The sequence below is a fragment of the Nylanderia fulva genome, unplaced genomic scaffold, assembly GCF_048542155.1.
Source record: "Nylanderia fulva isolate GAGA-0341 unplaced genomic scaffold, ASM4854215v1 Scaffold66, whole genome shotgun sequence".
NCBI classification, from domain to species: domain Eukaryota; kingdom Metazoa; phylum Arthropoda; class Insecta; order Hymenoptera; family Formicidae; genus Nylanderia; species Nylanderia fulva.
The window spans coordinates 70,835-184,251 of record NW_028190764.1 but is presented as its reverse complement, the minus strand read 5'-3'; the positions used below and the strand labels follow the sequence as shown (position 1 = coordinate 184,251).

General features: G+C 34.5%; 1 protein-coding gene and 2 long non-coding RNA genes across 3 annotated transcripts; 1 reads left to right on the top strand and 2 right to left on the bottom strand.

The window, feature by feature from the left end:
- Positions 1 to 16,018: 16,018 nt before the first annotated feature.
- On the bottom strand, positions 16,019 to 19,022 carry LOC114933936 (uncharacterized). Its single transcript, XR_003820171.2, has 2 exons — positions 18,538 to 19,022; positions 16,019 to 17,045 (listed from the first exon to the last, which is right to left on the bottom strand). It is a non-coding gene; the product is annotated as an uncharacterized LOC114933936 (long non-coding RNA).
- Positions 19,023 to 34,804: 15,782 nt separating this feature from the next.
- LOC114933938 (lachesin) lies at positions 34,805 to 103,229 on the bottom strand. Its single transcript, XM_029306527.2, has 10 exons — positions 103,081 to 103,229; positions 75,988 to 76,079; positions 65,375 to 65,481; positions 62,889 to 63,074; positions 53,614 to 53,697; positions 49,769 to 49,892; positions 47,108 to 47,245; positions 46,868 to 46,990; positions 44,503 to 44,673; positions 34,805 to 41,932 (listed from the first exon to the last, which is right to left on the bottom strand). The coding sequence occupies exons 2-10, from the start codon at positions 76,055 to 76,057 to the stop codon at positions 41,622 to 41,624; spliced, it is 1,314 nt and encodes a 437-aa protein (XP_029162360.1). The 5' UTR covers positions 76,058 to 76,079; positions 103,081 to 103,229; the 3' UTR covers positions 34,805 to 41,621.
- LOC146720589 (uncharacterized) lies at positions 75,328 to 75,893 on the top strand. Its single transcript, XR_014926009.1, has 2 exons — positions 75,328 to 75,489; positions 75,568 to 75,893. It is a non-coding gene; the product is annotated as an uncharacterized LOC146720589 (long non-coding RNA).
- Positions 103,230 to 113,417: the final 10,188 nt, after the last annotated feature.

The window sequence follows — 113,417 nt, the reverse complement described above, 5'->3', positions numbered from 1 at the left end:
AGCGATCAGTGTTTCGTACGATTAATTAATTTCACAATTAAATTAAAGAGTTGTAAGCATATCAAAGCGGCAAAATATTTGTTTACCGAAATAAATATTTTGCGCGATTTATTTGTTCAAAGTAGTAAGGAATATCAATTTTCATTTAATTACAACATATTTACAAACGATAATTATTTCTATTAACTTTATAATGTATGTATGCGTATGTATAATAAAAAACCTTAAAGAAAAGACAGAAAATTTATATAAATTTATACAAAATTTATATAATTTGTGTCTAAAATTTCTTTTTAAAAAGATATAATTTTTTAAAACAAAATTATTTCGTATCAATATTTTTTATTATTCATATGGAATATAAAATTCCACGCATATAATAATATTTTTTTAAATTAATTATTTAATTATTTTGATGTTAAAATTTGTATTTGTTACAGATTAAAATATAACTTCAGTGTAGTTAACTCCGCATCGATCGGTGAGTGATAAAGTTTTATTTTATGATAAGAAACGTCAAGTACATATAAGTACGTCTAAAGTTTTTATTGTTTAAAACTTCCGTTTGTTACATACAAAAATTTGAATACTTTTTTACATTTTTGGCGTTTTTTCAGCTCCTTTTTTAAAAAGGTTCTTTTATTTATTTATTTAATGAAAGAAGATAATAATGTTGTGCGTGATTGTTGAGATAAGCTTGCGTTCTTCTTCATTTTGCATATTTTTTCCTCTTTTTTTTCTCTTTTTATCTTCTTTCATATTTTCACAGCTTTCGACAAAGCTGACTTTGACGTCGAAATATATCGCATCCCGTTTGACCATGACGGCATTCACGTAACACTCGCCAACGTCCAAGCGAACAAAATTCCGAAAAAAATCAGAATATCTTTCAAAGTCTCTTACTAACCGAATCTCGCGCTAACATTCTGTTCTGATAAAGTCTTTTTAATTCATATTACCAAAAATTTGCTTTTTTACTTGCTCTATTGGAAATAAAAGAAGCAAGGGTTTATCGAGTGAAGCAAATAAATCGAATAACTCGAATCACTAAATGACAATTTTTTTCTTTATCAAAAATTTTTCTGACCGGCATTTTTCTCTTATTAGTGCCGTTATTAATTTATTAATATTTATTTTTTAAATATCTCGCATATAATATGCGTACGAAGCTAATTAAATTATATGAAGGAACGATTTTGGCTGGCGGGAGATGGAGAAGGGGAAGAAGCGTGTAGTCGACAGCGATTGTTGCATTATTAACTTTACGCGCGGCTGTTTCTTCGCTGAGCCTTCTCGTGGCTACGTAGCTTCTACTAGAGTTTCGCGAGCGCGTCTTTCTGCTTGCGTTTAATGCGAATATAAAGCTCAAGTCCTGCGTATGATCGTTATGAAAATACACAGCTGCAGAGTCCCCCGTAATTCAATGCAAAAGCAAGTCGTTGACAAGACACGCCTCGCGTGTTTTAATTTTATACCCTCAAAAACCATTAACATCGAATTTTTTAAGGGAGTAATATTATTTTTATGTATACAGTCGCTGGTGTTCCTGCGATTTTTATCTACGCTTTTTTCCTACTGATTTTGATAGTATTTGCAGGAAATTTCACTTATAGGTAAGTGATACGCTTCTTTATTCATTAAAAACTGTCAAGAGATAATAACGCTTTACGTTCTCTCGTAAATAGATATGATGATTTAAATGTAAAATTTCGAAATATATATCTTCGCGTGCCTCATCGTTTCACAATCGGACCGTATTTATTTTAGTTCATCTTTCGAAATTTGCTGACGCTTTGAAAATCTCGACGCTGAGCGTAATAAAGGAAGATCTTCGTACGAAACATTATTATTTGGGGGCTACTGGCTTGCGCAGAGGCTAACGACTACATTAAGTTACCATGTTACGTCTCGTGACAGCCGCTTTTCATATCTCTGCCGTCAGAAACGCGCCCCCACGTCTCATAATAGATATAATTCACTGAATAAGTATATGTAAATTATATAATCGAATACGCGATGTCGTGTCTCTTTCATATGGAAGACATATCAAACATATTTCAATTCTACGCTTCGCTTAACATTGTTATAATAAAAATCATAATGCGAATATTTAATTGCGTTACATGTTACATAATATATTTATTCTTCTATAATAATAGGTATGATAAAATTCCACATATATAGAGAGATATTTCAAATTTTGATACATATTATCCATTTTTAAAATAGAATAGATATATTTCTCTTTTTCTCATACAATATAAATAAAAAACATTTAATTTATATATGTACATTCTATTTAAACATTGTTTTTTTTTTTATTTGACCTCTTTTATTCTTAAAATTCGTCAGACCATTTTTTGCTCACTTAAATAAACTTTTACGTGGGATAATACATTCATTCGACGAATAATACATTCCCCAAGTGGTCATGTTTCAGTCTTGATCGAGAAGAGCGTTGTTCCAAAAATAGGTAGACAAAGGATTATAAATAAAAATTCTATAGAAAATACTCGCCGCGTTGGATTATTATAAGGGAATTTCTCGATAGATTAGTTTCATCGTTCGCGCACGTTATGGAACGTTACGTCGATCCTTTACATGCCGTCCCATAAGCGTAACCGGACGGAAGCAACGGAGGAGCTCGTTTAATAAATAATTCTCGGCATCTGTGTGTTCGCTTTGGTCAGTCCATTCATTCTTAGAGCAGTGCTTCCCAGTATCGATTTCCTGGGACTGTAAGAAAAATAGACCGCGTTATGATAAATTTTTAATTTACACCGTCCGTCGATGTCTAAATAAAGAAACTTTCTCCCCCTTTATGCAAAACTTGAAGAAAGTTTTCGGATCTAAAGAAGTGTACAAGACGGTGGGCCAGGTGGTGAAGGATATGCTCGCTCAATATATATGCGTCGAAAGTTGCTTGCTGCCTCGTACTTTTCTTTTACAATAGTGTCCCATTGAACTTGTTGCTGAACTTTGACCGGTCGCAGATTATATAGCGAACATTTCGACATTTGAGCGATCGAAAGCAAAAGTATAAGTCGCAAATGGATATATACGAGATATATATGATACACACGAATGAAAAAGAAACTATTGAGATTGATATGCAAAATCATGAAATCTTCAACGATTAAGATCGTGCACTGTAGCGTGATTGTATCGGACAACGTGTCAGTATTTAGTAGATCCGAGAGAAGATCCGTACAAGACGGTAGATTACATCTCTCTCGCGCGCGCGGACGTCGAAAGTCACCCGGGGATTAAACTCTCGATAATTCAGAGAGCGCAGCTCTTGATGTGGCACTCGTCTGGAGAAATCGCGTTACACTTACACGCCTGGATTCGTGTAGTCGGTCGCTGACACCGACAATCAACAATATCAAGCACTTACGGTTATAGAGTTAGCCTGAGTCGGCTGAGCGCATAATTAACAACCGGAGCGGAGAATCTCGCGTAATTTTCGAGCGGTGAAAATTTCATGGCGAATACGTATATACGTGCATACTCTCGCAAGGCGTCCGGGCAAGGCGTTTTAACGAAGCGCGCGAGCTATCGTCGTACCTCACGAGAGTCCCGTGAATTTTCAGCGCACGACGATCCGCGGCGCAGCGCCTTCGTTCGTTCCGTCGAACTTGGCTTCGCTGCGAGCGAGAAGAGAAACGCGAAGGTGGTCGATGTACATGTACCGGATAGGAGTGTTCATCTCGCGAACGATGCCGGGGCGAGTGATGCGCCAGTCTGAGCGGCAGACAGCAAAATCATTTGCCAACGTCTGGTTTGTAAATTATTACAGCTACCCGGGAGAGACTAAATCGCCCATTATTCTGTTAAACGCTTCGAAGAACGAGATTTATTTCCCAGTCGAAGGGACCTATGTAAAAATGCGTTGCCTTAGCCAAAGCATCGAGTTTTTCGACGTTTTTTTTTTCTACGTTAATCGTTACTGGAAAATGCAAATTAGATAGTACAAATTGAAATTGATTAATGAAGTGCAAGAATGTATCTATTTTTTATTTATTTAATGGAATCTAGTCAATCATTTTACTTCGCAGATATTTCTGAAAAATATATATCATTTTTTTGGGTCAGAATAATTTATCGATTAATAATTATGCGGATTGCAAATGAATTTTAATCAGTACTTTGCTACGAAAACAAATTAAAATAAAACCAATTAAAAAATAGTAAATGACACGCGTGAAATTGTTACATACATTAGACAAATACACTATTCATGATATATTACTTTTATGCGTAATGCTGTTAATTACATGACCGCTTTGTGAGGCAGAATTCTTTATTACCTCGCACCGAATTATTTATGTGCATAATCGTGCGTGCGGTTGTTTCATCGTATTGCCACGAATAAATATCCACGTATGCATGTGAAAATACCCGATATATTGAGCGAGAATTCTGGCAATTTTCCCAACATTTAAATAGCACTCGACCTCGGACAGATAATAAGCAAAATTTGGTTTACACCAGATTAATTAACTTTTTTTACATTTATTTATCCTATTTTCTAGTTAAAATATATGTTGCGAATATAGTTACAAGTATACGTCAATGTGAAAATGATTAAAGTAGATTGTTTCTGGTTCATTTCTTTAAATAAGATAACTTTCGTGGCTGATGCTTTAAATAAAGGGACACATGTAGTTATTAATTATTTATTATTAAAACTTTTTTCTATCAAAGTTACTCTGCATTTCGCCTCGTGAAAAGTTAAAAGCCGATAAATTATTCTTTTGCTCGATCACGGTGCCATGATCCGCACGGTATTTTCTATTCGACGAACAATTTTTTGGCAAGGTACAAGGAGTCTTCTCTTTGGCGTAGAACGTGCTGGGAGTTCCTGCGATTTCTTTGTTCGATTGATGTTCAATGCGAGAAATGTGACGGCCGATACTTCAACCTGGCTGCGATATTCCCAGGATAAATGTCGACGAAGATCGCGGACGAGTATTTGGGAGACAGATAGTCGGGTGATGCTCGTATTCTCGGTGGATTGTGAATTCCATAAAATTTTGCGGCCATTCCTCGTGGTTATCTCTTTAATCAATTTGCACGGTGTTTTGGTTAACGTCACATTTTTCACATATTTTCGTTCTTGTATATCGTTATTTTTTTCTCATATATATTTGCGCGAATTCTTTTCACGCGCGTAAATGACAAATTGTCCCTGATAATGCGTTGCTGTAATTCGTCAAATTAAAAAATCGTGCTTCGAAGCATCCCGATGTATAATTATCTCTATCGCATTTGAGATTTGAATTTAATAACTCCTTACTTCGCCGATCTTGAGAGTGAAAAAGGAGGACTCGGTTATCCAGAGCGACATTGCATGGCGCGGTGCGTCGAAAGGTTCTCTCGTTGGTTGGTTGGTTAGGGAAACTTTGCCGAGAGAGTCCCGCGGCGAACTTTTAACGTTATACCGTATACGCAACCCTGGAAAAGTTTCAACACGCCTACTTGCCATTCGTTCGCAGGACGGACTTTTCCCTGCTGCCGAATCCCTTTTTACGCGGGAGTCTTCTACCTGAGAAGTCGTTATAAACAAGGATTAAGGCTTTTCTCTCTCTTTCTCGTTCCTTCTTTCTCCTTTTCTCTCTAGACGCGTCATATTTTTCTGCACGTTCTTCGCAAAATATATTTTTCGCATTCTCGCTGGGCGGCGCGATATGACAAATATTCACGCTTTTCGAAAGTCGAAAAGGGGCGCGCGCGTAAAAATGACAAAAGTGAAAGGAAGACATGCTGTATTTTTTATTAATAATGTCTTTCTCATATTTTCTATATTATTCTCATGTTATTTAATTTTAATATATTACTAAATTTAAGCGGATTAAATTGTTATCAATTATTTCTGCTTGTTAATGAGAAACTTCCTATTTTATATATAATACATATATATTTGTCTAACTATAAGTTTAATCAAATTGATAAATTCCGTACATATCCGTTTACATTGTGCAAATATTTTAGAATTATTCAATGGCTACATTAATTGTCTACATGAACTTTGGCATTCTAATTCATTAAAATGATTTTATTGGTTAGAGGGTATATATTTTTGTCATTTTACTATAATTTGATAAAAGTAATTATGTTTAAATTTTTTATTGAAATATGCGATTACAAATATCTAGAAAATAAGTTAAAATCGCGCTTGATTATAATGTGTGAAATATTAAATTTCATTTGATAAAACGTACGCTTGTAGTTTACAATTACAACGGAGTAATTAAATGAGCGTGCATTACGCGTAACATAGTAACAAAGATGCACTTAAATGCTTCCTTAAACCTCTAATTTTACACGTGAGATAAACGTCTATTCGCACTAGTTTAGGGAACCCAGTGAACATTAAACTTGCTTCGCACATTTCTTCAATTTGATTTTGCGTGACTGCGTCGTAATTACCTCCGAATAAGACCGAGATAGAATCATATATATATATATATATATATATATATATATATATATATATATATATCTAGAGAGAGAGAAACATTAAGATAGAAACTTTTAATATGTTTCGGAAAACCTTTAAATTGAATACAGTGACATATATGACATAGCTTGAAAGTAATAATTAATGAAATTCATGGTGTTCAAAGAAAGAGTTAAAAACCATAATACAATTTGATTTGTTCAAACTATATATCGTTTATCTAAATTTTCTCGATTACAAATACAATATTGTAATATTATATATATTTTATTAAAAAAATGACAATATTTTATATACTTGAAATATGTAATTCATTGATGACACCCTTATGATAATTATTTCATTATATTTTTTGAAATTTTCAAAAAAATGAGTAACTGTTTCTTTACATTTTTATTAATAATTAATTTGTATACAAATATTGAATAATATAAAAATTTTTTTCATAATGGATATCCATTTTGATATTGTTTATTTAAATATTTTATAGTTAATATGATCAAATTTGAATCAGCTGATCAAATGACGTATGACGTGTCACTTCGAGAGCATATACCCCAGAATTCAATAAAAAATAATTAAATCAACCAGAAATAGACAGCTATAGGTAAAAAAGAGAACGACAGAGATGTATTGTAGAGAATCGCGATTGCGCATAATTACACGCAGCCTTTAATGATTAGCGCCATTACGAGGAAGAATTAGGCGCGCGCTTCTGCAGGACGAGCCTACGTATATATGCGGCGCGTTCTAATAGGGAGTCCCGCACATATAAACGGCGGAACGGCGGATAATAAGTCACTTACACGGATCCTGGACCAGGGGATTGGCCGCACGCCAGTTCTATTCGCGCTTCGGTTGTTCCGATCTATTCTATACCGTGCACGTCACACGCATGACGCTCTTAACTAAATTATGGACAAAGTAGTACGATTTCCCGGCTTAAGGGTGCATTCACAAAGTTTTGCTGCAGCCCCACGAATTTTGCGTGCCCTATACCCTGTGCCCTGTCGCGGAAATAACCCGATGGTGCCTGTGGAATTTACAAAAAATACGACATATATTACTTGGGTATATCTTACGGTGCTGTTGAGAAAGTGAGAGATGTATAAAATATTAAAACAAATTTATATATTGGAACAGTAATCTGAAGCTGCGTAATATGACATAATTATTTATTAAGTAAACAGAAAAAAATATAAATTTGGGATTATTCTAATATAAAAATTATGTCTTTCTGTAATTATTAATTCTAAAAAATCGATAAAGTTATTGAATTCCAAAATTATATAGCGATTGCAAAATGTATACTATTTTTATATTGCTTTTAAATTTGATGAAAGCAATCGTTATATGTATATACATATGTGTATATGTATATAAAATAAGTTCTCTCTCTCTTTCTCCATTTTGATAAAATACGGCTTTCTTGATCTGCAACGAAGAATTATTTCACTGGTTCTATGCGGTTAGACACGATGGCAGTAAAGTGAATCGTGCAAAACATCCTTCGCCACGTATCGTATCCCATGTCAGCAACGAGTGACGGACGTTACACGCCGTGTTGTAAATTGCGAACGTCCCCCACGGTGCAGTTAGCATGGTACACAACCCTCGATATGAAACTGCGAAGTTACGTTTGGCATTAGTCAACCATTTTCATTGACCCGCTGCTTCAATTTATTGTTTATTACATCTAGATAGGAAAGCATATATTCGTACAATTTGAAATTATTTTATAGCCTACTACATATAATAAACGCGTTAATTAATTTAGCCAAAACAGTTATATATGTAATCTTGTTTACATAAAATAAAGATCGATCATGAGCAATTTAGAGAAGTTTAAAATATAATTTTATTGTTGATTAGAGTAAGCGAATTATTATAACTATAGTTCAATATATATTTACGTGTTTACCACAAGCCGTATAAATTATCATAGAATGACTATTAGTATAATGATTATGTGCATTTTTTCTAATTATTTCAGAAAACAATCTATTTTTGAATACTTTAAAACCTATCTAGCACGTGTCTATATTTATTAAAATGTGGCCCATATATCAGTGATCTTTATTGACAGAATCTCGATACTGATTAATAAATGAGGTATTCAGAACAAATGTAGGGCACGATTTTTAATTTATAAGATTCCCTTTAGATATAGTTTAAGTATTTAATACAATCATAAAATTACATAATTTATACAAAATATAGATTTAGTTTATTTTTACTTTTAAATTTTTCAACAAAATTTAATCTTATTAGATTTTATCAATTAGTCGCATATTCTGTCAATCACATTTGTGGGGATAAAGCTATTTGCGGGTACGTTAAATCGAATTTAGGCAACGATTGGACGTCACATTCGGAAGTATCAGGGCGAATTAAATGTTAAATCGTTGCACAAAGGATAGCCAAAAGGACGATGTGCACGTTTTTGCCCTTTTGGCCGGAAAGTTTTTTTCCGCGTTTTGTCGGGCGGCGCATTTGAATTTTTATAGCGCCGCTGATAGATTGACAGACGAATTAACTGACAGTGTCGACGTCGACACTGTTTCGAAAGAGAATCGTGCACATGCAAATGGTAAAAGATGAAAAACTCATAGGTTTTGTTTTAAACCTGTTATCATAATTATTGAGAATGCAATGAGATGCATTTATGTGAACATATAATAATGTTTCCAAATGTCGAAAATAAAAAAAAATGTTTTTTTGTACACGATTACAGCGCAGATTAATTTATAAATTATAATTATTTGCATATCTCTGTACATAAATTTATTATATTCCTATTGGAAAAATTGTTGTAAAGAATTCATTAACATTTTATATTTTTTATTTTCACCTGAAACTAAACATAATTTAATTAACAGTGAAAACAATTTAATGATTTAATTTGGATCAGCAAGAAAAAAATTAGAAATCTAAAGATAGAGAGATCATATAGCTATCTTTGATTTAATTTTGACATTTCTTTTTTTCCGGCAAAGAGGAAAAAAAACACTAACCGGTCGAATCTTCTCAATGTTACTCGCATATTGGTTAGTGAGATAGATTCGAACAGTGCACTGTTATAGCGGATGAAAATTCGGAAATGTAGCCGGGTAATTGAGACAGACACGAGGAGGACGCGCTGACATAATTACCGTCAGTGCCCGATTTGTCGGGATAATTTCGTGATACGTGTCCCGACAGAGGTAATTCCATAATACTCGGTTCTCTCTCTCACTCACTCACTCGCTCACTCGCTCACTTTCCGGACACCGTAAATCTGGAAAAATTCGCGTTACCAGCCGGTGATTAAAGAACGAGGCGATAATGGAAGGCAACGTGGAAATTTTCGTGCGTTGGACGTGCATCGCGGCCCAATTATTTTACAAATATGTCACCGCTTGACTTTCAGTCACATCGTTGCCTAAGCCGTGATGTTGCATTTTTCTTCACGTGTCGCGTCAACACATACTCTTTAATTAGCAAAAGCGTAGAAATTATGTACTCGAAAACTATGTACAAAAGCTACGAGTGTCTTTGGGAAGTCAAATTTTGCGTGATAATAAATTGAATATACTTTGCGCAATATTAATTTTTTTTATTTCTGTTTTTTTTTCTTTACATATTTTTTACCGGGATTTATGCAATAAGCCTGCAAATTACGAAAAATATAGTCATAATTTGGATTTTTAGATTTACATATTGCGAGCTTTTTGTAAAAAAAGTTGAATGTACAAATAGTCAGCAACAACTGTATAATAAGCAGATTAGAGAGTGGAAATTTTATTCCAAGTACTGCTTATCGCATTTTTATGTTCAAAAAGAATTTCGAAAATCACCTTGCGCAACGTTTTCAAGTAACATCGGAGGGAATTTTTCAATCTCCTCAATCCGGATATGTAATACACTTTTCCATCACCCAGAATGTCGACCGGCCGCGCCACAGAACTCGATGCAATATAAGAATCTCCAGAATTTGTACAATTTTTTAATGCCCATACCGCGCGGAGCAGGTTTTCTCCTGCGATGAAATTTGAATGGCATGACTCCACACGTATATATAGGTATAGGCAAGACACGCTACTTTTTAAAGGATATTAAATGTCTCCTTTTTTCTTTTTGAAAAGAAACATTTTTATTTTAAATCGCTCGCGCGTTTATTTTGCATCACTATTATCTGATATTAAATAATATAGATTATTTAAGAGAGAAATCTTGAATTTTTATTTAAATTAGCCGCATCGCACAGTGCTGTCTGCGTGAAAATTGTTTCTGATAATCATTGTGTATTTCTCGATAGTGTATTTCGCGATACAATTGCTTAAATTGAAAACTGGCAATTATCTTTCGCTTTCTGTCACATTACCAATGCAAATTCCGACCGTCAATATAGTACGAGGACGCGCAGATTTTTCGCGAGAGCGTATTAACTATTTTTGCACTCCATGGACATATAACGGTTAAATCTGGGTTATTATTTCGACGTCAAAAAGGGTCATTTAGCCGTAAAATTCGATTTACTATGGCGCACAAATTTGATAGAAAATGGACGCTGAAAGATTATTATTCTATATCGCATCAAATTCCTTTCTTCGATACTTTCAGTTGCAAAACAATTTAATGGCTCGTAGAGAGTGGTAGAGACAAATCAGATATGCGATAAAAAAACGAAAATATTCACGTTACAAAACTTATATACTGATTCTAATATAATTTTATTTTTAACTTCCGTCAAATTATATCTTTGTCTTTTTAAGAACGTATTTAAAAAGGACAAAGATATATGCCATATATTTAAATTGACGTTGATAAAATTGGTCCTTAGACATGCATAAAAATTTTTATTATTCCAGATGATTAATTATTGTTGTCTAACATTGTGTGAAATGGCTTTTATTTGATAATGATTATCATATGACAAGTTGAAGAATATTTAAAAAATTTTTATTATACTTGATATCGATGGAAAGTACGAAGGTATGTGAGATTAAATTGTTATATTATTCGAGAGAAAAACAGCGAAATCGCCTCTTTCGTTTATCGTCCTTTTGCCCATGACAAAATGATGTTGCGGTTAGCTAGGAAGCAAGAGAATTTTGTGGTCGTTCGCTATGCGAAATATGAGTAGATACCAAAGTATCTTATTTTTTTAATTTTAACCTTTATAATGGAAACAAATGGTATACAGCTATATATATATACATGTATTCTGCAATAATCCATATTTGACTGTCATACGATTTTATGATTGTGATTTTTATTACATTTCATCCTTTATATAGATTGAAAATGTTCAACATAACGAAATTTACGACGCCCATATTTTAACAGATTTTACATATATATTTTCATTAAACAAATCAAATATTTTTTCAATAAATAAATTAAAAATAAAATGAGATATATCGAATGACATTAAAATATTATCGCGTATATCCTATATACATATCTTTTATATACCTACATATACCTTTATAAAAGACGTCGTGATGGGAATATCGTATACCTTCGGCGCATAAAATTCATAATTTTCGGAATCGATTATACTCTCGATTATTACTCTCTAAAATTACCGATAACAATTTTCTCGAACGATTACAACGTTCCAAGTTATATGCGTATCGCGGCCGTTTAGCCGCAAAATTCGATCTAGCGAAAAAGAGAGCGAGAGCGAAGAAGAGAGAGAGAAAGAGAGGATCGTTTTCCGGGCAGAAAACGAACACCTCGACCAACTATAGCGCCGGTGTCCAGTATCCTTGTTCCTTCAGTACAGCGCCGGAGGATGCTGCTGCGGCTCGCCGCGAGAGACGACGGCATTTCGCGGCGGTCACACTGAGGTGTGTGAGGGTGGAACGAGGTTGCCACACGCTCTCTCTCTCTCAGTCAGCTCTGTCCGCGCGCTCACCCTCTGTAATTATCCACTGCCCCGTAATTTTCTTTAATCACAGGAGCCCGCGGCGCTTCGCGCGCTCTCACTTTGACAGAACGCGTGTCGAAAGGATTCGGCTAAACACATTGCGATATATCCGCTGCTCTTGGGGTGTACTCGGTTGGACAAAGGTGGAAGGTGGTTGCGAATAGGATGGACGACATGGGATGAAAACGGATGGACGGCGATTCGTAGAAAGTTAAAGGAAGCGTACAGAATGGACGTACGAACTGCGGGACAAAACAGCGAAAGGATGAAAAGGGAGTGGAAGGACCAAGGATACGGACGGGATCGAGTTTTCGCGCGCGCGCGCGCGCTCGTATTCTATACCCGGTAGCAAGAAAATGAGGACACGTACCGTTCATGCCATTGGCTGTGAAATACGCTCTCCGCAGATATTCATAGGAGTCTCCATTGTAAATACAATTGTTCATAAATAATGGACGATTGTATAATGTGTGGCGGGACGGGCTAACAATTTTTCGCATTTATTTGTGAATGAGAAATTTTTCGCCAGCGCTAATCGTCTTCCGCGGATGTTTAATGAGTTAGGTACCGATTTAAATAGACGGCGAGTCGCAGCGACTTGGAAATAATAGGATTTGACTTTGGGGAATGTATTTTGATAAGTAATACTTTGTTGTGCGAAAAGCACGAGAAGGAAGGGCAGAAAGGGAAAACGGATTGAGAAAGGTGTCTGAGGATTAAAGCAAGGATGAAATGTTCTGAGAAGGGAAATAAAAAAGGAAAAAAAAGAAGAACGCGGTTTATAGACAAAACTTTTGGAAGGTATTTGAGGGATATAGGTTTATATATATTCGCGAAGCTGGAGAAATTGTTCAATTTTCATTTGCAGTGAATCGTCGCCTTGATAATGTTTTCTCATTTGCTCTAAATCTCCGTCGAGCTTCAGAAGTCTCGGCACTTCGCGAGAATCCGTCAGTGGAAATTCGAAAAATCTGCTTTTCGCGATACGCGTTAAACCGGATTTACGCGACATTGTTCCTCGGTTAATCGATTGCTATCGGCTGTGCTATAATTATGTTTCTTCAACATGCGAATACGAGAGATAAGAAAGAATTGCGCTGCAATTGCGTCGATTTGGTGAAATTATACAGATATATTGCGCTTCTGATTCTTTGATTGCTTTAGTTTATTTATTGTTTCGTACTTGTAGTTAAGATAACATAATATTCGCGAATGTAAATTTGAAATTCTAATTTTGATTATTTCACTTAAAAATGATAATTGAATCTCTACGTATTTTTCAAACCGGATACATACATTTACATTTATATCACATGAAATAAATCTATGATAATTTTTTTCATCGCATAGGAATATTAAACAATTTTTGTTTACAAGCGAGATTTTCCAGGAAAAATTCTTCCTAATTACGTGATACGAGATTTCAGATGCAAAGGAATTTTCGATCGGGGTGTAAGAATAGTTCCTTATTTTCAAGATGTAATAATAATCGGCAAATACAAGTAGTAATATCGGATGCAGACGTTGTTGCGACGTTAATCCCATTTGCTCGAAACACGAAGTGCATCGATGACATCTGCGTGCTACTGTTACGGCCGGGTTGCTGCAGCAGCAACAGTTTCTGCAGCCGGAACAGCACGATTATCCGGGACACCTAACGTCAACCGCTTTCTCAGCCGCAGTTCCTGCAATAGAATGACGCATGCACGGAGCTTTCCGCATTCAGATCCTTGTGATATCGAACCGTCGCTGCGAGCGACGTCTGCGAACAAAAAAGGAGGGGGTTCCTCGTGTAAACGCATTTCGAGATGCATACGGTTAAGATCTTTCTCGTGGCGTCGCGTTTCAATGCATCGGTAGAAATATTTGCAAGGAGTCGCCGTTTATTGTCACAGCGTTTCTCGCAGTTTCTCGTATTAATAAATGTTCACCAAATTTTACGTTTTTATTTTCCATCGTTTCTGTGTATTATTTATTTTTTTTTACTTTATAAGAATACCTTTTTTTTCAATCTTGATGCTATTTCAACGTCAATGGACGTTGATTAAATTTTTCGAATTTTTATCTTTTATTGCTTTAATGTGTAAGTTACTATATTTATTTCTTTTTTAAAATTATATAAAAATGTCTCGACTTTCTATGCTATTTTCTCGTTTTTTAATTCGTGCTTTCAAGTATTATTTTGAGTAGTCTCTGAGAATGTACCATTAACTTTGTAAGAATACTTTTTTTGTACATCTTCATTAATTTTTTTGTTTTTCCTTGTATCCTTTATTAATTGTTTTAATTCGTAGGTTACTATTTATATATTTTTTAAAACTATATAAAAATGTTTCTCGAATTTTGATGCTACTTTCTCGTTTTTTCAAGTATTATTCGGAGTAGTCTGAGAATGTTACCGTGAGAAATAATTGAAAAAAATCTACAAATAAATATTTATACGCTATAAAATACCGCACGATAAGATCCGTGTGTCGTCGATTTGTGCAAAACAAGTTGCGCGGAACAGCAGTGTCCGAGGAATATCGCTTTGATCGTAACTCGGCGAACATTAGAGGACGGGACGGGTCGTGTACGCAAACACGCATCGTTATTTTCGTCGGTTCCGATAACCGCGCGCGATGAATACCGTAAAGTTTCGTAAAGACCGCAAACATAAAAGCCGCGATAAACGTAGAATTGTTGAGGGGTTTATTGTGAACCGCTGCAAGTTTCGTTGTCTCGCTTTGCCACCGCGACGATGGCATCGTGCAACTCTCTTTCGTTTCTCGTTGCTCGTAATTTTCAACAGGCAGAGGCTATGGTATAACAGCAGGCTCCGTGTTTTCGCGTCCGGCCAATTCTAGAAGAGCGTATGGCAATTCGGTCGCCGATTTCGGTCTCTCCTGCGGTGAAATGATGATGGAATTGCGCGAATTCTCGGTAAAAATAACGATACTTCCGCAATGCGCGAACCAACAAACTAATGTCTCTTTCTCTCTTTCTCTCTTTGCTCCTTCTTTTGCCTTTTTGCCGGACGCACGTGGTTTCTCGCAAATTTTGTGACATACTAGGTCGTCTTCTCTGGCGAAACTAATTAGCATCACTCCGGGTTCTCAGCGGCGACCGCACACAAGGCTTAATCAGACCTCAAAGTATTACACGTGCCGACTTTGCGCAAAGTTTCCGCGTAACGGCATTCCTGTTGCCGGAAGCGTCCCACCGGTAGTGTTGCAGTTAAAGAAGGCAACCAGAGAGAAGGTTGTATAAGAATGGAGATTGCGCGAGGAGAGAGAAAGAGAGAGAGAGAGATCCGAAGTTGCGCTTGGACTTTGACGTGAGACCAGCTTTTGGGAAGGGTAATATTGCTTCTATCTCGGTTGAAAATCGGGTACTGAAAATTACCAGAAAGGAACCTGATGATGTGCTCGTCGATGTTTAATCTACAGTAATATTATTTCTCACGCAATAAAATATATATAATAAATTTTATTTCTCGAAGAGACCCGAAGTTGCGCTTGGACTTTGACGTGAGACCAGCTTTTGGGAAGGGTAATATTGCTTCTATTTCGATTGAAAATCGGGTACTGAAAATTACCAGAAAGGAACCTGATGATGTGCTCGTCGATGTTAAATCTACAGTAATATTATTTCTCACGCAATAAAATATATATAATAAATTTTATTTCTCGAAGAGACCCGAAGTTGCGCTTGGACTTTGACGCGAGACCAGTTTTTGGGAAGCGTAATATTGCTTCTATCTCGGTTAAAAATCGGGTACTGAAAATTACCAGAAAGGAACCTGATGATGTGCTCGTCGATGTTTAATCTACAGTAATATTATTTCTCACGCAATAAAATATATATAATAAATTTTATTTCTCGAAGAGGCTCGAAGTTGCGCTTGGACTTTGACGCGAGACCAGTTTTTGGGAAGCGTAATATTGCTTCTATCTCGGTTGAAAATCGGGTACTGAAAATTACCAGAAAGGAACCTGATGATGTGCTCGTCGATGTTAAATCTACAGTAATATTATTTCTCACGCAATAAAATATATATAATAAATTTTATTTCTCGAAGAGAAATAAATGAAATGTACGGGAAATATACAAGAAGGAAATGGGAGGATGTCGGACGCGATTCAGCCAGCGAAGAACGCGGTTCGCGAGACTCCGGAAGACGACGCCGTCGATACCAATCCCGAGTTCTCCGATTTCGGTCTCGTAACACAGCTGCGGTCTATAATGCACACACACACACATATATATATATATATATACAAACACGCGCGCTCTTATATATATCTACGCAAACTCGTGTAAACATCCGCGTATACGCGGGAGAACCGACCGATGCGTGATATTCTCCAGTCTCAATCTCTCGCGAAAGAAGCCCGCGTTAATTAACAGTCGCGGCCGATCGCGATACCGCCCTCGAACTATAAAGATAACGGCGCGCGTCGGATGTTCCCCGGTAAATGGCTGCCGGGTGGGCGCCACAACCCCTTTCCCTCGATGTCATCATCGTCGTCGTCGTTGTCGTGGAGCGAGTGTCGCGGAGCCGTATCCGACAAAGTCCCGCGACACAGACTTGACTGTCGGGGATGTCGGTCGTTGTTGTTGTTGTTGTTATCTCGAGCTGTTTCCTGGTAATTGTCTTCTAGGCGGCCCAGGACGAGCTCTCGTTATCTGGTGAATAATTCAATAAACTGTTTGGGAGTTTGTAAAGCGAAAATTTCACGGGTTTAGGGGCAAAAAGCGACGCGAGAGAGAGAGAGAGAGAGAGAGAGAGAGAGAGAGAGAGAGAGAGAGAGAGAGAAAGATGTTCCGTTTGATGCGTTCTTCGCGACTTCCGGCATCATTCCCGATCCCTGATCTCGCGCGACCGTCAACGATTGAGAGAACTCATGTGGAAATTGTGTTAAGGCTTTGATAAGGCCCCTGTTAATTTTTCCCAACTTTGTTAGGGTCCTAATATTGAAGCTTAATAAGAACCGTTTAAGGTCGGTTATGATTTTCCATTAAGGGCCCTTAAAAGTTAAGTAATCAGGGCCTTGATAGTTGCCTTATGAGATCCTTTATATTACCTTAAGATGGTCCTATAATTTCTAGGAATGTATCCGCTTTTTTGGGATGTTTGTGTGTGAAATTAATACAAAAATAAATGCAACTTAATTTATTTCTTAATCTATATTATATAAATATATATAATATATGACGATAAAATTATAAACTTATTATTGCCTACATATTTTGCCGTTTATTTTAGTAATGATTCACGCATTTTGCGTCCTCCATCCCATATTCTTTTGCATTGTTTAAACACCATTGCGAGATTATGATAATATATCTTTTCAATTACAATTTTCTGGACTGAATGAATCTTTTTGAAGATATATCTACAAAAATATATATCTATCTGATACATATATATCATCAAATATATATTAGATAAATATATATGTCTTTATGCTATTAAAGATTTTCACATTATTGCCAGATTAGGTCCCAGTAGGGCGATATAAATTTTGAGTAGCTAATTTAATGTATTGTCTAATCAAAGAAACCAATAAGAGCACTGATAGGGCCTGATCAAGATAATGGTTATCAATATATATATATATATATATTATGATATTTATTTTAAAACAGTCGAGTTTTGATAAATAATAAGTTAAAAATGTTATAATTTATTTTAATAACTGTCTACCTTCATCAAGCCCTATCAGGATCCTTATTTGTTTCCTTATTCAGGCCATACATTAAATTAGCTACTCAAAACTGATATTACCTTACTAGGACCTAATCTGGTAGTAATGTGCAAATCCCTAATAGGAACCCCATGTTTAAGCCCTTTAAGGCCCAGACATTTTTTAAGGTTGCCCAAACATATATTCTTCTATATACATATATTAGCACGATTCTTCTCTAGACAATAAATTAATCGTCGATTCATTTATTTCGGGAAAAGTCTCATTTTTAATTCCATTCACACGGCTTTAGTTCGCGATTGACTCACCGACGAATTGTACGAAACTGAAACTAATTTCAAGCTCGATATTAAATAGCTTCGTAACGTTCTGCCAGTAGACAATGTCATTAAATACACACAATGTCGTTGTGCGTTGAAGCAAACGTGTGTTTTATATATGTGATATACAAAACCGAAACTATTACATACAATATGTAGAACATTTTGGACGTCCGATACGGTTCAGTAGGACAGCATGCATGCATCGCTCTTCATGTATTCGAAAAGCAGATGCTTCTCAACGAGCAGATGTTTGAAAATATAATATATTCGATAAGTGACGCCGATCACTCGACAAAAATACAATTTGCGCTCACGTTGATTTTCGATTTTCGAAGCATGTCGCACGTGACTAAATCACGCATTTATCCAATATAATTACACTTGCCATATATGCACATACATATACGCAACAAGCGTATATGGATTCTATAGATATTTTCCGGCCAATATTTCCCGATAAATATTTCGCGGCCGTCGCGACGCGCAATCGCGCGGGAGAGAATTGCGTCGGCGACAAATATTATTTATTTTCCCCATACAAACGGAAAATACATATTTCGAGTGGTGGCCGGAGCGTGTTCACGCGGACGCGAGCGATCGGCACACGGTCGGTGTAACCACTGAATAACGGATCTGTTTCTGGCAACTGTTGAATATTCAATGAAATAATTTGTTTTGTTCTATCGCCATTCTTTTTTTCCCTACCTCGCGGTGCGCCGCGAAACCAATCATAAATTGTAGAGCGGCTGTTAGCGGGACGAGCCGACTACGTCGACGACCAGTCAAGACACTTGGGGATTGCGGTCGCGAAATAATTACAACGCTATGAATAAAGTCGTTGTCTCGCGGTCTCCGAGATAGTAAATTAATAATTTTTTTTATACATAAGTTTTATTTGTATAAATTTTTCAATCAATATGGAATTGATTTTCTCTTAGCAGAAATACTCGATATGACAGCAGGTTTCAAATTGTGCAAAAATTAAGTATAAGTTTTTTTTGTGTGGTCCTTACCAAAGACGGGAATATGAATCAAGACCTATGAATTTTTTGTTAATCTACCTACTAAAGATAGAATCCAAAGAAAGGATCGATATGTTATTTCCCACCTGAATTTATACTGACACATCAGAGTCTTTTCGTTTTTTATCATATTTTAAAGAAGGACAAAAAAACTTATACTTAATTTAATATATATATATATATATATATATATATATATATATACACAAAAAGGTGATGTTAGACCAAACAAAATCGAACCGGTAAAATGAAATAAAGATTTTAAACAAATTGGCTGCATTTAATCTTCACGCTTAGCTCTCATTAATCTATTTTCTCTTCTAAAATTTAACTATATAATAGAACATTAATATTTTCTATATTATTAAAGTTTATATGTAAATTTCTTCTTAGAAGTTTAAAAAAAATTATAATTAATACGCAACCATTTTGATTTTGCAACATCGAGATCAAGCTCAAGAATAAAAAAATTTATATATATATATATGTATATATTAAAATGATTTATTTATACGTGTATTTACATGTGCGGAAAATCATCGATGATTTTTGCGAGTGTACTTGTATCTTGTCAATTTTATTTGCAAGCCCTTGGGCATGCATTTAATTGCATCGGGACCAGCATTAGTTAGATCCACGTAATGAATATTTTATCGTATATTTCGGATCAATGGAAAATTCTGTTTTTTTCGTAGAAAAACTCATGCAATCAAATTGAGTGAAAAAAATGCATTGTTTTCATGATATTACGGAGTTTGGACGCGATTTCATATCTGATAGGATATCTTTATTTAATCGAATTTATCAGTAAAAATAGTAAATCTGTACTGTAACAATTTAACTAATATGTGTTTTTTTATTTTTATTGTTTTTGATTCATAATCAGTTTGAATATAAAACAATGTCGGAGTATTTTTTAAAGCGCGAACGCTAAACACATTTTAGATCTTGTATATTATATATTATGACATAGTATATTTAATTTTGAGATATTTGCGTATTTTTGCAACTTGATGCGAAATATATATCGAATAAAATCCAAGTTGTGAAATTTGATTTTAACTGCCTTTAAAGCAATTCAGATCGTGTGCATTAACAACGATGTTTACTTACTGCATACTCGACTGAAAAATATATAATGTACAATTGTCGTATCTTTTGTCGACGCGATGCATCGTGTTTCAAAATATCACGTGCCGTTTTATAAATGTAACAAGATGTAAGCGACACTTTTGTTAACGGACGGTGCAAAGGAGAAAACTTTAAAGGAGAGGATTCTCGGCGTTCTTAAATGTTAAAGCAGTCTTTAATGATGCTCGCTGCGTTGCGTAAAGTGTTTCTTATACACTTCTTCCTCGGGGAGAGGAGTATGATATATTTCTTCTTTTTTTTCCAACAACAATTGTGTGTGTGTGTGTGTGTGTGTGTGTGTGTGTGTGTGTGTGTGTGTGTGCGCGGAGCATGCTTACCATTCCAATGCGATTAATTTGGATATAGTTTAGTAAAACTTACAACTTGCATACATTATTTAAGTAACAAGCAAACAAAAGAACGAAAAAAAAAACGAAACTGTTTTACTTGTATATAAAAGAGGTCAAATTTATAAAAGAAATGCACTACTTTTTTCTCTCGACTTTTTTTATATAATTAGGTACTTTTAGTTTTATAAAATTTTTTAATTTCTAATTATTTTTTACGTAGTTTTTTGTTAAGTTATATTTTGATGGAAAAAAATTATGTGAACCATTATAAAATAAAAATTTGAAATACCTATGTATGTATAGAAATGTCAGAATTATTATTTTCTTATTTAATTTGGGTTTAATTGTTATTCTTTGATTTAGTTTGAATTTTAAATCTATTTTGATCAATATCTTGAAAAATCATAATTACTGCTGACTATGGCACAATTTTTTGCCGCTTAAAGAATATTTCGTGGAAAATGTCATTCTTTGAAAAAGCTACATGTGCAAGCTGAAATATATATTTGGTCGGATGTACAATCGAAGAAGAAGATGTCAAACTATACATTTATCAAAATTCGTATACGGGAAGATCCGGACGTCTCCGAGATCCGACAGAAATGCAAGTTGCGTTTAGGAAATCTCGCGGCCCGGGGATTAGGACGCAAAACGATTTATTATAACGAGTATTGCTTGTCGCGGCTGGAGTCACGGATCCTACGTAATACTTTGCGAAGTAAGGAGACGCAGATTGGAGATTAGCGCGACAAAATTAATAGGCCGCGGCCTGACAGGAGAATACTGCAATCCACCTGGGACCGCGTCCGGACAAGTCTCTCTCTCCGAAGCGTGTACACGAGTTAAATAAGAGCGCGACGCGCGAGCGAGTGAAGAGGTGATTTTTAAATAATTTCACGCGCCGCCCTTATTCGTTCGCGAAACGAGCGAGCGAACAGTGAATCATTACTATAAGCCCGACATCGACGTCGCGAAACTATCGACCTACCGTATTCTCGCGCCGCCGCCGATGTAAATAAACTATATCGCGATATAATTAATGATATAACTTGGAAAATTTCCTAGGCTCGAGACAAAAGTAGGCAAGCCCGCGGCAAGGCTTCTTTTTTATTCTTCTCGCGAAATCATCAATCTTTTTCCGTTTCCTTCCTCCGCTGCCTCGCGATTCTGTGTCGATCAATTTTGAAATGCGTTTATGTTCCGGTAATGTTCGCATCGATCCTGTATCTCGAAAAATCCATGTAAGCATATACGTATAAAAGTGCAGAGTTGGAATATTGATCGTAATACGGTATAACTAGTTGCAAGAATTTGTACGCGAATAAAAAAATTGCAACAAATGGTATAGGTATAGTTTTATATACACACATGTGTTGTAAATTAAATTTTCCATGTAAAGAATTTCTCTCAGAATTTTTTTGTTAAAGAAAAATATTAATCTTTTATTATAAAGTTTCAACTTTAGAAAAAAATATTTGACGTCAATCTTAGAAATCACTGCGAAATTACTTTGACGTATCAATTAATGTTACTTTGTACTTTTATTACGTGTCATTATGACAACTATTGGACATGTTAATAGGCGATACATAAGAGATTTGCAGTATTCTCTTTCTTCCCTCTTTAGAAAATCGGTACGCGATGCTGATTAACGAGGCTCATCGAAGAAGTGAACTCCGTCCATTGTGCAGCGGCATCAATGAGCTCTCCTCGATCATTTTCTTTCAGTCTTCGAGCGAGTCCTCTTCTTTGGGTTTGCGCTTGCCGTTCTCACTTTGCTCACAGGACTCTCAATTCCAACTGTGCATTCGTCTCCCGGATATTCCGATTCCGTCGCGTCAATCGATAACTTCCGATTATTCCTCAATCTAGAAAAAGAGAAGAAAGCGTATTTTCCGCTGTTACTTGGACATTTATTTGCAAATCTGATTCAATTAAAAACAGGAAGTAGATTCTTTTTAGTTTATTCAAATATTTAAATTAAACATTGAATAATTAAAACATTGAAATATATTATTTAAAAAGGAAAACAGCTGTATCGAGATTTATTGATAGGACGAACAATAATTTTTGAGATACTATGACAGTTTAATACGAGCACCTAATTGCTAATATAGTTGTATGTATATTATTGATATAAACAATATTGCATATGGTGTAAACATCTCTTTTGTAACTAAGATACATGCAATAGTTTATATGTATGCATTATATATATATAACTTATATATGCAATTTGAAACCTTTAAATTATATATTTCTGAAATGTTGAATTATTATTTTTAAATATATAACTGAAATAACACGTGCGCTCGTCGTTGAGCATTATTGACAATAATTCGAATGTACATCAGCTAAAATTTAACAAGCTCGTCAGTATTACGTCGATAATCTTCAGCGTAATGAAAGAACGCGACACATGGAAATTGCTGAGCACGAAGTGACTCTTGTCGTGAATTTAATAATTGTTCGTTCTGTCCGCATGATTGCTATGAAATAAAAGGATGGTGCTAGACGATGGATGCATCACATGATAACGAGTAGACAAGAAAAATAAAATCGTCTGTACATGCTTCACCTGTTGTCGTGAAAAGAAAAATTCGCAAGCAAAATATCCATTAAAAAAAATGATGAAATAAAAATGAAGCAATTTTTCTTAACAATAGCGTGCAGATTGACGTAAAAATAAAATTTTAATTAATTTATTGTATATTTTTAATACATTTTTGCGCTTTTAATTTTTATTTGGTCAAGAAAGAAATTACATTGCCTTTACGACATATAAAACTCGACTTTTGCTATATTTATATGTCTGTTGCAATTTTTTTTATTGAAAAGACTGACTCACAAAATATGCACACATGAAATATGAAACATTATTGACTTGTCCCTAGTATAGTCAAAAATATTCATAGTCATAAAAATATATGAATCTCACGTATAAGGACAAGCTAGTCATTTATTTAAAATAGTTATTATTAAAAGCAATTGTGTAAAGATATTTCTATTACATTAACGAATACTCTCTTATTTTTCGTTTTAAAGAAATATGTATGTGTGCTGTGTATGTATAAATAAACAAGTACGTATTATATAAGGGAATACGTCAGTTTGCACCGCACAAATATATAGTTTTGTTCGCAGTCAAGCATTGCATATATTGACAGACTAATTTATTTTTTATTCACTTGTAATCTCATCTCTGAGATTTCTATTATTGTACATCAATATTATTCCGACTAAATTTTTTATGGAAAGTGTGAGGATGTCTCGTGTCTGGCGCGATGAATTAAATCGCGTCTTTTTTTCTCGATCGAAAATCAAACTTCTTCTTCGCGAGTCGCGCAGTTTTATATTATAATAAAAATGTCATGCAAATATATAGGATGATATTAAAATTGGTGAGATTTTCTGACGGGGAGCACCGTCGTCTTTGCCGTCGATGCAATTCTGAGCCGGCACGTCGACGAAAAGTCTAAACAAATATTTGCCACGTACTGGCCAACCTGCTTTATTTGCATGTGCGGATGGGAGGTAGAAGGGATGCGCACAAGCTAGGATATATTGGTTTACCTACTCAAATATTCGGCTGTCTGTCAGGCAATGTAAATCTCATTTATAATAATGACGATGTTGCGTATCTTCTTCTTTCTTCTTTTTTATTTTCTCCCTTTACGCCGATTCTCCATCTTGGTTGTCACAGTCGATGATTCGGCGCAGTCGCCAGGGATCTGATTTATTTCTTTGCTTTTAGCGCGTTCTTTTACGAGTGGCACGATATCGTGAATGTGGACGACTATAACTTTAAAAACAGCTGTTATAGTTTATAGCACTTTGCGCGCGTTTTGACAAACAATAAAATAGTTTCTTCTAAAAATTTTTCTTTTTCACAAAATCTTAAAATGCTAATGCATGAATTTCTTTTTTCTAGTACATTTTTTATTTGTTCATTCTTGCTATTAGAAGCTGTACATAGATATAGGGTAATATAGTCTGATGAGTTTATTTTTATCGGAGAAATTAAGAAATGAATCATTGATTCTAATAAGACAAATTCAGCATCCACAGTTTCTAATTGCCTCGTTTAAAAGATATATGTTCTTCTCTCCCTAAAATTCGCATATATATAATAGTTAGATTTAGATGGTAGGCATTCTTGGCATCGCGGCCGCAAACTTAAGTCGCGAGAATTGCTCTCGACGGATTGTAAAGCTGCCTGGGAAAGAATTTCTGAATAGCTTAACCGTTACGCAGCAGGTGGAAATCTGAATTGTTTTAATGCAATCGAGACCCTTTGCAGTGAAATAAATTTTCTGAAGTTTTTATAAATTTAACAGACCGGACTTAGGAGGTAGTGGAAGTATCACGTAATAGAAATTAATGAACGAACAAAAAATTGTGAGTTTAAAAGAAACTTTTAGGTATATTTTATAAAATTGTGTTATATTAAATAAATATTTTAATTAATTAATTGACAGTTACAAATCTTAATTTATAGTTTTGACACTTTTAACACATTTATTATATGTTTACTTTCATCAAAAACTAATATTCTCCCATATTAAAAAGAGTACAGTTTTATTCATCGGTTATATAAAGTGCTTGCCATAGTCGGCGTGTCATTTTTCACTGACCGTATCGAAATGGGTCATCCTCAAGAAGTATTTCGAGGATGGCGAGGTATCGCATAACTCAGGATTATTTTCCTTCGCGCACAAACGAAATCGTCTTATCACCAGGCGCTGGTTCACTTTTACTAGCAAGAAAGACGTTGAATTTGTACACATACGTGGTTGAATTTACGTCACTTTGTCGGTTAGAAACGGAATCTTAAAGTAATACTAAATATTTATAGCTACAATATTCCAAAGATAATTTTGCCAGGTATTGTTGAATGTGTTCGTATTATTTGTGCAATTTTCTTTTCTTTCCTTGGATTCTACTTTTTCCAGTAAATTTTCAGTAATGCTATATGTCCTTCGATATTGACAGCTGCATTATTCGTTACGATCGATTTTATTAATTAAAATGCTATGTCCAGATACCAAAAGTCATATCCGCTCAAGAAGTGGACATATCACAAGCGGTCAGCATACCAATGGGAAAGAAAAGAAGGTCGAGATGCAATTTATCGTGTCAATCGTGGCATCCAATCGATAATCAATTATTAGCGCGTTAATGCACAGAAATGGATCATATATTCGTTGCGGTGTTCTTACTATAATTCTTAGACCTAAAATTATACATTTCTGCAGCTATAAAAAAATCATACGTATGTGTGTGTACGTATTTTGAATCTTGTACCAATTAACTATTTTTTAAATGAAAAAGAATTGCGTATTATATAAATGTATACTAAAATTGATTGTGTTTAAATAGTTGCGTGTTTAAATTTAATTTAAAAAAATACATTTTTATTATAAAATTTTGCAAGACTTAACAGTCTTTTAGACTCAACAGTCTATTTGTCAAAATCAGTTGTACTATATCTCTAACAAAAGTAGTTTTGTGCTTTATTTTTAACTAATTTTCTTGTTTATAACAAATTGTATAATCATAAAGAATTATAAAAATTTAAAAAAACTTATCGTTTTATTAAAAGGGAATGCGAGGAAGGGATCTATAAAATAAGACCAAAATTAGATATCAATATTGTTTCATTTTAAACATTTTTTTAAAATTTACTTTATTTTTATATAATTTTTTTACATTACGATAAACATATCACAAACTTGTCGATTTTTCTGATCGCAGTTTTATATATTTATAAAAACTATATTAATATAAATATCATTAAGATATGCAAAATATAGGTACATATATGTATATGTAAGTAATATTAAATATTATATATAACTGTTAATCTAACAAATTTTTGCGTAGAATTTATAATAAGCTTGATACATAAATAGATTGGAAAATTAATTTTAATCGACCGACAGCAACAAAATATTTCTCCTTTAAATATTAAATTTAAAAAAGAAATTTGTCGATAGATGAGATATTTTTCGGGTAATAATAAGCCACTAGAATTAATCTTTAGGAAATAAAAATATGAAAATTTGTTATTGCGGATTATTATGTGCGTCACATACAGTTCGGTGTTGAACGACGTGGCGGAATAATTATATTGGTGATTTCTATAGGGTTTTAATGATTTATTAGTGGTTTTATTCCAAATACCGTTGTTAAAAATCGATCGATAATGAAAAATTAGTACGAAACTGGTCATTGTGTGAGACTAAAGAGAGACTAAAGAGATGCCCGGATTTAAAAGGTCAAATATTTTATTTAAATGTTTTTTTGCAAAAACACCAACCCTCCTTCTAAAATTACTTCTTTAAAATGCGAAGACAAATGGAGTCACAAGTGTCATGCTTATTTATACATAGGATAAAAAACAACTCGTTTTTTTAATTTCAGAAACTAGTTTTGTGCATATAGCTTTTCAAGAAAAAAGAAAAAATAAATTATATTAATTATTCAATTTTTTAATTTTGATATGAAATATCTTGGTAAGAGTGCTTTGAATTAAAATTCCAATAAGCTAGAGCTCCTTCGAATTAAACAGAAAATAAAATTTTATTATTTACGCGCGCGTATTTCGCATCAGAATGAGAGCAAACTGAGAAGCAACATTGACCCGAGTCGAGAGATATTTCCGGTAATTACCAACCAGGTCAAATTGTGCTCTTGGCGCATTTCAGATGAGCAAAACAATATCGAGAGCAGAAGAAAAGATTTGCTGTATGCGATAATAAAGAAGCGATATATAAAGCAGGTTGAAAGAGAGAACGAAAAACTAGATTTAAAGGTTGGAATTTTGCTTTTTCAAAAACGCGACAATCTGTTTAATTTCATCTAATAAGGCAAAAGGGGATAATTCTTAATTATTTTTTAGTTGAATCTTAATAATTATCTTACCGTCTTTTTGTGTTCCTTTTTCTATCGAAGAAATGAAACTAGAATAGAAACAAAATCATTGATAAACTTTAAATTTATATATACTAAATAATAAAGATTTTAAATATTTTATTCATAGTGATAATTAAATTCAATTTTATATATTTTTCTTTTTTTTTTAGTTAATTTTATGAGATTATAATTTTTGAAGACAAAATAATATGTATATACAATATTTCTCTTTTTACTGATCAAATTTTTCAATATATAAAAATATATAATTACACTTTGTTAGTTTATTTTTATTATTTCTGGAATTTTTTACATACAAGATAAATTAAAAATTAAATAAATAGAAAAAAAAGTTTAACGTGATATTCTATAATAATTGATCAGGCACCGAAAAGAATGATTTAATTTATAAAAATAAATTTAATATTATATATATATATATATAGCACTCTAACAATTGTTATTCTTTATTATTTTTGCAAATTAACCAATTTGGCGTAATGAGACGAGAATTCGCGCTCGAGGGGGTCGTCGAACCCATCGCATGCGTAATACCGAAGGAAGGGAAAGGATCTGGATGCAATTTGCTTCCGTCGACTGTGACGACCGTGCCAAACGACGCTAGTCGGACGCGGGAGCGGAGTGTTCTATCACATAAAGGGGAACATATAAATAAAAAAAAAAAAAAAAAAAAGAGGAAGAAAGGAAAATGTCGTCCAAGGAAAGAGGGTTGATCGGACTCGGAATGGGAAAAAAAAAGATAGATAGATAGCTAAATAAAGAGAGGGAGAGAAAGAGTGAGGAATGAAAAGCAGAGAGAGGCTAGAGACACGAAACGGCTTACGTGCACTTTTACGGAGAAAGGACCTAAACAAAGTCCGGCGCGCATTACTTTACGAGCGTGGAGGGACGTGATCCATCTCGTCGTTAATGCAATGCGAAGCAGCCCCATAAAAGGCTCGTGATCTCTCCTTTCGCCACCTGAGCAGAGTGTCTAGCTAATCCTACGTAGAGGTAAGAGGTTCGACGACGACATCGCAAAGCCGCGATGTCACGGATAAATGCTGCGCGAATTTCCCAATCGAATTACCTGCCTTGTCTACGTGTTACGATCTACTGACAATTCCCCTGTTAGGAAGTGTTGAGTGATCATTTTCACAATGATATATGGGCAGAAGAAAGTCATTCTTTATTTTTTTTTATACATTTTTTATTTTTGTGATAGCTATAGATTATTTATATAAATCAAAATTTTTGCTTATTTTTATGTATAATATATAATGTATAAAATACATATAAAATTAACAAGAATTTTATGACTTGTATATATATACATATATATAAAATAAGAAATCAAAGTTGAATATAATACGTATATCTTTTTTTTTCTATTTCTCTATTAACAAGACTAATTTGATTTTATGATGCAAGATACAAATTTTGAGAGAGATATTACATTTTTTTCTAATATAAATTTAATAACATATAAATTATATATATGTATATTTGTATATACATATAATATCACTCTTTATTCGCAAATCTTAATTAAACATTCCGGGTATCAGTCAGAGGACTTGCTCGAGATTATTAGTTCTCGTTGTTGCTAGCACGCCAATTGTTAGCATTTCCGGTCGATGCCTCGAAGGGAAATTCCATGGAGTGTACGATATAAGGGAAACTATGTGCGTAGAATTTCACCAATTTCCAGGTCTACAGGATAATCATCTTATGAGTTGCCTTGAAGAATCGATACACGCGAAACAATATTATTATTCGATATTCCGTACTTATTAACTGCAAGTTTTCGAAATTTCTCTTCACGCAATCATGCGCGCACGTTTATATATCTTGTGAGGAGATTTTCTTTATGAAAATTCATAATACATAAGATTATATTAAGAATTAAGACCGGACATATCAAAGCTTAAAAATAAGGATTATATATCAAACATATTCATCACTATCAAGCTTATTTACGGAAGACAAACGATTAAAGTCCGTATTAATAGAATTAATAATGCAAGGTGAGTCTCACGCTGCAATGGTTGCGTAATCGAAATCCAGTAAGGAAACTGGATCCCGTTTCCTAGTTGATGTTGTAATGCAAGCGCGGTGAAATTTACATGATTTGCTCTCAGAACTGCATTAGAGCCTGCGTGTCTTACAATTGCGTATCTTGTTTCAAATGTTTATTGAATGCAGTAAGAAATTGAAATCATTGCAATAAACATTATTAAATGAAGATTGATACGATATAATGATATAATGAATATTGTTCCGTAGCAAAGACAGGAAGAAATTCAGTTTTAAAATAAAAGTTGCAGTCGAAACAGTATTGAGCTTGTTTTTGCAACATTCTCTAACACTTTAAAAAAGTCTCTCTCTCTCTCTTTTTATATATATATATGTACATATTTAAATAAATAAAAATCTTTATTATTAATCAATTAACAAATCGATTTAATTTTTATTTTTCACATATATCTTTCGTGCAGTTTCGACATTTTCCACAATTCTTTTTTTAATTATTTATCTGTACAAGCTTCTGTGAAAGTATCTTTATGATATAAATTTTAGTGGTCAATTGAGCACACACTCGATAAATTCGCGTCCAAATATATCCTCAAATATATCCAATTGCGTTCATTTTAACACTATTGGGAGATTGATCGACGCCATCTCGCGCGAACGATAATTGTAACGTAAGCATGGCGAGAGGTGCGTCAAATGGCGCTGGCAAAGCGGCATATCTTATTAGAAACAAATATTCATGTCACATACCAGGCGCCGGCTGGTGCCAAGTGTTTGACTGTTACCCTACGCCGCACGTGCGTGAGAGACCGGGCGAGTCTGGCACATCTACCCTGTGTTTCAAAGAAGTTTGAAATAATATCGAGCGAATTTTTCCATTCGACCCACAACCTCTTGCCAACCCTCCTACTGTAATCCTCCGTGGAAATCCATATAACTAACCACAGTGCATGTGTGTACCTCGGCTTCGCGTCCACTCGCTATTTTTGAAGTATATATTCCAGAGAGAAGACTCTCGTATATTTGATGCGCGAATATTCCAAAAGTAACATCCTTCTCTTTTTAAAGTTTTATTTTCTTTTTTAGAGCTGAAATATAAATCGTCCTTTGACGTGAGTTTGACATATATTATTGGTGATCATAAAATTGCTAGTAATATTTTTTTCTAATTTACATTAGAATTTAAATACTGTTCAATTTGTGATATTTTTGCTTTATATAACTTTATGTGCAGAATGTTTGAAAATCATTAGCTAAAGGTTTATTCTTTTAGTATAGATTTTGGAATTCTATTTTTTCTTGACGCGAAAATATCGTGGCCACTTCACTCAATACTTAATGATTTCAAATATTTATATCCAATTTAAAGATAATTTGCACTCAGATAGAATGTACTAAATGTGTCTATCATATAAACTACCAAATATCATGTGGAATATATTAATTTTCCATGAAATGTCTGATATTTCGATCTATTGAGATATTTATATCAAAATATGCTTTATGTCGAAAATATTATTACCGTTTTATCAATTACATTATTTTCCGAAGTAATAAATATCATAATTGACGTCAATGGATAATCTATATAATGAGCATTATTCTCTTATAATATAAGATGAGTAATATTATTAATATTATTTGAACTAATATATATATGCAATTTATACTAAAATGCAAATTTTAGTATGTTAAAATGGTACATGAATGATGCGTAAATAGACATAAAAGCAATTTGTTTGAAAAACGCATTTTTTTCGCTCATATATTTATTACATTTTATATACTTAAAAGTCAATATTCAATATTTAATTTGAACCAATGCCAAAATAATTATTATGTAATATGTTAATAGATATGACTAAAAATATATTTTAAAAATCATAATATTCGCGAAATGCTCTTCTTTTATTATATAATAAATTACTAGAAAAGCAGAATATTCAATATCATATTTAAAAACGTAACTACGTAAAATTAATTTTATGGTTTTAATTTAAAAACGATCTAATTACATAATTTTTATTGAATTTTATTTTTTAAGTAAAAAATATTGATACACACATTAACCGTTAGCTGATCTCGTAAGAATTCCATATTATCTCTAGAAAAGTAATTGAATAAAATTTCTAAATATATTGTTTATAAGGAAAAAAAATTCTCTTGGATTAACGAAAAAAGGTTCAAGTTTTTCTCAGCTTTTGCGATTTGAAAGTTCGTATCCAGAGCTTTGTCGATTTGAAAAATTCCGGAGTTCTTCTTCCGCTTGAATTTACAAGTTCGTATATCCAATATTAAATTCCAGAATATTGCATTATTAACACACGTGAATTTGAGACAGTGCAATGCAGCATTTAAATATTTTATAAACTCTCTCTCTCTCTCTCTCTCTCACACATTAATAATGAAAACAAAATCAGTTTTAATTATTGTATTTGCTGTTATACTGTTAAAAATATTTTATATGTTGATTTTCCTCACATAAAATTTTCAAACTGATTTAAAGTACTGACAGAATTTTGACAGTAGGATATCAAAATTCCGGCATATCTTATATTAAACATTTTATGCAAAACTTACCTTCATGATTGAATTTTCTCCGATGTGCAAGACGCACGAAAGAGCTAAAATAGGTAGGTATCTAAAAATAGAAATATGAAAGAGCGATTAATGTTAAATGTGTGATAATGCTAAATAATATGTAAGATTATTTTTTCACTATTATGAGAAAACACAATTATGAGAAAACACAGGTTTATATAACATAAGAGATTAACTTCGAGAGAGAACGTAACAAAATATTAAAACACACAAATGGGTTTTCACGCAATAATACGCAAGCTAAGATTTTCTTCGCAGCTTCATATGCGACACGAAGCTTCCTCTTTATTCCGTCATGGTACTTGGTTACAGTATGTTCACAATTATTTACAGAATTTTACTTTTCGCTACCTTCTTACACGACTACATTTATACAATCCGCGTCACTCGTCTTTAATTAATCTCTCTCGTCTTCAATTAATCTCTGAGATGTTCGATTACGCGTATATACGTATAGTTTATACAAAATTACTAGCGAGCACTACATCGCGCATCTTCGGAGAAAGAAAGATATACCGAGAAATCATATCGAACGCCGCTACAACTTCGCAATTACCATTTATACAGAGGAAGATAGCTTTTACATTTGATAGATATGTATACGTAGATAGATATACACATTGTGTCAATGGTCGAATGTTCGCTCATACGAACAAGTATCCCCATGCTCGAGACGGTAATCGCACAGTCCCGTCTGGTTTTGCGAAACGATTGTCCCATTTAACAACGCAAGGATGCAACTTCTCTTCTTAATATACAAGTCGAATCGATTACGCTCGTGGAAACGAAAATAACGCGATTCGTTTAGCTAGTTTCTTGAACACTCATCGAGAAGCGCGTAAGCATATATTTTCTGCCTCGAAGGGTTCTTAAAGCACATTTCCCGTCTCGCGAGGTATCCGCGAGTTTTTCTGCCTCCGTCAGGACTGACATATGATCCTGGAGACATCTCGAATTTACATAAACTAAATCGAAGGAAGCCTTCCATCTGCCGGCCGTTTAACTTTTACATTGTCTTACCAAAAGTGTACAATATATCATCGATTGAAACACAAATAGAAAACTTACTTTATGTTTTAACATCAAAAGAGCTGATACAATTATACATATATAGCCGGTTTTAAAAAGTCAAACACTGAATAGAATTAAATAGGAATTTTTTTTCTTGAATAAAGAAGTAAGAGAGAAATATTATGTAAATCTTTTAAGCTGACAAATTTAAGAATTTATAGATAAACAAAGTATTAATAATTTTTGCAGTATATACATATGGTTGCTAAAAGCTTACGATTATAATGTTTTTGATAATCATTTTTAATGCTTGTATTGTACTTTTTTTTTTTTTTTTTTAAAGAAACGCAATACTCGAAGGAACTTAATTTATCTGCTTAACGAGAGAAACGGATTTTATTATTGGGCTCTTGTGACGTTAATAAAGCGCGAACTTACGATACCGGTTTTAAAGCTCAGTGACGCTAGAAAAAAGGAAAGTGGAAGAAGAGGCGGATTAGAGGAGGATACTCCTTATTAAAGGAGCGAGAAGTCATTCTTCGTGTCATGCACACCGCTAACAGATTTATTCGAAGTTCCGTTCTCTTGTATTGTCTGATATTGCAGTCTAGAGGAATATCTGGAAGCGCGAAAGGAGGAATGAGCCTGTTCGTAGGACTCGCCGAATGGTAGCGACGTACAAGATAACCGTCAGTGATAACTTCCACGGTGGGCGCGATTTTAGGGATTTCGAGGGAGCGACTCGCGCGGCCATATTCCCTTACGTGTAGAAAATTCATCGGCGTACAGCTCTCGCGCAGGGATGTTTTTCTTGGGCTACATCCATAATACATTTTACTTTCCGAGAATCTCCGATACTGCCCGTCACCGAACTCAAAAATAAAAGTCGGGAGAATAAGCGCGAGGAATCCGATTATCCGCGCGACACCGAGGACGGAAAAGAGCGGATATCCAAATCCTAATGTACTTACTTGCGACTGCGAACAATATGGTCAACTACAAAAAGATTTAGAGCGATTGTTCTTACTTCTTTTGCGTTTCGGATACTTAAGTGACTGATATTCTTTAATTTATGTATGATAAAATTTTACGTTCTTCTAAAAATAAAATTACAAATAATTATTAAATCGTAGTTAGTCAAGGCTCTTATTAAATTCTAATAAATTTGATAAAAGGCTGTTAAGAGCAGTAAATATAAAAATTCAAATTATGTTAGAAAGTAAGTCATATATAATAATAATATTCTTTAATATAATGTCTACTAATAAATTAGGTAATTTATTAGTAGACATTATATTAAAGAATATTATTATTATATATGACTTACTTTCTAACATAATTTGAATTTTTATATTTGCTGCTCTTAACAACCTTTTATCAAATTTATTACAAATAATGACTTTTGTCGCTTTTTTTTTTTTAGATATTATTATCACGTTAGAGTAAGACAAATTAAAAGTATTTTAAGCCTGATCAGTCTTCGTAAAAATTCAATTCAATACATTTTCAATACAACCAAGAGCTTATAGATTGTAAACATTCGGTCGAAGAAGAACGGAAAATTCTGAAATGGGTATTTGGATTTTTAGATTTGTTTTGTAACCGTGTTTTCGCGTTCGATAACGAAGATATCATGTTATTTACGACTCAATAAGCGTAAAGGAACTAACGGCTGCAACAAGCCACGTTGCGAAACCAAAGTAAATAAAAGAAGACCAATGAAAAAGATTAGCGCGGATACAATAAAACGGAAAAAAATAAAGATAGTTCAGAAATCGTACAGTATATCGATTCAGATGTGAAAAAATATTTATAGAGACAGCATCGCGTACGATGTATATAAAATAAAAGCAAATAAAATTTGTATCACGCGAGGTACAATGTGGAATATCGCAAAAATATCGCAAATTAAGGAAAAAAAGGGATTTCGCAATGTAAGCGCTAATCGGCGATCCAAAGAAGTGATAATTCACGTAGATAAAAGGAAGTTGGCTAATACTCCTTCTTTCTGAGACTTAAAACTTTACACCAGGTTCAATCGATCCACTTAAATCTCATAAAACAAACTTTTCGAAGCTGTTCGATCGTGTCGTAGAAAAATCCGAAAATCGCTTGGCAGTTTAAGAACGCCAAAATATATCAACGTTAAAGTATCAAATTGAAAAACTATTAAAAAAATACTTTCATTACAAGAAATCAACGTTAAGTAGAAAAAAAAAACATAGACGTTTTAACGCATATTGATTCACCTAATAAATTGTTAATTAAATTCATTACAAACACACACACACACAAATAATAAATTTTATAACAACAAAAAAATTCTTGCGGTCTTATATGTAAGATAAGACGATTATTGATTCTTGATTTCTTCAATAAAGAACAAACGAAGAAAAATTCACACGCATGTATATGACATTCGCGGCGAATTGATAGCTGTCACGATGCATCGCAGCGTGCACTTTTGAAACTGCAGCCCTTCGACACCGGGACGTCGAAGCGAGCCGACTGCTAGACCGCGCGATAAATCGACCGTCGTGTAACCAGAGCGTTTACCTAACTATCCGCGTCCCTTGTATATATATATCGCCTCGACGGGCTAACACGTCGTACCTCTCGGGACTTTAATAAGCGTAACCGTTGGGGATTAAGCAAGCGGGTGCGGAGCGGCCAGGATTGTAGGGAAGGAGAGAAGCCAGAATCTACGAGGGGTCATACAGACGAGAGACGGCCTGAGAGAGAGAGAAAACTGACGCCGAGAGGAGAGCCGGTGCAGCTGCAGCTGCAACGGTAACTTTGCAGAAACGACTTCGCGCCGTAGCTCAAACGAAACGGATAAAGCCCGTTTGGAAGTCGTACGAAGGAGTCGTCGGGCATTTTGCGACAATGATGAAAGCGTAAGAAGGCGAGGACACTGACAAAAATCCATGTACTTTTACATGGAAATTATTAGGTCAGAACAGGAAAAGTTATTACTTGCTCTTATCACTGTAATTTTTTTTCCATTTGTTTTAAAGTGAAAATACATGTAAAATTATTATTTTTATGCAAAAATCATATGTAATTTTAAATTTACTATTTTTTACTTTATTAGAATTTTATTTTATAAGCATTTATACCTAACATTTCCTATGTGTAATTACATGTTCAGCGAAATATTTTTAATCTTGAAAATATTTAAGAATATATTTCGTACGAAATTACATATATAATCTGTAATCTTCCATGTAAGTATCAATATTGCACGATTATGCTCGGTCGGAAAAAACCTAGCTTAATTATGTAAATATTTTTTTCAGTGGATAATGGGGAGATTACAATGGGCAAGAAGCAAGGCCAGGATCTCTGGCCGGCGAACCGTAAAATCCTCTTCTTTGATTCTCTCTCTTTCTCGACGTCAGTTTTCGATGCATCCTCGCGCGGCCGACTCGCGGCGGATAATAATACCGCGAAATTACGCCGCGGATGCCCGAGAGAGTTCGCAAAAGAAGGGAAATAAAATCAGCATAAAACGAGAGAGAGAGCCGCCAAATGGCGCGACCTCGGCACGCCGGGGCCTTCTAATGAAAGCGTCGAGGAGTAGAAGAGACGGCGGTGGTGGCCCTTAAATTAATTCACGATGAATTACGTCCGCGCCAGCTGCGAGGGCAGTTGTGTTTATTTATGGAGGAACTAAGATCTTCTTCTCTCCCAGTCCTTAAACGCGGGATTCCGCCCTTATAATTTCTCACGATGACCGAGGAAGGCGGGCTCCGACTCTCCGTCATTCGAGACTCGTCGAGAGAGAAGGAGAGAGGCGATAATCGTTCCGGAAACGACGATTTTCTCCGACGAAATAAGAGCGGACACGCTCGTCTACAGTCTGGCATGCCACGGCGGCGTGTCGCAAACGAGCACGATTTGGGACTCCGGGGGAAAAAGCGTCATGATTTTTTTTTCTCCCTCGGGCTTTTTTTTTTTGCCCCAGTCACACCGGAGAGAGCGACCATTCATTGGCTCTCGCGAGGACGCTTGAGGACGCACTGGATTTTTTTTTTTTTTTCGTCTATTTCGACGTAGGTTGCAGTGTGACGAATGTGGCACGTCGCGAATTATATCGAACGCAATGGACCATCGGTTAATTGAAGGGCTCCCCAGGAAAAAAAAGGTTCGCCAGACGCAATATTTTAGATTTTAGAGCGAAGTAAATATTCGATGATGAAAAAAAAGAATTAATGAGTGGTTCTCGTCAAATATCATGTGGCTTATCCATTGGATATTTTAGAACCGTTTCAGCCCGACATATTTTTAACATCATCATTAGTTTGAAACCATGAACGTGTTTTAGAGTAGAGAAACTTTGTGTAACGGTTTGTATTTTGAAACTCGATAGGATAGCGAAAGGATTAACTTTCTCCTCGTGGTTTCTCTTCGCGTGAAAAAAAAAAGTTTACTCGGCTTGTTTAAGAGTAATTAGGCGATGTGATCGGAGCAATTATGGTTGGACAAATCGATTGAGAAACACGGGAACGAAAATTTATTTTGAAAGGGATTTAAACGTGTCCCTGCGAGAGAGCTGTCAGCGAGTACCGAAAACGAGTGAACCGCGACGCGTAACGAGATGCAATTTCGATTGTCATAAAACTCGAAAATCGTGCGCTCACGGGAATGCTCGATTTATTTAGCAAGTGAACACACAACACTAAACGTAGCGCGAGCGATTTTATTATTTTTCCGCGGTCGTTCTGGATTCTGAAAACAGCATCAAGATTCGAGAGAAGATGGCATTAGAATGGCTTATTTTAACTATTCGCTCTTACGACGTTTCTCATTGCTGTAACATTAAATATAATTAGAGAAATTACGCAAAAGCGAATGCACCGATAGCAATTGAAATATAAAAACTCTCTTACAATAATTGAAAAAATCTGTCGATACGGAACATAAGAGCATGCTCTCTCTCTATATGCTAGAAATATAAAAATATAATTATCTCTTTTTCTCTCTCCCTTTTCACTCTCTACTTCTCTCTCTAGTATTCTTTCTCTAGCACTCGTTCGAAGCAACCTCAGATCAGAAGGAGACCTATCGAACATTTATATTGATTATTTTGTTCACACGGCAATTAGATATCTGTGCTTGATTGTGATCGATAAAGTTTTTTATTCGTTATTTTATTTATCATGTTTTTTTTTTGATTGATTTGCTCATAATAATTTACTCATTTATAATTTGTTATGTGATATATAAACTTTTGGACGATTTGGTGTACGTCGCTTATTTTTATTAATTTTATTTTATTTTAGCATCACACATGTTTATAAAAGAAAATTAATTCATCGACATATTCTTAAAAATTGTATACTCATGAACAGTGTTGGCGCAAATTATTAAAACTTCCAAGTGTTTATAGTGTTATAAATATAGATTAGTTTGATATGCAAAAATAAATTTATTGTCTTATCATTGAGTCGATCATCAGAAAAAAATTATATTTCCCTAGTTTAATTTTGTTTCCTTAGTATTAAAAAATTATTTTAAAACTGTCACTCGCCAAAATTGCCGATCTTTATTAAAAATATGAAGATTTTTATTATTTTTTTCATTTTACGAATTTAAAAAATATAATTCTTACAACAGAGTCTTAATGTATCTTTCAAGTCTAGTTTAAATTGAGAGCTTTATGACCGACAGTTGCTATTAAAGTTCTCAAGTGTAAATACCTCTTGAAATTTATTTTAAACTGAAAGAAAGTTCTAATATCAAAAGCCCGTTCTCGAAAGCAAAACTCTCGAAACAGTCATTGAAAAGTCTTCATTCCGTTGCTAGCATTTTGATATTGAGAATCACATTCAGAAAAGTAGAGCTCTCTTGGAATAAACATTTCTCGAAAGTCATACTTGATTCCATGCTGATTTGGAGAGAGAAGAAAGAGTTTTATTATCGAAAATTCTATTATATTTAGAGCACCATAAAAATTATTCACATAAGAGGAATAATATTATAAAGAGAAAGAGAAAGAGAAAGAAAAAGACAAAAAACTTTGCAGAAGAGCATATATAGGTACCGATCGCGATCGAAGACGTGCGGCGAACATTTTCCGGTCGCAATCGATCGATCCGAAATCGAGAGCATCCGGCAAGATTGGAGACGACATCCGGCGCCTTATTCAAGTAAAACTCGTTTAACGCTCTCGATACTCGTTTGAATCGCGATACGTATCTCATCTATCACACTAGAGATCGTTAAAAGACTATTTACGGAAGGCTCATACGCGATTAAAGAAAGTGATATAGTAATTAAAGGGGGTGGGGGAGGGAGGGGGAGAGAAAAGATGGCACGAACGTGTTAGTTACCCTGACGTGTCAGTATGCACACATATACACATGCGAGCGTGTTCGTATATGATATACACGTACATATATATACACATATCACGCAGCTTATTGCCAACGAAGCTGAAGTAGTTACGCATCTTCGATTCGCGTGAATATTATCTTCACTTCGAAATATATCTCCTTGTCGCTCTCGTAGTCTATCTACTTTTTTGGCCTCTACCATCGCTTATTTCTCTTTCCTGTTTCTTGCACATTTCTTTTATAATATCATAACCCATCGCGCAATCATCTAGACGTTGTCTATATTCGCAAAATGAAATGTCTTTAATCCGATCATTCATGATTCGATTATTTCGCTATTTCATTCTTCATATTCTTCTACGTAACAAAAATAGAAGACTCAATTTTATGTAAAATATGGAATATAATTCGATAATTATTAATCTAATTAATCTCAGTTTATTAATACTAATCCGATGGTATCAAATAAAACGAGAGGTTCTAGTAGGTATTCTTGCACAAGATTTACGCTGCTTAATATTGATGCATACACAGTAGAAAAATTTGTGTTTTCTTGTTAAAAACAGTCCCCGTTAAAAATTTTGTTTTAAATATTTAACACATTCATGTGTTAATTTAACATATTACTGTTCTGTTAATGGAACTTAAATGTTAAATTATTAAAATAACTGGAAAAATATTATAAAAATAACACAATGTGGATCTATTTTTAATTTTACACAATATATTCTGCTTTATTCTGCTTTATAAGTGATAAGATTTATTTGTTAAAATTTTCAGGAAAAAATGTTAATTTTCTATTTTATAATATAAGTAGGGATTTATCGTTTATTTTTACATTAAAAGTATGTTAATTTTACACAAAATTTATTTGAAGTTTTGCATTTATTTTTTGTTAAAATATTAACACACTACTTGTGTCTCCATTTAACATATTATGTTAAATTAACACCAACATTTCTGTGGATTGTTTGGGACATGTGAAATCTGTTGAATTTAACAGAAATTTTTCAACTGTGTAGGAATAAAAATAATCTAGGACATTATTTCGATAAAAGTTCAATAATAGTATCGAAAATAGAACTGACCTTAAGTATACCGAATTTGACCCCTGAATTTAATTAATTTAGCACTCACCGATCGGTTCTTCGATCCAAGTATATCACCAAGTACAACGATCAAGATACACAAGATCCCGCGATGTAAATTCCTGTCTTCGGACCCACGTGGTTCATCCCTTCCGCGAGCTTCCGATCCATTGATATTAAGTCTATGAATTACGAATAAGCCACTCAGGGAAGACGATACATCGTCGGCGGCGGCAGCGGCGATTTAAGCCCATTCGAAGTTGCTTTTGCTGCGAGCTGCTTGAACACCCAATGTAGATTGAAGCTTTCGTTTCGCGAAGCCGACTACCGGGCATAAAGTTCGCAACGTAACGTATGATTCACTTTATCACGCGACTTTATCTTACTGATCAGATAGGATCAAACCAATTTGCTTTGAAAATGGCATCGGATCTCTCTCTCTTGAAAATCCGAGTGCTCAGCCGATGATAAAGGGCGTTGGACAAACATATTTCTCTTCCACGCGAAACTCGCTGCAGCATTGCAGTGACCTGCAATATAGAAACAACTTCGGATTTCGAGCGGGCGTTTTCCCATCCCTGAACGTTGATCGCAGAACCTTCGTCCTCGAAAGTGAGGATTACGCTCGAAAAATCGCGCCACCACAAAAAGACCGACGTGCGATCGCGAGCACCAACTTGGCGCGTGCCTGGTCCTTTGAAAATTCCCCGACTCTCTCCTCCGTTTTTCTCATCACCATCATCACCACCACCACCACCACCATCCGCGACAAACGATCATCAGCGGGACCAGCGGTGACAGGACGATGGACAGCCCACGTCGATGGGAATCGGCGGCCGAATTGACGTTAATGGCCGGTCGTTTTTTGCCGACGCGGACCGTCGACGACGGCGTGACGGGCGACGGATAACCCACGTGACCGTGAACCGTGTTGTCCACCGCCAGCGGCTTGTTCTCCGTCTTGTCCACCTCCGCCGAGCCGTAAACCACTTCGTCCTCCTCGTCGTAGAACGGCGGCCACGCAGTTTGCGTCTTCGTCGGGCCAGAGATTTCTGAACAAAGACAACTTGATGCTTAAGATATGCAGAATCATATATGATTAGGAAAATTAATAATTCATAATAATTAGTAATTTATATTAATTTCCTCGATTATAGAGATTACCGATAGAAATAATTAAGGAATTATTGAATAGTCGACCAAACTAGCAAAAATTAAATTAAACTTTACAACGTTTCGACCATGTGGTTGTGGTCCTTAACAAGTGGAAACAAAATAAATTCAGGTACAATAAAATATCATTATGACAAAAATTAACCCTTTACAAAATGTAGATCACATAAGTCAAAAAATTTTTTAAATTTTAAAAAGCGAGAGACAGCAATTAACATATTGATCGTTACAATATACTGTGACGATCCTCGTTTGGGATATTTTAATTGCTGTCTCTCGCTTTTTAAAATTAATAATTTTTGTCATAATGATATTTTATTGTAACTAAATTTATCTTGTTTCCACTTGATAAGAACAACCACAGGGTCGAAATGTCGTGAAGTTTAATAAACTTATATTTTGCTAATTTGGTCGACTATTCAATAATTCCTATTTTACTGATTAGCGAATCCAAATAATTATTAAGACTTGAGAAATAATTACTTAATATGACAATCGAAAATGTATCTATAATTTATGGGATCAACGTTCATAATATTTTGACATCTTCAACTAAAGAAAAGAATAAGGGCATTGTACTGTTAAAAAAAGTAACAAGATCGCGAATTTATTGGCGCTTATCTGGGAATTCTGATTATGTTACAAACTTTCTCGAGAATCTCTTGAATAAAGGATAGAAGTTGAAGCCACGGGGCATTTGAAGATAAGATAACTCGACGTATGCGTTTTTATGAAAAAGAATTTAATACAGAATGGAAGTGGACACGTGCGTACACTCGTGTATACAATATGTTTTCTAAAGTTTTTCTCGAAGCTTGAGAAAAAGTATCTTCCGGTGAGCGACTTTGAGAATATTGTTCTTCGATAAAGATTGATCGCATTTTTTTTTACCAATAAAAAACGAATTAAAAATTTTCAAATATTATATAAAAATTCTAACATATAGAAAACATAAATATATGTATATAATATGCGCTATTTCTTGTATACCATCACTCTTAAATTCACATAGGCAAATATGTCGTCCGCCGCATCCTTCGAAATCGATGGATCGATAACACGCGACGATTTGCGAAACGCGAAGAGCAACACTGCATTCGCCAAATCTTATCTCTCGGGGGAGGCTGCTAGCCGAGAAATTCGCGCGACCGAAAGATGTCCGATATAGAAGCAGATCCTCGGGAAGGTTTCCGTCCGCAAAGTGACAATGCTTGTAAACGCGAGGCGTGTGTTTGTCGTAGAGGAAGAAGAGAGGAAAGGAAGAAGAAACCCTCTTATTCCTATATCATCTCGCAATCAGTCGGGAGATGTCAAGGCACGAAAGGATTTATCGTCGGCTCGACGACTGAAACCCGAGCAACGATTTTCACGTCAAGCTATGTGTTGGCACTGTGAGAGGACTCGTTAACCTTCTCGCGACCCGCCGCATTAATGTAGGAATAACAGGTCGTACGCGAGAGAGAGAGCAAATTCCCAACCTTCTCTTTCCACCCTTGCGAGATGCTGTTCGGTGTAACCGAGCTGCAACGCGCGGCAAAAAGTCGTTTCCGCGCCATAATTTTGTTTGCTGCGAATAGTCGAGAGCCTTGTTATCCGGACGTATTTAAGATCGCTTCGTTCGCAGCCACGCAGCGACGTGCGGAATGTTTTGCAAGGTGCGGTAACGTAATTCGGAAACGTACTTCTGTAAGGAAATCCCGGTGTCTCGTGCTCTTCTTTAACGAAACTGAAATCCGGTCATAATTGGCAAAAGCTACTTAAATATCGGGAATCGAAAAAAGTTGGCAAATCAAACTTGTGACAAATTTATACATCCGAACTACATTTTTTAACTTAATGCTATAAATAAATTTCACTTATCTCTATGCGATTTTATAGCTGTCAAGAGAATTTGAAATTTTGATGAAAATTGTGTTTATGTATATTTGTTGCGAATAGCTGCATGTAAATCTGATTGTCAAATTCGCGTAGCGGGTAGCTCCCGCGGAGCAATGCTATTCCAAAGAAACTCAGTTGTTATCAGCTGTAACGTGCAGAAAATTAATCCCGGCGGGCTACTTATAAGTACAATAATTCATTCACAGTTTACAGAGCAAACCTCTCACCGTCGACCTCTCTCGTGCAATTATCTACGGATCTATTTGCAGGTTTTATTTCACGGTACGAATCTTAATCCTAGCGTTACGACTATCTGAAGGAACAAAAAGAAGGAAAGAGAAAGAGAGAGAGAGAGAGAAGATAAAAAAAACATATAGTAGGAAAAGAAGTGGGATTATTCGCGAATGTACACGTGTACATATCTACATCAGTGAAATGCGGCGCGGATAAAACGCTATTCTCCCCCGCGTTTTAGACTTGCGTTTCGTCGAATAATCGAATTAGGTATTCTTTATGGGGTTCTCCCGGAAAACTTCGTTTGATAACGGTCGAAAACGCGCTGTGTACTCACCGTATAATCGAATACTGCTCTCGACCTCGCCGAGGGAATTTTTGGCCGCGCACCGGTACGTTCCCACGTCCTGTTTCTGCAGGTTCCGGATGGTGAGGATCATCCGGACCTCGAACGGTGACTTCGGGACCGTTTGCACGTCGTGTCTGACGCTGGTTATTATCATCGCACCTTGGGAACAAAAGCAAAGAGCATACTTAATTATTCCATCGTGATCCGATGGTTAGGAAATTGCGCGTTATTTCTCTTCGAGAATGCTGCTTGCGAGCACCCGGCATTTTTTCTCGATTAATTTTATGCGACACAAAAAATCTTCATTATGAATTTTGCTGAAAAATGCGGAGTGTTTTATTCCAACGCAGGAAAAGGGAGACCGAAACTGGAAATAGATATACAAACTCCTCTCGTATAAATATTCGCGTAAAATACACAAATTATAAAATTATAATCTCTCTCTCTCTCTCTATATATATATATATATATATATTTTTCCGATGCAATCGTGTCACACATTTTTTAATTTGACGGATCTCGCAAATCTCGTTCCGGGGTTCGAATATAATTATTCCATTCACTTGTTTCAATAAAAATTGTTTCAACAATTTATATAATATATATCAATTATTATATACACATTTGTTGAATTATTTCAATTAAATTCTGAAATATTTTCACGCTATGCATAGTAAGCAGTTGAAGGTAAGAGGTTACGTCTCTTGCCATAAATAAGACATCTCGCCCGTTTCCTGCTATGCTTTCTTATTACATGTTGAAACAGTTGCATATAATGGGAAACAAGTGAAAGGTATCTTCCACGCGAGACGAAATTGCATACGAATGCATTGGAGCGAGGAACCCCCGGATAGCTGAGCGTGTGTTAAACTGGGAGGACGTCTGGCTCTTGCGAGGCGAAATCCACTGCGAGGATATTTCCGCGAGTCTGGAGAGAGATAAGTAGTATTCTCTCTCTTATGTCTATCTAAAGTTTTCTTGACGAATTCTGAATCAAGGTGTATTATTATACGCCGTCGCGATATATATATATATATATATATATATATATATATATATGTAATTGTGCTTTTCGTTGACATATTATGCGTGATTTATACGGCACAGAAATAGTTGGCATTTTATCAATATATAGCTGGAAAAAAATGAGAACAAGTTGATTGCTCTTATGTTGAGTGAGAGAATTTTTAGATTTTATACAAAAAAAAGAAAGAAGGAATAATTAAATTATCATCTTTTTCATTCATACGAATTTAGAACATGTTTCCAATTACACAAATATTTCTGGAAGCTGATAATACTCCAATGCATCGTCTAATATCGGAATCACCTAAACTAAAATACGGTCTATAATCGGATTTGTCATGCGAGAGTAATTAACGTTGGAGCATTTCTCCGTTAGTTATAGTCGGTAATTAGTTAACAAGCCAATCGCTGTAACGGACTGTACTACTTGTGGTAACAATGTGCTAGCCAAACGCAGATATATATATATATATATATAGATTACATTCGCATATATACGTACGAGTTGAAAGATATTCCATAAATTATACTTATTGCATTTCAACGATAATTTTGTTTTGCGTGAAAGTGAAAATTGTAACGTAAATTAATTATTATTACAATTAATTAATATATTTTGTGAATGAAAAAAAGAAAAGAGAACTGAGTTATTAATGTAATTTGAAATATATATTAGAATATTTAATTGATAAATAATAGTATTATATGTACATATGGATCGAGATTAAAAATTAAAAAGTACGGAGGATTTATAAGCTTTAAAGTTACGTTTATTTTTATTAGATTGTCATAATTATTCACATAAATTGATTTATTTTAAATTGTATTTTGATTTCCTTCAATATCTTAGTAATTGCATTTTATTTCGTATAATTCAGGAAATATAATCAAAGAAATCAAATTATCGGTATTATATTGTGAATAATCAAATATTTATATCTCGTACAATAATATATTTATTTTCTTTCTCTTTTATTTCTTTAAATAAGCTTTCTTGTATAAATTTTTTCCTATCCATTAAGTGTCCTTAATGGATATACTTAAAACTACTGAGATATTGATAGCAATCGGATTGCAATTTATATACAATTTTAGAACCAATCTATACGGAATAATTACGGTCTGATAAACATATAATAAATTGATAAAATATTTCCAATATAAGCAATAATAAAGAATGTGCCCATACGGACAATATATTTTAAATTATAAAATTGATAAACATTGATGAAATTTTTCAAATACGATGATTACGTAATATATTGCGTTAAAACATCATTCGCGGAACAATAGTGCGTGTTTTTTTTTTAAGCGAATATTATCTCACCCTTCGGGTCCTTGACCCAGTAATTAATCGACATTGGGGACGCCTCAACGAAACATTCTAGGACCACGTCGGTCGCCAAAGGCGCGCCGACCAGCTGATTGGGCACGTGAATCACCGGCGGAACTGTAAATCGAAATTGGAAGATATGCGTTGCATTTGTTGGAGTTTCTTGGCATAAGAGGAATCGAGATACACGCGATACCCGGTCCAACGATTTGGACGGCAAACACTATTACTCACAATGTACGTTGATATAAATACGTTTGCTGACCGCGGGCGGAATCCCGTTGCTGGCGATGCACAGATAAACCCCCATCTCGTTTCTCGAGATCTTCGTCAGCTTCAGCTCCTCGCCCAAAAACTCGGACATCGGAGACACTGGGAACAGTGTACGTTTGAACCGAGTATATTCGATATATAGATCGTGCGCGCGCAGTACTCTCGACCGTACTTGAAATTATAAGATTTCTTTACTTAATACAACAAAGTAAGAGTTCTATTTTGAAATTCAATCGACTTAATTTATTGATTCATGTGCGCGATTTATTTTTGTATTTTTAAATAGCGTAAATAATTTAATAAAAAAAATCTCTGTTCTCCATAGTTATTTTCTGCAAATCGGGCTATAAATTATTATTTATATACATTAAAATTACTTAATATTACTTTATTTTCTTCAAAATGTAATTATACGAGCAAAGTTTTATTAGATATGATAAAGTGAAAAAATTATTTAGTGATTAATGAAGATGTGATTATTTTGTCGAGAAAGCTAATGATTGGATAGAATAAAGTTGAATACTTGAAAAGTTAATAAACTTGAAAGAGGGAGAACGCACTTTCTGGCTTTATCAAAGTTAATTTTTTTCCTAACAATTGCATAATAATTATACTAACTCGATCGTTTATTTTTTATGACAGAAACATTAACTGACAAGTTATTGTTTTTGTAATTCAATGGAGGGCAACCATTAAATATAGAAGAATGAAAAAAGAATGTAGAGCGAACAAGCTATTATAAAAACAGACGATGATCAATAAAATAACAAACGCGCTTAATGATATTATATTCGCGCATTTAATTACCAATATTTTGTTGTAAAATATATAATATACGTAACATTTCGCATGCTACACTTTTAATACGAATTCGTATTTACGATTTATAAAGTTATTTATATCTTGAAAAAAAGAATTAAAAAATGGTATGTATACTTTTTGCATGAAATTTGAGGCGCATATTCGTAATGGCTTGGTATAAATTAATGAAAACAAGCAATTTGACTAAGTGACTCGGTATATTATATACTGACGAGTGTTTTCAAATGCAAACAACACGAAGCGGAGCACGCGAATAAGACGTGCGCAATTTATTGCACCTGCAACTATTCCCTGCCGCGAAATATCGTAAACAAACGCACGAACTCTCTTCTCACCTGCGACCTCGTTACATTACGTTGCAATTTAACTCGTAAACTTTCTCAAAGATTCTCCGTCTACCGTGTATATTTTTTTTACCCGGCCCTATTAATTACGCGAAACCAATACGAGTGTTCTACGTTCTGTTCGCGTCCTACGCTGCGCTGTGAACTTACTCGAAGTATCGTAAAGTATCAAGGAACGAAACGACTTATTATTCCTTAAGTAATATTTTATTCTTTGTTCATACTTGGAAATTACTTTTCCGAAAATAATATTTTGGGGCAAAGAAGAAATTGAACGATGGGAGATCGATTAAACGCAGATGAAATAAAGCAGCTATACTTTTAGAAAACGCGTTACATTTGATAGATATTATCCGAAATAATTCCAAAAAAAATGTATAATGATGATGAGTTTTAAATAACGAATTCGAAAAATAATAGAATTTATAGGACGAGCAAATTACACAATTCTTAGCGTTGTTACCGCTTTCGTTCCTTTATTTTTTTTTCGCATTTTAATACGAAATGTCCGCGTCATTAGACGGTGGTCGCGAAACCGGTAGACTCTTCCGGCATGACTTTGATAATCACTGCGATTGTAATGCCGACAATAAGCCGTAGAGTCGGGTCGCCCGGAGATGCAAGATCGCGCCCGGTATATATGCTGCATCCATCGGTTGCAACGGCATGCATCCTTGCTTTAGACCGCGTCGACAGTGCGGCGAAATTTGCCTGCTATTAGTAACACCATACGCTGAAGTGAATACTAAATATATCGTTTAACTGGGACTGGCAAGACGGCTGAGAGAGCAAAGCGGGATGGTTCGCGAGTCCGGATCAACACGTCTGACTATTTTACATTCGAACTACTTGAAGGGATCCGCAGTGACTTTGTTCCACCGGACGAAATTTTCACGCAAATGTATATAATTCAATTTGTTATATTTGTTTGATATAAAGAACTAAGTTTTCCAATTGGTTGAAAGTTAAAGAATTGATATCATCAAACAAATTTTAATGAATAGAAATAGAAAACTTGTTAATTAAACCAGTCGAAAAAATACAAATTCTCGATAAATTGCGAAACGTTCATTCCAACGCTAATTATTACGAAGAAAAAAGAAACACGGAAGATAGACGGCGCGTGTTCCACATAATTGGGCCAATATTAAATTCGACATTACGACTTAACGATCCGTGGAATGTCGACGGCGCGGCCGGCCATTCAGCAGAAGTCGCACCAGCGAGGGCTGCATCATCTCAAGGAGCATCAGCGGAATCGGTTTCCGGGGCGAAATTCGTCTTAAAGTACGGAAACGGCGGTTCTTAATGAGGGAATTTGAATACTAACGGGATCCCCGCGGGAGCAGCGCGGTATGCGCGCGCGCTTAAGGAAAACATAATTGTATATTCCGCGTTTCTATATCGGCGAAACGGTGCGGTACGGCGAGGGCGTGCCATCTATATTAAATCTTACCTTGAGACTTCTGGTTCGGGGCGCTTCCTGCAAATGGCTCCCGAATTATAATGTTCCTGCCGTCTTCTCGGCGCCAGGATACGCGCGGCTCGGGTACGCCTCTCGCCCGGCACGTTAACTTCACCTGTACGTGTTATGAAACCGGAATTATAAAGAGAAGCGAGTTCGTTATTGCACTCCACTCTAATGCCATGCTTCACCAAAATATATATTTGGAAATATAAACGAGGGAGAGAGAGAGAGAGATGCGCGCAATCTCCGTCTCTCTATGTAAAACACGTACGCGCTAGGGACGTTTGTCCGAAACAATGGCGGCTCGCGCGGATATTCGAGCGGAAAACGAATCTATGGTCGCGAGGGGCATGAAATATCCGGCATTGGGATTTTTTTTTTTTTTTTTTTTTTTTTTTTTTTTTAGACGGTTATTAGCTCCGCCGCGTGCGCTCGCAACACGGCCAATTTTATCGAAACCTTCTCGAATTCTCGTTAACGGATGTTCAGTTTAACCATATTTTTGCTTCTGGGCGGCCTAAATAATCGAACGAATATCGAGCTATTTTGGGATGAATGACGTCAGATACTATATGAAATCGGCTTGATTTTACAGAATTTGTCGTCGCGGCGTGTTTCTATAGATTCGCGAGATCGATTATGAATATATATCGGCTCGATTCTCATCAGTTACCGAGTTATGGATGTTCGAAATGAACGCAAAGGGATGGGTGGAGTTGCGAGTTGCGAAACACGTACGCGGGAATGAATATCTGTGTGTTCTACAATGGAAAATATAAACGGCGTGTTGACAATTAACGACACGACACGTGTCGCAGCATACTGCACTGTTTGTTGGCCTGCATTCTACTGACACGTTGCCTGTTGGTTTGCAATATCTGTGACGTTTTTAGATGAATATCGTGTTAGCACGATTTCGAGGTGTAATGCAAGTTATTGCATACATATCGTATAGTTTGCATAGCTTCAAAAAAACAGAAAGTAACTTTTGCTTACTTGATTCCTTTTAAAAAACTTTTAAAGCGGCGTATAAATTTATAGAAATGCATATAAAATTAATTAAACATACCTATTGTGATACTTGACTCTAAAATTCTGGTTATGTCATAACAATCTAATTTATTGAAAATACTCTTTAAAGATTTAAACAATATCAGACGGATAATATAAACACATAGATTACATTAATATTTTATTAACATTTTTATTATTTATGTCACATTATTTTGTTATTAATATTATATCTGAGATAAGATTGGAAATATTTATTTTATTGAGATGTAAGTACAAAATTGATACAGCATATCAATATTTCATGTAAGATTTTTTTAAGTTAAATTTATATTTAATTTTTGAAATAAATAAAAGCATTATATATATTTCGAAAAAAACATATAAAAGAAAATAAAACATTTATTGAAAAAGTATTTTCTGTTTTAAAGTTTGAAGAAACTTTTACAACATTTTGCCAGAAATAAATTTTGAAATAAGAAAGATAAAGTTTGAAAATGTTGTAATCTCATGTAATCAAAATTTATTAGGATATGGCATGAAAACATGTTTGCACGATGAAAAAATACGTCATGAAAAATTTTCTAGTGTGGATTTGCTTAGATTTTTTCATGAGAGTCTGGTAAATATAGAAGAGAAAAAGAGAGAAGAAAGAGAAGTAATAAACAGTTATAGGTCACCAAAATTATTTATTTATCTCAGTGAACACAGATTGTACCACCAGGAAACAAATTCACAACCTCATATCTCGATTAAAATTTCAATTTTTTATGAACTTTATCTAGTGTGCCGGATCAACAGAAATTCTAACTTTTTTTGAATGTTATCGCGACAATTGGCAACCACTATTGAATTTATTGCTGTTGAATATTGTATCTATTAAGGATATCAAATTGGGAATGGATGCGCATAGTTTGTAAAGCAAAAATTATTTAACAGATACATAAAACAATATACGCTGAAAAAAAGTTGTTAACTAGACTAAACCGTTCAACTAAATAACTATTTTGTTAATTGAACATATATTAGTATTTCAGTCAAATATGTTATATTTAATTTAAATATTTTTTACTTTTTTACACGTTCAAGCATTAGAAAATACAAATTAACTGTGAAGCTACTACAGCTTATGTAGACAAAAAAATTTGTTTAAAAACGCGAGAATAATTTTATTTTATCGCATAAGGAAAAAATCAAAATTCACAATGTAATTCTACCATTTTTCGAGTAAATAAATTTTATGTTTCAGGCAGACTATAGACTATATATAACGTTCTGCCGTAACAAAAGGAGTACGATACGATATTTAGACGCATGTCCCGACAATCTCGTCAAAAGAGGTAGAAAGTAACTTATACAAACTGACAGTAGTACAATTTTCTGTATATAACCCAACTGCGGAAGCTTATTATAATAGAAGTACTCGCTATATGCGCGTCAGTATAATTTCAAAGTTTAAAATGGTCCACGATGTAGTGGGGCGGCGCCGTATAGTTGCTGTCGCGTCTTCGTAAAAGCGTCCTGTCAGACATTCTGAGAGAAGCGCGCAATATTCTTTACCCGGGCGACACCGTCGGCCATGCGCGCGGAAAAACGCGAGGATGAGATGAGGTATTCGCTAAAATTGCACGGCTGCCATGGAATATGAATTGTGAGCAACAGGTATATTTATAAGCTTATTTCCACTGATGGCTTACTTACATCCGCGCGAAACATCAAGATTGGCTGTAACACGTGTACAACGTCGCGTCCTCGGAATTAATGCGCGAAGAAAATTAGCGGAACGAATAAATTATTGCACTTATAAGAGTCGCGAAAACATGTCCATATCTTTTTCTTCCGCAAGAACAAGAGAGCTAATCATCGAAATATTACACATTTTTTCGTTCTGAACAAACGCTTGAAATAAAATTATACTATTAATAAATAAAAAGACATTTAATAAATAATAATTACAAGTTATACTGTATAATAATGTTAAAATAGCACTTGCAACAGGTGTACAAAATTACTAACTATGAATTATATCGTAAAGTATATACACCAACACACTATATTCGTTTTTATGCTTAAATTGCTGTTGACGTCTTTCTAAATATGACAATTAGTTTGTAGATTTAATAGTAACGCGTCAGCGTACGACAAGTACATTCACAAGTTAATATTTTTAAGTCGGTATCATTATAGACTTTCTGACGATTTAAGCATCTTAGCAGTAACACCAATCTCGTGTTCAAGACGTTAATGACGACGAATAGCGGAAGTTGCAAGTTATTTGTAGACTCACAGCCGCGAGCCGTTGCACACTCGTGGCGCGTATTGCCCTTCTCCGATATAGATTTCTCCGACATGAATCAAGCGGAATAACGTTGCCCTGATAATTTACTACAGACGTAAATCAGCCCCACATTTGTAAGTAATAAACCATCGTTTATTCATGACGGCTTCTGCACGGGGTAAATTATTTAACGACCTCCGGCCTAGCATCGCGCCATAGCGCATCTTTCTTCCTGGCATATTTATCCGCAAATTTATTCCCGCATGCTGATGAATACTTTGAAATTGAGTCGAAAGTTAATTGTTGACCTAAAGCAACATTCGTTTGATATTGACGGTGTATTTTTAACGGAACGGTATAATAGAAAAATATTATTTGTCGTGAACAAAACTCTTAATCACTAGTGATCAAAGATCTTTCTGAATTCAATATAATTGATATAAAAAAATGAGTAATTTACAAAAACATATATATATATATATATATATAATAACGTAATAATTATAAGTAACAGATAATAAAAAATTTAAAAAAAAATACTTACCTGGCCACCCTCGCCTACCATCATGTCACTCGATGTAGCTTCAGGATCGAAATCGGGTGGCACGACAATCGACAGCATACCTGTCTGAAAAAAAAAACAGATGATTTGTAATTAGTATTAATATAAACGAGAACGGTTAGTGAGACGGAAAGTTTACTTAATTATTGAAGCTATTTTATTTTAATTATATAATATAATAAGTAAAATAACTATAACTTTATATTCCTCCTTTTTTCTCTGTTATTTTATTTTACTGTTGTTACAGATTCGAACTTAAATTATTGACTATAAATATATAATAATTTTTTATCACAAATATTTTATAATATCGTATATTACAATGAAACTATTCAAATGTGAGAACATTACGTCGCGCGATCTATTTACATTTTTTACGATTGGTGAATTTTAATTAACGCATACATATAAATTTTCACAGTGATAACTTGAGAGAGAGAGAGAGATTTTACAAAGCGCATAGAGCTATAATTATATCTAACTTTAATCATATTCTACAAAAACTTAGTACGCGGTTGAAAGAGAGAGAGAGAAATTTTTTTTTCATTAATATAATATGGTATTGCGTGCAAATGTGACTCATCCTATGTTCCGCGTTGATAACAACAAGCGAATCAGAAGTGATGACATATAGCTCACTTTATTTCCCTCGTCGCGGTATATATGACGCTGTCATGGAAATAGTGTTTAAAACAACCGGATTCTCTCGCGCTGGAAGAGTTGAGAGAGACATAAATAAAAATGCGAAATTAATGGAAAACACGTATTTTTTATTCTTCGCAGAGTGCACTTAATTTTTTAAGACTAATTAAATAACTGCACTTGGCAAAAGTCAAGGTAATATTATCGACTCATATGAGATACTGAAATTTTATTTCTGAACATAATATAAGAATGCGCGAAATTATTTTTTTTTTTATTCATTCTACGTCAGTTTTTTTCCCCATTTTTCGTTACATTAGTAGATTACGAAGTACGGATGTAAGGCAGTTGGATAACGCGAGCGTCTCTAAATCTCGAGTGTCTTGCTCCCGATATACTTCAGCCCGACGTTGGGGTAACGTATTATGGTCGTGCAACCTGCTGACGTTGCTGGTGCGGATGTCGGTGTGTATCGCGGGTTATTCGTTAATTAACGGCGCGTGGTAGCGTCAAAACATCATAATCACTAATCGGCATCATCATTCTTGCACGTCCCGACGTTCAATAATCACGCGCGTGAGTTATACGCAAAAATCGTGACTTTTAGCCATAACCCATCCGTTCTATTAGTAGTATTTACTTTTTATTTACTTTCTACTACGAAATACACGATTATTTCCTAATGATTGTAATATTTTTATTTATTTTTAATACACGTATCAAAGTATTATCTGACGAATTACAGCAGAAATTATCGATGAAGTTAAGGGGATGTAAGGATAGATTCAGCTATAAATCTATTTATTGGCTATACGGATTGTTTTTTACCAGAAATTAGAATTATTCGCCCTTTGTTAATATTAATACTTTAATTTGTACAGGAAAAAGACTTATCAATCTGTATATAGTCTTATATATTTTGGCTATAGAATTATGAATTCTAAGATTTCTATAATTAAGATATATGAGACTATACAGATTGATAAGTCTTTCCTGTACAAAATAAAGTATTAATATTAATAAAGGGCGAAGCGTTCTAATTTCGGGTAAAAAAACAATCCGTATTATAGCCAGTAAATAAATTTAGTAAATAATTTAGTAAATAAATTTCAAGGATGTTCAGCATCACCTTAACAGCGAATCTTGATTTTAAGATGTAGTGGAATTTAAATCACGTTATATATATATATATATATATATATATATATATATGTTACGAGAGTTTTACGGCTCCATTGTTCGGAGAGAACACTAAACTAATGCTTGACGCAATAGAAATGCCGGATGTACATCACATTTTCTCGCAAAGTGTAAAATAATCCTTCAGGACAAAGGCGCTACCTTACGCATTCGACTCTTATCAGAGCACGCGCGCTTACGGAGGCGTTATCACGTTATAATTTCCGAGCGAGGTGACAGCAGTAGGAAGCGCGATAGAGAGTCGCGGAGCAGAAGGAGGATCAACCTCGCACATCTCTGTGTTCGGGAGACTTTTGTCGGTCGTATGTCAACCCACGAGGCGTCAGGACGAGTGCAAGGCCTCTCTCTCTCTCTCTCTCTCTCTTTCGCCTCCTGCTGTTCTCCGTCACTTCTCTATATCTTTCCCGCCGTGTTCACTTCTCCTCCTCGATTCTCCTCGTTTCACCTGCGATTTAAAGGAAACTCCACACACGTCGCTCTCTCTCTCTCTCTTGTCTTCGCAAGACGCGGAGGCACGAAGTGTACGCGCAATTACGAGGATGTAATCCACGCCACGACGAAACTTCAATCGTTATAACCGAGTTGTCTGGCAAGCCGCCGCTGTAGAAACAGCCCTCTCGACGAATGCAAACTGCGTACCTACCTACCCTATCACAGCAATGGCAATGACGAGACACGTGCTCGAGCGCGTAAACTCATACGTGTTGCCGTTGAATTGTGCGAAATTACTTTATTCTTTCGCACTCGCGCGAATTGTAAATTAATTATTACGCCTGGGGATCAATGTATTAGCAATCGTGACTGAGTCTGATCGAATATCTGTTTTTAGAGTCAGTAATAATTAATTAATTAAATTTGAGTTGTTTACATTTCTCTTTTAATATTATAAATAATAACCCAATTTTTTGAAGCTAGTTTGTTTTTAATCTACATCAATAAATAAGCAAAATAAGTCTTTATGGCACTTCTCATTAAGAAAATATAGGAGCGTCATAAAAATATACAAAGACAAATATAAGGGGAGTTTAGTAAATCAATATTGTAAATGGGATATCAATTATGGTTAATGTGGAAGATCATTTTGTCTTACAAAGTGTATCAGAGGGTAAACACTTTCGCGCAAACAACACGCCCGTTGAGACCCATTATCGCTTGTTAGCCAGATTCGCATTATAGGATTAATTTGTAAGTATGCGCGCAATTTCTCTCAGCGTAATCGCGAACATACGTATATAACTATGAGAACATTATTTCCTAATAACTAATTGTATCGTTGAACGAAACCAAAATAATTCTGCTCTCTTGTATTTGTAAAATATTCTGCATACTGAAGTATTATAAAAAAAAAGAGTTATAGATATCGTGTTTGCTTCAAATTGTATTAATTGATTGAAATATTAAATTCGTATCTCTGTTGTCCCTGTCATAATCTATCAAGATAGATGATTCATTATGGGTAAAATAAAAATTGACAATGAATGAAGAGATTATATGTACAATCATAGTTAAACAATTGTCACATAATAATTAATCAGAAAATGTTATCATAATTGTGATGGAGAACGAAATTATTTTAGTTAATCGTAATAATTCTTAATTAATAAATAAAATTTTCAAGTGGTACGGACAAGATTTACGACTCACGTTGACATTATTACAAAAACTGTAGAAGACCTTTACAAGGGATATATGGTAGTTTCGCGAGATTCGATTTAATTATTCGATTAAATCAGTGCGTTTCGCGTCGCGTCAGAATTATGCAGATAACCCCGAAGAAGTGACGCGAAATTTCAAGAAAGACGACGCACAAGTCGACGCGCAAGCCGACGTCTCTACGTACGTACACGTAAATTTTATCAGACACGCAGTCGGAATTATAAGCGACGCGCGAAGGGCGATGCCATATATTCGGCAACGAGCGAGGAAACATAGTTACGAGAGGCGAGACTCTGCATCCTTCGTGGAGTACGAGACTCTATCGTGTTTTAACTGTTGCTATACATATATATACATACATGCGCGAATGAGGCAGAAAAGAGAAAGGAACGAGGATCTGATAGTGGGAAAGTCAAATTTACGGAGGAAAAATTTATTCGTGCAGAAGACAATTCATTATTTCGACGGACGGCTGATTTTTAACGATTTAATAAGCGTGCACGGGAAAAGCTTCATGTTATAAATTTTCGAGAATTTTTTAAAATTATATTAGAAAATGTGCGATAATAGTAAAATATGTGACATGTATATTTTTTTACTTATATATCTATCTTCGCACGTTGTTTTTGTGATTTTACATACGTCATTTTTTTTTTAAATTATCTTTTGATTTGTTTTCAATCGAATTGCAGATTTGTTCTGACAAATCACTGGTCTGACTACTTGCGGTAAAACTTGTTTAATTTAGAAGATAAAGATGCAAAAAAGGCACCTATACATGGAAGAAAGAATATATGACGCGATGTAAATAAGAACCAGTATATTATAAAATAATAATTATAGAGAGTTCAGTCAAAAGATTTCACATTTGTTCACAGAACCTCTATATCTTGAAAAAAGATGTTATTTATATTATATTTTGTTCCCCTTGCGCAACCCTTATTTTCATGCTATATTTACTTTTTTCATAAATTCTTCCGATCGATTTGCCACGACACTATCAATCTTGTTCAGCAAAGTGCTCATTATTTAGCTTGGTATTTCGTAAAACAAAAGCGACAAGGGAGCGACTGACGAGCAGGACACCTTGCCCGCAACCGTGTCGCGTGTTACGTTCCGTGCACTATTTAAGATTACGGCTTTCTTCCTTCGCGAAAAGAGGGAAACTGCGACTAGCGAGGGAAGAGCTCGCGCGAATTCAATCCGAAATGTCGGAAAATTAGATCTCGGCTCGACTTCCAGCGGTGTCTCGCGCCGTATCACTTTGCCGGCAAGAGCCAAGTGTTACTTTAAGGCAACCAGACAACCACCGCGGCGGTCTCGACTCCGATCTCAGAAGAGAGACAAGGCAAATGTTATCCGAGGGTAGAAAGGACGAACGGAGAACTTACGGGCCGCTTAACTAAATTGGCTCGTTAAGTGTCTCCCTCTCTCTCTCTCTTGTATCGCGAGAAAAATTTCTCACGCTCGTAAAGCGACATTTTCGCGCACGCCTAATTGCTGTCTAAGTTAAATTTAAGCGCCGTGCATTTAAAGGGACGAGCGCACGAATTTTGAGTACTTGTTTACTTGATTGTTCGTAGTTATTCGATTATTCGAACGAATTTGTTGTGTGCGCGAGCGCGGAAAATATACAAACGTGTAGCTTCGTTTAATCCCACAGACTCTCTCCATTGATATTTTTCACCGTTCGAAAGTCGATTTTATGCGCTGTATTTTTTTTATCAGCAATTACTACGCCGGCCGCGTGTAACAATTGTTTCACGCGATTTAATATTCCGATATCCTTTTCTAATAAAATATATACACGCAACCATATACATAAACAGGGTATTTTAAAACCGGCGAAAAAGTTTTTAATGACAGATTCTTGATATCATTTGGAGACGATTTTTTCTTGGTGAAAATATTGAGGAAGGCCATCATTTTTAACATGTTCCTAATTTATGCTATTATGTATCTTGATAATTAAGCCTTATATTAAACTGCTATTAAAGCAAACTCTATACCTAAAATTAATTGAAGAATGTACTTCTGTTAATATTTTATTTCCACAAGGCTTAGATTCCAAAGAAGCCTTTATTTTCAACTGCTCATAATTCAAAATTCATTGGCGTCTCGACATTTTCGCCAGTTGTAAAACACCCTGTATATTATACGAGGGTGTTTTTTTGAAAGACCCTAGTATATTATATTCGGAGGGATGTGCAGGATTTAAGCGATGCTCGCGTTATTCATAAATGGATATTAGTGTTCCCGAACTGGCGAAGACGGCTCGTTAAGTTCCCGGGCTCGTTAAGTATGTCGCGGATCTGCCAGCCACGTGCACGCGAAATGCTTTCGATACTTGTACAGATTGTTATGTCGGCGGCAGAGCTAATACTCTCTCGTGGCAGAGCTCTCGGCGATAATACCGCCGCAGTTTGTGTGCTATCGCGCGTCACCGACGACGATTAGGCGACGGAAAGTATGGGGATGTGTAAACGAGGTTGCAGCGACTGTTGCTGCCTCTAATCGAGAGCGCTTTAGTTTCTCTCTCCAACATATATACGCAATTCTCTCTCTCTCTCTTCTTCCGTTCTTCCCTCTCTCATCATTTACGTCGCCCGAAGGTTTCGCCGGGAATATAATGAATGCGATGATAAATGCGATGTTTATCATAAACATAGAGTAAATCAATAATGTTATTAAACGAAAATTATATTTAATTATCATTAATTATTGTATTACTAATGTCGATGCGGTAGCTTGCATGGTTTGAAATTTTCAGCTTATTGATCATCAAATTCAATATTCTCTGTAAGTTTCATTTCGGATTTCTGAATTTTGAACCTCTTCTTTTATTTTGGTGGGAATATTCTCTCGCTACTTGGAAGTAAAAAATGAGATATTTCATATTGCGGATAAGGACTTAGTAAGGATTTCCGAAGGGTCTTCTAGGTTTCTAATGCGAATGCGATTGCGCACGTATTACAACCCCTGGATTATGTTAATGATAGTTAGCAAACTGAGACCGGGGTGATTAATTGCGTGAACCAAGTGAGACGTGGTCCGATTGTAACTGAGTAACTATCGATTAACTCATGCGCATCTTGGCACTTTGTCGATGTGGGCATTATTGGCACCGAATCGCTCGATTAATTGTTTTGTTGGGCAACTTATCGCAATCGATTTCCGCGATGTTCGCCGCGTTGCAGAAAAGCTCATTTGACGAAATATCTGCTCCTATTTTATTTTACTATCTCTTACTTATTAGCCAGAAACATAAAACTGAGTCTAAAAAAGTTGAGGAAATATTATTTTTGTATTCGAATTTCAGCTAAGTAACTTAATCGATTTAAAATATAAGAAGTATTTATATAAATAGAAATACAGAAAGACTTTTGATATGTATATATATATATATATATATATATATATCTTTAAACAAAATCTTTACATAGATATATAATTTTTATTTGCTGACTTTATGGACAGATCATTTTAATATGACATGCAAATTTACCATTTTTTCTTGGAAGTTATTCTGAAAAATACAGGAAACGTTAAAGATACGAAATACATTCAGTGATTCTTTTATAGAATCTCTATCGAAAAACCATCGTCTTTCGTGAAGTTCAAACTGGAGCGAAAGAAATCGTATTCCTTTTAAAGCCGATTGTCGCGGAATAGCATAGAATATTTACGCACGAGGACATATTATTATCGTTTCTTATGACGTATTTTATTGGTGATGTACGTAGTAATATTACGATAAGTCACTTCGATTTGACTTATTCTATTTTATGACTTCTTTCATGAAATAAAAGTTGATAAATTGGTATCAAATTTTTATCGAATATATGACAAAGTTTTGTCAATTTACACGTGATTGAAATAATATATATTTTTGGTGTATTTAATATTAGAAAATGAACTAGAAACGATATAAATATGCAAAATATTGGAATGTTTTTTATTACATAAAAATTTTGTTATTTGTGTGTTATCGTCAACATTTACTTATTTGGAATGTCCACAGAATGTATTTCATAATTAATGAATATTTTCTTTTACTGAAATAAAGTTAAAAAATTTACTTTATCCAAATTCATTAAACTTAATTTGGATGAAGTAAATGTCTTAACTTTATTTCAGTAAAGAATTATATATGTATATAATGTATTTATTTCGAGAGCTAATAAAAATATTCTTAATATTAATCTAATTTAGTTTGTAATTAATAGAATCACTCTTTTAAGTTTATGTAATTAAACAAATTCAAATTTGCATGAGCAACGTGAAATGTTTATAAGATCTTATATGTTTAATATATACATTTACACATGTATATAGCCATCAAATAAAATGTGTAATAAAATATGTGGCTAAATATAATATGAGAGACAAATGTGTGTGCCACATCGGAATTGTATGACCTTTTGACCATTGACGAATGTGTCCGCATGCTTTATCGACCTAAATACAGTCGTCGATAGGGTCGTTCCAATTAGTTATTTCACCGAGTTTGTTGGTTTGCCACGACTAATTTCAAACAAGAGCTATGCGTTTTCGAGTTTACTATATTGGGACAACATATTGAGATCAATAGTAATAAAATATAGATGTATGTATTAAAAGTATTGGAACTTATTAATTTTACTTATTAATTAAAGAGAAAGGGCGGATTTTATTTTAGATTTTAAATTTAAAAAATATAATATAAAAATATATAATAAATTTATTATAATTTAAATTTTTATATATTTTAAAATAACTATGCGCGAATAAGTGAAAATGGAATCTGTCATTTCTTAAAGACTTTTAAAAACTCGACGGTATCATTCTGGTAAGATAATCATAGGAGAAACGTAATTACCGGAAATGCTCGAAACGACAAATACACTATCGTTTCCGCGCCTAAGTAAATTCCGCGCGTTTCTAAAACTGCGGCAAACTGCTATTAGAAGCTCTCTCTCTCTTTCTCTCTCTCTCTCGGAACTTCCTAACGATACTTCCGTCACCGCAGTGTCGTCACGAAAGATTCTTCGTGAAACTTGCGTCTCGTTAGATTTACCCGCTGGCCAATATTAACGACGACGGAAGTAAAGGCGCGGTATGCCAGAAACGGACATTGCTCCCGAGATTCGAATAAACGGCGCAAACTTTGTAATTGAAGCGGGGAAAAGCTCGTGACGGAACCGGCTGGTTCACGTGATGCATCAGCAGCGCGAATAAATTGGTACAGTATTATTCATCGGTATGAGCATCCGCAAGGGAAAGAGCATTTGCCTCCCTCCCCTTCCTTGGAATTGGTAAAAAAATTGAACATTCGCTCTCCTGAATAAACCCTGGAATTTATTTGTATATTTATAATATAAAAAAATAAAAATAAAATAAGAAAAAAATTAAATGTCAAAAAATTAAGAAAGAAAAATTTTGCTCCCTCTGGAAAAAATCTTTGGAATCAGGAAAAAAATTAAGAATTTGTTCTCCTTTTGAATAAATACCGGAATTGATTTAATATTAAGAAATAAAAATAACAAAATGAGAAAAAAAATTTAATTCAAAAAGTTAAGAAAGGACAAAAAAAATAAGAAAAATAAAAAATTTTAATAATGCACCCCTCCCTGGAAAAAATCCTGCGGACGTCCATGTTCGTCGAATGATTTTAAAATATTAAATGCATTTAATCATGACTGTCATCTGTGCAAAATTAAAATATATAAATAATTTAAAAATCGACTCTGCACTATATATAATCAGAATTTTATACATACCTGACTCTTCATGGGATCCGTATTGATCTGACACATGTAAAGACCGCCGTCCTCTTTCTGAACGCCCTTGATGTGAAGATTCCACATACTGTGGTCGCTATGGGACACGGATATCCTCTGGTTGTGCGTGATCACGTGATCGTGTATCGCCTGAATCGCCTTCGTGTCCGCCTTTACCCAACCGACCTGGAACATCAATCGCCAGAAATCGAGATCTTAATAGGGGTGACGAGAGATAGATTGATAGGTGGAGTGAAATATATAGAGAGAGTCGCGCGCTACCGGAAATCGCGGTGACGGGCGTCACGAATTTCGTCGAAGACGCCGCAATTTCCTCACAGGCATCCGGCTGCGGAATACAAACAGATGTGGGGGAGCCTATCCTGAGGTGTGCAAGCATGCAGACGTATATATACACATACACACACACACACACACACACACACACACAGAGAGACACTCGCGTACGTGGATTGACACGCGCGATTCCCCTTGGCCAAACTTTCAGCGATATTTGCATTTTCCTTAGAATATTCGGAATCCCAAAGCGAGAAGCTGTCGCGATTTCACGCGACCGAGTAAGTGAACGCACGTACGCACATGTACTCACACATAGCACCGTGGTTACACCGACCACCATGGTTACACCACGTATGCGCGTATTCTCGAACTAGTAATAGAAAATCGGAATACCACCATGCAACTTTCTCTCTCTCTCTTTCTCATTATTCTCACGTGTGTATTCTCGCGATAGCGCAAACATTCTATCGACAAGAAGGGTATCGATGATCTTCGTGTCTCTGGAACAGGAGAGATCCAATGATATTCGCGTCTTTGAAATGACAAAAGCGACTTCTTCATAATCTTCTCGGTTTTTGTGTCTATGAAAAAAATGTGCATATCTATGTATTATATATTTTTTCTTTTACGTTAGTATAAAGAAATTGATCTCGATTTCATTTGTATACAAAAGGAATAACAGCAAACTTGACGCTTTCCGCTTTACAGAAGACTCCGCCGACTTTAATCATAACTATCAAAGCGCTTCTTGAATAGATATTGCAATTGTTCAATATAGAATCGTTTAAAAAAAAGCATCAGTAAAATGGTTCGCTTGTGAGTCAGTCATTCTTTCGATTTGACTTTTAAATTCTCTCAGAAAGTGGACTATAAATGGAGAGACCATCTTTTGACTACGTCTGGTAACGACGGATCTCTAGCACATCGCAGTTGTACTTCACATAAATTTAATTATCATGATTCTCCGCTTGGAATTGCTTTAATTTGACCGACACGAGGCGTTGACATTTATTTGCATATAATCGATGCTCTCGTTGTACCGCGCGATTAAATTAACGGTATAATAATAATAATAATAATAACAATCTGTGACGTGCAATAAGGCTGGAAACCGAGAGAGAAAGAGATTTGGTTGAATATTAATTTGAAAATAGAAGTTCGTATATATTATACCCATATTAATATTTCGCTTCTACTTTACTGATTTGCCGATAAAGACTCATCGGTTTGGTGTAAAATGTAATCAAATTTTCTAATCTGTAAGTTTGAGTTTCTATATACAGTTTTCGTCAAACGTTAGATAGAGCGAGTTTTAAATGTCTGACCGACTGCGAGCAAAATTATGGATCGAAGCAATTGATTATACTAATTATGATAGTATTGGTTAATAAATGCGTGAAGAAAAGGCGATAATGCGTGAAAAAGATAATCTCACGATATAAAAAGCTAAAAATATTATTAAATTCCATTGTCGCGTAAAAACGCGAACTTGCTAGTAGTAATGATAAATGGTAAGTCAGACTATTTCGCTATAAAATGCGCGTGCAAGATCGATAGCGCGATATGTATTAGATTAGCTTTATAAAAAGATTTCGTTAATACGTTTTTGGGAAAAAACGTCGTTCGTAGCTTCTTATATATACGCACGTGTATCGATAAAAGTTCTTGGTCTGAAAGTAGAAGTCGGGCAAAGTGAGCAGAGAAATTCTTCTCGAGTTCCTTAAGTGAGAATTTTGTAGATATCAAGATCGACTTATACGGCCATGAAAATTGTACAGATGGGATTATTCAACGCGTTAAATGTATTTTCCATGTACGTGTCCTGTCGAATGTACTTTTTTCATATATAGCTCAGCTTTTTTTTCGCTTAGAAGAAGATAAAAAGACTAATTTTCAGATTTATAAAATTTTACAATTATACAAATAATTGTTTGTGACAAATATTAACGAATAATTAATATGTAATAATCTTTGTCGTCATATTATTTTTTTTTTATTTCGTTTGTACATTTGTCAGATTTTTGTGTTAAGTTATCGGACTATAGCAGTATATATAAGCCGCGAAAGTTTATGGTAGCAGGTATGATTTTTTAAAGGCGCATCCTTTCAAAAGTTAAGCGAAACCCCAAGAAGTTAAGTGAGCGTTACGACATCACAGGCACGCCGTCGCTTTTCATGCAACTTACCCTGTAACCTCCTAGATGTTTCACCAGACACGTGAAAGTGGCGTCTCTCCCCAGTGGCACGGTTAGATTGGTGATAGGACCGGAGAATTCGGGTTGAAAAGCGCCTCCTGAAACGATAAAATATACGTACGACGTTCGTGAAAAATACATACGCCATTTGCATAGCGCATCGCTGGCAATTTTTCGACAGTGACGTCGAATTCGCCGTCGCGTCGCGCAGAATGCACTTTATGAAAAGCGAATAAACGTCACAAGGTGGAACGGTACGCGACTTGGCGAAACGTGGAGATGCGTTTCGCGACTCGCAAATTAAATGCATATAGACGTGTGACGTCGAATTAGCGAGAATCGCTGTCATATAGTTTTAAGCAAACTTCTATATACATACACGTGATTAATATTGACATCTGACAGACATTTTCTTCACATCTTTATTTTTGCTTATATACTTTTGATAACTATATTTACGAAAGATTTAATAATTAATATCTTTGACTTACTTTTCAACAAAACAAATTTTTTTATTAGAAATATAAAAGTATTTAAGTAATTGTTACGAAAAAATTTAATATATGTTTTAATATATAAATCATTAAAATAAAAATGCTTGTTTGCAATTCTATCTTGCTCAAAAGTAATTAAAATTTTATGATTTTTTAAAGCACTGTTGCAAATAAATTAAAACATAATTACAAAAATAATTCCAATAAATATGATTTAATTTGTGAAAGCATAATTTATGTTGTAAAAAACATATTCTTTCTAAAATAAAATAATTTGTGCGGCGCACGTAATGATAAATATTGCATACACGATCACAGCGTTTAATGCATCAAATATATGTATAGTGTATATGTTTCTATTTGCATTTTTATATTTTTTATGTATTATATTTTTATTTTTAAAATAAATGATTTTTATATGTTTTTTTTATAAATTATTTGATAGGTGTATATACTAATATATGGCTATACAACAATGGCAATCGTTCGATATGATGATGGATTGACAGTCGCATACTAATTGTGAGTATGTAACCCTACTCGTATTTTTTGGCACAGAGTCGACCGTAATAAATTGTTAAATGAGTATTTAAGCGTGTATGTGCGCGTATATGTAAATATCTACTTAAGCGGAACTCTTCCGGGCTTTGTTTATTAACAAATAAATTTTTTTCCGCCAGAAATAATCTAACATAAGATAAAATGCGGGAGAAATATGATGCGTAACGTATAAATCGCTTCGATGGCAAAATAGAAATTGAAGATGCTCGGGTCTATCATACCCTCCAGTTTGTCAACTTCCGCATTCCATTTGCTCTCGCGCGGCGCGTTTCTGCCCGGAATAATTTATTGCCGAATATATGTCGCGTCTAAACGCACCGCAAGCGTAACGTCGGATGATTTTTCCTGACTGTCGACAAACTAAATACCGTTCGACGACTCGCGTCGGGCGAATTGAATTAATATTGCGATTGGCGGAGCTTAAATATATCGCGCGCGTCGAGATGATTATCTGGTAGTTTGCAGGATAATGACGTAGACGTTGATTGAATCGATCACTCTGGAGAGAAGCGAGTCGGCGCGGTGAAGAGACATTCTCAAATGCAATTTTCCACTGAAAATAGAGCCCCTCCTTGAACGAAATAAGAATCGACTTTACAAAACTATTGTTTCTATAATACATTTTCTTCGCGATCTTCAAATAACAAGCTGTTTCGGTTTTTGAATTCGCGTGCCTAGAAATATCAATGGAAAATGTGTATCACATTCGATGGTTCTCATCGAATAGTGCGAAATAGATGTGTATGCGGGCGCGATATTTTTCGTATGAATTTTTGCTAAAAATAGCTGGCAGCGCGGCGTACAGCGGATAAACAGGACAATGATACTTTTGCAGAAATTTCTGTCCCAGCTGCTGCATAAGCTACTCGATTTAGAGGTTTTTATATCCTGCAATATGCGAGGTTTGTACCTGCGTAGCTTGATATCATGAAAATGCAACAATATTTACCTGCTAATTGAATAAAAGAAATATTCTGTGCACGCGTTGTATAGCAGGAACTTATTTATTGCGTTCATTTACAAAATTAATGAAATTTTTTAGCGAGTTTACTTAATTAAGTATTTCTATTTTAATGAAAATATATATATATATAAATCTTGGGTTTCCCATTTTTCATTGTCAGGGAATAATTACAATAAATATCGATTGCGACTTTATCGCCGCCAAGGAGAAATGTGGCAATTTATTAATTACTAATCTTGCGTGAAGGAGAAATCTGCGATATTAAATTACGATAATTAACTTATTCATACTTGGTTGTTATAAACAAAGTTTTTCATTTTAAGTGAATGAGATCGTACACAATTGTTCGCTGAATTTAGATAAAAATCATTTTTTAAAGTCAAATTTTTCTAAAATTAAATTCTTTTTCAAATTGTTTTTGAAATTTATTGACACGGGACAGTGAATTATATAAAATTAATTAGAATACAACAAATGTATGAATTGAAACAATTTCGTTCATATATATAATTCGAGTTATTAATTTTCAATTATCTCATTTCTCGTTATACCGTGCGCAACGATATGTTTGAATGAAATTTGTAATTGTGATAAAAGATCTTTAATTCTATTGGATATTTCAAAATCCATTAAAAAATGATGTATCGAAAATGAGTTGGTCAAACTTGCTATGAAATAATTTTGATTGACATTTATCTTGAAGCATTAGTTATGATCTATGAATGTTTTATTAGATTTATTTAGTTAATATTTCTTAGCATAAATTATATATGCTTATCTGAAACCTAGCTTTTATTTTAAATATATCTCTCTATTTCTCTGTCTCATTCTCTTTCGTTTGTTCAATAATTGGTTCTTGTAACAAAAACATTATACACATAATTGGATATATAGGTTAAACAATTTTAATTTCTCTTTTTATAAAGTGATTTTTAAATTTAGAGCAGTTAATTTTTTATCGTTATTTGATATAAATGTATTATTATATTATTTATAATCAGTGCAATTTAAATGATAAACAATTATGAACGAATTATAAAACAGAGTAGTTGTATAACATCATGTAGATAAAAGAAAATTCTCAAGATAGGAAAATTTTGTTAAAAGAATGCGACACGGTACGGAGAAGGAAATATGTAATGGTAAAGGAGTTAGCAATAAATCTAAGAAGAAGAGACAAGCTTGACCTATTTATCTTATAAGAGATAATAGAATCAAAAAGTATTTTAAAAAGAGTGAAAGCGACAATCGTAGTGAATAGCTTAACATTCTACTTTCAGTTGATAGTAGAGATAATAACACTATGTTAACAGTTAAAATATAAGTCTCCGAGATATATATATATGTATATACATAAACCGAGTCCCACTCATTTATTACGTGAAAGTAATGTTCGTAATTAAGGCACCACGTATAGCGTAATGTATACGATTTTAATTATTTTGTGAAAAGAATTTTTTTTCTTGAAAAATTGTTATGCAAAATATTACATTTAGATTTCATTACGAATTTGTATAATTATTAAGTCTATCAGACCCTTCGTATTATAAGAAAATAATCAAAGGCTTAAGAAAATTTTAAAGTTGAAGTACATTTCTACAAACCGATGAACAAAAACTAAAAAAAAAATATATATATTTTTATTTCGCGAATTTTCAATCCTTTAATTAATCGAATGAAAATTATGAAGGTGATTTCAAGATGTCGGCGCGCAAAAATTGACAGTAGCCCATCCGCATTTTATCAATATTAAAAAGTTTCACTGGCATAAATTACTTACGCGCGTCGTACTCGTCAACGTTGCAACAGCAAGTACACGAGAGGTTTTCCATCCGGAAACTTTCTTGAAAATTGGCGAGTGGCTTATTATCGAACTTCCGTCGGGAAAGTAAGTTGTTATGGATATTAAATATCGTAAAATTCTTCGCGGCGCTGTAATGTAATCGAATTAATAGCTTTCGTTGCTCGACATACACAATCCTTTCCTCATAACAGCAGTTTACTCGTAAACTCTTTATTGTTGTTTCGCGATAATTCGAGCAATTTCACGCCGAGTCCTTTCATTATCCGAGGACCGCTTTTTGCCTTAATAGCGACATTATAGCGACAGCTTTCACTTTGGAGAATCTCATACGGAGCTTTTATTCATTTTTCCATTCATATTCCTGTAAATAAATTCTTTATTTTTCGACATTAATAGTGATATTTTATTTCGTTAAAATTCGCGACAGGAAAAAAATAAAATGTGTTTCTTTCACATAGATATGCTAATGTTTTCGTTAAAAAACACTCCGTAGTTAAATAAAATAACAGCAAACCCACGCGTGTGCAATGTTTACTATAAAATGTGTGGGACTAGAGAGACAGAGAGAGAGAAAGAGACACTGGTTGACGAAACATTGGAAAATAAACAATTGACGGCAGATAAAGAAAAATAAACTATCGATTACTAGGGCGATTTGAACAATTTATCTCATAAACGGCATCGCGCTGCGCAATTATTTACTCTTTATTGGTCAAGCGTTATTTGACAATAATTTTGCACATGATTTCGTGCATTTGCACATCGAACAATCCAAAAGCGTATTTGATGAAATTCAAGCAGCACTAATAATTACTTGGAAAAGCATATATTTATTGATTATTAATTATTAGTTAATGCTTTATCAAATGTAATATGACAACGACTTTCAAGTTTTTAAATATATAGCATTTCTCATTATTATTTTTATACTCTTTATTTTATTTTATTAATCATAAAAAAACTATTATTATTTTTTTTTTGTTAAGAACATCGATATTATTTCCCTAACATATCCTTAATGTACAATGTTAATTTTTTTATTAATTATGATACGATGTATAAAATATGAAAAGACTGTTGAGTAAAATATGTAATTAGATTATTAATTTAATCAATAACATTTATAACACACAATTTTTAATTTTATAAGACATTTACGAAACTGATTATTAAGCAAAATTTTCATCTCTCTTTTTCTTAAACTTGTATCACAAATATATAATAAGTATATCCAAGTATGATAAATCTATTTTCCCCGGAATTATCCATGCGCCGGAAATTCATTGCAAATGAACTTCATACGATTTACTCGATCCACGTGTATCGCTGTAATCGAGCATCCGGAGCGTCGACTAAACTATCGCTGCTATGTATCAACTGAGGTAATATTAACTACATGTTTAACTCATCGCGCTAGAATGCACTTTACACACGCTCAGTCAGTATATTAATAATGATAGCCATATTTCACGCACGTCATTTCGATGACAGGCAAAGTCACAATGCTAAAATAATTCGAGCATCTGTCACTTTTTTCTGCCTATTAAAAATGCATGAAAAATTTTATTGTGCGATAAAGTCAAATTGTTTGAAAAAGATACATACATTTATATGAACAATTATATTATAGAGAAACTGAATTAATACAATGGCAATACGAACTTTTAAACACTGGTGCACGTGTTCTAAAGTACTCATAATACACTTTTCGTATAGTTTTCACTCTCTGTAGCGGACCGATTTCCGCATTAGGTACTAGTTTTGACTTTCACTCAGGGACTCTCCAGCCAAAGGCAGACAGCCAACTCGCTTGCCAAGTTGCTTTTGTTGTTTCAATGTCGAAAAACTCGTATTATCATCGTTCCTTGGATTTGTTCCGAGATAATTAATTTCCGAAAATCACTTTCCATGTATTTTTTTATTTTTACCATAAAGGAATAAAATTAATATAATGCAATAAGATTTCTCTAAGAAATTATTCCAACAGATTGAGATATATTTTTATATATCTTACAAATTGAAGAGGATGTAGCTTAATACTTTGCATATAGGGGAAAAGTCATATCCACTCTGGCGCCTGCAAACGCACTTTCCTCCTTCGTCTAGTGGCCAAAGTAAACGGCCAAACAAGCAAACAGATACTCTACAAATCTCGTCACCTAACAGCCACCGTCCGCACGTAACTCTGGCCGGCTAAAGAAATATTCTTAAAGTCGTGACTCTCAACAGAAAGTGTTCCCGAGTTTCAACGTTTCATTTTTCTTGTTTTGTATCCCTTAACTCTTTTTCTCTCTTTCTCTTTTTTTTATTCCGCCTTGTCTTTTTTCTTCTTCTCTGTTCTGTTATTCATGTTACTGCGTGCAATTTAACATGTATCATGTCTTTAATTATTCTCTCTTACTTCGATTTTATTGTATTTTAAAGAGAAGAAAATTGATTTATTCTCCTTTCAAGAAAAATCGAATTATAATAAAAATATAACTAACATCATTTCTTTTTTTCTGTCATGCTCTTTTTCTTTTTATCATTTTTTCTTTTAATTATAGTTTACCTCGCAAAAGTTGCTTATCGTAACGAAACGTTTTGGAGTAAATTTTGTCGCAATTCGACGACGGTGCTGATAATGCAAAACATAAATAGATGAGTTTTATATACCGAAGAGCATGATGTTAAATTCATCGAGTCGCAAAAATGTTCATTGCTTTCGAAAATTTTTGCGATGGGAATCATTTGCCAGTGAATATTGACTTATGAAATATTCCATTAAAATATCGCGAATGTTGCATTTTTAGATTCCATATGAAATTAATAATATCGTTACATCTTTATTTGAAATTAAGATTAAATACATTATTTCTTATTATACGAGTCTTTTTCTCGAGCGAATTTCTATTGCAAAGAAACCGCAGAGAAAAACGACGAAAAATTGATTGGAGACACGCTGCATTTACGATGAAAATAGCATATCTTAGATTAAATGAGACATTTCTAAATAGAACGAAGAATTTGCGTCGCGGTATCGCTTCATCGATGATGTCGTTCGTCTCGAGAAAAGTCGCGTAAAAGAAGGTCTCGTTTAATTTAACTCAATTTATTCTTCCGTTTGCCCGCTTTTGAATGGCCACCCCTTTTCCATTCATCGTTCGTTAAGCGACCGATAAGCGGAAGTCCCCGATTGGCCGAATACTGTCTTTCTATGGTCTGCACGTTCCGCTCCTTATTTATCCCTTTCAGCATTACCGCTCAATATTCAATGCACAATGAAACACCTCGCACTTATTGGGATGGGACGTCCAGTTCGTAATTATTGATTTGCAGTTATCCCTTCGCATATCAATATTTATACACAATTATCGGCAATCTAGAAGCTGTACAGAGCTCTTCAAAATTTATTTTGTATATAAATTAAGATATATTTTGTATCGTTTAATTTTTGTAAAAAATAGAATAAACTTTTAAAACTGCTTTTTTCAAATAATAAACTGTCAGGTTTATTTATGTTTCAAAAATGTTAAGTTTACTGATTTTATTAAATTATTAATTTTTTAAATAAAAATATTAGGATTTGTTTTAACTCGTTTTATTGTATTTTAAAATCTCCACAATTCATTTTTTGCTATCAAAAATACATTGAAAAATAATCTAAACATTATATATTTAACATGTTCAAAATAATATGTATAAGGATTTTCGAAGGTAATTAAAAAATATGAATTTTTAGACGGATGGATCTGAAAAGTAGTATTAAACAGAATCTATTACGGAAGCCTTAATGAGCATTGCAACCTCAATTTGTATTGAGGTTGCAATGCAAATTGAGCAATTTACGCGATAGGAAGAATTTCAGTGTCATTAAGGGAATGTATAGATACAAATGTTTGTTTGTTTGCGAGAAATGAATTCGCAAAAAATAAATATTCAGATGCGCTAGTGTTTTCTGCCAGAAAATCCTATTTATCCGCTGAGAGAATACAAAAAGAGAGAGAGATCGGCTGAAATTGAGTGACGTCAGTAATCAAATGCCATTCATCTGTTATGAAGACGTTTCGCTTGGCTGAAAATTATCATGCGAATGCGCGACTGGAGGAAGCGATAAAACCTTGATAGTTTGCGAAATTTTCTTGTCAAACTATATAACATCTTTCTTCGCAGTCTGCTCATTTTCTTCCTCTCCTCTTTCTGTCGTCGCTTGCCTGTCTTACGCGTGATATCTGTAGTTTTTATTAAAATCGTAATTTTTTTTTCTCACGAACATTCTCTTGTACGACTGAGCATTCCGTTTAGCTCTCTGTATTATACGTTCATCATCATTTGCGTCTTTTTTAGAACAAAAGATAAATTAGGTTTAGTTTTATGCAGCAAAGTTTTATTTTTATTATCTGTGCGGTTTTCATATAATAATTGCGTTAAAATATTTTTCCCTTCGTCAGTTATTTGTAATTCAAAAACTATTAACGCTTGTGTGACATGTGCGCATAAATATGTTTGCGTAATAATTAATTAATACATATAATAATATGAAGGAATTAATAGATGATTAATATGATACCCGAAATAATCCCTCGATATTTACTGGTTTATTAATTAGCTGCTATTATCGATATTCGAACACGTAAAATCCTGCTCTGATGCATTTTCATTTAAAATCATTTAATTTTTGTTCCTGAAATAAATTCCACTCGAAATGAACTGAAAACCTATTTGCATTGTTGGAGTTTAATCCGGGAAACCTTTTAACTTTCAGAATTAAATATTGTCGTAATTAGAGTTCTTTTATAAAATATACGCCAGAGAAGGAAGGGATGATTCAGCCTGCTATTTCATGTCTATTTATTTGGATTATATTATATTACACGATTGGATATATTACATTATACCTATTATATGAATATTTCCACTTTACATTTTATATAAAGACATATATACGCGATTTTTCCCCCATTTTTTTTTACGCGAACAAGTATAATAAAATGTGGAATGAGCAATAATATGCGTGCTTTAACGAAACTCTACGAATTGTTCATTTTATCCGCGGAACACACGCGTTGGTATTCAGAAAAAGTAATATCTCACGGTAGCGGAAGGTCATAAGGCCAATATCGCCGTATGTCGCGTCGTGCAAGTGTGCGTTTCAAAAGCGGATTAGTCCCCGGTATTGTATTTACAGGTGGTCGTGTGCACAGCGAGCGGCTTAGTTGCAAAATTGCCCGTACACATTGCGATATATATATATATATGTGTGTATATATCTCACGGCTCTCTCTCTCTCGTATTTATCGGGATCGGCAGGCCCTCGAAATCTGCGAACGCGTTCGCGTGACGCGATAGGCATCTATATTCTCGTCGAGATTCTAATATCGCGAGATCGTCTGGGGAAAGAGGGAAAGGATGTCATTAGATTAATCTTGTTTTTCCGGAATTGCCTTTTGATCTGTTATAGCAAATTTTAAGGGATCACGTATAATTAATACGAATTGGTCGAAATTGCCTTTTTTTTTCGTCTGCCCTCGTATTCTCTCTCTAGTTCAAGTTCGAAATGAATATAAATAAAGAAACTTATCAAAGATATCGTTCGGACAAATCAAAAGCGCCAGTAATACCATCAGAAGTGTCTTTTTTTCGTTATAGCAAATTTCAGGGGATCGCGTATAATTAATACGAATTGGTCGTAATTTTCTCTTTTTTTTTTTCGTCTGCCCTTGTATTCTCTAGTTCAAGTTCGGAATGAATATAAATAAAGAAAACAAAGTGATAAATATAAGGCCAACTTATCGAGCTGAATATTCGAGATGTTCAGTCAACTACCATTTATTACATGTATAAATTATAAAACTACAGTCATTATATTAAAACTAACGCAAATTACAATCATTCTATAAACGTTTCGACCGCACGCGGTCTTCTTCAGTATAATTATTGAAATATAAATTCTTACAATTCACATAATATCGAAATTTAATTATAGTTATTCAGAATCAAGAGTTTTTGAGCAATTAACGCGTGTTTCAATCCATCCTGTCCAACAATGTTCGCCTCGATATGATCCCTGATTTTGTTCAGATCTCGGATTTTGATATTTTGGATATATTAGCGAACAAGAAATAATAATAGGACAAATAGGACATTAACGAGTAAAACATAGATATTAGATCATATATAAACACGCACGCTCTCCGATCAAGTAGAGTTTAAAATGAGCTGTCTTTCTGTATTGTTGGTTTGTTACGTGTCATCCTTAATAACTGTTAATAAGTAGCAAAATTGTCAAGAAGAACGATGATAGGTAAGCATACTACCAATTGTAGGGGATACATATTATAATTTGGACATACGTTGATCGGTAATTTTTTATTAATCGCAGCGCCTACGGAACGGGTTAATTTCTCGCATATTAACGATGAAACTATCCGAGATCTGAACAAAATCAGGGATCATATCGAGGCGAACATTGTTGGACAGGACGGATTGAAACACGCGTTAATTGCTCAAAAACTCTTGATTCTGAATAACTATAATTAAATTTCGATATTATGTGAATTGTAAGAATTTATATTTCAATAATTATACTGAAGAAGACCGCGTGCGGTCGAAACGTTTATAGAATGATTGTAATTTGCGTTAGTTTTAATATAATGACTGTAGTTTTATAATTTATACATGTAATAAATGGTAGTTGACTGAACATCTCGAATATTCAGCTCGATAAGTTGGCCTTATATTTATCACTTTGTTTTCAATATACGAGCGACAATTGTATTAATTTATAAATAAAGAAACTTACCAAAGATATCGTTCGGATAAATCAGGAGCGCCAGTAATACCATCAGAAGTGCCTTTTGCCGATCCACCATTTTGCCACAATCATGGATCCAGCTGAAAATATAAAATAATTATTGGATTACATATTTCAGAGAGCGACTAATTTTTAATGTACAGGGTTTGTCCGGAAAGTAATGCGTCGCATTTTTTTGTGACGCGACTATACATCGCAGAGCGATGGGACCGGTTGGGGAGGAAGGGGGGTACCCTTAGCTTTCCAACGGTAGGTCGCTCAATTGTTTCCATGCGCTTGGAGGGTTAGGACGGCTTATTCTGTGAACCTCTGCTTAGTGGTCGCGTCGAACTTGTGATGGAGAGAACGATAGAGCAACGCTATGCGATAAAGTTATATTACGGCCTACCTGACCCGGATCGGTGTGGCAACGGTGCCGCAGCCGCCCTACAGTCCCGACTTGGCCCCGGCGGACTTTTTTTTATTTCCTCGGCTGAAAAGGGAGCTCAAAGGACAACAGCTCGAGTCGGTTGACAACGTACAAGCTACTTCGACGGCCTCCCTGAACAGCATCCCAGTCAAGGAGTTCCAGAAATCTTATGACGCATGGAAATCGCGTTGGCAAAAATGTATTGACGCAGAAGGGTCATACTTCGAACAATTTTAAGTTGTTTTACCTATGCGATCAATAAATTATTTTTCAAAAAAATGCGACGCATTACTTTCCGGACAAACCCTGTATACATCTAATTTTTCTCTTTTACACGTAACCATTACAATTGATGTATTTTAACTTGTCGTGTGTATGTGTTATATTTTCTTTTTATATTATGAATTTTTTATACATACATCGAGAATTCAATATGATTATGATTTATAAATTATATATAAATTCAATGATTTTTAATAGGAAAAAAAAAGAGAAAGAGAAATAACATAATTTTTTCATGAGATTGCGCATTATTAATTAATAAAATATTGAATACATAATGCGTAAGCAAAAATGTTATTTAATGAGAATCGCGAGTAATTGAATACGTCATATCAGTTAATTATAGGTATAATTTCTGCATATCCTTTTGATGGTTCATATAAATTATTAATGAATGTGTGTAATTAAACGAATCTATCGTGTCCTCATATAATGCTGAAAATCAAATAAACGCAATTAAAAAGAAAGATCAAAAGTTATTGAATAATGAACAAATGCTTATAATTACATTTTACGAAATAATATGGACTTTTTTCTTTTTCTCTCTAGCATTAATCAATTTAACTTAAATCATATTACGAATATAACTGTTTGATTATCGAGCACAGAACTTTTTGATAATAAATAATTTACGTATACTCTTACGTTGTTAATTCGAACGTTTGCACGGCTATCGAATAAAGATAATAATAAAGATAGATACGAGATGTATATATGTATATATGAGAATATATTATATATATATATATATAGAGAAACATTAAAGTCGTGTCAGCGTCTGTGACGATATTCCACAGGGATATTCCTTATCCTTTCATCTAGACTTTGCAGATCAAAACGTACATTCGTCGCACTTCCGGTTATATATTAAGGTAATGGAGACTTGTTTATTTTCCACAATTTTATATCAAGGAGAAAAAATAAACAAAGAAAAACTAAGATACGCTACAAACATGCGAAGAAAGAAGCGAATTAATTTTTGATAGCGATGTAATCCTATTTTCTTATGGAACAGAATCGTGACATAAATTTAACTATATTTAAAAATGTCAAATGGTCTTCTGATTTATTAAAGCTCTTTACCAGACAAGCGTCCCAAATGCTTTAAGAAGCTTTTATAATATTTATTTGATTGGATGTCAAATAACAATTCCTTAAAATATCTTTAATTCGAGATTGTGCAATGAGACGCGATCTGAATTCAATATTATTGAAGTAAATATTTATAAATATGCGCATAGGAAAATTTAACGCAGCAATAACATAGCTCTCGACGATCAGGCTGACACGTTGCGAGCGTTAAACGCCAATCAGGCAAGTTTCTCTTGTGCAGTGCCACACTGATAACTCCATTACGAAGCCCAACGCAGCTAGCAGACTTGTTAGACACTTCGAATCATAATATTAAATTGATGTGACACTTCTATATCGATCCCCGTGCACTAACATTTACAGTAATGACGATGACGTTTATCCATTTACTTTCATTTTCAAAAGCGAACAAATTATATAAGTGAATTCAGCGTGTTTCAGATTTATTCGCATATCGCGACGCAAATATGCAAAATAATACATATATATGCTGCATATCATTCAAATTATTTTGATATAAGCATTGCACAGTGCGTACATTTATTTTTTAAATAATTATACTCGAAAATAATAGGTGCATTTATTTATATTTTTTTCGTCATTTTAGTAGAGATATGCTCCCCAATTATAAATAATATGTCAAAATGTATAATGTTGAATTTTATTTTTAAAATATCAACACGTAATATGTAAGCTCGATTGGTAGGTCACGGGTAGGAAAGATCCTAACGCAAAATCGAGCATCCACGCTGTTGCGCTCGAAAGCGGGATCGTCGGAGGCGAAAGTTTGGCCGCGACAACTACGACGGAAAACGGCGGAAGTTAGGTACATTTATCGCTCCCCACCGTCTCGCACTCACTCTCTCTCTCTCTCTTACACGCAGCAAAGTGTATCCATCATGTGGGCGCGTGCTCGCGCGACAGGAAGCGGAATCAAGTTCGAGACCAGGGCAAGCTTTTCCGCTTGACTGCAATGAGCAATAGCGGTGCGGCCAACAAGTTTCGAATGTGATGAGCGAAAAGGCGAGGCGATAAAACTTGACACCGACGTGGTACAAAGTTGGCGAAATGTCCAAACTCCCTTACCTCTCGCTTTCTCTCTCTCTCTCTCTCTCGCTCGTTCGCTCGCTCGCTCGCCTCGGAATTTGCAACTCTCACGGGCGTGTTACGAATACACAAGTGCAAGTGTTTCGCACTTCCGGTAGAGCTCAAGCAGTTGCGGTAAAAGAGCGCGGTGCAATAATTCCCCGGTGAATTTCACGAAAAAAGCTTTGGGGAAACGCAGAATTGATAAAATATGCAAGATATGAAGGAGGAAAAATTTCGAAAATCGCGTGACGTATAAGTCCTAAAATAACAGGGACTCGGTCTCTCTCTCTCTCTTTTGCAATATAATAATTTACATTGAAATATTGTTATCGGTGCCGTTCTTACGTTACGGACGATAGAAATAACCGCGGCTTACCCTATTTTATAGCATGCGCAAGCCAACGCTATGCACCATCCTCATATACCACGGGCGACGTGACTTTATTCAAAGCGGATTCCGTCGTTTACTCGATACACAGGACGGAGTAATATTGAGTTTGGATTTCGACTAACAAGAGAGACCGGCAACGAAAAGGCGGCTGGCAAACGACGAGACCCGCGTAAACAATACTAGCGAGTAATTAGACGTATACAAGACGATTCTTCTCCTAGAGAATAGACAGTCGCGCGCGCTCTCTCGAGACGAGACCGTATTGTTTTACATGGGTTTAGGACGACAATTCAAAACCAAGAACGCGAAGACGCGCCCCTTTGTCCCACGTTGCGTCTTTGTGCATTCTGCGCAAATTTTCAGTTGAAACTCTTTCGTCCTCCTTTCGTGTCCCTCGGCTCCACCTTTGTTCAACTCGGGATTGTGACAACAATGCGAAATATTTCTTATTTGCATCGAATTTTGCAAATATGCAAATGTGCTGAATATCAGAGCACGTATTACGATTATCATCGTTACGCCGTGTCATCAATAATATTTTTCATAACTTTGCGACAGTTTGTTACACTCTCTCTCTATAACAGTGGTTCTTAACATTAATGTTCCGCGAACGTGTTACAAGTGTTCCGCGAAATTATGAAAGCACGGTATTGTTACACAGAGAGATTTTTCTCTTAGAATTTATCCTGAAAATTATGGTAATCGTGCAACAATATTCTATTGGAAGAATCTTATAAGAGTTTCTCTAATTAATATTTACTACAATAAAAATATTAATATGTACATAGTAAATTCTTAATAAATTTTATTATGTACATAATAATATTCTTTTTAGAAAATTCTCTCCGTGGACATAGAAAAAACTACTATAATTTTCTTTTTATTTTATGAATGTTATTTTTCAAATTTACATTTAAATTTAAATATTTTACTGTTACATAATTTGTACTGTATAATTTTTAATAAAAAATATGTTTATGTATATTTTTGTTATTGCCTATATAATCTTACCGATTTTAGTGTTCCGCAAATTTTGTTTATAATCAAAAGTGTTTCGTAACTTGAAAAGATTAAGAACCACTGCTCTATAAACAAGGAGAATTTCGTGAGAAACAGCTGATAGTAGCGGATAATGCGAAGGAACGATATGTTCGGCCAATCGCAAATTATTCGGGATCTCTGAAGTATTAGAGTAACCTCGCAGTGGTTACAGTCCGTGATTAGTCAGACGCGCGAAGCTAAGCCGAATCGTGTACACCTGAGTTCGGTAATTTACGACCAAGCTATTGCAACATTTATCGGCCAAGTACGTGACAATTTCGAGCAAATTCTGATTATTATTATTATTGTATTCGTAATCGGGGAAAACGAACGATCCTCTCGTTGCAATTTAAGAAATTGTTTTTATTGCATTATAACATTATATGCATATTGTGCGTAAAATCAATTTAACGCAATGATTTAATACTATGGGACGATCGAAATATTCTTAGAAGGATATATGTTTATTTTGAAACATTTGAAATAGTTATCGTTTGCGATTAAAATTATGTCGGCGAACAAACAGAAGGCGCTGAAGAAAATGGCTTAAGATTATTATACACAATGAATATTTCACGATATATAACAATTTTAAATTTAATCTAAAATTCTCCAGGTCTCTCGCCGAAGTTTCCTTCTAATGAGTTCATTTAAACGCATAAAATTCAGATCTTCCTAATTGCGAAACTTTTAGATGCACATAGCTGGAAATTAAATCATGCCGCAGTCACATGATAAATTTCATCCATAATTCGAAAGCATCTCCGTTGCAATTCGTGGTAAAGAACATCTTGTCGCGATAAATACTCGGCCTCTACCTGATTATCCTTTCATGTAATTATCCATAAGCGTCTGGCGAGAGAAGCAAGAGTTGACGCCCTTACGCAACACCGCAAAATGTCCTTTGCGCGAAAACCTTGTTGCACAGAAATTGAATTATTCCCGATGAGTGCTGCCTGCACATACATCATATATATGTATATATATATATATATATATATATATATATATATATATAATATAAAACTATATTATTTATTTTACAGACGTAGATCGCATTAAGGCAACGCGATACGCGCTAGTAAGTTTTTATATTATTAATATATACGTATATATATATATATATATTATAAAATATATTATTCTATACAGGGTGTCCCAAAATTAATAACAAACCTTTTAATGGCAGATTCCTGGGATAATTTGGAGTCGATTTTTCCTCGACCAAAATGTCGAGACGTCAATAATTTTTGAGTTATAAGTGATTGAAAATAAAAGGTTTTTCACAAACTAAGCCTTGTGGAAATAAAATATTAACAAAATCACATTCATTTATTAATTTCATGTAGAGTTACTTTAATAGAATTTTAATTGAAGGCTTTTCTCGATATTTTCGCTAAGAAAAAATCGTCCCTTCAAATGATCCCAGGAATCTGCCATTAAAAGGTTTGCTATTAATTTTGGAGTACCCTGTATATATATATTTGTTATATAAAAAAATCACTGGCGCGTATCGCGTTGCCTTAATGCGATCTACGTTTGTAAAGTGATGTAGAGCATAACCGTGTACGAGCAAATGGTTTTTACAACGCATGCATTATGGCGATTGTAATTCTTGCCTATATATTGCCGGGGAGTGTACAAGAAACTAATCTGCATTCAAAATTTCATCCTTGTCGAAATGCAAAATGAAATTTCCGGATACGCTAATATTGTCGAGAGCCACGCGTGCTCGATTGAAAAAGTTCGCGAGGTCGGCTCCGCATATTCATCAATGATCGTCCGTATGTTTAGAATTCATTACCGCTTTGTTTGGAATTTCGCGCGAATGTCCATTCACACGCAGCTATTCGTAAACACGATTGACTCTGAAGAACTAGCGATACGAGCTGATCGGGTCCAACGATTCTAGTTTTAAGTGTTATTTTAATGAATACTTTTTTTTGTACGCGAAAAGTAAAAGTGATTTTTTTCTTCTATTTTATTTTCTCAACTCTTTGTGGTTGATGCGGTCGCTGATTGTAACTATCGGAAAATGTCAATACAAGTAAAGTGTTTAGTAGATGTTGTAACCACCGAGTGACCACTGGAATGTATTAAGTTTATATGTGTTAAGACTTTAAACTGTTGCGGTTTTTTAGCGATCCTGGCTCTGCATAATTTAACGTGTATAAAACAAACAAAAAATGAAAAAAATTCAACGTGAGACGTGTCACAACGCGATACTAAAAATAATTTAACAATTTATATTTAAATTGATGAAAAAATTAAAAAAAAAGAAATACAAAATAAAATATTTTTCTTTTTACGCAAATATGTATTTCCGTTTTCGTTTTTATAATATTTATTTAATATGAAACAATTCATTTATCATAATATTATTTCAAATAATAATCACAGAACAGATATAATTACATAAAATCCACAAATATTTGCAAAATCATAGCACCAGAAGATAACAATGTAATAATGAGAAGAGTTAATAAGAAATTTGTAGAATGAGCTAGATTTCGAAGTTTGCGTTGCAATAAAGGATTAATCGAAGCTTACAAAATTCTGACCGCGTTTAACCACGTGACTAACTAAGTAATCCGACTAATTTGATCGCCACCTCATCGCGCTGACGACGGAGCTCTGGTGATCGTAATTTGTCCTTAAGCGCTTCCACTGTCGTAAACGGGAAAGAAATTCTTCCTGTTGTCGTCCGCTCGACGGAAAGTTTTCTTTTTCTAATGAAGAAAAGAATCCGTCGAATGACTGCATTCGTTTTAACGAAGTTTGCCCGAAAAGATCTTTCATTTTCCGCGCGTTTCTATCTCTCTCCCGATTTAATACACAACGCGGAAAATTGCAATGGAGCAAGAATGTTTCTTAATTCAATTCTTTCGCGAGAAAATAGACAGTTATACGAACCTTCCATTTTACTTAACAGGCCGTGAATAAACAGCGATCAAACTCAGCTTCGTCAAAAGTAATTAATTAACTTGTTTGTGCACCAAGAATTAATCTGACAGAATATACTTGTTTATTTGGAATCGCTATTAATTGCCACTCGTGCGATACCCTTTTTATGCAATTAAATATATTTTAAAGTTACTTTCAGAACCAAGATTCTATTCTTCAAAAATACAACTTTCTTTTATAAATACATTTTAATATTATTATTATTTCATAATTCATTTTTCTTTCTCAAAAGAAATATATTTCTTGTTTTTCCTCATATATAATATCTTACATAAATAATTTTATACAAATTCTCAATATACTTTGAAAAAGTTTTATATCAACAAACCATCACATTTTTAATGTTTCTATGCAGTATCCTCTTATCTTTTGGTAGGAAATTAAATGTTATCTTTCTGCCCTTACGTTCGGGACATAAAGTCATCGCCACGCGTCTTGCTCCTAGGAGAGTGATATGCAGGGAAAGATGAATGAAGATTCGGGTAACGAATATGGCGACGGTATAGGAGCCCTCTTCCTTTCGCTCCTATTATCTGCTTTCGAGAAGGGGCGAGCGACTCGTTTCGACCTCCGGCTGCCGTGGCGAGGGGCCATGATAAAAAGAGCAACGACTATCGCCCGCGATATTACAACGAAAGGACTGGTATCATAGCAGTAGACGCTCTTGGCGCTGATAAAGGATGTAATCCCCTCGTGTCTTCAAGTTCGCCAGTCCCGACGATGGGTCGCAGTGTTTTCCGTAACCCTCTCTCTATCTTTCGCTCTTCTGGAAAACAGTGCTGCAATATGCGGAGATTCATCTCGATAATTCTCCTAGGTTTTTTTAATTTTTTTTTCCCGCGTTTTCTGTGACAGCAACGACTGACAGCGGATAATTTTCTTTCGCAACTGCGAAGATTAGCCCTTCGAATCAAGTCCGGATATATAACCGACTGCGTGCTCGTATGCGAGTGAAGCGTTATTCTTGAGTCGCGTTTTTTTATTTTCCATCTTTTTGTAGATTTAAAAATAATTTGATTAATAACTGAGCGTAATTTTTTTAGGAAGGTAGAGTAGTTTTTGCGAGAGAGAATATTTGCTGGAAACGTGGTATCGTGTACTCTCTTTTCGAGTTGAACAAAATATGCAGAGAGATATAAAGGAAAAAAGAGGAATCCGGTTGTCAATAAATATTCTGTTGGCTAACATGAAGCGTTATACGTCTATGCAGCATCAGCTGCATCGCGCTACAATTTTAGCGCGGTCATCTTGCTTAATGGCACCGTCGTCGTCGAGGGTTAGTGCGTCGCGAAAGTGCAAAGAGTCATAAAGCGTCGACGGGGTCGGGCAAAAGAAACGTCAGGGAGATACGACTCGCGAGGGCTTCGTCTAAATCCATATGATATCGCTTATTCTGATATTGGCAATCTTCGATATCTTGATAGTAACAGATATTACTTTGTACGATATCTGTACGTGGCCCTTTATGTTTGCTGGAACTTCCATTCTCGAATTCGCATTTATTGAAACTACGGGATGATATGGAAAATCCTCGTTTAGAGAGAGAGAGAGAGAGAGGCTTGTATTTTACGACGAATTGTGCGTCGGGAATTTATAATTGAGCGATTAAATAATATGCAAAATCACTCCTCCCGATGTAAAACAGTTCGATATTATAGTTTTAAATATGTTTATACACGCAGTTCGCATATGTTTTGCCAGGATTCATCACTTTGCATTTAGATGCCTGAATTACAATGGCGCACTTGCATTCTCTATAAGAAAATGATTTTATCGATTGTTCTATGCAAATGCGAATGTGCTCGACAGCGTCCTGGCCGTAATGTTCCTCTTTCATTAACATGACGGATTCATGTAAGACCCTAAAGGATTCATGACGATTATCTTAACATTTCTAAATCGCCTTTGATGGCAACGGTTCTAAAATTATGACGATTAAAATATTTCTATAATACAGTTTTATTTATATATCAAATCTCCACTTTTAACTATTAATAATTCTATTATCTTTTCAACATTTTAGTTAGGGAAAAATAGATTTTAAATTTTCCCAATTCAAGTAATTATATATTAAAATTAATTCAAGCGTTATGATACGGATTTAAGTGCATTCTATTTAAATACCTCTGTATATATAATAAGCAAATAAATATATAGTATAAGTAAATGGAGATGTATAAATGTATTTAGCGCATCATCAAAAATAAAATTTTTACACCGAATTAATTTTTGGCTACGCCTTTGTAACGTGACGCAGTACGTCCGCTGCCCGAATTTACCATTTAAGAGCGTAAAAACGCGCGCGACTGGAAAATGTGGCTTTAATGTCCGCGGAATAATAACTCCCACCGTTGAAAATAAATCGTACAAAGAGCCGTACCGGGTTCTATCCGTGGAACAGTCGCCTTGTCTTTGACGTTTCTGACTAATGATCCCCGGCCTCCCTTTTCCGCTCTCCATCCTCTCTTCTCGAGGGAGTTTGGAATATTATTATATTCCAAGTATAATGATTGATTGATTAATGCGGTACACACAAAATTACAGAAACCGGTCAGGTTTTCCCGTTTAAACTCGCCGACTCGGGAAAAACTCGTAATGGCTTCTCGTTTTGGCGGCTTAAATAAAAGCCCAATCGCGTACGCGAAAAATGGGATGCTTAAAAAAAAAAAACACCTCGCGATTTCCTGACAAATTTGCAGACGATTTTTTTTCCTCGCTGAAATTTTGGGGTGTCAGAAGTAATGAGAGTGTAGAGAGGAGAACAAAATTCGCGACGGGTATATCGCAAAAACAAACGGGAGGGAGAAGGCTCGTAGTCCCATAATGGAGCAGGGTTTCGCTTCTCGAAGAAGTCGTGTTCGATCTCGGAAAGTTTTCAAGACTTCCCGCCCTCTTCTTTCACACACGTGTCGGCTGTTCGTTGTAGACTCGCCACCTTCTTCACGCTTCCGCTACCGCGTCCTTATAATTCAAGAAATATATCGTCGCCATAGAGGGGTACTTGCATCCTATTGCACCCTCATCTCTTCTTTTCGCTTTTCCTTTTTTGTTCCTTGAACAATGTGCCGAAACTTCCGAGCGATACTGCTTAGATTTAAAAACAAATTGCGAAATATGTATATACTCTAATAAAATGAAGGATGTGAGGACGAAATTTCCATATAAGAAGAAATAATCTTTTTATGAAGAAATAAATATATAGTTTGAAATTATTACGTTTCGAGGAAAATGACTTTAAAATATTTACTATCCTCTCAATAATATATGATTTTTTCAAATGCTATATATTAACGAACTAATTAAATATTGAACTAGGCTGGCGTACAAGTATTGGAAAGAGCATGAAATTAGTAAAAATTCGAGCTCTCTGTTGCCCGGCAAATGTCATTGAAATATTTCACCGGGCAGAAAATTAGCACGAATTAAGCTTCTAGTTTAAAACCGGGCCGTGTTCAACCTCGAGGATCCTCGTTGAACGACAGGAGAGCCGGCTCTCTCGACAAGCCGTAAGTCGTTATGTCGATTGACCGCCTTCAAATTGTCCTATTTCTAAATTTAAGCTCGTATTATATTTCAACGAACGGTTAATCTGTCTTTCACGACTCTTACGTCATGGGGAGAAGCTCGCAAGAAATGAAGATTTTTTTGCAGAGCATGCGGCTGGATCTCGAAGGTGATTTTTTTGTCTTTTAACGTGACAACGGAAACGTCGACGTTGAATCCTATATAATTAAATTTCGATGTTGTTTAACATCGTACAGTTGTACAGCGCGTATTAAAACCCACATGCGGTGGCCGGCAATAAAAAATTCGCTCACTAACTGGACCGCAATTACAGACGGAACAATCACAAGCGAAAGCGTTTTGCTAAAACTTGTGTTATTAAATTTTAACTGTTATAACGTAAGTTTTGTCCCTGCGCAGATTTGCGACTTTTATCACGAACGATCTTTTTTGAGGAATTTAAATGCTTCTTTCCATTGCTGAAAGAAGTATTATACTTTCGAGCAGGAAGCGTTTTGTTAATGGATTAGTTGCATAAAATGAATGGAAAGATTAAAATTATCATGTTATCAATTATTCTTATACAGGATACAATATAAGGAATTTCTTTAAAGGCAAAAGAGAAATTGGTTTTATTCGATATTGAGATAATGTTTTATTTTTTTTATATGTGACTCAATAAGAAAATTAATAATTAAACTGATCACTTGATAAAGATTGCTGAGAATTTTTTTTTAACAACAAATTTTTATTTAAATTACTGTTTTATACTACAATTGTTATCATTTTGCAGACAATTTTTAAATAAGAAAAAATGTGTTATTGAAAATCTTTGCGATATTTATTTTAATATGTTCTCGATTTTCTCACGTAGAAAGAGTGACAAGTGACAATAGGGAGTTATCGATCTTAAATGAAATAAAAGTTCGTGGAAATTCGGAAATAAATGTGATGTTCGTCGCTTTGAAGAAATAATGTTGTAACAGATTCGAATTCTTACACGACGTGGTGGCGAATTTAGAGAAATCTGACAGAAAGAGCTTCTAACGAGAATATTCACTATGCAAGATGCAAATTTCTACATGTGCAGAACATTAAATTGCAGATATTGCACTTTCCCTTTCAAATTTGTGTTTTTTTTTCTGACTTCTGTATAGCATAAAGAACAATCGATGCAAAAGATTAGGTTCTATTTTACTCAATTATTAAGTTTACTAAAGTGCTTTTAATTCGATAACTTTTCCGCTAACTATTGTATTTAAGTTAAAAATAAAGACACACAATTGTATCTCATTAATTTAAACGTTTTATTTAAACTTAACGGTTACAACGTGTAATTCCTTCTATCAACTCTTCCAAAACAAGTTGTTTATATAATTTAATAAATAATAAATGAAGTTTTCTGCATTTAAAGTAAGTAATAATTAATTAAAATGTATTTTATTCTCTTCAGAGAGAAATAAATCTAAACCACTTAATAAATAGCTTAACTTAGAATACATTTATGCTATGTGTTTTTTTGTGCTGTATATCAAATGAATTCATCTGCAAAAGATATTTAGAAAAGATAATGCCTTAAATGGACCGAAGAAGAATAATTTATTAAAAATAAATATAGAAAATTGTTTAATTGAGATCTCTCTGAAATAAAAATATAGATGATGGTCTCTTTATTTTAATAATATATTTTATAAAGTCGAGAGGAATCAAGTGGAGATTGTGGCTTTAAATATTTTATAAACTTTTTAAAATACAATATATATTTTTATACAAAAGATAATTTTAGAAGATAAAATATTAAATGAAGAAACACATAATTGTATTGGCAGTTTTTAATACTATGAAACAAAAATTGTAAGCTTGGGGTTAATTTTATTGAATTTTCTCTTTATGTTCGAATTTAATAAAAGAGACGGCTTTAGATTCCTTTCTGAAACGGGACACATTCATTTGTAGGACGACGATCAATGAAAGAACTGGAGCGAGCAGACGAGTCTGAAGACTCTTAAATTTCCGAAATCCCGTACACGCGGTGTACACACGACACGCGGTACTCTGCTGACTTTTCGAAATTGTAGGCGGGTGCTGCCGCTCTCGCAGGCGTAAAATAAATCAGAGTACAGGGTGAGAGATCTAGCCGACGATATATTCTGGCACGTCGGGTATATTCCCTTCCTTAAGTTCTCGTTGCCCCCGTACCGTCGCCGACGCCGACGCCGATGCGCCTCTATAGATTTGGCTCATGTCGAAGTCAGAGCGCAGAGAGAGAGCGAGAGAGAAGGACGGAGCAGCTCCTCCGTCTCTCTTTCTTTTTCTCTCTCTGTCTCTTTCTCTCCATAAATCTCGAAAGAATTCCTTACCTACGACAACGATACGCACAACTCAACTTCGCTATTTCAGTTGCAAAGTAAACGCGAAAGTTAAGCGTCTTTTAATTATGTCAATATAATTGTGTAATAATTGAGAGGGAATTCTGAAAACAAAATCATTTCAAATTGTGTTTTCGTGAATAGATTTGCTTTTTTAGCAGATAAATTTTATATTTCAATGTGCGCAGATGAAATGTTGCGTAAAAATACTGATATAAGTCATCTTTATTTGACAGTTTAACAATTTCTCATTTTTTTTTAGTGCGAGCCTTTAATCCTATTTTAATCTTAAGCTTATTTTTTATTTAAATTATATCAATTATATAAAGCTGCTTATGCACACGAAAGCTCTTTCAATAGGGTTATATAAATTTGATTATATTATTTTTAATTTTTTATATAAATGAAATGTTTTATTATCTCTTATACATGGTTTATTATTCGTTTTATTATATTCGTTATGTAAATGTTTGAACGTAGAAAATTTTCATTTGACCGTATATTTAAATATGAGCGAACCATTGATAAATTACGTTGAAATTTTTCTGACGTACAATTAAGCTGATTAATTTCACTTATCGTACTTAAACAAGTCGAAAGTGTGCGTTTTCAGAACCTTATAAAAACAAATCTACAACCGTGTGTGAAACTGCTATTCTTGAAAAAAATATATTATCACCATTTCTCACCATAAAATGTGAATTGTGATCCCAACGATCGTTTTGCGTTTACAGAGATTATGCAAATACAGTTCCGCCGACGATAAACTATGGAGAATTTAACAATTTTTCACCATAGGACACTCGATCTTGCCTGCGTTTCTATAGTCGTGTAACAATGACGTAAAAGGCTAACAAGGGTCTTTTTATTCTCCATTATAATAATAAGTATATCGATATTTTTTGAACTTAAATAAGAAAATGTAAATTTTAAAGGGACGAATAATAATATTAGCCATTGCACGATTAATTATTGAAGTTAATAGCTTTCTAATATTATAATTTATAATATAATTCATTACAAATTTATTATTGATTGGTTTTATTATTTACTATTTCTTTCGCATCGAGACTTAAATCTTTAGCGTATTTATTTTTCCGGATAAAGTAAAATTATTTAAAGTAATTTCCTTAATTACTTATTATTAGAGAATATTCTTAATATTTGAGTGCTATACAGAAAAAAGACATTTTGTTGAAAAGATGTAGATCATAAATCTAAATTTTTCATCGAATTGCTATTTCTAAGTAAAACAAGATCCAGTTCTTAAATAAGTTAGTAAATAATAAAACCAATCAATAATAAATTTGTAATGAATTATGTTATAAATTATAATATTAGAAAGCTATTAACTTCAATAATTAATCGTGCCATGGCTAATATTATTACTCGTCTCTTTAAAATTTACATTTTCTTAAGAAATATACGCTACAAAAAATGCCAAGAAAGAAAGTTAAAAATTATTTCTTCTTTTCTAAAAAATATAATTAACTACGATGTTTATATTATTATTCATTATTAATATCGACTTATTTTGTGCGTTGCTAATTTTTTCTTCATTTCTGATATCACTAATTCTTATGTATAGATTATGCGTGCGCGCTTATTATTCCGGTTCACATAAAGTACACGTAAAGTAACATCACGCAGTATTGCAGGTGGTGAAAAATTCTTCAAAGATTTATGGTAAATGCTTTATAAAGGCTGCAAGTTATATTTTACCGACTTCGATACATAAACTGAAAATGCACGCCTTGTGCTACGCGTGGAGATTCTCTGAAATTACTTGCAGAGATAAATAGGGATCGTAACAGCCGGTAATATCTCCTTCCACTACTTTTATATTACTCATCATCGTTCATCATTATGTCACACGTAAGATGAAAATCGAAAGCTCCTCGCAAAATTCGATTATCGATTGTAAATTTTGCGCGTTGTGCTGGGTTTAAGATTTTATATTTCATGAAATGATATTTTAAACATGTTTTAAGAAACAATATTAATGATTTATATTTATTTTAATTTTTATATTTTATATCAATTAAAAGAATCACTTATCAAAAGATCATAACAGGACATTATAATTCGTTTCGTTAGTTACAGTTCTATCTTTATACCATCAGTATAATGGAAAAAATATCCTTCTCAGTACGCAAGATTTCCTTAAGACAGTTACAGCGATCTATTACACACAGGGGTGAAATGATTCCGCTACAGCGTCGCCTTCTCGAGCGAAAGTTTATAACTCGCGATAAAAGCGTGGGGGGAAGCTTAGCAAAAAGCTTGATATTCCTTAGCGCCCGATAAGAGCCTTAAGGTCTCACAACTTTTTCTTGCAAAGTTCACGAACAGTCTAAGCGATGCTGTTTATTATATTTTGTATTTCACTTCGAGTGCTGCCATCATTAAGTAGATAACTAAAGTTTCAGATACACAAAATTTAGAGAAAAATTGTAAAACCATAAAAATCTATGATGACTGTAAAACTGCTTCTATTTCTCTATCATTATGTCATATTTTTAATAAATAGATATATGGACAATTTTTAGTAGAGTTATTTTCGAAGTAGAGGTATTTTCGAAAATGTTTATGAGGTGATAGAGACTTATCCAACTTTATTGCTGGCTAAGAAATATTGTAGCAATGTTAGGTAAAATTGATTTTTATATCCGACTTTTTGAAAATTTTATAATCGCGACCAAAAATGGCAAAAGACCTTTGTATACTTGAGAGATATAACGATACTAATAAAAACATTCGACGGTGCTAAAATATTCGACCGATATTCTTGGTCGAGTGGAATTTCGTGTTTATAGCATCATGGGTTTTCAGCATCCATCCCATCTGTTTGTTTAGTCACAAGAGAGAACTTTCTTTGTTAAAGTAATGCGCGAGAATTAAATGAATAATTTTATCTTATGCAATTCATTACTCATTATATGCGTAATGAATGCGCATATAATTACGATTGAGTAGAATAAAAAAAATAAAAAATGGATAATATCTGTAGATGCAATTAAAAGATACTCTGACATATATCATTAGATTTCTTTCTACTTGATTACAGAATTATCTTGATAGTTAAAGTGAATGCTGAAACGTTGAGACTGTATAAATTATCAAATCCCTTTTACATGCATTTTTGATGATAAATAAAATTGCAAGCATCAATAGCTTCTGTGCTTTTATTTTTCCTTCTTCGCAAGTTATTTTTATTTAGAAGAAGGAAAAATAAAAGCGAAGAAGCTATTGACGCTTGCAATTTTACTTATCATCAAAAATGCATGTAAAAAGGATTTCATAATTTTATTTAAATAATTGATTAAACATAGATCTTATTTTTTATTAAATAAGATAAATATTTCAAATATAGTACTAAATGCGAGAAAACATTAGGGAAAAAGAGAGAGAGAGAGAGAGAGAGAGAGAGAGAGAGAGAGAGAGAGAGAGAGAGATCATACTAACGTAAAAGTTAAAACAAGCATATCTTAGGGAATTAAAGACGGAGCGAGATGGAGAATTGAACATTGAACATTCAATCCGCGAGTCTACAATATTTTATTCCCGTCGTATGTTTCAGGAGCACTTGAGCGAGAGGCTGTTTAATTCTGCTCGTGTCTTTCATCAATCTGACTTTAAAAGGATCAGGCTAATTCAACGCTCCGTTATTTAATTCCGGATTAGGCAGACAATCGCGCGAAAAAGCAGCTCTTGAATTAGTTCTATTGCTTTCGCTACCTTATCCGCGGATCGTATAACCGGCAATTCGCCGAGTTCATCGTAAAAGTAATGCAAATTCCGATATCAAAGATAAAATTAAATTAAAGAGAATTGATTATAGATAATTTAATTATAATGTTGGAACTGTTTTGGCTGTATGTAATTATATATTACGGTTATTATATTTGAACAATAAAACGCTTCTTAATAGAAGGCTAAAAACGTTTTATTAACGTTTCTATTTGCATATTCAATGTTCTAATATGAGGTTTTCAATCAATACTTAACATAAGAATTATTTTATTCTATTATAATTTTATTAAAATTGTATTATTTATGTAAATGTTATTTATCTTTGCAGATTGAGAGATGTCATCGATAATATGCACGTCCATTATAATATTTTATGACAAGAGGACAACTTCGTGGTGAGTAATACATAACAATTTATTATAATTGAAGACTGTATCGATATAATTGAATTATCGTGTAAATTATTGCTATCCATTTAGATTTCGCGAATATTTATCTGATATGAAAACCATTTTTTATTTCTAACAAATATTGCGTATTGACATGTAATCAAAATTTTTGAAAAATAATACTAAATTTCTATTTATTATACAGAAAATTTAAAAAATTAAACAACTTGGACGAGAATGTTTAAATTGATTATTAAATTTCATTAGTTATAAAATATTATCTTTCGACACACTTTTACAGATTTTCGATATATTTATAAATATAAATTTTACTTATTGCTGATGGGATATCTTTAAAAAATTGTGCACTCAGGCGATTGAACTCTGCTTCGGCCTTATAAAACCATTATGTGATTTATTATTAATCTTTTATCGACATAATTCTCGATTAATCTTACATGTGGGATATGTCATAGTATCCTGTCATATAATAATATTATTATTAATTTTTAACATAATGCTTTAATATAATAGATGATAAATTATATATTTATGTAATAGAGAGAGAGCGAGAGAAAGAAAATATTTCTTTGATTAACTAAGTTTCTTCATTCTAATAAAATACAATCATAAGCTTCTTTGATGAAATATCCACTGTCATCATTTTAAACCTTTATCTTATCTCCTCGTTGTTTCAAAAATTTTTAAATTATTAAAATTAAGTAGCAAAAGATTATACCGAGAATTATATATTACGGCCGCGAATATATCGTTAGTAAATTATCTAAACGGATCTTTTCTCTCTCTCTCTCTCCCTCCGTGACTTGGAACATCGGTCGCGACATTGGTGGGAATATACGACGGCGGATTAAAATCACAGAGAGATCGGGACTTTGGAAAACGCGCATGAATCATCTCGCGCGGAACGGTCGGAGTCTGAGATAAGAATGGAATACGATGATCTCGCCTAGCCGGAGCTGTAATTTACGTTTTTACGGAAGTCGGAGCGCGCGACTGGAGGGCGAGACTGGAGGGTTGCGAAGGGTTGAGTTAGCACACAAGACACAGCCTAAACGGCGGGCGCAAGAAAATTAGCAACGTTTGCTCCGCGTAAGAGTTATGAGGGCTTTGTAGCCAAACTACTCATGCGCATTAAGGGTCATTACAATGCCCATAAATTGCGGCCACTGTCCGCCGCGATATTTATGTTATCAATTCTCCCGAAACCGTAGAGAAGGGATGAGGATGACGACGGGGCTCTTAGCTGCAGCGGCGCTCGCCGTTTTCTCGTCACGCGTTGCCTCTTTTAATTCGCGTCTCACCCGGTGTACAGATGCACTGCCCGAGCGTATATTTTTGTAAGTTATTGCCGTCCTCGCGCTTTCTGTTATTGAGCGTACATCACTGACAAAACCTGCCTTCCCGATATAACACGTATTTGTGTTCTCCATAATGCAGCGATGCACCGATTAATTATGACTATAGTTCTCAAATTAATGATTCGGACAGTCGAGCATTTGAATAATTATTTTTCAAATTAAACCATCATTTCAAGTCTAAATATATAAATGCAGCCTTTTACAACGAATAAGACGTACACTGAAAAAAGTTATTGATTTCAAATAAATGTCTATTTCAATAGTGCTACATTAACACCATTTGTTTGAAACTGATGATATTGATTTGTCGTGAAAAAAAATACTTGTTTGTATATCTATTTTTTCTCGTAATGATTTTTCTAAAGTGCATTATACGATCTGAAAATCTTATACGTTTCTCCAATCTGTATTTTCGATGTATAGCGTGTTAGAGACTGCTGCAATTTATCAAGGAACAAATATCTATATTACAAAAGCAACCGCGGAAAATCTTTGTTCTCAGATATGCGTTTCATTTACGTGCAACTTGCCGTAGTTGAAGCTGCTGATATCTATCCCCCGTCGACTCGAAGAAATATTTAACATATTCGGTGACGACCGGGAATATTTTGCCCTTTGAAGCGCTATTTATAATATAGCACGAGATTTCCGCGGGAAAATTTATGCCAATCCGCAATTTTCACCGTCATTCGCGGACGAGAGAATGAATCTTTAATTAAATTCACTAAATAAATTATGCAAAACGGGGGTGATTTTTTTGTTTGCTGTAATTACACGTTTCGAGACGCTATTGACAAAATCCATATACACGCTACAATTTTACGAATTTATTATTAATCACACGAAAAAAAAATAAATAAATAAAAAGATTCCGTTGTATAACAAGAAGACAGAATAAAGTTTACGCGTTCTCTACTTTTTTTTCTACTCTCAAATATATAACGGAACGAGAAACACGTCGGTACGCTTTCATGCACTAGTACGCATTCCTACCCTTTAATGTAGTAGAAAAATGTTTTCATGGTCGAAAGTACTTGAACGAGGCAAGGCGCGTTCGTATCTCACGGAGACGTATGTGACGCGAGTATGATGGTAACAACGCAGGTGTAATGAATAAATCCCGAAGTTTTTCGGGGCACGCGGAAGTTGCCGCGCGGGCTATATACCTATATATTTCGTCACCCCCTGTCGTTGAAAAACGAAATAACGTCCTTCGGCATGTTCGCAGCGCGGCTGTAAAAAAACTCGCTGACTGAACTTGTTGCGAATTTACAAAATATTATCGCTGCGTAGGATTTGTTTGTATCGTTAGTTCAAAGTACACATTTTTTTAGTATTTATTTATCACAACAAAAATAAGTCCCAACCTGTTTATTTGTTTGTTCGTCGCCGTCCCGGACATAAAAATGCTGGGATTTAAAAAAAAAAAATTTCGAAGAGCGCGATGGTTTGACATAAAATACAAGCTAACCTGACGTATATTTTAGTCAAGTTATTTTTTCTACTTGAATCTTCTTCTTTGTCTTTGTTTTATTTTGCACGGTTAACAGAGTTATTCTAGACACAATGTTGAACATTAGATATTTTATAAAGTTGCAAAACTCATTTGCATTCTCGCAATTGGTTTTTGTAACTAGATATTATCGTATTGATTTTCAATTATATTCGAGGTTATTGATATGACATTTGTAATTAATTAATCATCACAAATAATATTGTTATCCGATCTTTAAAAGAGAGAGAGAGAGAGAGAGAGAGAGAGAGAGAAAGAGAGAGAGAGAGAGAGAGAGAGAGAGAGAGAGAGAGAGAGAGAGAGAGAGAGAGAGAGAGAGAGAGAGAGAGAGAGAGAGAGAGAGAGAGAGAAGGATATTGCTATTTTTATTTTGGAATTAATTTTCACAATTTGACAATCACAAACATCGCGCAAAGTGTATTATTATATCTTGCCCGTATTTCAGGAAACTACTATCGCTGTTTCCAAATCTCAGTTCTAACTGATTGTGAGTAGTATGACTGTGATGTATAATCAGCCCTAGTTATTATGCAAACAGTAAGAGAATATTTTGTGAACTGTGATGCTAAGCAAGCATTGTGCAACCTGAGCGAAATACGCTATTGAACATGCCTTTATCGGCGCGTTATTACGCAAGAAGATGCATTTGCGTGCCACATGGAGACGATCTGTTTCTGAGCGCGATATCGACGTATCGGTAACGAGATACATTATTCAGCGGGCGAACACGCGCTTCTGGTACCTTCGGTCATTCCTTCAGCTCGTCACGTATTATCCGAGAGTGAATCGAACAAAAACACACGGACTCGATTATTTTCTAAAGGCAGAAAACCGCTACTGCACTCTCACCACTTCATATGTGTGTGTCACAGTTATTAAGATATGTAAATCTGATCATTGATATATATGTTCGCCCATTACGATACACGTCACTTGCGGTTTTCGAAAAAAATGTTTCGTTAGGCGCTTTCTCTGATCGATCGCCCCATATTTGCTTATGTATTGTCGGTGCTCTCGTGCGGAAAAGCCGAAAACCGCAACGCAATCTAACTTCGTCGGATGCGATGGGTCGCGCGGACAAAAAAAGAAGAAATCAACTACTTATTTACTAGGACGAAAACAAGGGATGTAAAAACCGCGAACAGGTGTGCGTGCAATTTTCAGGAGGCGCAATCAGTGAATTTTTGCACGATGATTTCGCGAGTTGTCATGTCGCGTTTTTTTTTCATAAATCCATAACAGGCTAAACAGTAATATAACAAATCAATAATTATTACGATAATTTCCGAGCAATCATATTATTTTCTAATATTTCATGTTGACATTTAATAAATAAAATATTGCATACAGTACTTATATTGATCACTTATATCCCATTTCTTTTATAAATAGATATCGAAAATGTAGATAATATATTGGAGAATTTACTGATAATAAATTATATTTAGCGTACAAATTATCTCAAGAAAACGATGTTTCATTCAATGAAATAAGGAGGCTTCAGACATTTTAATGGTAAAGAGTGTCAGCAGGTTATACATCGTAATAATTACGCCTCTTATCAAGCATTTATCAAGCATTAATTAATCTCCATCTTTTCCAAAGTTGTCAACAAAAACGAAAAGTGTTATTATAAATCACGATGCCTCGACGAATCACGTTTAGCTCGGGGTGAACCAATTAGTCGACATCACGGACTCTTAATTACGAGATTTCATATTTCACGATCGCGATAAGTACAAATACGTAGATAAAATGTTAATATTGTGGACGTGCAAACACTCCAGGTAAACGGTTTATTCGCATAAATATAAAAATTTATTGCGCATATTTCGTAACGGGAATTAATATAAAATTGAAAAATATATAAAAAATTTGCAATTATTAAATTGTAATAAAATATTTTAGTATTTCATACGACTGTTAAACACTCAAACTTTTCACTTCAAATTATAAACAACTTTGATGAAGCAAAGATGATTCGAGACGATTTAATTTAAGAAAAATATCGATAAGAAATTCAATTATTACAAAACACAAAAGCACCATTTTTATGATAAAATTAAGTTAACTATTACACTATTGGCTACAAAGATATGTGTTTTTGCTATGAAAAGAAAAGAAAAATTTAAAAATTTTATGTAATTATATGTATAAACTAAATTTGCAGAACTATTTTAATCAGAAAAAATAATGATGTAAATGGATGCGAAATTTAAAAAAAATACTTTTCGCAATTTTCCACGAAATTAACGCGATTCATGGGAATCAGTAACAATTGGTTCAATCTGCGCGAGTTATGCAAGATCAAACGTAAAGCCATTATATTTTTCTCCGCGTAATCAGAACTTTCGTTTCGCGACGAAAACCTCAGCGATTCGAAATCGTTAAATTTGATTACTGACCCAGTGGCACCATTAGCGGCTTAATGTGCATCCTCAGCGCTTCGCGAAGTCTCAAAAAACTTGAGTCGCACTTTCCAAAAAGTGGATTGTGCTTGATATATCTCTGAGTGTCATCTGAGTGTAAAAAAAAAAAAAGAGAGACGCGAACGAAGGACCGCGTCTTGAATCCTTGAAAACGAACATTATTGAAGCGGAAGGAAGACATCCTTCGTGGAAAAACAATTGTCGCGAATAAAAATTTCTAAACGAGACGATACTCAACTCCAACTCTCGATACTCAAAGCCATCCTGAAAAAAATAAGCGTATCTGCAACTGGTATTCGCGGAAGCGCACCGGGACGATGGACCGGAAGTGCTTCATAGGTAATCAATTTTCGTTTTGCGAGACGCGAATGCTCCTCATCCCGTTTACAGACGCGCTCTCGCAGAGAGTTATTAACAGCTTCGTAATACAGCGTAAGTACATGCGCGCTAATGACCGCTTTGAACGATTTTTTCGCCGTTTGCATCATTGAAAAGGTGTATCTCTTTACGCCAGATCGGACGCTCTATTACTCCGCGATCGTCCGAGACGGAGAAATTGCAGCATTGTGGAAGTCTATTGCGCTTTTTCTTTTTTGCAGATTTTGTCGTGCAAAATAATCTTTTTCATAAACAATTTCTCTGCACAGTTGCTGGTAGAAATATATGAAGAAAACGATCGCGGAGTAATATTAGATGTGATTAAAGACGAAGCGCTGCATAGTATAAGAAAATAAATATTTTCCATTACCGTAATCCGGGAAATGGTAGAATATTGTATTCCGCGGATTATATTACGAAGGTAAAGGATCTTAACACTATCGTAGTAGCTATTCGCATCTACGTATTTCAGGATTAATTAAGTTGGTAAACGCGCGCACGCGAGACGGTGACAATGTATGACATTTTTCTTAACTCGAGAAGCGCGAAAAGGATTTGTATAAATATTTATAGTACTTGGAGTAACCGGTTGTAGAAATTTAAATGTAACAAGTTCAAAGTTAATTGATCTAGCTAACTTGATCGTAGATTTTTCTAACAAAGTTCAGTAGTAGTCAGCTGATAACAATGTATACTGAAGAAACACCATTATCCATGTTACATGAAGTACTCCGGTAAAATAGATGTAGAAGAACTTAGTTTTCTACCTATCCAAATATTTGCGCATTTCAGTTCCGACAATCATCCTGACGTGATAAAGAATATCTGCTAAAAATTTAACCGCGCTATTGCACATTTCACGGTTATTAACAATGATCTCGCAAATATGAGCACAAAGTGTGTAATTTTCGCGCCTACAGCGGTTTCCGTTATTTCCTCTCAAATAAATTCCATAAGTGGCAAATTATTTCGTCGAATTCTCAACACACACGCTCACATTGAAGCTGAATGAACGCGAAAGTATAGCGAAATTGACCGTAATCGCAATCGTTTTATGTATACGCGGCCGATAATTTGCAGTTGATAAAATCGCGCGCTCCAAATATATATTCCTCAATACAATCTATGCCTATTAAACGCGTGATAAAGTATTAAGCAGACGTGCTAAGCCGTAAGAGAAAAGAATGGAATTACAGATGAGATAAATCGTCGATTACTCGCGCGGTGCGTAATTCTCGTAGGTTTTATCGTCAAATCTCTTGTGCGTGTGTGTATGCATGTGTGAAATTGTGGGAAAGCCGCGATCGGCTTGTCGCTAATGTACGCACTTTCGACGATGAGTTAATCTCTCGTCGGATCGGTCCGCGAGTATGCGGCCCATTAAATGTCAAGCGACTCGAACGCGAATGATTGAAAATTGATTTCCCGTCGTCAAAGAAAGCGGTCGATGCGCGATGCGCGAGAATATGCGAATAAGCGTTCCGTCGAAAGCGATGGAAGTCATACAGACATTCGGTGTATATACATATTTAAGTGAGAGACGTCGCGTCAATAAATTATTTTTCAGAGATGCAATCAGTACCGACGCCTGGCAGCACCGAGAGTTTTTGACCTAGATTTCATTTTTCAGATTTTTCCCCATTATCGCGAGTGCGAAAATGTAGTTTCGTGTGTTTTTCTTTTTTTTTCTCCCTCGCTTTTTTTGCGACTGTGATTTCGGTGACTTATCGGTTTGCCGACCCTTCAATAACCGGAGCGATTCGAAATCGATTGTGGAGCACTCGGAGAACACTTGTGGAATATTCATTCCACGGAATATCGCTTCGCTGCTCGCATGTCGGTACAAAGATCGCCGGTAATTGCCCTGGTTTGCTTCCCCGGCCGACATCGGCGATTAAATGTCGCTAATACGGAGAACCCATCATGACGAACTTACCGTTCTCTCCACGACATACATACATACACACATACACTCACATCCTTTGTAGCTACGGCAATTTATGCAAATCGAATACAATTGCCGGTTCGATAACACGAGAAAGGAGAGGACGGATCGCGGTTGCAATTTGTTATTAACTAAATCTGCGATGCACTCGACTTAGCGAATAAATAGCGTTCTCCCTCCCTCTCTTTCGTTTTCTAAGCGCACGTGGTCGAGTGCGCTGTCAAACTGCAAACTGCGCTTTGTATAGAAGACATAAAGCGAGCCATCGCGTGTGTACACTGTCAATGTCTCAATTAAAACAGATAACGACGAATGTCTCGCTCAAGTGTCAATCCAATTATTCTCACAGCAATTTCTCATCGATTTGATGGACCAAGGAATCAAATCAACCACGTGGCTCTCCTCTTTTGTATATATATATATATATATATATATATATATATATATTTTTTTTTTTTTAATAATCACGATACAATTTGGAGTTATTGCAAGTGACAGCAGGAAAAGCGATTCTCACATTTTATAATCGATATTGTTTTTCTTTCTTGCGAAAGATTCCGTAAAATCTGAGACTTAGGTTTAATCGCAAGAACGGCCAGCAGGAACGAGACGAATAAATAAGAAAAGATGTATATATATATATATATATATATATATGTGTGTGTGTGTGTGTGTGTGTGTATACATACATATATATATATATATATATATATATATATATATATATATATATGTACAAAGTTGTCGTGTTTCAACTCCGCGGGAACTTTTCGATGATGCTCAACGCCCGAAAATCGAAACTTTCATTAAAAACTTACGGCAACTAGCCTGGTTCTCCGCGCCTCACGCCGGTGAAATTAATTTGTTTCTTGCTGCAATGTGAGCGATATTATGGGAACTGTGGCGCGAGTCGAAGTCGTTTCGCAATCGCGAGACGCGGATTAATAAAAAGCATTTGCGGATCTCTTGCCTTTCTCATATCGACGAATCGATAACCGCATTTGATTTGCATTAATCATTGCGAAGTAATATACGTTTCCGGCAATAAATTAAGTATATCGACTTCTGGGAAACTACGCTGAACGTCCTTCTGTTGGATATATATCGGGAGCCTCAATTAAAAGTTTATTATAATTCTAATATAACTTTTCCTCTTATTTTTTCAGTAAGGAAACAAATTTTTATTGACGTAATTTAAAATATGCAATCTTATTGCAATGATGTGTCCTAGAGAAATCTTTGTATTTCTCAAAAGTTATGTTCGATAATCTATTTGTTTAAAAAAGATAATTTCTTCTTGGCAAAAAAATGAACAGTGCTATTTTTATAATTTTAAAACAGAAATCAATAAATCTTAAAGAGCTATTTGTAGATGCATATAATTTATACACAGATTTATATAAAATAAACTTTTTAATTGTATGAAAATGTTAGTGTTACCAATTTCAAATAAAATTTTCGCATTTGACAAGCCTGAAGAACTTTAACACGAATATGCAAATACTTTAACACGCATTCAAAAGTAACTTTGTTTCGTTACAAGAGCACAGATCTCCGTGTAACTGTTCGGAATTAAAATTCGCTAACCCGCAACGTGCTGATCCCAAAGGGCTGCTCCACGAAGCGAAATTCTTGACGCCATTCGCATGAAAAGTGCCTTTCTCACGGGATGAGATCAAACATCAGCGCGGCTGATTTGAATGAAAATTCACGAAACTGTGATGCTAACCCTTCAAAACTTTTGCACGTTTCATGAACTGCTCAAAGAGGCGAAAATTCTCATCACGATTGCGTCGAAAGCAACTTACCATTCTTACAACAAGATAAAAGTTTACGATTGCGACTTGATTAAAATTCACCGATCTGATGCGGCGCAAATTATCGAAAGTTTGCTTCGAAAAGAATGTAAAGTTTCTTTATTAAAAATACAAAAAGAAACACAATTTTAATTTGAATTTTCCGCAACACGTACACACGCGCATTAATCCAAGAAGATCAATGTATAAATTTGTTTCCGCTTTCTATTAAAAGTAAGCGAACTTATTACTATTAATTTTGGAAGACTTGGAAACGCGCTCGCCATGAAATGAATTTTTTTTTCCTCCGCGATACCCACTTTGGCGCGATCGATATGAATGAAAAGATTTCGCAAACCTGCAGCGGTAATCCTGGAGGACTTTCACACATCTCGTGGACGAAAGAATGGTGACGTTGCTCGAGTGACACACTCGCCTTGTTCCCTTCGTCGGGGATGCACGTGATTCGGCGAACCGGACTCGAGTACCGAACGCGACCGCGCGGACCGAGGGACGCCGGTAAACTGATCGGAGTCCTGATGGTCCTCCTCCGCGGAGGAGACCTCCGGGTTGCAGGACGAGGCGCGCAAGCTCGCCGCGGAGCGCGAGCGCGATACGGACGGAGCCGCGGGAAAAGCGACTTTGGGAAAAGCGAGAGGGTGAGGCTCTGTAGGAATAGGAGGCACGGCCGAGCCTCTCTCTCTGATTTAATCGCAAAGGCGTCGCGTTGCGCGCGGGTGTGCGCCGCTTCAAAGGATAAAAAGCTCTGGTAATTTGCACCGGCCCGCAAGCCAGGACGAAGAAGGCAATCTGCATTTCCGCATGACAGACAGAAACTTGCGCGCATCGTTCGGAGACGAGCTTATATATATGGTACACGCGAGAACGTCGATGCGCGTAGTGAACAATCAGGAAAACAACGTTATAATGTAATTCTTTCTTATTTATTCCCAGACACACAGACGATCTAAATTGCAAGTTAATTTTGCGCACGAAAAAAGCGTGCTTGTCAAACAAATTTGTCTATTTTTGTTTTAGGGATTTATTTTAATTTTTGCAATAAATTTATTATTATTATTATTATTATTGATGAGAAAATTAACTTGTAAAAGAGAAAACATTGAAGCTTACTAAAGAATTTAATTTACTAACGACATTGTGCTCTCGTGACCTAGAATTAGACAGATATTGAGGTACTAGCCGAAGTCGATCCTTCAATCGATTTCAATATCACGATCGAAATATCCATATCCCTACTTTGTATCGAAAAGAGAGTATTGATAGTCCCATTTTATTGCGGTATCGTTAGCATTTCATGCCGTGGCTTTTGGATCAGAATGCATTATCGACTTTGCCCTTGGCCGTTCGTGTGACGCTGTTATCGAGATCTTTCGAGGTTCTCCGAAAAAGAGTTTGTACGTCGTTTTTGTTGATCGATGAGCGCGGCTTTTATATTCGGAGGCAAAAGACGCGGCGTTGATATTAACTTCCTGAGGAACTTTTTAATTTTTGTTCGATTGATATCGCTGTGCTTTCGCACAGTTTGTTGAAAGGTGAATAAAGGATGAAATGAGTAATGACGCCGCGATATGACGCAACAATGAAGAAATATATTTATATTCTGATAACGAAAGATTTAAAAGAATTAAATAACAAAATTTATAATCTCTTAACCTGTTTTCATGCCATCACTCGAAAATATATTGCGGAGAAACGTATGTTTATTTGCATAATAATTTAGTCGAAATTTATTAAGAGAGAAGTTTGGAAATTTATTGCTTAAAGATTAAGAGGGACAAAAGAAAACTTTCCCAGTTAAAGAGTCAGCAACGACGAAAAGTTTGGAAAGCTCCCCGGCCTGTGACAATTGAGGAATTACTTCAATGCGCCGTTTTGCTTCTCGATGTCTACGAGGAATGATTTAACTTTATCTTTTCGCAGCAGTTTGTTTACGTAGAGTAATTTATTTATTTATAGCTTACAGATTTTTATTTATCGGATAATCACCCTTTTATATACATTTACAGAAATAGCACTATCTTTTAGTACTTATTAAACTAGATTTACTAATTGATGAATTTGAACTTAATTTTTACTTAGTCATTGTTTGATGATAAATCATCATTTGTCATAATTTCAATTTTGAATATTAAATACCAGCGCATACTTGAATTCAAAATGTTGACTTTCTATTAATATGTCTGCTAAATTTGGCGAATTTGGGTTATGTTATTTATATGCATTGTCGAATTTTAATGGAGCAGAAATTGTTCCATTTTTGAGTGTTAAACATTTCATGTTCATTAAGAAACAACTTGATTCTATCAAAATATATGTTATCATTAAGACAAGTTATTGCTATATATTTATAGCATAAAAAACATTTTATGTAAATGTCACATAACAAATTAACGTCGTAATATTAAATTGATTAGAAACATTGATTTTAGATATGATATTTAAATAATGCAAAATTATTACTATTGCGCATTCTCAATTTATCGGCCAATTCTAGAACTCAACTAATTTAATTTAATCAATAGTGACATCACGTAGTTGCACACATTTTCCGCTTATTCGATCAGGACAATAGTCCATGACCAATCTAAGAAATAAACTGGATCCCGAAGGACAAAAGTAGATGCGGAGTGCAACGAGCAAAGGTCTCCAGCGCGATAATTGAATCGACCTTTATCGCTGCGATGCTGAGAGCATTGTTCTCCGGTATCTCCCACTATTGGATAGCGAGATTTGATGCGTTTCCATGATTACCGTCACGGTAGGGCAAAGGTATCAAAGGCATCTCATTCGAGGACGCGAAGGCAGCGGCGTTACATTTCCTTCGAGCGTTTCACGCACATCCGATTGAATTTATGACTACTTTACAAGAGACAAGCCTTATACCTATCTTCGACGCGGATGGAAAGTCGCTATCTCATTCGAACGAGATAATGTCTCAGCATTTGGAAACGGTGTGATAATATTCGGTAGGTTATACATATTATATATATTTAATTATTATTGTACATTTATGATTCTATGAAAAAAATTTTGTTTAATACAGGGTGTCCGGTAACTAACGGACCAACGATTACAAATGGATTCTTTGGTCAATTTGGGAACGATTTTTCCTCAGCAAAAATGTCGAAAAAGGTCATCATTTTTTACAGCTTTCCAATAATTGTCATTATGTATCTTTATAACTAAGCCTCAAATTAAAATTTTATTATAGTAAACTCTACCTGAAATTAACTGAAGACTGTAATTATGTTAGACTTTTAACTCCAAAACGTTTAGTTTTCAAAAAACCCATTTTTTTCAATCGCTTATAACTCGAAAATTATTGACTTCTCAACATTTTTGCTAAGGAAAAATCGTCTCCAAATTGGCCAGAGAATCCGCCCTTAATCATTGGTCCGTTAGTTACCGGACACCCTGTATATATACACTTTTCGTGCAACATATTAAAAAAAAAAAAAAAAAAAAAAAAAAAATCGGTGAACGCGATTATCGAACACGTAAAATGTGAAGATCGTGAGTTGCGACTGTTGAGGGAAAGAGATCGGTATAACCAAAAATTCTATAATTTTTTGACGAGGAGAAGAGAGAAGTCCGTATATATTATACACACCGCCCGTTCACCATCGTTTCTTGCGAGATTGAAATTAACTCCACTATTATTTAAGGGCGTTCGACAGGTTAACGTACGTGATCTATATAAAAAAAAAAAGGAGAACCCGCGTTTGCTGGTGAAAATCGCCTTGCCTTGGCTCGTGGATCGGGTATAGATCGGGCGACGGGTTAAGTGAAAAATGAGTTCGCGGCGAAGGGATAAGCGAGGAAGGAGGAAGACTAAATGAAAAATGAAACAAAGCCAAATTGGCTCGTCCCAAAAATCCACGAGCGCGCAAAAAAAAAAAACAAAAAAAAGAGACTCGTCTGTAAAAAAGCTCCACGCGCCTTGAAGATATCCCGTCCGGGTAAAGTCCGGGACAAACTGGTCCGAGTTATGTGTATATCTCTGTGTCCTTTTCTCGAGAAACTCTGATTATACAGAAAGTTGTAATCGCGTTAGCGCACAGCTAAGGACTGTGTCATTGCAGTCTGATAATTAATAGATGGTCGTGCTTTCAAGGATATACTTTCTTCGAAAGCAGGAAAGAGAGAAGGGGAGGACGATCCACTCCTTAAGGATACATTTCATAAAGAAACATCTACATGAAGAAGTTTATGAAGTGTCCCATAATTACTACGGTCTTGCGAAAGCTTGGGAAAAGTCGCTACTGAAAGAATTTGATTTTCTTTAACGATCATCATCCTTAAAACGCAAAGAGATTTTTATCCTAGGAAAATATGTAAATGTTAGTCCCGCTTATTCATCACGCTGATGCAAATGCGATATATTCGATATTGCTGAAATTATTATGCTGTCATTCCGTTTCACACAGCCACTTTTCTCTCCGAAAATTGATCATGAAAGTAAATTCGATCTCGATAAAGAATATCGTATTTTCCTTTTTATAACTTTTGCTTGCTTGTGTATTAAATCTTCTCTTTCAATCTCAGGGGAGCACTACATAAATATATATGGGAAATTCATTCACCATCGAAAAGGATTAAATAGCTTTCAATTTTATTTGCCAATATTTCACGATAGGAGTCTCCGGGAAATTATAACTGCTTTGCGGTGATAATTACGAAATAGCCGACAAATTATGACTGCGCGTCGCAATCATAAATTTCTAATAAACCATACGAATTTCGTATTAATAATCTCTCTGGAGTACGATGATGGTCAAATCTAGCGATTATTCCGGTATTTTGTAATTAATAAACAATAGCTATTTATAGTGTTGTCTGTTTTCATCTATTATAGGGAGCATCTCTACAAATCGCTATTAGAATGCAAGTACTATTGTTACGGAAATATGCTTTCGTGTATTATTGTATGTATGTGAATAAGTGATTGAGTGCAATGTCTGACATTGTTTTATCTCGAATTTTTTATTATATGTATACACAGCAATATAAAGCGGAAAAAAATTCATTAAATTCGGAATAAAAAACGCGGAAATGAAAGCTATTAAATTTGTTTAAATCCAGATTATCAAAAAATGTCATTTTATCTTAATAATAATAAATTATTCAAAAAGAAGAAATAATTTTATTAATAATTATTATTTTATAAAAATTATAATTATTCTAATATTTAATATCTGTTATATGCTATTAATAAAAAGTTCATATAGAAGATATATATATACATAAAAGCGTGATTAACTAGATATATTATTTTACCGACTAAATCCTATTATATGCTTTATCATATATCAATTGTACATCATACGGATTCCTATGCTGCATTTCCAAAGCTCATACTATAATGGCTTTTTGCGTAAAAAGAAATTAATTAATTTCAATTTTTATCATTCTCAAATATATTATATACATACAATTCATCGATACTCGATAAAAGATTCGTCATAATAAATCAACCTATATAGATTGCTACAAGAATTTAGTCGCATTCATTATGTAAGATATTTAAATGAATAAATTTTACTTTGCTAAAGTTTATAAATAATTTTTTTATTATTTTATATTATTTAGTACTTTTAATCAATATGTAATGTTCTCTCTTATATATTTACAGAATTTTTTACTGAAATATATAGATATAAAAATAAATAATTATACAGATAAATAGAGAGAAATTTCTATCATTAATTAGAAATCAATTATTTTGTAATCGAAAACCTTTTAGTTTACATATATATTGAATAGCATTGTAAAAAGGAATGATAAGAGAGAAAGCAAGAGAAAAGATTAAAATTCTGTCAAAGTTTATGCGAAAATACTTTCAGATTACTTAAATATTTTACAGTATGTTATAGTTTACTGAAATTTAAATATTAATTTTTAAGATGCCTTAATATGCATTATTACTTTCCATAATTTTTAGAGATTATAAAAAATAAAAAATTAATATTGTATATATATACATGGAGAGAATTTTCTCTTAGAATTTATCTTGAAAATCATGGTAATCGTGGGACAATATATAATATTGGAAGAATTTTATAAGAGTCTCCTGTGTGATGAATATTTACCACAATAAAAAATATTACGTAGCAAAATTAATTGAACATATTTTATATCTTAGTGTGGTAGATATTTTTATCGTGGCAAATGTTAATCAGAGAAACTCTTCTAAAATTCTTCCAATACCATATTGTCCTACAATTACCATGATTTTCAGGATAAATTCTAAGAGAAAATTTTCTCTGTATATAAGAAATAGAAATTAATTTACACGCAGGAATAAGTTTCAAAATATTTTAAATGCCTTTTTTAAAAATACTAAGTAAAGAAAAGTTGTCACGTGTGAATAGCACAAGCCTCGATAAATACAATATATCGCGAAGCGGCGGTGAGAATTACGTTTTTGATGGATAACGGGAGTAACGGTTTGCATGTCATTAGACGAGTTAGATACCAACGGTAACCTAATTAACTTGTCTCGATACTGTGGCATGCTTCGTTCGCCGCTATTGTTTCGTATGTATAATTATCCGAATGCACAGCGCGTGTTCTGTGTGTAGAGCTGGATCGCGAATTAATTCCGAAATATCGTTAAAGCGCGAGTTGCAAGAATGGAATATGATCCAACGATCGTGTTGATATTTTTCAATTTATTTGTTCGCATCTGTTAATTTGTACGAACATGTTGCGCCTCATTTTTACTTAATAATAATCTAGATATATCATTTTTTTAACTAACTACACAAGATTATATTCCTTATATCTGCTAATATATATATATATATATATATATATATATATATATATATAATAACATAGAATATTATATTAATAATATAAGAATAATATAATTTATAGTATCGCAGAAATGCGAGAAAGATAAATCATAAGTTAGTAGACACATTAATGCGTATAAGTACGAATTTGCACAACTAAAAATCCTGTATTGATCGAAACAGAAGAAAGTGTTGAAACTGATCCATTATTCACTCTTTTACAAGCTTTTTCAAAATTTTTTCAAAATTATTTTTGTACTATCCGCAACATACTTTTTAGACTGAAGATTATAACTGGCATAATAAAAATTAATAAAAAAAAAAAAATAATAAATTAACCAATAATATAAACGATTCGCAAATGTAAATGTCCCTTTTTTACATGATGCCAATATTTTGCCTCTCGATTCCGAACGATGCAGAGGTATGAAACAGACAATCGGCAGTAAATTAAATTATCATTCTCTTGATAACTCGGGTCGCTGCGGATAATAATGGCCACGGATAAATTACGACACTACGATCGCGGCACTGGATTATGTGATTATGCAAAACGTACCGTGCGATATCGGAAAATACGCGACGAAATTCTCCATATGCTTCTTCTTTTCCGTCAGAAATATTTTCCTAGCAATTTACATTTTGTTCGGACGTACATTACTTATTGCTACAATTTACATACCATTAAATTTACATAAATTAATTTCATTATTTTTAATGTAAAGTGAATTTTTTATCATATTAGAACTTGAATCGAAAGGGGGTATATGGTTTCTAAACTATTTAATCTTTAAAATTCAGATTTTAATAAAATTGATATAAGAGAAAAAAGCGATTTAAAAAATTTATCTTCGTAGGAGAACTTTCAAAGAGCAATTAAAAATTATTCCGGTCACAAATCAGAACAAATTTTAATATACAGAAGCGTGAAGAAAGATCCATCGTTCGTAGAAAATTATATAGTTCAAATAAGCGGGAAAAACCCGTTTCGCAGATAAATTCACTAATAATTTCCGTCGATTCTTTTGCGTCGATGTTCGAGGCAAAGTGCATTCGGGTACGAATTAATCGACGGAGTAAAACACGGCGCGAAAAAAAAACGAGGCGGGAACAGGACGGAAACCGCGGGCGGTCGATTTGACACACCTCGAGACGAAATTCCATTTGCTCCCGGTCGAGTTCGCGCATTGCGATACGTATATGTTGCAATGCCTCAAAACTGCGGACTATAGCAATTACTACAGCAGCAACGAGAGCGCGTCTATGCATGCAACGAGTTAAGCGACACCGACCTCGCTGGAAAGTTTCTTTGATGTGAATAACTTCTATGTTGTACGTATGCATATGGCCATGTTCCATGTGTGCGGATTCCAAGGGGACGGAGTTTGCGGATGTGTGCTGTCCGCGCGACTACACGGAAATTCGCAAAGCACGACCGCACGAGGGATGGGAAAGCTCTAAGAAAAATGCATCCCATCGACAAGAGATCGGGAACGAAGAGACTTGTTCCGTAACACATTCGGTTCTCCTCTCTTCTTCGGGGATGGAAGAGAGCTCGACATTACGAAACAAGAACAACCATTGTCTTTTCATCCGAGTCGCGGTGTGGGAAGAGAAAGAAAATATTATAGTAAAGATAGATGAATGGGATTGGAAAGAATAAAGTCGGATTAAAGTTACGAAATCGCGCTCCTCGAAACAAGTATAGGAATTGAACGCCAAGGGAATCATTTTCCTTCCATCTGAAAGAATATATTGCACCGAGATGAAAATATGAAGAGGATGAATCAATAAAAATACTTAGCCGACGAATTTTTAGTGTAAAGCTTGATTCATCCTTTATAAGCTTGTGATATAAGGAACTCCAAGTTGTAAGATATTGGCTGTTCTCGCGCGTTTCAGAATATTGAATTAATATCTTAGGCCTTTGAATTTGTTCTTGCATAATATTACGAAGTTACGTTTCGCGTTTGACTTTTATATAATTTTGCTACAAAAGCGTACAGACTGAGGAAATTAATATTGCTACTTTGCGCATGGTGCTTCCTTAACGTGACAAGATTTTAATTAGTTTACATAACAATGGAATATTAAATTGTCGCGAGTAAATGCGAATTCTCACGCGACAGATAATTAAGTCTTTTTTAATTGCACAGTAGAGTACTACACATTTTTTAAAAATTGCAATTATGAAATTTACTGTTGATATATGTGTGTGTCTATATATATTATTCATTATAATTCATTATAATACATTAAATTAATTATGCAAAACATTTTTTTATTTTTAAGCTTCAAAATTGCGTATCTTCGAAAATGTTAACAGACAAAATATGTTATTTAACATTTGCTTTCTAAATAAAAGCTTATTTCTATAATATTGTTTCTCCGTTAACATTTCGAAGATACGCAATTTTGAAGCTTAAAAATAAAATGTTTTCATAATTAATGTAATGTATTATAATGAATTATAAGCTACGTACAACAATAATATTCTCATTGCGTGCGAGAGTACATTATCTTAATAAGCGAATATCGTCTGCAGAAATAAAGTGACAAAAATGTAAATATTAAATTATGAAGTAAAATATGTATGGTATGCATCTCATTATCATTCTCGTCGCCTCGAATCCGATATTAAAACGAGGGGCCAAATATGCATAAAAAAAAATGTTTCTCCAAGAAACGGAAATTCACCATTATTATCAATATTCGTCAATCTTTTTTTTTCTCTCCGATAGACTTTAATCTTTATCAGTCTAATTAACGAATCACAAATTTTGCCTCGTCAAATAACGCACGTTTCATAGATGCCAGCGATTTCATAGAACGCGCAGCTGACACGTAGTATCCACGTGGTCGACGTCTGCCAGCATTTATACGGCGGACCGATTTTTTTTTTTTTTTTTTTTTTTGATGTATTTCACGAGTCTTTCTCGGACGGGCAAACGGCGAACGCGACAAATGACGAGAAATGACAATAATTCGTTCGGCTGTGTCGTTGCACTCGCGTTGCGAAAAACTGTTGTCGACGCTTTCTTTCGGAGGCAGCGAGAAAAAAAGAGAAAGAAAAAAATATTACACGAGATAGACACCCGCGAAATCGAAGGAAGAGCATTACCACTTGCGAACGATCCACGTGATGGACATGTCCGGAGCTTTGTTTCGCCGCGAACCACGAAATCGAGTTACGGTGGTTCGAGTGTGGTACTCATTGATTTCTATCCTCGTCCTTCCCACTATTCTATATAATAACGAAATAGATTAAATCACAAGACGACCGTGATGCGATAGATCCCAGGATAGCAGTAATGGTGACGCAATATTAAATATCGATAGCTCCGCTTCCGATGTTTTATTCCTGACAAGAGTATTGATCCGAGATTCTGTTAATATCTCATTGATTACATTATCGATTGTCAAACTTGTTTTATTTCTCGTTAAAAACAAGAAGACATCGCTGGTAAGTGAAAACGTGACAGAGACTCACCGATGTCAATCTTGCTCAGGCAATTATTAATCACGTATGCGCTTTATTAGCAGGAATAATTAATGATACCTCCTCGATGCAGCGATAAAGCCTTTAGAAAACCTTTCTTCGGTGTTTGCATATATAATCCAGGTAGGAAAATACACAACACAGTTTTAATTTTATATCATGACTTACAAGTAGCCACGTCAATCTCGTCACTGACTTAGAAACTAAGAGACCTTTACTTGGGTGTTATTAATCGGAGCAAAATCGGTTCTCGATGTTGTATCGTTTAACAACCTGCGGATCAAGGAGCCTCTTCTTCCGAGCAGGGGAACACATCGGAAGTCTCTCCTTCTTTTCGTCCAACATCAATGAAGTTTGTATCTGGCGCACGTGGCGCGT

Excerpts from the sequence above, each read along its gene's own strand:
- LOC114933938 (XM_029306527.2), bottom strand. The coding sequence starts at position 76,057 with ATGGTGGATCGGCAAAAGGCACTTCTGATGGTATTACTGGCGCTCCTG. Across the intron at positions 63,075-65,374 it reads AACATCTAGGAGGTTACAGG|GTCGGTTGGGTAAAGGCGGA; the intron begins GTAAGTTGCATG and ends TTGATGTTCCAG. Across the intron at positions 49,893-53,613 it reads TGGTAGGCGAGGGTGGCCAG|GTGAAGTTAACGTGCCGGGC; the intron begins GTAAGTATTTTT and ends TAACACGTACAG.